This window comes from Musca autumnalis, unplaced genomic scaffold (assembly GCF_047663935.1).
Source record: "Musca autumnalis isolate F117 unplaced genomic scaffold, ASM4766393v1 scaffold_4, whole genome shotgun sequence".
NCBI lineage: Eukaryota > Metazoa > Arthropoda > Insecta > Diptera > Muscidae > Musca > Musca autumnalis.
In genome coordinates, this window is record NW_027411977.1 from 60,696,968 (window position 1) to 60,841,146 (window position 144,179).

The following is a 144,179-nucleotide window of genomic DNA, read 5'->3' on the forward strand; positions in this document are numbered from 1 at the left end:
TCTGTTCGAGGATCCTTTGGACATTTTTAGCGAAGGTTTTTCTAGTGGCCCTGTTTACAGCGATATTATGTTTTTCGTAGGCGAGTATGGTAAAAAAGCCCCATCTATCGATATCCCCGCAAATTTTTGAGCTTTAATCCTATCCATATTTTTGTCGGTTTATACGCGCAAAATTTTGAAAACCCACCTAAATACATAAGTTTTTTTTTGGGAAAAAAGTATTTCAATCCACACAGGCTGAGGGTATATCTCTGTCGGCAAAGCCGGCTGATACTTTTTTACTTGTTTTTGAAGTTATTTTCCAAAAAAATGACTATGACAAATCATTAAGGGTTATATCCAGAGTACGTACAAACTATCTAATGATATATGGAAAGTCCTGTATTAGCCAGGCTTGCCCTATATTATACTAGTCTTTAACGGCGTTACCCTGATAGTGGTAAAAATCGGTGCAAGAACTAAATTTTTTGTTTTGACCATGTTTGTTATACCCTCCACCATATGGAGGGTATAATTAAATTTGTCATTCCGTTTGTAACACATCGAAATATTCGTCGGAGACCCTATAAAGTATATATATTTTTGATCAGCATAAAATTCTATGTCGATTTAACCATGTCCGTCTGTCCGTCCGTCTGTCTGTCTGTTGAAATCAATATACAGCTCGCAATTTTAAAGATAGAGAGTCAATATTTGGTACAGAAGTTTTTATTACTTGCAGGATGGTTGGTATTGAAAATGGAATATATCGGTGCACGTTTTGATATAGCCCCCATAGAACGGTACCTCCCGATTTTCGGTATTTTTAAGGTTTTAGCTTCATTATCCTACCAAAATGGCTCAAATTATGTACGTAGTCTTCTTTACGGGTATAAAACTTTCCCCCAGAATTTTGTCGGTATCGGTCCACGCCTTCATATAGCCGCCATAGAACGGTACCTCCCGATTTTCGGTATTTTGAAGGTTTTAGCTTCATTATCACACCGAAATGGCTGAAATTTGGTACTTAGTCTACGTTGGTGGTATACAACTTTCCCCCAGAACTTTCGGTTCATGCATTCATATAGCCCCCATAGAACGGTACCTCCCGATTTTCGGTATTTTGAACGTTGTGGCCTCAATATTCCACCGAAATGGCTGAAATTTGGTATTTAGACTTCGTTGGGGGTACTCAAACTACCCCTCTAAATTTGTCGGTATAGGTCCACGCCTTCATATAGCCCTCATGGAAAGGTACCTCCCGATTTTCCTTATGTTGAAGGTTGTGGCATCAATATTGCACCAAAATGGCTGAAATTTGGTATTTAGTCTTCAATGTGATATAAAACTGTTCGCCAGAAATGTGTCCACGTTTAGATATAGCCCCCTTCGAACGGTACCTCCCGATTTTCGTAATACTGACGAGTGTGACGTCAATATCCCACCGAAATGGCTGAAATTCGTTATTTGGTCTTCCAAGAGTTATTTTTTAAGTTTTAGCCACATTCTCTTACCGAAATATAGGAAATTTGCTATTTAGTCTTCTTTGAGTCTAAAAACTTTCCGTCAGAAATTTGTCGGTATAGATCGACTGTGCTTCACATCGTTTTACAGAAATTGCTGAAATTTAGTATTAAGTCTTCTTCATACGCGAAAGGAAACTAATATTCCATTTTACTTCAATACAACTTTTGGTGGAGGGTATAACAAGTTCGGCCCTTCCGAACTTAACGCCGTTCTTACTTGTTTTTATAAAAACTTTGTTGCCATTCCAGCCCAAACAATAATACATCTTACGAAGCGTTTTGATAGCGACAGTTTATATATTTAAACGCAGATGTGTGCTGGCTTCTTCCACAAGTAAAATGTCGATTTTACGCCAGATATACTGATTTTCAGCCGAACTAAGAATTTTACACCACACAATGCCCGGAAAAATACGACATTGCCTGAAAAACCCAGCACAAAAAAATAATTGGCAACAATGGGTGTTGAAATTTTTGTTTTTATAAAAGCAAATAAGATCAAAACATTGCTAACAACATTTCTCAAAACCAAGGTTTCAGGGTCGGAGTCTACGAGTCGAGTCTGAGTCAAAAAAAATATACGACTATCACCAAAATCAATAGTGAGGATCCGATCAAAATTCCGACCTTTAGTGTGATTGCACAAAAAAGGAAAAAGAGATATTACTATTGCTATGTATATCTCTGTTGTTTGACCACCTTTCGTTTACTCAAAAGTTGTACAAATTGTTACGGGATGTTGTTCTTTTATTCTACAGTACAATGCAAAAGAGCTCTGTCGATTGTAAGAAGTTGCTGGACTTGTACGAATTTGTACAAATTATTAAGTAAACGAACACACCTATTATTTTAAAGCGCAAGTAAATTTTCCCACACAAAAACCTCTCCTCTAACGAATTTTCTCTATAACGTAGTATTTCGTCGGTCCCCAAGTGCTACTTTATAGAGAAGTTCGACTGTAAATTCAGTACAATGTTAACATAATTTTACAATTCACGAATAGGTTTAAAGATCTATTTTCGGATAGGTTCGTTACCCCTGTTCAACTCCTATAGAAATGGTGTTGGCGGCAAAAGTTTTCATTATTCAGTCAGTAGGTATTTGATGACAAGATTGAAATGAACCTTACGAAAACTTCTAGTTCGAACAATGTTCAAGATCGAAGCAGCCAGATTCATTAAGGACTTCTTCGATTAACTATTGGCCACGTTCAAGTCTGTATATATGTATAACCATAAATTTCATTTTTTTTAACGAAAGCCGGAAACACATTTGTAATTTTAATAGCTTGCATTTGTGAACAAACATTTCCACACCCTTTTAATTCTTTTTGGAATTTGACAAATTTAGTAGATATGTATGCCAAAATTGGAATGTTAATAAAGTCAATTTTGATGTGATATAAATTATATAATATGTGCAACTCCTATCAAACCGAAATGTGTGTGTGTAAATAGAAATTGAAAAAAATACGTGGTGCACATAGAAAAAATCGGCAACAAAACGCCAATGTTCGCATTGCCTTTATATACATATGTACATATTTACGTACACATAAGCTGTATGTAATGTCAAGTACGTGATTGTCAAAATATGCGATAATATCCAAAATCAACATCATCAACATGGACAAATCAATTTTCAATGTGGGCAATGTGTTGGGCATTTTTCCCATAGCCCCGCTACAAAAAGCTTTGGCGCTTTCTTTTCAAACACTAGCTTCTTGATCGAATCTACTAAGACCCGGACAGGTGATTACACATCCCCACACATCGCCACACACGTTCAATTAGTTACTCTTAGGCTTAAATCAAAGAAAAACTACCTCGTTTTTTATTTGATTTTTGCCTGATTTGGCATTAGATTATTTGTTTGTTAAAGTCCGAGCGCCGATGAATTGCATAAAGAAGCGCCGCTTCATGTTTAACACACATTTTATTTATTGACATCAAAATGCCATTTAGATTTGAAATCAATGATAAGGAAAAGAAAAACCATGCCATCCATCAATCAACGGGCAAAGTTTTTTCTCATACATTTCAATTTTAAGTACCTACTTCTGTTCAGGTTGTGTTCCAAGGAAATAATCGAAACTAAGTGAAAATTTAATTGACACTGCAATTGCGTAAATATGTTAAGTTGACAATTATAAAATTGTCAACCAAGCGAAATTAGAATGACAGTCACGACGTTACGAATATGAGATAATGGCGCCAGGATGGAGGGGGTGTAGTTGGATTTACTAGAGAATATTAGAAATTATATCCCTTTGTTTTTTCGGGCTGTTTTAAGTTGTGAGATTTAAACGCATTTTGGGCCGGGATGATACGAATTTGAAAAAGATTCAAGCCTTTCAGAATGCCGCCCTGAGAACAGCAACAGTGTGCCTCTTCAAGTCTTCAGGGGACCATGTACACGTAGAGGCTAAGATTCTTCCAGTACAGCAACACAGCCAACCAAGCAACCACCATCAAATTGGTAGGCCCGACACATTTAGGCACATCAAGAAGGATATCCACCCTTTGAGGGAGAGGTCCAACGATACAGGAGAGAACCCCTCGATCAACAGGCATATCAAGCAAGTTTAAATAGCATTCACGCGGACGCAGTTGCTAAAACCATAAGCAAATATAGTGTGGATAAAGTCCTCGGAGTATCTGTCGCAGCTGAGGAGCGTCAGCAGGCATGACAAACCGGAGTAGTTTTGGCTCAACTACGCTTGGGATATTGCAGTCGCCTAAGTTCTTGTTGGGCGGATATCGATAGCGCCGTCCCACAGTGGGAAAAATACCGTTAGTACGGTATTGAACTAGAGTGTCGACTGTACTTAATGGCATATATAACAATTAGAAATAGTCAATAAAAACGGAATAACCAAGGCCTACAGAAGGTCGGCCATTCAGAGTACTGTTAACAACATTTGCCACGGCAGCGGGTTCTAACGTACCGGATTGACCCGAAACCATAGTGTTTCGGCCAGCGGCTGCCAATCCAGCATTAAACCTATGCTTCTACGTAGGTTTCATGCTGCTACAACAACAACAACAAACATAATAGATTTTACATTATTGTGATTTTAGTTTCTTTGTATTTTAAATCACAATTATGTTTTTGACATGAAACATAATAATCAGCTGGGCTTATTGACCGACCTTATGTAGGCCTTGGGAATAACGATACATTAAAAATAGATATTTTTTACCATGTTTACGATGATTTTTTTTTAGCAGTAAAATTGCGAAATACATGTGCCTTCTGTGAATATATTAGCTTTGTTCCCGTATTTTTTATAGTAAAACTCGTAAAAGAGAGAAAGAGCGAAAAATTGTTGTTACACAAAATTTTTTTCAAATAGTTCGGAAACGCAAAACTGGAAAAAACGTCAAAAAAGCTGGAACAAATGTCAAAGTCGGCGTACCCGCCAATCAGATCCCGGCATCCATGTTACTATTTTTTACACGATCAAATTTGTCGAGTAAAAAGTCGTAAAAATTGTAAAAACTTTTTAGTTCTGGAACAAAGCTGTTATTGTTGAATCGTTTATATTTTTGATATACCGTAACGGCCAAGGCCTATAGAAGGTCGGCCATTCAGACTTCTGTTAACAACATTTGACAACAAACATAAAGTCTGTCTGGTTACTTTCCCAGCAAGAATTGTCCAGCAAGAACTTTCACAGAGAGTAAGGGGTTTTTATTCTCTTTTGCTAGAAAATTTTAAAAAGTAAACAGACACCTTCCCAACAAAAACCAGCAAGCAATCAGCTGACTTGCCAAAACAGAACAATTTGTCCGCCAACAAAGGAAGCAAACACGTTGTATTTTATTAAAAATAAAAAAGAAAATGGAACAAAAAAGTATTTTTCCACTTTACAAATTTGTTCTCCATAAAACAATACTATTAGACTATGTTATTTCCACAATAAAATTGTTTTTAATGTTCACAAACATAAATCAACAAAAAACTAAAAACAGCTGATTGATTGTTTTCAGGAAGAAGAAGAGCTTGCAAGTGCTTGCTAGAAGAAATTTGTCCAGCAAGAATTTGCAAGCTCTCAGTGAAAGAACTGTCAAAATGTCTCTCTCGAATCGCTCTCTTTTGCTGGTTTTTTGTGTTAACAGACGACTTCCAGCAACAATTGGTACAAATTGTTACAAATTTTAGGGTAACCAGACACAGCTATAATAGATTTTATATTATTGTGATTTGAGTTTCGTTGTATTTTAAATCACAATAATGTTTTTGACGACAAACATAACAATCAGGTGGGCTTAGTGTCCAACTGTATAAACTGTGGTAACGGCATTAAATTAAATGAAATAGTTTTATATCCCATCATTTATATTAATGCAGATGTTTCGGGCTAAATAAATCTAAGACCCATTTTTGTTTAATTTCTTCGATTAAAATTGGGGATTAGTATGGAAATACATCTAGTTCCGCTTCGATTTTTTATACCCTCCACCATATAGCTCCCATAGAACGGTACCTCCCGATTTTCGGTATTTTGAAGGTTGTTGCCTCAATATTCTACGGAATTGACTGATAATTTGGTGTTTAGTCTTTATTTGGGGTATCAAACATTCCATATGAAATTTGTCGGTATAAGTCCATGCCTTTATATAGCCCCCATAGAACGGTACCTCCCGATTTCCGTAATTCTAAAGATTGTGATGTCAATATCCCACCGAAATGACTAAATTTTGTTATTTAATCTGCAGGGTGTTATAAAGTATTCCTGAAACGAATTATTAGTATACGTCCAGCCTTCCTTTATCCCCCATAGAAGCATACCTCTTAATTATTGGTATTTTTTAGGTTTTAGCCACATTATCTTACCGAAATATCGGAAATATGGTAATTAGTCTTCTTTGAGTCTAAAAACTTTCCGCAGAAATTTGTCGGTTTAGATCGATGAAATTTGCTGAAATGTGGTAATTAGCCTTCTTCATAAACGAAAGGAAACTAATTCTTCCATTTTACTTTAATATAACTCGTGGTGGAGGGTATAACAAATTCGGCCCGGCCGAACTTAACGCCGTTCTAAGTTGTTTTTTTTTTTTAATTTTTTACGTATCTTGTCTAGAATAACGTCTTTAATTTTGACATGCGACTTTCGGGTTTAAAACAAATTTTAGGAAATATGCCAATTCGGAAAGGAAGTTTTTTTAAGTTTGGTTCAAATAGATCTTCGACTATGGAAAATTTTTGATAAATAAGATTAGATATCACTTGGAATTGATCACAGCATAATAGATAAGAAAATACAAAATGAAAAAGTCCGTGTTTCTGTTCCCACGATATGGGTGGACGTAGGGAAATTAATGCAGTGATGCGTCTCCAAATGAACTTTTAAATAAAAATTTTTATTAATAAAAAGTGCAGAATGCGGTAATTTTGGACTCTAGTTATACCCTCCAATATAAATTATATGTTAAAGACATACAAACATAAAGACTACACCATTTTCAACTGTAATTCAGAAAATACCAGTTGTAATTCAGACATTTTATTTGAAATTCAGATGTTTTATTTGTAATTCAGACATTATATTTGTAATTCAGATATTCCGTTTCAAATTCAGAATACTTCATTTGAATTTCAGATTTTCCATTTGAAATTCAGAAATTTCATTTGAAATTCAGAATATTGCAATTGAAATTCAGATATTCCATTTGAAATTCGGAATTTCCATTTGATATTCAGAATTTTTCTATTGAAATTACGAATTTCCATTTGAAATTCAGGAATTCCATTCAAAATTCAGATATTCCATTACAAATTCAGAACACGTCAATTGAAATTCAGATTTTTCATTTGTAATTCAGAAATTCCATTTGAAATTCAGAATATTGCAATTGAAATTCAGAAATTTTCAATTGAAATTCAGAAAATAATTTATTAAACATATTTTTAATAATGTATTGAGTTTTATTTACATTAACAAGAAAAACAGCGAACGACTAAAGTGATGATAGGATTGTAAATAAAATGGCGGAAAATTAAGAATGAATAACAATGACAATACAACGCATATAATCAATATACTATGTAAATACATAGTGTTAGCAGTTCAAAACAAATGTAAAATAATCTATCGTCCCACCGGTATATCTTCCAGAGATAGGGCTTCTTCGTGGAATGTTGAGGAGTGTTGAATGGCTCGACTGCAGTCGCCGACACTAATAGTTAACAAAGCTTCGTCTATTACAGATTTCAAATATTGCAACCTCTGCTGACCGATGTTTGGTGGTGTCACGGTTGGAATGGCCAAATTCCCTTTAACATAAGTTTTTATTTTACCCCATATAATTTCGATTGGGTTTAATTGAGGAGAATAAGGCGCTAATCGGAAAAGAGATGCGGGGGATTGCAAAAATATTTCCTCCAATCTATTGTGACATGGAGCGTTATCCACAACAAGAACGAGTTCCGACAATTGGTTCCCCATTTCCACCCATTTGGACAAAACCGACTGGACCCACTCTTTTGCATCGTTTCCTCTGAAGGCTCCACGGCGTCGATCCATTTTTATTATTCCGCACGCACCTATTGCTCCAATGAGATGAACATTTGGACCTCTGGACGTTGGGAGAATTTGCACTGCCCTAGTACCAATGCGAGACCATCCGTGACTCCTTTTGCAAAAAAGGTTGAAATTGGTTTCGTCCATAAAAATTACCTGCTTTCCCTGTCGTATATATTCATTTAGTTTGTGAACATATTCTGACCGTTTTTGTTTATTTTGGGGAGAATTCATTGCTTCAGGTTGAAGGTGGACACGTTTAATTAAAAAAAAAAAACTTTTCTATGGATGGTATTCGAAATTGTAGAAATCGCGACTATCTTTTGAAAGGTATTGAATATTTTTTCCTTGATTGATTTTAGGGTTATACACGGGTTATCTTCAACCCATTCCATTATTTCGTCGACTTCTGCTCCTGATAGTATATGTGGTTTTTTACCACCACGTGGCTTTGGCTCTTCATACATTCGAAGGCTAAAAATCCTATGGACACTATGTTTTTAGGAATTATGTGAAGTTAATTTTAATTTGTTATTAATATTCTGAATTGTAAATGAAATTTTCTGAATTTCAATTGAAATATTCTGGATTTCAAATGGAATATCTGAATTTCAAATGAACATTCTGAATTTCAATTGACGTGTTCTGAATTTAAAATGGATATTCTGAATTTCAACTGATATTTTCTGAATTTAAAGTGGAATCTCCGAATTTCAATTGATATTTTCTGAATTTAAAGTGGAAAATCTGAATTTCAAATGGAATTTATGAATTTCAATTGAAATTTTCTGAAATTTAAATGAATTATCTGAATTTAAAATGGAATTTCTGAATTCAAATTGACGAGTTCCGAATTTCAAATACAATTTCTGAATTTCAAATGGAATATCTGAATTCCAAATATAATGTCTGAATTACAAATAAAACATCTGAATTTCAAATAAAATGTCTGAATTACAACTGGTATTTTCTGAATTACAGTTGAAAATGGTGTAGACCTTAATGCATGCAACAAAAAAAGTTTATGAAACAATGTATCTATAGCTGGTAAATCAAGGAGGAAATATATTATCAGAAGCGAAATGTATGAGTTCTAGGATCTGTTCAAGAAGAGCTCCATGTTAATTGGATCGGTCAAATACGAACAAAATGTATAAAAGTACATAATGTTATTTTACCAGGTCGTAAACTTACATTAGGTGTGTCTTTTTACGTGATAATTTGTAATAATTATTACTAATGTCATGTTCACACGAGCGTTTCAATTACGTTGTTCGCCTGTCGAACGACGTACACGAATTAACCCGTTTCCACGACACCATTCGTAATTAACAGAAACATAAACAAAATTGCCTTCATTTTTGTTTCCTTGTTTTTACGAAAATTTTAACCGAAAACACATAAAATATACATTAAATGAATAGGAAAAGCAATAGACTTTCCTTCAAATGTATCTTCTATATTTAACTACACACATTTCATTCATTTTTTCCATAAATTCTGAATAATTTTGAATTTTCAATATATTTTTATATGTTTCTATTTTCAAAATTAAAGAGAGAGAGACATGTCAAAACAATGTTTGTGTATGCAGACTTTCAGTTATTTGTTTCCTTTTTGTTTCTGATTTTTTACGCGATTTTGAACTAATGGACAAGAAATGAGTGTGGAATTAAGAAGGAAACACAACCATCTTCCTTCTGCATCTGTATAAAATGTTTAGTTCATTAATTTTCATTCATCTTTTTCCTTTTTTCTAAAAAATTTTGTGTTTTCAACAAATTTTGAATTTAGACATGTCATAATTAATTTTTTCGATAAATTCTCTCATTTGTTAGGGATGGGACATACTTATTCGTCGTTGAGAGGGTATTTCTAATCGAACAACCATGGTAGAACAATAGGTTTGTCTTCGTACTTACTAAATGTTGCCGAAACACTTTTTTCGGCAACTTTTTCATTGAACAACTGTCAATTTTAGAAACATTAGTAATAATTATTACAAATTATCGAGTACGCAGACAGGCATAAATACAAGGTAAAGTTAATACTACAACAAATACAACTCGAACAACAACCACAAAGGAATTTGTTTTTGTTTGTAAACCTTAGTGTCAACGTAAATGTAAACAAAACAAGGAAATGTCTATAAATTATTGGAATTTAAAAAACTAATATTTTTTCACATTTGATTGAATATTTTGGAAAACATGAATGAAAACTCGTTAGATTTTCAATTTGAATGTTTCCATATCATTCCACTAAATGCATAATTTCTCGCAGAAAGTAGAATACTTGCAAAAATGTTTCGGGTCGCTGGTAATTCATTGAAAAAAGAGAAGATGTCTCAATCATTTGCTTTTGAAAACAAAAAAGCACATGTTTATTAGGGCTTTATTCTTTTCAAGTTTAACAAAATACCACACATATTAACAAATATTGTACCGCCTCTATAAGCGATGTTTTAGTGTGCGGCATGTCGTTCGGACCTGGAGGAGGTTACATGTCAATGATATGAAGCCGTCTTTATGGGAAATAGTTTTTTTTTCTGATGAATAAATTTGTTCTTCAAAAATATATATCCCTAATATACATCGAACATAGAAATAAATACATAAAATGTCGAATGGAATTTGACACTATTACTACAACCCAGTTCAGTCAGCTGGGTATTGCTGCTACCTTTTCTTGTTCTACCATGTCGAACAACGTAGAAAAATCGTCGTTCGTTCATAGAATTTTGTGTGGGGAAATAAGTAATTTATTCGTAGTTATGGGTCGAACAACGAATAGAGAACGAACGACGTACCGTGGAAACGGGCTATTATGTTGCAGATTTTGACAGTTTTATAAAGGAAAAGTTGCTGAAAAAAATGTTTCGTCAACATTTAGTAAGTAAAAAGACACCCCTATTAAGTGTGTCTTTTTGTTTACTAAATGTTGATTAAACATTTTTTCAGCAACTTTTCCTTTATACAACCAAAGATATAAATACATAAAGATTGGAAAGCTCAGTTGTTAACATTTGTCAATAGATGGAGCTAAGCTCTGTTGTTACCATATCATAACAACATAGTTAACAATTTCAGGCGATTTTATCCGCTAAGTTCATACTCAATGAAATGGAAACTGCTATGGAATACAATCCTGAGTCCAACTTTTTGCTTTCCTACAATTTATATAAGTCGAATTGAGCTTTAATGGGGTTTTGTATATTAACGTACCCCTGTTGTTGGTAAAATGTTTATATCACCAATATTTTTGAAAATTTAACATAGCTGAAGCCAAGGTTTACCCTTTTAGAACACGCGACTTGTGATTGTATATTATACAAATTAAATATTTTTGGATAAAATGAAATGTTTTTGGCCGTGGCAAAAAATATTGGCCTTAAAAGATAATTTGCGTGGAAGCTGTGGCTATATTTATGTTAAAAAATGGGTAAAAATGGGTTGAAGCCAACATGTCTTTTTTTGTTTTCTCTCGATTTGTGAGTAAACCACACTTCTCTAGATTTTCCTGTCAAAGTAAAAGTAGAAGCAAACTAAATAAGGATCATCTTACTAATGTATTACTTTTCAAAATTTGAACTGTTTCTACCATTAAATGATGCTGACATTTTGAAGCCAGATTTACAGTGTTTTTTGAAATTTTCTTCTAATTTCATTCCGCAAACAGGTTTTTCAAAAAATCATATATAGGATTGTAGTACTTGCGATTCTGAGTTATTTGATACGTATATTGTGAATGTAGTCTGCACAGCTTCATAGAAATCCGCATCCAAATACGGAAATTTTGTGCGAACATTTTTCTAAAAATCATATTTTTCGGGTGTAATATTTGCAATTGTCTCTAGAATACCTCGTACTCCATTGCACATTTTAGTTTTTTACGTTCCGGATCCAATAAATCATTCCTCGTGAAAATCCATCTACTGAAACGCGAGTTACGAGAAATTCCAAAGTAGAAAAATCACGTAAAATTGTTTTTGAAAATATCACGTATTTTATCGCGTTTTCTGCGGATCGTTTCCACAGCAATGAAAAAACTAGTGCAGCATCTTCGTTTTAGCGGAAACAGAGATTTGAAAACTTCACTGACAAGGAAGCTACATTCACTTTATCCCAAAAAATAGTGTGTGATGCTACAGCCACGGTTCTTGATTGATCACCTTCAAATAGATATATATCGATGTAGATTTTCATGGTGGACACTGAAATCAGATGCGGACAAAAATTGTATGCACTTTGCGAAAATTAGCGATATTTTATAGGTTTGTTAATGCTGAGATGCAGCTGATGCTACATCTTAGCGTCAAAATTATATTTCGAAAAATATAGACCATATCTATTAAGTTGTATATATTTTTCGAAATATAATTTTGACGCTAAGATGTAGCATCAGCCGCATCTCAGCATTAACAAACCTATAAAATATCGATTTTGATAATTACGCGATTTACACGTATTTTAAAATGCATATACATAAATTAAAATGCATATACATATTTCCATTTCAGAAGCTTTGAGATATAACCCCATCAACTCAATTACCTTCCCTAATGGGAAAGATTTAATATGAATGTCAATAAAACAAAATTCGTCTATTTTATTGGGAGATTTAAGCAAAATGAAGGAAGTATTCGTATAGATTTTTACAATATTTTCCACTACATAATGGATGTGAAAAAATATTTTTTCAAACAGAAAATTATTTTTTTGACCAAAATATGTGCTTATTTTGCTTGTAACATCGAAACTATAACACCAATCTGTATGATTGTAGTCTCATTTGATTCGCCGTGAAGTTTTGATCCACAACAAATTTTTATATAATTTTATGACCACTAAATGGGCCTTAATTTTGAAAAAAGTTGACTTACATTCAATAATTTATCAATTTAATGTACATTCCGCGAATTCTGTGTAACATTTTGCAGGTATTATGCAATCTACTCGCTGAAGTCACTTCGAGAGAACTTTTTTGTAACAATTGTGCTCATTAAAATAATTAGAGGTTTTATAATATTTTCTATATTAAAAAGCGAAATAAAACCGCCATAACTTTTGTCCGCAACAACCAAAAATTGGCTCGCGACCAGATTCGTACTGGGAATTTTTTCTTAACCTACATATCAAAAATCGTTGATGTAGCGCGAAAAAAATTTGTCCTTTTTTTCTGAAATGGAATATGAAATAATTGACAATATTCGTGATATACTTTTAGACTGTTCCAGTACTGCAAGAATCTACTAATTTTTACTATTTTTTTCGATAACATAAAGGAAAAAATTTTATCGTAATACAAAATAGTAGCTTCTTGCAGGTTCTGGAACAGAGCATTTGTTTTAACAAACATTTGTGCATTATGCACCTTTTCCAGTCTTTACAGTATGTGGTATCCGATGGAATTGCAATTTTCGAATTTCGAAAAAAGCTGAGTTGTGCTAGGTTTGTGCCCATTTTTTCGATATCTCGTACCATTTTCGAAAAAACCGATATTTTCAAATACATGACAGAATTGCATTTTTCAAATTTCGAAAAAATTGAAGTTGTGCTGAATTGTACTCAGTTTGTGCTCATTTGTGCCGCAAAAATTGTTTCGATATCTCGTACCATTTTCGAAAAAACTGATATTTTCGAATACATGACAGAATTGCATTTTTGCATTTACTCAGTTTGTGCTCATTTGTGCCGTAAAAATGTTTTCGATATCTCCTACCATTTTTGAAAAAACCGATATTTTCGAAAATATGACAGAATTGCAATTTTCGATTTTCGGAAGAACAAATATCGAGACGATCTTTTTTGTGCTGAGTTGGATTCCCCGAGCACAATTTTTTTATTCTGTAAATTGTGATGAATTGTGCCCGCCTAGCACACAGAATTAAAAAAAATCCTATTTTTACGGAAGTGATAGGGTTTTTTCAGTTTCAGCGAGTAACGAGTAAAGTTGGAAATTTCCAATGTATGCACGAAAAATTGTGCTCCGTGAATCCAACTCAGCACAAAAAGATCGTCTCGATATTTGCATTTTTACAGAAATTACAGTGATTTTTCGTTGAAAAATATTATTTGCCATTTTAACGAGTAGAGACGGAAATTTGCAATGTAAGCCGAAATATGTGTGCTAGGCGAGCACAATTCAGCACAATATACAGAATTGAAAAAATCCTATTTTTACGGAAGTGATAAGGTTTTTTTAATTTTCAGCGAGTAACGAGTAAAGTTAGAAATTTCCAATGTATGGACGAAAAATTGTGCTCGGGGAATCCAAACTCAGCACAAAAAAGATCATCCCGATATTTGCATTTTTTTTGAAAAAGGTTAGAGATATTGAAAAATTTGAACGGCACAAGTTGGCAAAAACTGAGTAGAATTCAAAGCAACTTTTGTTTTTCCGAAAATTGCAATTCTGTCATATTTTCGAAAATATCGTACAATTGAGCACAACTTCAATTTTTTCGAAATTCAAAAAATGCAATTCTGTCAAAATTTTTTCGAAAAAAATATTTTGTCGAATATCTCAGCCATTTTTTCGAATTTCGAAAAAAAATTTCGGCACAATTCAGCACAACTCAGCTTTTTTCGAAATTCGAAAATTGCAATTCCATTGGATACCACATCTTTACAGTTCTATGTCTTTGAATTCAAAAGCCATTCACAATGTTAGCATTAAAATGTCCAATCTTCCCAGACACCAAACGTCTGATGTCCGACACGTCTGAACAATTTTGGAAGCAAAGTCGTTCAGATTTCGTTCCTATTTCTAAACGATTTTTCGGAGAGGAAATAGTTCAGATTTTGTACCGATTTCGGAACGAATGTCGAAAAGAAATTTCCTTTCCGAATTTACCAAGGATTTTCTTCAGATTTCGTTAGGAAATCGGACCGAAATCGATCAAATGTCGCTCCGACATTTCGTTCCGAAATTATGTCAACCACTTCATTCAACTTTCGTTAAGATATCGTTACGATTTCGGATCAGATATCGGACGTATCGTCCGAATTTTGGTCCGATTTCGTTACGATGTCGGTACGATTGGTTTTCTGGGTTGTTATATTTATGTCTTTGTATATGTACTCAAATCAAATTTTTCATTTCGGTTGGATTATATGTATGTGTAAAATTAAAAAAATACCGAAAATCGGGCGGTACCTTCCTATGGGGGTTATATCAAAAAGTGGACCTGTACCGACCATTCATGGTTGGAACATTTTATATCACCAACGAAGACTAAATGTCAAATTTCATCCATTTCTATGTTAATTTTAAGACGTGTGTCTTATTGGGCTATAAGGTCCTTTTTGTCAATGAAAAATAAATAAAAATTACTTATTTCATTATTTTATCCGACGTTTCGTTGGGTTTTTCCAACTTCCTCAGGGATAAGTTTTTATTAATCTGGCAACGACATAAATATGCATACATACAATAATTAGTTTTCGTATTTCACACTGTTTCTTTAGCAATAAGAAAAATTGTACTTACAAGTAATTTCTCGTCAGTTCTACATTTATATATTAATAATTTTTTCGGTTTTAAAAATAAATAAAACAACACAAACAATTAATTGTATAAATGCAAAAATAATCAAAAAATTAAAATAAAATATCACAGAGTTCCTTATTACTAGTAATCACAGAGGGTTAAATACGACCATTTCTGTTGAATAATGCCGCTAAAATCATCAAAATCACAAAATTCTGGAGTTATACCAAAACTCAGGATTTCCTATATTTAGCGAAGCTCAGTAGCATATACATATTATCCACAAGATCAACTTAAAAGCGCTCTAAGATCTCAAAATTATTAGTTCCACTGTATTTTCTGGGGGTTTGTAAACTACCAGTCTGAAAAACTCAAATAAATCTGCAAGGGTCCGCTATAACGAGCTATACGCAAAGTCTAACCTTAAATAACGGCAATTAATCCACAAATATGTATGTTCCTATTTTGTCAAAAGATATCATGGACAACCAAAGACGTTCGATAAAGCAATTAAAAATGAAATTTGTATTGCTTGTTCCATAAACTGACGGTAATCTCAATATTTCATTGGAGTGTATGTACACTTTTTTTCCCCTATTAATTTTCATTTTTATAGAATTTACCGTTATTCGTATTATGAAATATATTTTTGTTGTATTTATGAAATAGAACTATGTACTTTGATTTTCATAAAAATATGTTCTTACCCTTAAAATTCGAGATTTATAGGGCGTATGTAGACTTCTTTTGGTTGACTGTATATGGTAAAAACCAAAAATGTCTTACAATCGATGAATCCGAGTTTCACCCATTTAGAATTCGCGAACTAATAGTCCCGGGCCACACTAGAGTAATTTCAATGATATTTTGACATGAAACTTTGCATTTTTTGGGAAAAATGCATAATTTCAAGAAACTAGTGTACACGGTTTCATGTGTTCTGCAATTTTGCTTTGTTGCAATATTCGTATGAAACAAACAGACCGTTTTATTTTACATTTTATTTTACTTTCGTGTCAAAATTTCAGTAAAATTACTCTTAGTGCGGCCCGGGACTTAACATATTCTATATAGTATGACTGAAATTCTTTAAAATAAATATTCGTGGATGCTGTGTTGGCATCACTTTAGAAAAATGTGTAAAAATGGGTTGAAGCCAACAAGTTTTTTATGTTCCCTTTCGATTTCTGGTTTAACCATACATTTTATAGGCCTATGTACAAAGAAACTATGACAGAATACTCCACGGGCAACGTGATACTAGTGCATGATTTTTCACTATATCCACCTAAAACTGATGCCTACATTTTTAAGCCGGAATTTCGGGGTTTTTTGAATTTTTTTTAATGATCCGGACGCGCAACAAGATAATATTCCAAACTCATAATAGGATTATAAAACTCGTGATTTTACGTCGTTTAATGTATATCTCATGAGTGTGCTCCTTACCGTATCCTAGTAATTGGAGACTAATGCTAAGTTTGCATTTACGAAATCCACTCGATTTCAACTGTCAATTCCATAGCTCAAACGTCAAATGAAATCTCATCTGGATTTCATTTGACGTTTAACCTATGGATTTGACAGTTGAAATCGAGTGGATTTCATAAATGTAAACCAAGCATAAAGGCCAAAATTTGATGCGTGAATTTTCTTACAAAACCTATTTTTTGCGTGTAAAATTTACAACTGTCATTCAATTTCCTTTGAACCCCGCGTGACCAGTTTTTTTTTTTCAAGACGGATCTAATGAGCCCATCCGCGATCGAATCCATCCACTAAAAACGCGGATATAGATACATTGAAAATAGGAAAATCAGCAAAAATATTTTGACAAATCCGCATTCTAAACCGCGATTTTCTTTACAAATTTTTATATAAATGGAGTCCTTTATACGCGATTATAATGTTTGCGAAAACGCATAAATTACAGAGATACGCGAGTAATATGGTTTTTTTTACGAAAAATAGAATGTGGAGGCACATCCGCAGTTGTTAAAGAATCTATTTAAAATAGGTGTATATTGACGTAATTTTAATTTTATGCACATTGCGCGACTTTTGCCCGCTTTAAGGTTTTTTGCATTGTGTGATGCAACTGGCGGCACAATTTGACCGCTGAGTGAAGCATCGAAATATGCATAAATATTGAAAGAGATTGATTCGCTGTATCCAAAAACGGATGTGCATCAACTGATTTTAACTAATTCACGAATAATAGGCTTTTTAATTTCCACATTTTTTGAATGATTGTAATTTAAATATTACTCTTTATTTTCTATCCTTATAAGTTATCACAGTAAGCAAATAAGCTTTTGCGATGATGAACCACATTTCTTGATGAAGTTTTAGTAGAGTACATTAATTATCGTATGGGATTTTAGCGAAATAATTGGAGAACTCCCAAATATTTTTCGTCAAGAATAGATATGGAATGCTGTTAACGATTTATGCATAAATTAGACTTTTATAAATATTTTTTCTTTATATGCGAATGAAAAGCGCTATAACTTTTGCGCGCATCGGCCAATTTTGTGAACGCGAACAGATTTGAAACCAGAATATTTTCCTTAAACTCTGTACCAAAAATTGTAGATGTGCTCGCATTTTTTTTTTTTTTTTTAATTTTTTTCCAAATGGAATTGCAAGGGAATTTTGGTTTCTACCATATGCAATGTAATTGCCTGCATTTGCTAAGTCCCGGGCCACACTAGAATAATTTCACTGAAATTTTAACATGAAATTATTAGTCTCTAGATTGAGTTCCATAGTCCCGGTCCACACTAGAGAGATTTCAATGAAAAAAATTCATGAAATTAGTCGTTTCTAGATCGAGTTCCATAGCCGAGTAAAATCATAAAATTAATGTAGTTGGGGAATTCGATTTAAGAACGCCTAATTTCATGAAATTTTTAATGAAATTTACGCTAGTGTAGACCGGGACATAGTAGAGTAAAATCATGAAATTGCTGTAATGGGGACTTCGGCCTAAGAACACCTATTTTCATGAAATTTTTTAATGAAATTTACTCTAGTGTAGACCGGGAGTAAATCCATTACACTGCAAACGTACTATAAGTCCCGGTCCACACTAGAGAGATTTCAATGAAAAAAATTCATGAAATTAGTCGTTTCTAGATCGAGTTCCATAGTCGAGTAAAATCATAAAATTGATGTAGTGGGGGAATTCGATTTAAGTACGCCTAATTTCATGAAATTTGTTAATGAAATTTACGATAGTGTAGACCGGGACTAAGCTTCTTAAGTCCCGGTCTACACTAGAGTAAATTTCATGAAATTATGTGTTCTTAGGCCGAATTCCCCATTACAGCAATTTCAAGATTTTACTTTACTATGGAACTCAATCTAGACTCATAATTTCATGTTAAAATTTCAGTGAAATTATGCTAGTGTGGCCCGGGACTAATCATGACAGCAGGTGGTTTAAGTCTGTGCTATGATTTAGTCAAGTTTATAATTGAAAGACTCTGTAACCATGTACACCACACGTTGCGAATAACTCTGTTCGTTCGAACAGCTGTTCTTATAATCTGGCAACACTGAAGAAAACAAATTTTGTTTTTTTTTCTACGCAATTTCAAAGACCAAGTGCAAGGTTTGCAAGTTTTTTTTACTTTGTTACTCAATAAATAGGAAGGAAATATCACAAAGCAAGGATTAAATTCTATTCAAATGCTTCAACATATGTGCCGGATATAAAGCCATAACCTTGTGTCATTGAAATATAACAAGGAACAGACAAACTAGCAAACCCATTTTCGGAAGTTTATGGACAACACCATTGAATTCATCAAAACAATATCCTAATCTTTCAGGAAAAAACATTCCATCCTGATGACACAGAATATTTTGAATATTTTAAAAATCTAATAAGTCAATGGAAAGGTGCAACTACAAACTACACCCACATTTTGATTGATTGTTTGTTGTTAACTTTGTGAATCCATACAAAAGTGATATCACACATTCATCACATTCATTCATTGCCATTTACCACAAACCTCCGTCCCCTAGAACAAAATAGCAACAAAGAAATGACAGCTAGAAATCCTCAAACACTAATGGCTCTACCAAGTGAAGAAAGTTTTGACTTTCTTTTCAAAGTCGTTCTCATTGGTGATGCTGGAACGGGCAAAACCTGCATAGTTGAACGATTTAAGACTGGCAATTTTATGGAACGTCAGGGAAATACTATAGGTGTGGATTTTTCAATGAAAACAATAAGTTTGGAAGGTAAATTAGTTAAGGTAAGTGTTTTAGTACTTGCATTTAGTTGGGGTTCATTAAAACTGATGTCTTGTTTTTAGTTACAAATATGGGATACTGCGGGACAGGAGCGTTTTCGCACAATAACGCAAAGTTATTATCGTTCGGCTAATGGTGTTATCATTGGTAAGTATTTTTTGTTGCTGGTTTGTTTTTCAACGCCCATTTGTTCAGTGTACTTGGCTTCATACAGCGTAGTTGAAATGTAGATGATTGTCTTCTGGGGATTAACTTTTTTAGGGTAAATGATTCATGATTGTATTTTTTGAAAGTGTTATATTTTTTGTTAATTTGATAAAAGCTACATTTTATTGGGCTTGGTATTAATTTATGTGTGTGTATTATGGCGGGGCGATTTGTATGGAAGGAAAAAACCTTATTGAGCCCTTCGCGTTTCTGATTCCTGGGATTGAACTGAGCAAAAAAGTCTACTAGACCATAGGTCTACCGCGAAAATCGAGCCTCCCGATTTTGACTTTCAGTTTTTTTACCCACGTTTTTTGGACATTTTAGCATATAACGGCTCACAAATGGCTAAGTTATAGTGGTTTATGTCTGCATCAGAACGCTTGAATATATTTCTGGTCAACTTTTGTAGCACAGTGTCATATATCGACATTTTCCGAAAAGTTTGCACCTTCTCAAGGCCAAAACTGCCTAAAGGAGCGTTCCAATGCTTTTGCGATGTATTCGAGAGTTCTTAATCGCTGTCTTGGCTACAATTTTTGTCTTTGTATTGGATCGAAAATCTCAATGGTTTGGCCGTTATATGTTCAAATGTTCAAAAAAAACGTGGATAAAAAACTGAAAGTTAAAATCGGGAGGCTTGATTTTCGAGGTAGACCTATGGTCTAGTAGACTTTTTTGCTCAGTTCAATCCCAGGAATCAGAAACGCGAAGGGCTCATTAAGGTTTTCAAATCGCCCCGGCCTAGTGTGTATGTATGTTCGATTTCCTACTACTACCCCTACTAAATTTTTGTTTAATTTGAACTTTTGTTTGTTAATGTGGCTCTGGTTCTATCTCTAGGCCTAGTAATATGTCTACTTCGATGGGTTGTAACAACAAAGCTATTCCTTGCCACGTTGTTGCAGTTTCACTTCGGGTATTTGAACAACAGATAGGTCAGGTTCGATTATCAAATGTAACGACCCCCAAAAGCTAACAAAAATTCTTGGCAGTACCAACTAAAATGTTTGATGAGCATGAATTCTTATGAATTGAGTAGCGGATTTTACCAAAACTTTGCACGACGTACATTTTTACCATTCTTTAAGGTACCTCCTTCATAAAAGATAAACAATTTTGCTTATGTGCATTTTAAACCCTGTTCGTGTATTGTTTTGAAATTTTTATCAAAGTTAATCGTTGTGGTTCTGATTACAAGGATATACTGTTTTCGTAAACAAGTTCAACCAAAGTTGTTTTCTTTCTTACGTTGTTTTAAGTTTCTTTTCTCATTAAGTTTCGTTTTCTCATAATTGCCCTTTTTATTTTCAGTTTATGATATAACTAATCGCAATTCATTTGCCAACCTGCAAAAATGGATTGAAGAAGTGCGACGATACACCACCTCAAGTGTGCTGCTAATTGTTGTTGGTAACAAATGTGATTTAGAAAATGAACGTGAAGTTGAATTTGAAGAGGCACAACAAATGTGTCAATACATACCAGAGGTTCTTTATGTTCTGGAAACATCCGCTAAAGAGAATCGTAATGTGGATGATGCTTTTGTGGCGTTAGCAACGGAACTGAAACGACGTATAGATACCAGCATAACCCAGGTGGAAAATGATGAAGATGCCATTAAACTAGGACAAAGTAAACCCCTTAATCAGTGTAGTAGTTCGTGTAGTTTAACGTAAAAGTGACAAAGATACATTTTGGAGGTTTTTCTGAACGTAAACTCGCTCGCTCGTTGAAACGGCGGAAAGCGAAAACTCGCGCGGAATTTTCGTTCAGGGTAACCCACCTTTGTTTATTTAGACATACTTATTCGACCATCCATATACATATTTTAAATTGTGATTTATTTATTTTATGGTAGTAATGAATTAATTATTAATTTATTATAGGTTTTATTTAAATTTTCGTTTTTGTTTCTGTTTTTTTTTTATAATAACAATGGTACAAATGTTATATGGTATTTGTATTTAAGTCTATCGACACATTCGGTTTTGTGAACATCACATACACTCAAACGCCACCACAATCTCTGTCTCTTGACAACAGAAGTCAATTAACAACCTTTGCAGCTAATTTATTAGTTCTATGTTTTATTTTCATATGTATATTCCATAAATAATAGTAAAAACACGTCCTTTTCTTTATTAACAAAAGAAACCCCAAAAGGAAGACAAATTTTAACCAACGAATTGTTAATAAAAAGTTTTAACATGTTTTTTTGAAAAAGGTTGAAAAGAAAAAAAATAATGAATTTTTATTGGCATCCATTCTTTACCACAACGTAAGTACAACATGCTCCCATTTAAGAAAAAAACCCCACATTTATATTTATAAAAATATTAAACCTTTATTTGATCAAGGCATTACATCACAATAATTACTTAAGTAAAAAATTGAAGTATTACAAAGCAGGCAACTTAGAAATTAATTACAAATAAAATCTTCTGTTAAATGTGATTATTTACACTCTTATTAACTAGCGCCTTACTAAGAAATATTTATATTACTACTTTGTTTATTGCTCGATTTGTTCTTCTTTCGCACATGACGATTCTTGGCTTTTTCCTTATTGACATTGTTATTACTACCACCACCACCAGCAGCAGTTGCAAGATCATAACGAAATATAATGCAACGTTGATCGAAAAACTGTTTGAGATCCTAATTAAAAAAAAATTGCAATTTATTGAAATTGTTATTCGAAGTGGCGTTGGTATACCTTACCTTTGGATCATAGCGATACCCCAAACCTTTTAAAAACAAATATATTTCCTGCAAATCGATTGGTTCATACATCAGTATACTTTCATGTAGCTTACGATTTGAACAAACCAAATTATACCATGCAATGTGGAATGGCAGCAAAGGTCGAGGAGTCTAAAAAAATAAGTAAAAATGTTGTATAACATTGAAATGAAAGAGGAAAGACGCAGTTGAAGTGAGAAAGTTGTTGATGTTGTCTGGCCTGGAAATCGAACACAGACCCCCATAAAATGTTATAACATGGACATTGAATATCCACATATGTGATGTTCTGATCAAGGACTCAAGGTTATATTGCAGCATCGTTTGAATCCATGCTACAGTTGCAACAACTACGATGGCTTCCCTTATACCAACACATCTCCCTTTTGTCGTATTCAGAGCAGACCACCCGACTTAATCCCCTAGAGCAATACATAGTCAGTCTTACATCAGAAGATACAGGAATCTCAAAATGTAAAAAAGTGATGTTTCGATTATGGAGTAGAAAAATTTCGATAATCTGGAAAATTTAGTGTCGGATTACTGCATTGTCCGGATTATCGAGACTATACTGTACCTCCAAATCCACCCATTTAAAGCCCTTGGCCCAGATGGCATCTTAATGCCAATGTTAAAGAAGCTTTGTGCAATCGGCTTGAGCTCCGTGACTAAAGTTCTAGAGGTTGCCCAGGTTATTCCGATCCTGAAATCTGATAAATCCGCTACCAATCTAGAATTCTATCGCTCGATACCTTTGCAGGAGTTTACAATAAAGATTGCGAATGGTATACATCAGCGGCGGCCGTCAAAACGTATCATTGTGGCATCTCTTGACCCGTTCAAAGGGTTCGATAGAGTCGAGTATTTAATGCTGATTTCTGACATCATGGGTTACACCAATTAAAGTATGTATTTATATTTCGAAACTGCTCAATGACTGTGCCAGGTTGTAGCAGGATATGAAGCTGGGTTGGAAGCCGCTGGCCGTTCCACTTCACATCTACGACTTAAGTGCTAAGAATTCCGGTATCGCAATCTTACATTATCCCCCCAGCGACACATAATGAAGAAATTAACAAACATCCCGAAATAGTTACAGCGGGATGTTTTCAAAAGTTTAGTGTGGATCACCTATATGAGGAGTTCACCATATGGTGATTAGGATAACTCTCACCCCCGAGCAGATACTACAACGAGAGCATGCCATTGTTTTGCTGTACTGGAAGAATCTTTGCCTACTCATGTACATGCTTCACTGAAGACATGCCCATAAATCGACTGTCGTGTATCTTTCCCGGGCTAATGTACCGACCAGAACGCTCCACTTGCCATGCAGTCCGGATAAAACAAACAAGTATTGTGATTTTATCGAATCATCGCGAACGTTCATAGCGTCAAAGGACGCACTGCTTATCTTCTTCGGGCATGTTATGCAACAATGCAGCAACTTTTGTTGCAGTGCTTTCAAGGAAACCCATTTGGCACGTGACTCAACGAATCCAATGGCGGGTGTTGCAAAATTTAAAAGCCGCTGCTCAATTTGGTATGTTTCCCTCGACATCAATGCTTTGATCGCCAATACTTTAGTTTTATCCACGTTAAATTGCCTTTGGGTGATTCCCATCGACAAATTGTAACATATGCGCCTCTTATCCATTTTGATGTATACAAATTGTCAACTTTGAATTTGTGTGAAGTACTTCTGCAAAATGATTCCCGCGAATGTTAATTGTCAATTTAATGATGACAAATTAGCGATTATATTTGATAGCTATCGATACTTTCACATGAATCATATAAAATCGATCATTTCACATCTAACTACAATCTAATTTAGCAGCTGTAACAACGATGCTGAGAATGCAGATGGCAGCAACAATGATGTTGGAAACCATGACGGCAGCAACATGGATGTGGCAAATCCAGAGGACAGCAACATGGATATTGACAATCCTGATGCCAGCAATTATGTCAATTATGTTGAAAATGCACATGACAGCAACGATGATGTTGAAAGCCAAGGTGGCTGCAACGTTGTTGCAGAGAACCCTGGTGGCTGCTACGTTGTTGCAGAGAACCCTGGTGGCTGCTACGTTGTTGCAGAGAACCCTGGTGGCTGCAACGTTGTTCCAGAAAACCCTGCTAATAGTTACACAACTGATGGTGCAGTCAACGCATGTGCCTTCGGCAGATCGCCTACAGAGGCTGCAAAAAGGTTTAAGGTATCATTAGCTGACCTATTGAGGAAAGTGCAAGTGCCAGCACATCCACTAGGGAGAAGGTACTCCATTTGTAGCACCTCTACGATAAAGGCTAAGAGAAAGGCAATGAAACATAACAATGAAATTTAATAAGGAGCCAGCAACATACTCTATAGATAACCTTAGAAAGGCACTAATTCACAGCGTAGAGTATTTTGGAATTCCCATAAAAAACATTGCACGCCCCTTTAAAATAGAAAGAGAAACCTTAAATTCTCACTTAAAAATATACATTCCTATATGGAGAAAAAACCTTAAGCAGGAATTAATATCAAAGAAAAAGTCAAAGAACAAAAAAAACAACCCCAATTGCGTGGTAGGTGTATTCTAGATATTTGTTTTAACATTTTTCTATTTCTATTTTTAACTATTTTTTTCTTTTTAAGGGGGCATTCTGATAAGTTTGAATATTGTTCCATCAAGTTACGCTTATATTTGCGGACCACAATGGCGCTGCATACCCTACCGCACACCGACCTATTGCGTTACATGTGGTTAACAATATTTCTTTACGTGTACCCCAAGTGCTGCCGGCTAGGGACTTCAGGACCTGGTTCCTACAACTCATTTAGTCGGGGACGACGTAAACATAGGGGGTTATTCTGAACGAAAATTCCCCGTGGGTTTTTGTCTTTACGCCGTTCCAACTTAAGGAAGGAAGTCGAAAAACTCACGGGGAATGTTCGTTCAGAATAACCCCAATTTTGTCAAATGTGACTCCTAAAATCTTGGGTCAAATAACATTACACATACGTTAAGATCTCAATTCCGCCCGGTAGGTGTGGAATGCACATGTAGATGTGAAACAGTTCTGGAAATTTCACCCCACCTTACCGAACTTCCTGTTTCACCCTACGGCGCTTGGACTTCTTGCCTCAAGAATTTTTTTGCGGGCAACAAAAGCGAAATCTGTCTGTACGAATCAACTTTCCTGGCGGGACCTTCCTACCCATTACAAACTTCGGGAACGAGGTGATTTGCTAGAGTTGAGAACTTTGGTGATATACTCGACCCCCGGCCATCCAGCTGTTTCAGCATTACCATAGATATTCCATCATGACCCAACGCTTTGGAAGATTTAACATTCCTTATGACATTCGCAATGCCATCCATTGTAAATTGTAGTGATTCATCCTCGGCAGGAAGATATCTAATGCGACATAGTACTCTTCTTTTCCACCTGTCCACACAGGGGGCGTTCGACAACCTGTCAATTAAAATAACTTGCCCATCTCATCGGATTTGCCCTATCTTCCCTATCCTATCTTCCCAGAGTTTGAGAGTGACTTAACCACAATTCACTTATTCCGGCTCCAATGTTGCAACCTTCAGATGATTTAGACAGTGTTAACTTCCAGTGTCAGCTCACTAACTCTGGGCTCACTGGGGTTGGCATGAAGAAGCTCACCACGCTCATTTAGTTACTCGACACGAAGGTATATGGCGAGATGCCTCATTACTGCTATTCGAACATCAGAAAATTTGGGCAGATATCTGAAGCGTAAACGTGTTGAACTTTAACGGAGGAGATACTTAAAGAAATTTCAGACATACTGCAACTGGATCTAATTTTAGTTGGTCACCGTAGGATTTTTAGACCTTTTGTGTCCTTATGTCAGAAAGCATGGACTTACCCACGAAAAAAATCATTGTAATCAGAATCAGAAGGACTTTCTTCGATGAAAATATTTAAATAATCCTCGAACAGCCCTTAGAAAGCTTTAAACAAAATTTTTGAACTTTTGTGAGGGAAGTACCAGAAGGTCTTGTCCTGTACAGCCCATCATGATACTAGATTTAAGCCAAATCGAATATTCGAACCTAATATATGTCTGGAAGAGTTATCGTGCGCACCATTTTAACAAATTTCTAATTGTTCTGCCAAAGTTTCCCCCTACACCGCCGATTTTCGAACTTGATCTAAATTTGTACAAAACATTACGAGATGCAGAGTTTGAGCGAAGGCTTCAAACGCCTCAGCAACAAGTCTAACCGAATCAATTTATGCAAATTAGAGTAAGTAAATTAGAGTAGAAAAGGGTGACGTAGGGGATGGAAGATACCAAGGAACGGTCCTGGCCGGTTTTAACATGGCAAAGCCCAGGATTTATCTTGGTCCCTCTTTCATCTAAAGTGGACACTGACCTCCCCGTGGTGTCACCTGGGGAACTGCCTTTAACACCCGTTAAAGGTAGTGAGCTAACATGTGCCGCGCGTTCACCCATAAGAACGTTAAAAACTTGGGTTTGGGCGTCGGGTTAGTAACCCTCCCCTAAAAAAAAAAACAGCCTACTATGAAAAAACGAAAGAAAAGAAAAACAAACCCCTCTAAAGTTGACGAACCCCGCAAACGTTTTAAGGACCATGATCTGCGAATCTGCACCTGGAATGTTCGCACTCTTTATAGAGAAGGTGCAGTCTTCGCATTGGCAGACGTACTTGTAAGGTACAAAGCTGATATTACTGCCATACAGGAAATACAATGGACTGGGAAAGATGTCACAACAACACCTAAAGAAGACGCACTGTATTATAGCTGCCATGACACAAAGCATGAGTTTGGTTGCGGTTTTGTAGTTGGTCGGAGGTTAAAACATCTGGTCTCCAGCTTCACCCCAGTGAATGAAAGACTTGCTACAATTCGATTTAAAGCAAAATTCTTCAACATCAGCTTTATCTGCGCTCATGCCCCAACCGAAGACAAGGACGAACAGACCAAAGATATATTCTACGAGAGCTTAGAAGAAACATATGACCGTTGTCCTGCCCATGACATTAAAATTGTTCTAGGCGATTTTAATGCCAAAATTGGAAAGGAGAATATCTTTGGACAAACAGTTGGGAAATTCAGTCTACATAGTGAAACATCAGACAATGGAATGAGGCTGATAGACTTCGCAGCGGCAAAAAACATGGTAGTTAGCAGTACCAGATTTAAGCATCTCGATATTCATAAGGGCACTTGGCTGTCTCCAGACCAAAGAACAATAAATCAAATTGATCACGTTGTGATAGATGGAAGACATTCATCGAGCGTGTTGGATGTACGATCGTTCCGAGGAGCAAACATAGATTCGGACCATTACCTCGTTGCAGCAAAGGTACGTACCCGTCTAAACGTTGCAAATAAAGCACGGACAGACACAACACGAAAGTTGGACATCGCCAAGCTGCAAACACAACAGATAGCCACAGCATATTCCACTCAACTGACCCAATTGCTTAATGATAGCGCTTCTCGTCCCGATAACATATCAGCACAATGGCAAAATATTGCCCACTCCATGCAAACAGCCGCAAAATCAGTACTTGGATACCAGAGACCTCCACCAAAGAATCCGTGGTATGACCAGGAGTGCCGTGTTGCTACCGAAGAAAAAAATGCGGCATATAGGGCTACTTTACAATCAGTAGCAACGCGTAGCGCACGAGAGAGGTATCGGGAGAAAAGGAGGGAGGAGAAACGTCTTTTCCGCAGGAAAAAGAGAGAAATGGAAAAGAGGGAGTGTGAACAAATGGAGATGTACAGGAGACAGAACGAAGTCCGAAAATTCTACCAAAGAGTGAAGCATCAAACTGATGGCTTTGGTACAGGAATATCCTCCTGTAGAGATCAACAAGGTAATTTGGTAACTGATACAGATAGTGTGCTCAGGATATGGAAAGAACATTTTTCCAAACTGTCGGTATCCGATAGCAGTGAAGACGGCGAAGATACCACAGATCCAATCCCAGATGATGGTATTGAATGTATACCGCCCAGCCAAGATGAGGTAAGGACAGCAATAAACCGGCTGAAGAATAATAAGGCGGCAGGAGCAGATGGCCTACCAGCCGAGCTGTTCAAAACCGGAGGCGACACGCTGATAAGGTGTATGCATCAGCTAGTTGGCACCATCTGGCAGGAAGAACGCGTACCCGACGACTGGAACGTGAGCATCCTATGTCCAGTCCACAAGAAGGGTGATAAGACTGTCTGCTCCAATTATAGGGGCATAAGTCTGCTCCCTATTGCATATAAGATAGTATCTGGCATATTGTGTGAGAGACTAAAGCCTATGGTCAATGAAATTATTGGACCCTATCAGTGCGGCTTTAGACCTGGCAAATCCACCATTGACCAGATATTTACCTTGAGACAAATCCTGGAAAAGACCCAAGAAATGCAGATCGACACCTTCCATCTTTTCGTCGATTATAAAGCAGCATTCGACAGCCCTATACGTTCAAAGGTGTTCCAAGCCATGTCTGATTTTGGTATTCCTGCAAAGCTCATTCGACTTTGTAGAATGACATTAACTGAGACGAGATCCTCAGTTAAAATTGGAAAGAACCTCTCCGAAGAGTTTACTACCAACAGAGGTTTCAGACAAGGAGACGGCCTGTCGTGTGATCTATTTAACATCCTACTGGAAAAGGTCATACGAGACGCGAAGGTCAAAAGAAATGGAACGATATACACGAACAGCCACATGTTACTGGCTTATGCCGACGACATTGACATCATGGGTCGATCGGTAAAGGAAGTAACTGACACCTTTGCAAAAGTCGAAAGAGAATCTGCTAAAGTTGGTCTGGCAGTAAACGGCGTAAAAACCAAGTTGATGGTATCGACGCGTAATATGTCCATAAACACCGCACCATCTGTGAATGTTGGTACCTATAATTTTGAGGTAGTAAAGGACTTCGTCCACCTCGGCACCGCCATAAACACAACAAATAACATCAGTTGTGAAATACGAAGAAGAATAGTGTTGGCTAACAGATGCTACTTTGGGCTGAGTAAGCAGTTTAGGAATAAAGCCACCTCTCGTCAAACAAAAATAACACTGTACAAAACACTGATACTACCCGTGCTAATGTATGGTTCCGAAGCATGGGTACTTGCTCAAGCAGATAAGGCAGTGCTTTGTGTGTTTGAGAGAAAAATTCTTCGAAAGATCTACGGGCCAATCTGTGTTGACGGCGAATATCGGCGTCGTATGAACATCGAGCTGTATCAACTATACAATGACATCAATATAGTTGAACGAATCGAGATACAACGATTGCGATGGCTAGGCCATGTTATAAGAATGAGTGATGATGAACCCGCTAAAAAGGCGTATAAATACGGGCCGCATGGAGGTTCTCGCAGATCTGGAAGGCCAAAGCTTCGTTGGAGCGAACAAGTGAAACGAGATATCACAAAGCTGCATATCCCAGATTGGGAAAATACAGCAGCAAACAGGGAGGATTGGAGATTTTTTTCTTAGTTCGGCTTATGGAACAAATGTTCTGTAAAAGGCCAGCTAAGTAAGTAAGTAAGAGTAAGAAAGTTCATCTGTCTAAATATAAAAAAACTCTTAGATAGGTTCGTGCAAACGAAGGCTGTGTCAGCTAAGTCATGATAAATTCCTTCAGTGACCAAAGTTGTTGCTTACACAAATAGAGCAAACTACAATCAATCGCTAGGTTATCACTATTTTGGTCAGAATCATTTGATATAAATTGCAAAAAAAGCCTCAACGAATGTACAAGAAGCCATCCCGCAATCACGCTAGATACATGTTGCCAAGATTAAAAGTTAAGTAACTGACTTACCTTTTTTGTAACATTCGTCTGCAGAATATAGTTTTCATCAAAAAGTTCTGATTTCAGATCATGTGAATATTGGGTCATATCTAAACCAAGACCATCATTGAGTCTGAATTTATTGCCCAAATCTGGTATAAAGTTGTCTGATATTTCGGTTGGCTCTTTTTGGGCAGGCAGTGGTGTCTTCTTGGGTCTTCCATTATTATTAATACTGGAAATAGATGAGATTGACGATTTTCCCGCTGTTGTTGAACTAGAATGATTTTCAATAATTTTATCTGCAGGCGTTTCATCAACAACCACGGGATGTGTTTGAAGATAAATATATTCCAACATTTTTACAGCTTGTTTGCGTTTTAAGGGTTTAATGCCATAATTATATAATTCCTTTAGTAATTCAGCCTCGGTATATAACGAATAATCTGGTTTAACCTCATCGGCAGTCATGCTTCGTATGCAGTAGGTTTTATTATTTATAGTTAATATTTGTTTATCATAACTGTTGTTGGGAGTCTTGGTGGAAGTTGAAGGCTTTGTTATGTCCGAAGAACTTTTGTAGCTATGGAATTTTGTTGCTGATGTTGTTTTACAGGTTATGTCTTGATGATGGGAAGCTGTACTAAATGTTTGTGCCTTTTTCAATTTATTTGCAGACGTTGACGAGGTGATTGTGGGTAGTTGTTTTAGATATGAATTTTGACTACTCCTACCGCTACTACTCAAGGTTTCTTGAGACTCTTTAAGACTTATTTCAGCTGTTAATAATTGATCTAAACCCTGTGGCACAGTTGATGACGATGTTGAGGCCTTTGTTATTTGATTTTCATAAACCATCATATCAAACTCATCAAAATCGTCATCAAATGTTGCTGCTTCTTTTTCAACACTGCTCAACAATGTAGTAAACTTTTGGCTTATTCGTTTACTGTGACTGTAACGTTTCATGGTCTCGGGTACTTCGTCCGGAGTTTGAAGAAATGATGCTTCTTTTAACATTTGATTGGGGTATTCCGAAAATGGTTCCGAAAATTCTTCCATTATACCAAATCTGCTACGTTCAAGTTTATATTCCAAATCTGTTGGTCTGTTTGGTATTTCATCAAAATCACTGTAAGAAGTTTGTGTTAATTCCTTTGGCCCTGGAGGCGATGAACAGTCGTTGTTAATTATATCCAGAACTATCGATGTATCCTTGTGATTTTCATCCTCTGAATTTTCATTTGAATCTTTATATCTATTTGTTTTATTTGCCTGCCATATGGAGTAGTTTATTTCATCATCAGATAGTACCAAACATTCATCATCGCCATCATCACCACCATCGTCATCTCCTGTGGCATCATTAGTATCATCTTCATTTTGTGTTAAATCTATGCTATGATTTTGCATGCTAAACGACTGGGATTTTGTTGATTGCGCAGGCTTTTCAGGTGATGTTGCTTGAAATGACAAGGATTTTCTATTTGTTATACAGTGCTCCACTGTCATTTCCAAATCCATACTGAATCTTGTTTCATTATTTCTGTTTATCACCGGTGGTGTGTTTATCTTGGGTAGCATTTGAGAAAAGCTTTTCTGGCATAAAGATTCATTAGTTTTCTTCTCTTCAGATCTGTTAGCTTTCCCACCCAAATATTTATTATACAATTCTCGAAATGTTGTATCATTCCCCAGAAACGTTGCTGATTTTCGGCTATAATCCTTAACTGTGGCTGTTTCACGATGAAAGGAAGTTTGCAATTGATTACATCCTTGAAAATTTAAAAATGATCTTTGACTTTGATTTATTTCCATTTCCCTGAGGACCATATCCTCATCCGACTCATTGTCATCCGGAATTTCAACAATGTCAATGTTTTTCAAGGGAGAATTCAGAACAATTTTATTCACTTCTTTGCTCTTTAGAGATGTATCATTGTCCTTACATTGTTCTATGGATAAATGTTCACCAGATTCCGAGATATTAAAACTTGTTTCCGGAAACCTTATTATACTTTGATTACTAATTAGTTTTTCGTTTGTCTTTCGGTTTGGCACATCTGTGATGGCTGCATCATCATCAATACTGCTGTTTTCTTGACAGATATCTACATGGAATTTAGTGGAGAAAAGTGAAATTTCATTTCCCCCATTATCCTCGATGTTATTAATGCCATTTGAAATCGAGACTTGTAATTCCGAATCATTGTTATCTGTACGTTTCTTTTTTTGTTCTGGTGACTTAAAGAAATCTTCGTGTGCATCAAGTTTCTCCCCTAAACTTAGCGATAATTTAAACTCGTCATCCTTTGCATCCTTATTTACATATTTTGATGTTTCCGAATTGCTGTTTATATCTGTTAATCCAATAAATAACTCATCGCTTAATGGTGAATCGGCAAAGATGTCTACCTCGGCTATGGATTTGCTTTGATTTATGGTGGCATTAAAATTGCCATCATCAGTTTCGTTATCCTCCTCAACATCATCTTGTGTTAAATCAATGACATTTTCCTCTTCTTCGTGTTTTCTTTTTCCCAATGAATCTGTTAAAGAGATTAAAAAGAGAGATCATATTTATAGTTCCAATCTTGAAAAGAAAATAACATTTAACAATTTCAAGAGATTTTTAAATCGACTCCAAATTGTCCGAAACGTATGTCGTGAAATCATAGTTGGAGTCTAAAACCAATATTTGGTACAACATATCGTCGGTGTCATGCTTAAGTGTTCCATACGCCATTTTACGGTTTTAAGAAAATCGCATTTTAAAGTATGGGTTCACAGCTGGGTGGAGCTTACTGATGAAAATATTGGGTAAGTGTACCAATAGTCGGCCACTTAATTTGTTGTTCCTATTGTCGGCTACTTAATTTGTTGTTTTGTTAATTTTTGTGCAACTAGAGGGGAATATATTTTATCTAAAAGTGGTCCTGTTTGAGTATAAAAATAACTGTGTTCTTATCTATCGACGTTTATATAAAATGTGGCCGAATACTGGAACCGGCCGGAATATTAACTTGAGTTATTGATAATAGTATATAGAATGTATTTGCAAAAAAATCGAAGGAATATCTGTTGTAATATAAAAGTTAAAGAGAAAGTTTTAAAAATAGAATTTTTGTCGAGTTGTTCCATATCCACACTTATGACTTACTTACTTACTTAGCTGGCCCATTACAGAACATTTGTTCCATAGACCGAACTAAGAAATGATCCCCATTCCTCTCTGTTTTTCGCTTCGCTTTTTGGAATACCGCGCCTTTTCAGTTCTTCATCCACTTGTATGCTCCATCAAAGCTTAGGGCTGCCGATTCTGCGTACACCGCCATGTGGCATGTATTCATACGCCTTTTTAGCGGGTTCATCATCGCTAATTCTTACGATATGGCCTAGCCAACGCAATCGTTGCATCTCGATACGTTTGACTATATTCATGTCTTTGTATAGCTGATATAGCTCGTGGTTCATACGACGTCGATATTCACCGTCAACGCAAATCGGCCCGTAGATCTTTCGAAGAATTTTCCTCTCAAACACACCAAGTACTGCCTTATTCTGTTTGACGAGATGAGGCTTTGTTTTTAAATTGCTTACTTAAACCATAGTAGCATCTGTTGGCCAATACAATTCTTCTTCTTATTTCACAACTGATGTTGTTTGTTGTGTTTACGGCAGTGCCGAGGTAGACGAAGTCTTTAACTACCTCAAAGTTGTAGGTACCAACTTCCACAGTTGGTCCGAGCTCTATGGGCGCTTTGCGCCTCGACACCATCAATTTGGTCTTTTCGCCGTTTACCGCCAGAACCACTTTCGCAGATTCTGCTTCGACCTTCCTAAAGGTATCAGTTACTTCCTTTACTGATCGTCCCATGATGTCTATGTCATCAGCATAAGCAAGTAACATGTGGCTATTGGTGTAAATTGTGCCATTTCTTTTGACATTTGCATCTCGTATTACTTTTTCCAGCAAAATGTTGAATAGGTCACACGAAAGGCTGTCTCCTTGTCTGAAACCTCTTTTGGTACAAAATTCTTCGGAATAGTTCTTTCCAATTTTAACTGAGGACCTGGTATCAGTTAAAGTCATCTTACAAAGCCGGATGAGCTTTGCGGGGATACCAAATTCAGACATTGCATGGAATAACTTTGATCGGAGAGGACTGTCGAAGGCTGCTTTATAATCGACAAAAAGTTGGTAGGTATCGATCTGCATCTCTTGGGTCTTCTCCAGGATTTGCCGCAGGGTAAATATCTGGTCAATGGTTGAGTTGCCAGGTCTAAAGCCGCATTGGTATGGCCCAATTATCTCGTTGACCATAGGCTTTAGTCGTTCGCACAATATCCCTGAAACTATCTTATAGGCAATAGGGAGAAGACTTATGTCCCTATAGTTGGAGCATACAGTATTATCTCCTTTCTTGTGGACGGGACATAGGATGCTCAGGTTCCAATCGTCGGGTACGCGTTCTTCCTTTCAGATGGTGCTAACTAGCTGATGCACACACCTTATCAGCGCGTCGCCTCCGGTTTTAAACAGCTCGGCTGGTAAGCCATCGGCTCCTGCTGCTTTATTAATCTTCAGCCGGTTGATTGCTGTTTTTACCTCATCTTGGCCGGGCGGTATACATTCTATACCATCTTCTGGGATTGGATCTGTGGTATCATCGTCTTCGCTACTATTGGATACCAGCAGATTGGAGAGATGTTCCTTCCATATCCTGAGCACGCTATCTGTATCTGTTACCAGATTACCTTGCTGGTCTCTACAGGAGGATGTGCCTGTACCAAAGCCATCTGTTTGATGTTTCACTCTTTGGTAGAATTTTCCGACTTTATTCTGGCTCCTGTACATCTCGATTTTTTCACACTCCCGCTTTTCCATTTCTCTCTTTTTCTTGCGGAAAAGACGTTTCTCTTCTCTCCATTTCTCCCGATATCTCTCGTGCGCTACGAGTTGCTACTGATTGTAAAGTAGCTCTATATGCCGCATTTTTCTCTTCGGTAGCAGCACGACACTCCTGGTCATACCATGAATTTGTTTGTGGAGGTCTCTGGAATCCAAGTATGGATTTTGCGGCTGTTTGCATGGAGTGGGCAATATTTTGTCATTGTGTTATGTTATCGGGACAAGGAGTGTTCGCGCTAAGCAATTGGGCTAGTTGAGTGGAATATGCTGTAGCTATCTGTTGTGTTTGCAGCCTATCGATGTCCAACTTCCGCGTTGTGTATATTTGCAATGTTTAGACGGGTACGTACCTTTGCTGCAACAAGGTAGTGGTCCGAATCAATGTTTGCGCCTCGGAACGATCGTACATCCAACACGCTCGATGAATGTCTTCCATTCATCACAACATGATCAATTTGATTACTGGTTCTTTGATCGGAAGACAGCCAGGTGCCCTTATGAATATCAAGATGATTAAATCTGGTACTGCTAACTACCATGTCTTTTGCAAAGTCTATCAGCCTCATACCATTGTCAGATGTTTCACTGTGGAGACTGAATTTCCCGACTGTTGGGCCAAAGATATTCTCCTTTCCAATTTTGGCATTAAAATCGCCTAGAATGATTTTAATGTCCTGGGCGCTCGTAAAATATATCTTTGGTCTGTTCGTCCTTTTCTTCAGAGGGAGCATGAGCGCAAATAAAGCTGATGTTGAAGAATTTAGCTTTTATTCGAATTGCAGTGAGTCTTTCATTCACTGGGGTGAAGCTGGATACCAGATGTTTTAGTCTCCGACTAACTACGAATCCGCAACCAAACTCATGCTTTACGTCATGGCAGCGTCACCTTTAGGTGTTGTTGTGACGCCTTTCCCAATCCATCGTATTTCCTGTATGGCAGTAATATCGGCCTTGTACTGTTCAAGTACGTCTGCCAATGCGAAGACGGCACCTCCTTTATAAAGAGTGCGAACATTCCAGGTGCAGATTCGCAGATCATGGTCCTTAAAACGTTTGCGAGGTTCGTCAACTTTAAAGGAGTTTGTTTTTCTTTTCTTTCGTTTTTTCATAGTAGGCTGTTTTTTCTAGGGGAGGGTTACTAACCCGACGCCCAAACCCAAGTTTTTTACGTTCTTATGGTGAACACGCGGCACATGTTAGCTCACTACCTTTAACGGGTGTTAAAGGCAGTTCCCCAGGTGACACCACTGGGAGGTCAGTGTCCACTTGAGATGAAAAAGGGACCAAGTTAAATCCTGGGCTTTGCCATGATAAGGACCGTTCCTTGGTATCTTGCATCCCCTACGACACCCCCACACTTATGACACGAGTGTAAAATATTGTATATCATATGGAACAAATTGACAAAGCAATTTTCCCATCTTTGCCTCAATTAATTTATAACTTATAAATCGAAAATTAAAGTTCTGATTTTTGAAATGTGTTTTTAAATTTGTTAGTTATTAAAATATTGATTTGATACCTGAAAAGAACTGAAACTTTCGGGCCGAAACGCTGACCAAAAATTCAGAAAGAGCATACGCGAAAACCCTAGATGCCACCTACATATATCTCAAAAAGTCAAAAATGGCATATGGAACACTTAAGAATGCACCGACGATATGTTATTTATGTACCTACCATTATTTCTACTAGATTTAGAATGCTGTGATTCTGAAGATAAAGTGTCCTTTGCTATACAAAAAAATAAGTATTAATAGTAACTTATATACAATGTAGCTGTGGTAAAACTTACCATCTTCGCTCGAAAATATTTCTATTACGTTTGTGTTCGTCACTTCAGTGCTCAAACTGCACAAATATTCAGGACCTAAGAAAAGATGAATAAAATAACAATACATACGATTTTCACTAGACATAATTGCTCTGTATAATTAATAATGATGTTTACAATAGGTAACTAACATACATGGATAATACATATCGTCAGCATAAATGACAAAAGTCGTAACTAACAAAATAATAATTTTACAGGAGAAGCAAAAAACGTTATAAAACGAAAACCTTTTTTTATGGAATATTAATCTTATGAGGCGAGTATATGGGATATAATCAATCATATACTAATGGGAGTAAGTAATGAAACCAAAACCGCGGAAGCGTTTGGTTTTTACAACAAAATCTGCAATGTTATCCAGTTTTCCAAAATGCCTTTTCTTGAATAGGATCGTAATTTTCTAAAGTTATTTTTTAACGGCTTAAAATTGTTCATGAGCATTATGTATTAGATTCAAACAAAAAAACTAATTTTGACTTTTTTGGAGATACGACTCCGGGCATTTATGGTGACAATATACAAACCTTTAGTTAAATCATTATTCGTCTCCTCCTCTTCTGCATCTTCCATTTCAACATCTGAATCGGCAAATAAGTCAGGTGAATTAGATCTAGTCTTTTGTGTAGAATTTATACTAGAATTTGGGACTGGTTTATTGGGGGTATAACTGGATGTAGTCTCTTTAACATTTATGGGAACATATTTTTTGGATACATTATTGTCACATACAGATGTCATTGATTGGTTTCCCGTTGACTTTGGATATTCAATATCACAATTTTCACGGACTATAGCAGAGTTTAAACATTTGCTACTAGATGAAGATTTTAATGGTTGTTTTTCAGCAGATTCAGGATTGATTTTAACATTAGACAGTAATTCAATATCACAATTTTCCACGACTTTTGTGAAGTTTAAACATTTAGTTTCTTCATTGTCATTTTCAATTGCCAAAGACTCCATAACGTCATTATTTGCTGAAGAGCATTCACTTATGGAAGTCTTTGTTTTCTGCGTACTCATTAGAACATCTTGTTCCGCTTGAGTTGTATTTGCTGTTGCAGCATTTGTGTCTGTAGAACCACCAGAAATTTGCATTAAATCTAAACTTTTTGTCGGTGGTATAAGATTTACAATTTGTTTATAAATTGAGCTTGTTATCGAGCTACCAGAATTAGGCATGCATTCTTTTTCATCGTCTGGATAACGTAAATTTTTAAAATAATCAATTGGCTTATTGTCTTCTGTGGTTTCATCTTGATTCTTAGTTAATATGTCTTCGTTGTTGTCGTCCTCTTCAATCGATGCATTTTTAATTTTACTATAATAATTCTCTAAATCTGCATAAATTTGATGCATTTTCATTGCCATTTTTTCGCTATTTCGATTTTGTTTTTTGGGCGTAAAATCGTCACGTCCTTGTATGGCTTCCCATTTTCGTAGTAAATGACCAGCATTTATTTTACTTATGGAAAATAATTCAGTTACAAAAAAATCTTCAAGTAACATATCCTGCGCTTCTTCGGGGTAGTGAACAATTTTCTCCGTATGAGTTGTTTTTTGACAAGTTTTCAGTATTCTACTTTGAATTTTATATGGTAATATATTTGCCTCTTCTTCTTCTAGATTTCGAACTACCTTACAAAATTGCTTATTTAGAATGCTGTCTATTTGTTGTTGTAACTTTTTCTTTTGTAACTGTTCATCGCGCAGTGTTAATGTTGTAAATTTACTAGCCCATTTAGATTTCTTGGTGCGGGTTTTCGATTTAGCCATAAATGCCTCGGCAAATGCATTATAATCTAAAATGAAAAATAAAATATTTATAAAAAATTAATATAACGAATAAAAATTATTAGCCGGCTTAACTTCAGCCTCTGAATGTACAAAAAACAATAGCAGGGGTGATTGTACCTAAATGTCCTATGAACAGAGCCCCTAAATAATACCAGAAATTCATCTTAGGTATTGACCAAAGTTGTATGAGTACGTCCGCACCAGAATTAGTGAAGTGTGCCACAGTTCGCTAGACATAATCATGGTGTCATCGTGGTCTATCAAATCACGCCATATTTCCATTCTCATCTCCATCTGGACACCTCCCGACTTCATTACCTCTGAACACCGCACGTGTATCCACCTTGAGAAAGCTAATTGTCCAAATTTTAGATGTTTGAATAGCAAAACGAATTTTCCGAGACCTGAATGCCCACCTAATGTTGCGTATGCGTTACTGGAATACTCATACGCATTATGGTACTATTACCAGGTGTATGAATCAACATCTTGCTAGCTATTTATGGTTAGACAGCGGACTTTTATGCAACCCCTATTTTTGGTCCGATTCATGTCAAATTTTGGGACTGGGCATATTTTTGGCTTCGGATTAAAGTGCAATCGAAACATACGAAATATGCAAATGGATAAATTTTGCATATGCAAAAAAAAAAAATATGTGCCTATGTAAAATTTATGCATTTTACATATTTTATGCAACAAATATGTATTTCAATAATAGGTACAAAAATGTTTGTGTGTAAATTTTTTCTGTTTAAAATTCTCTTCAGACAAATAACAAAAAAATAGAGAAATGTATAACCACAGCCACCACCTTCAAAATGCCGAAATTCAGGAGGTACCGTTCTATGGGGGCTATATGAAGACGTGGGCCTATACTGACAAATTTCAGGTGGAAAGTTTTATACCCTGTTTCACTAAGACGATTCGAATACAAATTCGTTCGAATTACTACCAAACTTATGTTTTTTTTTAATATTTGATTTATTTTTGTTTTCAATCAAACATTTTCTAAAACAATAGGAGTTTGGTACTAATTCGAACGAATTTGTATTCGATCCGATCACAACCGAACTGTTACAAAAAAACAAATCTTATTCTCTTTACAAACTGCAATTGCAATTACTATAACCTGTATGAGACTGAAAAATTACCTTCTTTTTCGGCAGTACGGAATCCATATTTAGCAAGTTTTTGTCTGATGGACTCGGCGTTCTTTACTCCATCATTAGAAACCTCAGCAACAGCTACAATGTCACCAACAACAACATTATCATCATCCGCCGCTACCACAATACCTTTACTCTCTGCTTCCGACCGAGAAATAGCTAAAGCCAATTGAATATCCTCTGCATTGAAATTATCTGCAGCACAGTGTTGGGCAGCAATTTCAGCAAACATTTGTTCATTACGAAGAAATGCAGATTTTATTGTTGTTTGCCTTTTCTTTTTCGATGTCTTTTTCGGTGCCTTACTTTGGGTGCTGCTTTTACTACTGCTACTTTCAGTTTGTGGTGCCTTTTTAACTTTCTTTTCGGGTACAACGAAATCATCATCTTGTAAATGATGATCAGTCTTTGCCTCTGATGACGCTAATACTTGGGGTTCTTTAAAAACAAATTCATCTAATTTGGTGCGTTTGGAACGGATGGTCTTTGGTTTTTCCAAGGTTTCTTCTTCCTTTTTCTCCAGACTTTTACATTTTCTAGTTGGGTCTTCATTATAGGGTGGAGGTGGCTGTTTTTCTTCTTTGTTTTCTGGAGGCGATTGCTTGTTAAACTTTTCTGGAGTGGTAAAATAATTTGAAATAGAAGCTGTACCGGTATCTTTGGCACTTGCACTTTGTTGTTTTTTACTTAAAATAAAGAAGGATAAGACAACTAAATTAATTTTTTTGAACTTTTATTGGCTTTACTTTAATTATCTACATCTATTGTTGTTTTGTACTACAAGTATGGAGATTGTATGCATACCGTTGCCTTGTATTTACAGTTCCCGGCAATTGAAGCTTCTTTAAATTGGCTTTACGGGTTTCACGATCCATATCATAAGAGGCAGACAACTCACAAACTTTTTAACGTTCAGATATAAGTTTTTTCTTTTCGTCCAAGGTTTCTTGTATAGCCTTTGAGGTACGAGGATTGGCTTTCAGATTAAACATAAATTTGCGATCCTTTTCTTCTTCACTAGTGGTCAAATATTCACGGGCAAATTTCTCAGAGGCTCCTTGAAATATTGGTGTACAACTGTAGAGGAGAGACATTTTAAACAATTAACAATTGGATTGTTGTGAAATGCATGTCTTCAACTTACTACCACAAACCAAAAAGTACACTCCCCACAACTATTCCCGCAACGGCAAATCTGTTTCGATAGTAATATGACGGTGTTCCCTTTGTTCGTCTTGGTTTACGATATTTCTCATCGATACTTTCCATTACTCCAGTTTATACAGAACCCGAACTTCTCTAATTTATTATATAATTATATTATTGTTATGCCTAAAACCATGGTAAAAGAATTTGTCCGGCAAATATTTCTCAAATGGATGGTTCAAAAGGTAAACATACAGTACAGAGTTGATATCATGGCACAATAATACAGGTCACACTAGTTGTCAAGATTCATTATTGTGAATAAAATCGTAAACACGCAATTCAAAATAATACATTATTGTGACCAAATTTGGCGTTTGGTATGATTTGATCATGGTGGAATAAGAAGGTGTTAAGGTAGAAACACAATGAAATTCGCCGCTTTATCACGCTCAGTTTCATGTAAAAGACTAAAGGCCTGCGTACATAAGCTGCCTTGCCTGCATGGTAGAACAAGAAAAGGTAGCAGCAATACCCAGCTGACTGAACTGGGTTGTAGTGTTAGTGTCAAATTTCATATGACATTTTATATATTCATTTCTATTTCGATGTACATTAGGGACATATATTTTTTGAGAAAAAAATATATCATTCGGAAAAAAACATATCCCAGAAAGACTTCTTCATATCAATGATATGTAACCTCCTCCAAGTTCGAACAATAAGCCGCGCAGTAAATCCCCGCTTGTAGAGGCGATACAACGTTTGTTAATATGTGAGGTATTATGTTAAAATTTAAAAAAATAAGGCCCTAATAAACATGTGCTTCTTTGATTTCTAAAACAAAACATTGAAACAGCTTCTTCTTTTTCTATGAATTTCCAGCGACCCCAAACTTTTCTGCAAGAATTCTACTTTCTGCGAGAATTTATGCATTTAGTGGAATGATGTGGAACCATAAAAATTGAAAATGTAACGAATTTTCATTCATGTTTTCCAAAATATTCAACCAAATGTGAAAAATTATTAGTTTTTTAAATTTCAATAATTTATAGACATTTCTTTGTTTTGTTTACAAATACAACTGGCAGTAACGTTACAAACAAAAACAAATTCCTTTGTGGTTGTTGTTCGAGTTGTATTTGTTGTAGTATTAACTTTACCTTGTATTTGTTCTACCATGCCTTGCCTGGTTGCCTTGCTTTCCTGCTTCATTTTTTGACATAATAAAAATAAAAGAATAAAGGAGGCCGAACAAATTTCCGACTGGGTTGCCCTTTTCTTTTTTATTCTTTTATCAGAAGGAAGCAAGGCAACCAGGCGAGGCAGCTTATGTACGTAGGCCTTAAAGGCAAAGTACTACCTAATTCAATTTAATTAGGCAGCATTTGAATTAGGTAGTACTTGGTCTTTAATCTTTGACATGAAACTGAGCGTGAAAAAAGCGGCGTATTTTATTCTGTTCACACCTTTACATCAAATCATACCAAACGTCAAAATTTGTTCACAATAACGCATTACTGTGAATTGCTTGTTTATCTTTTGTATGTAATTTTATTCACAATAATGCATTTTGACAACTAGTATGATAATCACCCTGTAGGAAATGTCAATAGTGAATCTAAACTGACTTACTACTGACGTTGTCAACAGTACTACTGACAAACTGTAGACAACTAATGTAATTTCCTATAGACATTTTGTATGAACGTGTCATTCGAAAGTCAGTACTGACAATGGAACTAGTATGTCAATAGTAAGTCAGTAGTTCCTGAGGAACCATGTGTTGACATTGGAGGTAGTGAGTCAGTATAGACATTGGAGGTAGTAAGTCAGTATAGACATTGGAGGTAGTGAGTCAGTATAGACAATGGAGGTAGTGAGTCAATAGTACCAGATATTCAATACCAAATTTTTTAGCTTATTTGGAACTTTTCATAGATAAAACAGCTATATAGTACGTTTAATAAGAAGATGAAGCTACACATTTGTTTAAATGCTATATTTCATTAAAGAATAAAACAAATAATATTGAGAATGCTAAAAATGTACAAATTGCGTATTACAGTATTTTCATCTTTTTAAATGGCTAAGCTAAATATTCCACATAAGTAAAAATTAGTAAATAAAGACAATGTTTTCAAGGCTGCTTAAACATTTTAACATATAAATAATAAAAAACGTTTTCGTTTTATTTTCTTGGCCAAGTCGCACCAATGACTTGTCTGCTTAAAATAGTTCTTCTACTGTTGCACTTAAGGTTTTATTAGGCGATTCGCTGAATGTTGATATAACATCTAGGAATTGAAAAGAATAAACATGTATAAATAAACATAAATAAAAAATATGTCCTTAAATTTGCTTGCCTATTACAGCTGTATAACATTGGAAAAATCTCACAATCGATTTTTGCCAAATAATTCTTCAACATTGTAATTCATTATTATGTTTAGTTGCACTCAGCATTTCCAGCGAGATGGGACAATATATACATCAGGCTCCACAATCTTCTCTAAAGGTTGCACATAATGTCTAATTGTCGAAATTTCACCACAAATGTTGTTAGTCGCCTCAGAATTCGTACTTTGCTATAGAATTGTTTATTTTTCACACGTCTTTTATATTTTCTTTTGCTCATACTTGTTATTGAAATTATATGCTTAAGTTTTCACCATATTTTATTGATTTTTACAAAAACACTTTTTTCACCAACCGCAAAAATTATTTTACGCCAAACAATTAAGAAAATTAAAAAAAGGATGCTTCGTTGGGCTATCATCTGTCAATATACACAATGCTTCTTCTTATTAAGGTAAAGGTATCAATAGTTGACAACCTGGTGACAAAGTGTTGACTTTGTCACCATATTAGTAGACAAAGTGGCGACATGTCAACACATGACCCCACACTTCCTACAAGGCAGCTATTTTTGAGTACATATGCTGCCTTGCCTGCTTACCTTGCTTGCTTCTGATAAAGGAATAAAAAAGAAAAGGGCAACCCAGTTCGAAATTTGCTCGGCCTTCTTTATTCTTTTATTTTTATTCTGTCAGAAATGAAGCAGGAAAGCAAGGCAATCAGGCAAGGCAGCTTACTTCTGATAAAAGAATAAAAAAGAAAAGTGCAACCCAGTTCGAAATTTCCTCGGCCTTCTTTATTCTTTTATTTTTATTATGTCAAAGTTATTAATTGTCTGAACAAGAAGTCACGAGACTTTCTTGTTCGGACAGTTGAGGGCTTTGGCGCTCTGTGGGAAGGAGCTGATCTCGCGGCGGTCCCCCTAACTTATATTCCATCCAGGAAGGTCCTTTCAGCGTGGATTCCACCACCTACTATGGATAAGGAGCTCCTGCTGAAGAGGCTCAGATTGCAAAATCCCAACCTCACTACATCGGGCTGGACTGTAATAAGTCTAGCACCCTGTAACGAGGATGGTGGTTTAGTTGCAAGAGTGGCGGTAGACCCCCTAGGGAAGTTATATCTTAGAGAACGTGAGGGAAAACTGAATTTCGGTTCAGGATGGGTTCGGTTTCGACTGAGTCCACGCAACGAAACTCAGTAAGGGTAGGGAAGCGGCCATGGTAGAATAAGAAAAGGTAGCAGCAATACACAGCTGACTGAACTGGGTTGTAACGTTAGTGTCAAATTTCATATGACATTTTATACGTTTATTTCTATTTCGATGTACATTAGGGATATATATTTTTTGAGAAAAAAAAATATATCATTCGGAAATAATCATTTCCCAGAAAGACTTCTTCATATCAATGATATGTAACCTCCTCCAAGTTCGAACGATAAGCCGCGCAGTAAATCCCCGCTTGTAGAGGCGATACAACGTTTGTTAATATGTGAGGTATTTTGTTAAAATTTAAAGAAATAAAGCCCTAATAAATCTGTGCTTCTTTGATTTCTAAAACAAAACATTGAAACAGCTTCTCCTTTTTCTATGAATTTCCAGCGACCCCAAACTTGTCTGCAAGAATTCTACTTCCTGCGAGAATTTATGCATTTAGGGGAATGATGTGGAAACATAAAAATTGAAAATGTAACGAATTTTCATTCAACGAAATGTGAAAAATTATTATAGACATTTCCAATAATTTATAGACATTTCCTTGTTTTGTTTACAAATACAACTGGCAGTAAAGTTACAAACAAAAACAAATTACCTTGTGTTTGTTGTTCGAGTTGTATTTGTTGTAGTATTAACTTTACCTTGTATTTGTTCTACCATGGGAAGCGGCAAAGGCTGCGCATTTTGCAGATCAATATGCATCATTGCAAAGCCACCGCCGCTGAACTACTCTTGTCCCTCACGACCTCTGAAGTAGACATTGTCTTAGTCCAGGAGCCTTATATCTATAAAAATAAGGTTTCTGGACTAAGCAATGCCAATTTCGACATCTTCGCCGCGTCCGAGGGGGACAAGGTGAGGACTTGTATATTAGGTAAAAAGAGCTTAAATCTAATCTTTTTATCTAATTACAGCAACGGTGACATGTGCACGGTTAGGCTGGAGCATGGTACGGGGATGACCACACTGCTGTCATCCGTATACATGCCTTTTGAGGCCCCAGACCCACCAAACTTAGATGTCCGACGGTTGCTCGATGACATGATGGGTACCTGTAACGTGATCCTGGGATGCGACGCAAACGCTCACCATTTTCAATGGGGCAGCAAGGACACCAACAAAAGGGGTGAGTCTATATTCGACTTTATTTTATCATATAATTTACGAATATGTAACAGGGGTAATGATCCAACTTTTAAAATTAGGGATAGGGAGGAGGTCATCGACCTAACCCTCTCTAATCTAGATGACTCCGTCCTATGTAATTGGAGGGTATCTAAAGAATGTTCCTTCTCGGATCATATGAAGATATCTTTTGATGTCATTTTGGACGGGGGTCGCCAAATGCCTTATAGGAACCCGCGAAGAACAAACTGCGATAAGTACACGGAACTAACGAGTTCTCAACTGGCTCTTAACATAAATGTGGAAACAGCTGAGGATCTTAACGGGACCGTTAAAAATCTTACAGACGTTCTCTTCCGTTGCCATAAGGAATCCTGTCCACTAACCTATCCTGGGAAGAAATCTCAGCCAGTGTGGTGGAACAAGGAACTTGGCGAGCTTAGAAAAACTACCAGGCGACTGTATAACAGGGCTCATGAGACTAAACTCGACATTGATTGGGACTCCTACAAGGTGAGTTTCAATAAATACAAGAGTGAGATCAAGCGAGCTAAGAAAAAATCTTGGGTGAATTTCTGTGAGTCAGTAGAAGGAGTCAACGATGCAGCTAGGTTTCGTAGGATACTTTCCAAGGACCCTAAATCCATTGGAAGTATCAAGAAGCAAGATGATGCGTGGACTCACTCTGCTACCGAGACTCTTAACCTCCTGGCAGAGACCCACTTCCCAGGCTGTAAGGACGCGGACACCGTCAATAATGAATGTGACGACCTCCAAATTCAAGAGCGTAGGGATTTGGATCTCATTGATAAGGTGGTTAACAGAAATAAGATTAAATGGGCTGTCAACACTTTCAAATCATATAAGTCACCTGGACCGGATGGTACAACGCCGGCGATGCTTCAATTTGCAGCGCCACTTTTATATCAAATCCTGGAGGAGATCTATAGGGCGTCCATTTGTACCGGGTCTGTGGAAAGAGGTTAGGTTACTTACATTCCCAAAGCGGGGAAACCTAGTCACTCTGCACCAAAGGACTACAGACACATTAGTTTATCATCCTTTCTCCTTAAGACTCTCGAGAGACTGATCGATTTGGAGATAAGGAGTCATGTAGACACCGCCTCTATAAGTAGCTCACAACACGCCTATATTAAAGGCAAATCTGTGGAGTCTGCCTTGCATGAGGTGGTTGGCTTCATTGAGAGGAATATGGAAAACTCAAACTTTACCATGGCTGCCTTTCTGGACATAGAAGGAGCCTTTAATAACGTAGAACTTGAGTCCATAAAACTCTCACTTAAGAAAGTTAACACACCTGAACCCCTAACTTGCTGGATAAATAATATGCTAGAAAGCAGAATTATAAACTCCAGCATTGGGGAGATAAAAATTAGGAAAACAGTAACTAGAGGCACCCCCCAAGGAGGGGTGCTCTCACCGCTACTGTGGCTACTTGTTATAAACAATATTTTGACGGTCCTGGACAATCAAGGTATAAAAGTTGTCGCCTATGCGGACGACGTTGTACTACTGATTTCCGGTAAGTTTCCGTCAACCATTTCGGAGCTTATGCAAGGAGCATTATCGACGCTGTCGCGCTGGGCTAAGGCCAATGGCCTTGGAGTAAACCCAACCAAGACAGAACTGGTAATGTTCACGAGAAAGCGTAAGCTCGGCGTATTTGTACCACCAACATTGGATGGAGTGCAGCTTCAGCTCTCGCCTGAGGCAAAGTACCTCGGCACTATCCTGGATGTCAATTGCGATGGAACAGGAATGCTGAGGAAAGGGCGAAGAAAGGATTGACTGCACTTTATTCATGCAAGAATTCCATTGGGAAAAGTTGGGGCCTAAGCCCATCGATTATACACTGGTTGTATAACACCGTGGTTAGACCCATTTTATCCTATGGTTCTCTTGTGTGGTGGCACTCACTGCGCCAAAAATCGACATCGGGTAGGCTCGACAAGGTACAAAGAGCAGCCTCGATCCTCATAACTGGAGCCACAAGGAGCACACCACAGGCTACTCTGAACGCAATGCTGAACTTAAAACCGTTGAGTCTCAGCATTTAAGGCCTGCGTACATAAGCTGCTTTGCCTGATTGCCTTGCTTACCTGCTTCATTTCTGACGTAATAAAAATAATAGAATAAAGACGAAATTTCGAACTGGGTTGCCATCAGTTGGAAATTGGGTCGGCCTTCTTTGTTCTTTTATTTTTTATTGAAGCAGCAAAGCAAGGCAATCAGGCAAAGCAGCTTATGTACGCAGGCCTTAAGTGTCAGGCAACTCGCAGTGCCCTACGGCTGCATGAACAGAATCTCTGGCGCAGTTGTGCCTATGGGCATGGTTGTATCCTGAATGAATCAGGCATAAATGTGAACCAACGCGGAAAACTGAGCGACTATATATCACCAGTCCTGAGATTTGACGATATAGACGTCGTTATACCTAGTAGAGATGACTGGAACCGCAGTAACCCCCCTCTGGACGGTCTGGCTTTCTATACAGGCGGCTCCAAGATGGTGGAAGGTACCGGGGCTGGCGTCTACTGTGAAAGGCTATCTCTTGAGTACACCTACAGGCTAGACAGCAACTGTAGTGTCTTCCAGGCTGAAATCTTCGCGATTTGGAAGGCAGCGGAATTGATAAAAAGTTTGGATGCAGAAATCTTTGAACCGGTGACTATCTTTGTGGATAGTCAAGCGGCTCTTAAAGCCATCAAATCCTGCAACATCAAATTCGATGTCGTCCTTAAGTGTAGATCAGCCTTGGGAGCGCTAACTAACGGCTTCCGGCTATGCTGGGTACCAGGACACCGCGACTATCTGGGTAATGAAAGAGCAGACGAATTAGCTAGGCGAGGATCGCAGTCCACAGACCTAGCTATCGCTGACTCTATCAAACCACCCATTTGTCATTTCTTTCAAAATTTTAAAACGTTCTCTGACGAAAGAGCCAGTGAATTGTGGCATAATGAACCTAGGTGCATTGTGGCAAGATCCATATGGCCGACTCAGTCAGTCAAAAGAACGAACTCTCTGCTGAACCTGAGTAAAGCCGAAGTTAGAGTAACGACGGGAGTCATTACTGGACACTGCTACATCAGGGCCCATACCAACAAATGGGATGAGGATGTTACTGACTACTGCAGACTCTGTGAGGACGAGGAGGAGTTAGAGACGATCGAGCACATCTTGTGTCTTTGTCCAGCAATGGCTGGTAGACGGCATTGGTTAGTAGGTGCTCACTTCCCACCGTGTCTAACTTTCTACTCAACTGTGGAGCCTGCTGTGATCTACAACATCATCAAAAATCTGAAGTGGCTGGGACAGCGCAACCTGAACGCGTAAATAAATTCAGCTATTCTGCCTACCATTAAAATAAATTTTTCTCCTACTCTAAAACTTTCACTCCACTCTTAAACATTCTTGTAATCTACTCGTTCTTTCACTGCGCTAACATCTTTCTCTTTTTATTTTTTCCCCTATCCTCCCTTTTTTCACCTCCTTTTCTCCTGTAGCTCTTTTCCACTGGATGATCACAATGGACCGGAAGGTCTCCGAGTGTCGCAGTCACAATTAGTGACTGCACATCCCCTAACCTAACCTATTATGTCAAAAATGAAGCAGGAAAGCAAGACAATCAAGGCCTGCGTACATAAGCTGCTCTGCCTGATTGCCTTGCTTTCCTGCTTCATTTTTGACATAATAAAAATAAAAGAATAAAGAAGGCCGAGGAAATTTCGAACTGGGTTGCCCTTTTCTTTTTTATTCTTTTATCAGAAGTAAGCAAGGTAAGCCGGCAAGGCAGCTTATGTACGCAGGCCTTCAGGCAGAGCAGCTTATGTACGCAGGCCTTAAGGGCCAGAACAGAATCAATCGTCGCTTGCTTTGCTTGCTTCCGAAATGTCAAATTATAAAGGAATGCCAGAGCCTCCTAAAGAAGAACGCAGGCAGATTTGCAAAGAGGCTCTGGCATTCCTTTATAATTTGACATTTCGGAAGCAAGCAAAGCAAGCGACGATTGATTCTGTTCTGGCCCTAAAGGCCTGCGTACATAAGCTGCTTTGCCTGATTGCCTTGCTTACCTGCTTCATTTCTGACGTAATAAAAATAATAGAATAAAGACGAAATTTCGAACTGGGTTGCCATCAGTTGGAAATTGGGTCGGCCTTCTTTGTTCTTTTATTTTTTTATTGAAGCAGCAAAGCTTCTGATAAAAGAATAAAAAAGAAAAGGGCAACCCAGTTCGAAATTTGCTCGGCCTCCGTTAAGGCCTGCGTACATAAGCTGCCTAGCCTGGTTGCCTTGCTTTCCTACTTCATTTCTGACATAATAAAAATAAAAGAATAAAGAAGGCCGAGCAAATTTCAGACTGGGTTGCCCTTTTCTTATGTACCCTGTCCTTTAAGGCCTGCGTACATAAGCTGCTCTGCCTGATTGCCTTGCTTTCCTGCTTAATTTTTGACATAATAAAAATAAAAGAATAAAGAAGGCTGAGGAAATTTCGAACTGGGTTGCCCTTTTCTTTTTTATTCTTTTATCAGAAGTAAGCAAGGTAGGCAGGCAAGGCAGCTTATGTACGCAGGCCTTTATTCTTTTATTTTTATTATGTCAAAAATGAAGCAGGAAAGCAAGGCAACCAGGCAAAGCAGCTTATGTACGCAGCATGATGAAATAATAAGGTGGCGTAAAATGACCAGATGATTGGTTTCAATCTGTCAAATTTTTTGTTATTGTGAATAAATTGTATGAAAACGTAAACAAACATTTTGACATATTGAAGAATTTTTGGCCGAAACAGAGTTGTATTTGTGCTACTTACGCGACCTGTTAAATAGATCTTGGTACGCAGGCCTTGACAAAAAATCATGGCGTAAAACCACCAGCTGATTGGTTTCAATCTGTCAATTTTTTTTTGTTATTATGAATCATTTGTAGGAGAATGTAAACACACGTTTTGACATATTGAAGAATTTTCGGCGAAAATAGTGTTGTTGTTGTGCTACTTACGTGACCTGATAAATAGATCTTACTCACAATAATGCATTACTGTGAATTGCTTGTTCACATTTTGTATGTGATTTTATTCACAATAACGCATTTAGACAACTGGTATGAAGATCAGCTGTTTTTGGCGTCATACCCCGGTTACACTTAACCGGATTAACCCAGTGGGTATGGATTTCAAATGTCAATTCCATAGCGCAAACGTCAAATAAATCCTCTCGAAGTGGGTTAACCCGGCAAAAAACTCTAGTGTAACCGTACTATTACACATTATTATTCCACCATGATCAAATCATACCAAACGTCAAATTTGGACACAATAATGTATTATTGTGAATTTCTTGTTTACATTTTGTATGTGTTTTTATTCACAATAATGAATTTTTACCTGTATTATTGAGCCATGGTAATTATGAAAACGAAATTATGTATTTGTTCATGAAATCGACGAACGAATTGGAAAAACTTTGTCCAAAAACAGGCTGTAAAAAAGTAAAGGAACAAAGCTAACATCTGTCATCCCTTGAAAGGTGGCATAAGGTTACATAGTTTTTCAATCAGCTGAACCCTGGAAAACGAGCAGTGCAAGAACAATTTCACAAAAATTGTTAAGCCCATCGAAAGTTTTGAAAGTTTCGAAGTTTAATTGTATTGCATTTAATTAGGAAAATAAATAAATTTATGAAATCTCCTAGCCTGTGGAAAGCTACGAACGAAAATTTTCTTGGAAAGGGTTTAAAAGGCGAAGACACAAAAAATGTCACGTCACAGAATTGTTCGAAGGATGGACTATGACGACGAATATGATGGATATGATGATGTTTACGGTCACTCTGTGGACGATGATAGCTGCATATCGCCCACAGATGCTCAACAGTGGCTATTTGATCGAGCCAGAGGCCATCAATCTATGTCAGCATTTATGCGTGACAATAAAGACATCGCAGAAGAGGAGGAAGACGAGGATGCTGATGAGGAGAAATCTTACGAAAAATCTAGAAGAGATTCGGACAACTATCAAATGCCTTCATTAAATGATTTGGAAAAAGCTCAATTGACTTCGTGTATGGATGAAGTAAGAAGTGTGGTTGGTGATACAATATCCGAGAAGCGAATAGTTGAGACATCCATAAAATTTGCCTATGATATTAATAAAATTTTGGATGAAATACTGAATGGTGAAAGCGAGAATCAAGCCAAACGTTTACAAAAGGACGTGACATCTAATCTTGTAGGCAAAGCTGCGGTACCAACAAAAATCTCATTAAGTGAATTGGTGGACAAAAAACCCTCAGCACCTGTGACACCAGTCGTTAAGGTTACAGCAGCACAGAGTGAAGTAAAAAGAGGCTTTGAGGTTAGTTCTCCAGCTTTGCCAAGTTCGCCGGCTGTTTCTGGACGTAATACTCCCGTCGAATTCACAGACGATCCCAACAAAAAGACTGCTGGTGGAGTTATAGATGTAAATGTGTTTAAAGTTTCCAAAGAACAATCACAACGTGATGCCAAACAATTATATGTCAAGGAGCGTTCAGATCAAAAACATAATTTCCACATGATTGTCATTGGACATGTAGATGCCGGCAAGAGTACATTAATGGGCCATTTGTTGTACGATACTGGTAATGTGTCGCAACGAGTTATGCACAAACACGAACAAGAGTCAAAGAAATTGGGCAAGCAAAGTTTTATGTATGCATGGGTGCTGGATGAGACTGGCGAGGAGAGAGCAAGAGGTAATTACGATTTGTGATTTTGCTTATTATAAAAATAATTATTTTTATTTATTTATTTTTTTTTTTAGGTATCACAATGGACGTTGGTCACTTCCGTTTCGAAACTAAAACCAAAATAATAACATTGCTTGATGCTCCGGGACACAAAGATTTCATACCCAATATGATATCTGGTGCTACCCAAGCTGATGTAGCACTGCTGGTCATTGATGCCACAAGAGGAGAATTTGAGTCTGGTTTTGATTTGGGTGGCCAAACAAGAGAACACGCCATTTTGGTGCGATCCCTGGGTGTCAATCAATTGGGCGTTGTCATAAATAAACTCGATACGGTAGACTGGTCCAAGGAGCGTTTCGACGAAATCGTTCAGAAACTAAAAGTTTTCCTCAAACAAGCTGGCTATAAAGAATCCGATGTAACATATACCCCATGTTCTGGTCTAACTGGAGAGAATCTCGCTAAACCAGCCACCGAACCTGCCCTTACAGCCTGGTATAACGGACCTCATCTATTGGCTGTTATAGATAATTTCAAAATTCCTGAACGTTCGGTGGACAAACCATTCCGTATGTCAATTTCGGATATATATAAGGGTACAGCTTCTGGATTCTGTATATCGGGTCGCATTGAGACTGGTGCCTTGTGTGTTAACGATCGTGTATTGGTAGGAGCCCTGCGGGAACAAGGACAAGTTAAAAGTCTTCTAATCGACGATATGCCACAGAACAATGCCTTTGCCGGTGATCAAGTGGCGATTACATTATCAGGAATTGATGTAAATAATATAACAGTTGGGGGCATTATATGTGATCCTCAACATCCCATACCGGTAACGACACGCTTTCAAGCACGCATATTAATATTCAATATTAAAGTACCAATTACAATTGGTTTCCCGGTGCTATTGCATCATCAGTCACTTATTGAACCGGCTGTTATTAGTAAATTAAACGCACAGATACACAAAGGTACGGGAGAAGTCATTAAGAAAAAGCCCCGTTGTTTGGGTAATAATACATGTGCCCTAATTGAATTGGAAACAACGAGGCCAATATGCATAGAACTCTATTCGGACTTTAAGGAATTGGGTCGAATAATGTTACGAGTTTCGGGTGTCACGGTGGCAGCAGGTATGGTAACAAAAATTCGCTAAGAATATTCACTATGCCCCATGTGTTGGCGTTAAACGAAACAGAACAAATATGCTTTATTTTTTTCTTGTTTTGCAACAAACAAAATATTCATGTTTTTGTTTAAAACGTTTTTTTTTGTAATTGATCGTTAATTTTTTGTAACGAGTTTTGTAATTTTTTAAATTGTATTTTTTTAGTTTTTGCCCATAACGTTGGCCAATTTAAGTAAAAACAAAAATAATTAAATATTAAAAATCAAATTTCTTAATGGGTGTGTTTTATTAAGATTAAGAAACAGTAGATTACAGATAGATTAAGTAACAGTGGTGGAATACTGAACATATATACACTTCACCCCGGTTATTTGCCTCTCTGCTTAACTGCCTTTCCCGTTTAATTGCCTCCTAATCTAAACCCCCAAAAGTTGTTCATATAAATGAGTTCAAACTGTCCCGGTTAATTACTTTTCTATAAGTACCCAATTCGGATATTTACCTGTCAAATATTTTCCCAAAAAGAACATTTATTAATACTTTTCTCGGTTTATTACCCGCAATGGTATATTTCTGAGACAATCGACTTCGATGACTACGTGAATTGTGGTTAAGATGTCCAGTGTTATGTTATGGTGTTATGATCACAGATGAATAAATTTCTTATTGATTAAATAATATAACTTACATTATACTCTAAGACTTGGTTCTATTTTTTGACATATTGTTTTCTAATTGTTGCCATTTTTTGTAAGGTTGAGATGAGATTTTTGTAACTACCCACATGAGGTAGTTATGCGAGATTTTCGTAACTGCCTTTCCCGCATAACTACCCGAATTTTTTTGGAATTTTATGAAAGGTAGTTAACCGGGGTGCAGTGTATATGTATAGTCCCAATTTACAACCCTTTGCCTCTCAGCCCCCTCTCTCACCAACAAACTGACAATTGCCGCAAGTAAACTCGCCTAATGTAAATTGGGACATACATAGATATTAAACCGTTCCATATATGCCATATACAGTTAGGCAAGAAAAGTATTGCAAAAACCAAAATTGTAGAAAATTTCATATCAATTGTTCGTTTATGGTAACAAATTATGTAAAAACTATACGATTTTTTGTTCAAATCTCTTGCTATAGGTCCTTACAACAATATTCCGTCAAAATATGCAAAGGTTATTTGCGATTTATAACAAATACGGTCAAAAATAAGAATTAACTACTACTTGGGGGTGACAATAAAAATATTGCAACGGGAAAATCAGTACTATAAAACTATAAAATGTTTGCAATTTTTTGCGGTCCTTATGATTTTTTATGACTTTTGCGGCTAATAATACACTAACAGTATTGAATGTAATAAAGTTCAGTGATAAAAAATGCGATCATGGAGGTTCTCCAGGCAGGTAAAAAACGCATGGGACCATATTAACAATAAACAATGACGAGTCGGCCACAGGCAAGTATGCCAAGAATGAATATTTGACTCAATATGTATTGTAGGATAATGGAACAATGCAAAACGGTCGGATTTTGGCTTTGAGAACATCGAAATACCTCTGGAAAGTATATGGAAAAAATTGACACCAGTGTAGTATTTTGAAACGAATTACGACAGAGCACTATTTCGTCTCTCAATGGTATTGATATGATTTAATTTTTACTAAGTGGATAGATGTTATCCTCTGCTATCATAATAAATCCAAAAAATTGCGCTAAATCCAATAAAACCCATCAAATATGGAAATTAAACCGCTACTGATGAAGCTGGAATACCGAAAATTTGGGTACTATATTCTTTACCATGGAAAATAGTATGCCAAATTGGTTTCACGGATATAATAATGATTGGGAAGACATCTCCACTGACATCATTAAGAAATATTTAATAGTCATTAGTCTGAAAGTCAGAAAAATCGATCCCGAAAGCTCAAACAAAGTCAACTACCACCATTCCAAAGACCAGATAATGACATGTTAATCTTATTTGTGTAAATTGCCGATGTAATATAACAACACAAAACTCTTAAATACATCGGGCCAACATCCTGATATCAACCCTCATAAAATGTTTGGGTCCAATTTAACAAAAAAAACCAAAAACATCCTCCAACGAAGGATCAAGATTTACTAAAAATTGGGGAACCAGTATCCTTAGAGTGGAACATACCGAGCCTTAATTTTTGGTTTAACTAAGCTCATTAATGCTCCAATGAATGAATAAAGTGGATAGACAACTCATTAAAGAACACACCTTTGGTAATTCTCGAAGAAACCATCGATTTGGCAATTTTTGCAATACTTTTATTGTCACCCCAAAATAGTAGTTAATTCTTATTTTTGACCGTATTTGTTATAAATCGCAAATAACCTTTGCATATTTTGACTGAATATTGTTGTAAGGACTTATAGCAAGAGATTTGCACAAAAAACCGTTTAGTTTTTACATAATTTGTTGCCATAAAGGAACAATTAATATGAAATTTTCTACAATTTTGGTTTTTGCAATACATTTCTTGCCTAACTGTATGTATGTATGTATATCTCAACTTATGGAAAAGAGGGTATTAGTATTAGAGTATTTCAATTGTGGAAAGAAAGAAAAGAAGAAGATTAAGTGATTTTATCAAAGTCCCGGTCCACACTAGCGTGAATTTCATTAAAAAATTTCATGAAATTAGGTGTTCTTAAATCGAATTCCCCACTACAGCAATTTTATGATTTTACTCTACTATGGACGTCGATCTAGAGACGCATAATTTCATATCAAAATTTCAATGAAATTACTGTAGTGTGGCCCGGGACAAAGTGTTTTTGCAAAGCCAAGACAGAGGAATGTTTATTTCTCTACAAAGTGGTCGGCGCATTCTTGTCATAAGAAGATACACGTTCAAAGTATATGCTAACCATATTTATCTCTTCTACATATTCCCATGTGTATGTGGAACTCATTTTCGACAGTTTGCTCTTTTGACACTTTTATCATTAAAAAAGTACTGGAACGAAGCTATTGTTCGCGGATCTTAAATAACTAGACGTTTACACGAGACAATTTGTCTTCAAATACAACTCTGATTTACTAACACATACATACCCAGCAAAAGGTTTGCTCAAACGTCAAATGAAATCCAATCGATTTCAGATGAGTTTTCATTTGACGTATACGTAAAGGAATTAACAGCTGAAATCGAGTGGATTTCGTAAATGTAAACATAGTATTAGCATAAAGTCCAATTTACATATGCACATTATATGATTTCGTTTTACGAAATCCTAGAATCAAATGAAGTGTATTTACACCTGTTTTTTTGCGTCATTTGCTTACGCACACAATCGCACATACACACCTATACAATAACACAAACACACGCACACAATATATTTATTCAGAGAAATAGGAATTTCACAACACAAATGTGTATCAAATAACTTAAATTAATTCTAAAAACAAAAAAAACATAATTTTTGCAAGTTTTTTAAACATTTATTTTCACTTTTGTCATCGTTTGAGTATTTTTGTTTTTCTACAACACAAACAAACAAAGACATCATAAAACAGTTGCATTTTTTTGGTAGTTTATGACAAAAAAACTGGGCTGCTTATAATAGTATGGTGTTTTCGTGCGCTGTTTAGAATGACGCAAAATGTTGCCTGTTTTATAGCAAATAAATTACGAAACAGCTCCAAATGACGAAAAAGTTGCTAATGTAAATTTGACATAATGCTTGGTTTACATTTACGAAATCCACTCGATTTCAACTGTCAATTCCATAGGTTAAACGTCAAATCAAATCCAGATGAGATTTCATTTGACGTTTGAGCTATGGAATTGACAGTTGAAATCGAGTGGATTTCGTAAATGTAAACTTAGCATAACAGACGTTAAACGAATGCCAGAGCCTCTTAAAGGGGAACGCAGCGGATTTGCAAATAGGCTCTGGCATTCCTTTATAATTTGAAATTTGGGGAAGCAAGCAAAGCAAGCGACGATTGATTGTGTTCTGGCCTTAAAGGCCTGCGTACATAAGCTGCTTTGCCTGGTTGCCTTGCTTTCCTGCTTCATTTTTGACATAATAAAAATAAAAGAATAAAGGAGGCCGATCAAATTTCAAACTGAATTGCCCTTTTCTTTTTTATTCTTTTATCAGAAGCAAGCAAGGCAACCAGGCGAGGGAGCTTATGTACGTAGGCCTTTACAAATACTTCGCTTCTCTCAAGAATATCTGTGTTCAACATGTTTACCCAGCGTTTACACATGACAGGACAGTTGACATCGTGTATTGATTGTCAAAATCCCAAAACTTGCCTGTGTGACGTAGGCGTCATCGATTTCTTTTTGTTTTCCGTTCACATAATTTGTTTTCGTTCATGTTCTTTTGCTTTCAACACATTTCAAATTTTGGAAGTTGTGCAATTAGAGTTATGATTTCACAACATCTTTCGATGTAGTCCAACAGAGTTATGAAAAATGCACTCCGTTCGATACATTTTATAAGCAGTTGCTATAGAGATCCCTACAGAAAAACAGTTGGTTGATCCCTACATATTCAAAAGATAAACAAGAGTGTATACATTTGGAAGAATTAGTAATAAAATAAAGAAATAACAACTTAAGTTGGGAACATTTTTGCGGTAATTCAAGAGACGGAATTTTTAATGGAGTGGAGTTGAAGTCCATTTCGAAAGCTGAACTAGCGATGGGAAGGCAACATAAAACAACTTTAAAGGCCTGTGTACATAAGCTGCCTTGCCTGCTTACCTTGCCTACTTCTGATAAAAGAATAAAAAGAAAGGTTGCCCTCATGGACTCCAACCCCTTGGACCAGTCTACCGTATCGAGTTTATTTATGACAACGCCCAATTGATTGACACCCAGGGATCGCACCAAAATTACGTGTTCTCTTGTTTGGCCACCCAAATCAAAACCATACTCAAATTCTCCTCTTGTGGCATCAATGACCAGCAGTGCTACATCAGCTTGCGTAGCACCAGTAGTGGGATTCTGTAACTCATTTTTGCTGTTATCGATAATTGTCGGTAAAATTAAAATGCTTATAATTTCGATAATTAACGAAATTTTTCGGTGAGTTAACGATGAATAAAAAGTAGTCGCTAGCCTCTACCGACACAAACAGTGATGCCAACTTTTCTTTATGATTTTAGTCATAATTTTGCGATTTAATTTTACCGATTTTTGTCGGTAACAGCAAAAATGAGTTACAGAATCCCACTACTGATATCATATTGGGTATGAAATCTTTGTGTCCCGGAGCATCAAGCAATGTTATTATTTTGGCTTTAGTTTCGAAACGGAAGTGACCAACGTCCAATGTGATACCTATAAAAAAAATAAAATAAAAATAATTATTTTTATAATAAGCAAAATCACAAATCGTACTTACCTCTTGCTCTCTCCTCGCCAGTCTCATCCAGCACCCATACATACATAAAACTTTGCTTGCCCAATTTCTTTGACTCTTGTGACACATTACCAATATCGTACAACAAATGACCCATTAACGTACTCTTGCTTGCATCTACATGTCCAATGACAATCATGTGGAAATTATGCTTTTGATCTGAACGCTCCTTGACATATAATTGTTTGGCATCACGTTGTGATTGTTCTTTGGAAATTTTAAACACATTTACATCTATAACTCCACCAGCAGTCTTTTTGTTGGGATCGTCTGTGAATTCGACGGGAGTATTACGTCCAGAAACAGCCGGCGAACTTGGCAAAGCTGGAGAACTAACCTCAAAGCCTCTTTTTACTTCACTCTGTGCTGCTGTAACCTTAACGACTTGTTGGCACCGCAGCTTTGCCTACAAGATTAGATGCATGGTACAATTACTTAGGTAGATGCCTCAGCCCAGCTGATCGAATCTAAAACGTCAAAAAACTAGGAATTCGCTATGAAAAATCAAAACAAAAAACCATATGATTCGGTAAGTAAGAGATAGCATGTGTTCACTTCACTGTACAAACACAAGCGATAAAAAGAGACAACAAGAAACCATTTGGCGAAAATTTTGACAGTTTACATTACAAAAAAAGTTGCTTTGTTGTAGCAATTCGCCGATGTTTCTACTTAAGTAATTGTACCATGTCCTTTTGTAAACGTTTGGCTTGATTCTCGCTTTCATCATTCAGTATTTCATCCAAAATTTTATTAATATCATAGGCAAATTTTATGGATGTCTCAACTATTCGCTTCTCGGATATTGTATCACCAACCACACTTCTTACTTCATCCATACACGAAGTCAATTGAGCTTTTTCCAAATCATTTAATGAAGGCATTTGATAGTTGTCCGAATCTCTTCTAGATTTTTCGTAAGATTTCTCCTCATCAGCATCCTCGTCTTCCTCCTCTTCTGCGATGTCTTTATTGTCACGCATAAATGCTGACATAGATTGATGGCCTCTGGCTCGATCAAATAGCCACTGTTGAGCATCTGTGGGCGATATGCAGCTATCATCGTCCACAGAGTGACCGTAAACATCATCATATCCATCATATTCGTCGTCATAGTCCATCCTTCGAACAATTCTGTGACGTGACATTTTTTGTGTCTTCGCCTTTTAAACCCTTTCCAAGAATCCAAGAAATGAAATCCAATCGATTTCAGATGAGTTTTCATTTGACGTATACGCTAAGGAATTAACAGCTGAAATCGAGTAGATTTCGTAAATGTAAACATAGTATTAGTTTACATTTACGAAATCCACTCGATTTCAACTGCCAATTCCATAGCTCAAACGTCAAATGAAATCTCATCTGGATTTCATTTGACGTTTAACCTATGGATTTGACAGTTGAAATCGAGTGGATTTCGTAAATGTAAACCAGGCATTAGACTATACACTTATAACATGTTTAAAAGCATTATCTCGATTTATTTGACATATATTGTATGAAAATGACAACTTAAATCGTCTGGATTTGTTAAATCCAGACTAGCAAAGGTTTCTTGAAACCAATTTCGTTAAAGTTTCTTTACAAGTTTCGTTAGTGTCCACACACGTAAACATGAAATTTAAGATTTTTGCGTGTCCTCTTTATTTTACCATTCGCGTTTGTTGCGTTTTTCATACCTATAAAAACAAAACAAACATAAATTAACTAAAAAAACAACACAAAATAATAAACATTAATAATTAAATTAATATTAATGCCAAGTTTACACTTGCGCTCCAAAATCAACTGGATTTCACGAAATACTGAAATACACCCCGGTGTTTACACTTATTTTTTGTTGATTTCAAACATATCACACTGATCAAGGTAGATGCATATGCGCAGCTGATCGAACATGAATTTTCAAAACAAGTTATTGTAAATTGAATTAATCATCAAAAATATACGACAATATAGAACATTACAACTTTATTTCGAACATTATCGTAAGTCCCAATTTACATTAGGCGAGTTTACTTGCGGCAATTGTTAGTTTGTGGGTGAGAGAGGGTATTGAGAGGCAAAGGGTTACCATATACCTCAACTCTCTCTCCATCAAACTGACAATTGCCGCAAGTAAACTCGCCTAATGTAAATTGGGACTAAAATTATCTATATATCGTATTAATTATGTATAGTACAAACAAATGAAAAAATAAAAAAATATTTTATCGTTGAGACATCATAATAATAAATTTTGATAGATAAAAGTTGTGCTCAGAACCTGCACAATATTAGTACTTGCAGTAGTTTTCCCGTTTAGTGCTAAAAATGCGTTCCCGTACTCCGAAATCTAGCAAGACTTGCACTTCTCTTTAAACAAAAATAGCGCCGAATAACACCCTCTTCTCCTGTTTTCTGCAATACAATTTTGGCCTAGTAGAAACTAGCAGCAAGTATGTTCATATGTTCTTTGGTATCTAATATTATAGCTGATACGTTGATTTTAACATTTCTGCTGGAGTTTTTGCAATTTCCGCCATATTTCCGTTCCCGTATATTTTAAGAAATTTGTATGGGGAAGCAATTTTTGACAAGTCGCTCTATTTTATAACATTACTATTAAAAAAAATTCGGGAACACAATGAAAAATAGCATTGTAACAAAGTAATTTAATATTTTTTCACTTTGTTTACAAATTTTGATACTAACACTTTTTGTTGCAGCAATTCGCACATCTACCTTGTTTATTGTGATACGTGAAAAGTGTTGCAACTTTTGGTACTTTTCTAGGCAAAAGCAAGGTTGTATATCATGTGTGATTTTTAGTGGGTTAATCTTTGCTGGTTACACTTAGCTTTTCGAGGATATAAACTGTCAGCTGATGTTGTTTATGTATACATACAAAATAACAAATAAAGTCGTGTTTTACACTTTTACAATTTCTCGTATGAGATATCGTCCCCTCTTTGCTCATATTGGTATATTTTACACACAGGGATACATTGTTGTATAATGGTATCAAGCGTACTTTTTGTTAAAAAAGTGTCTAATGTAAAAAAATAAATAATTTTATGATCTTCAAATAACTTTAGATTTATTAACTCCATAAGCATAAAATAAAATCTCATGCGACCAATCGTAAACGTGTAAAACACGACAAACTCTGTTGCAAAAACAGCTGCAACTTTTGGTACTTTTTGAGTAGAGTTGATTTTTTTTGCACAAATACCGAATACAACACTGTATTTTTGGTGGATTTAAAATAAACCCAGTCGTGAGAGGAATTAATTATTGTATGGCAAATCTGGTTAGATTTGACCAGATTAAGCAAATAAATCCTCATGAAGTGGGTTAACCCGGCAAAAAGCTGTAGTGTAATCCTCATAAAGAAGGTTAATCCGGCAAAAAAACCCTAATGTAAACGAAGTATTGTGTTACAATTTAAAATTACATAGTCGAAGTGTTAACGCCGTCAGTGTAGTGTATTAACTTAGTTATCGGCGTTAGATGTCTATCGGCGACTCCATTCTCTTTTACAGAGTTGTATGCGAGACTTATTAGAAGAGTTGCCAGCGTTTAGAAGCGTATAAACATATAATTAATATTAATTTTATTTTTTACATTTTATTTAATTTTGTTTGCTGTTTTCTACTCCATGTTATAAGCAAAATACTTCAATTACTTCAAAATAAATAAACGTAATTGACTTGATTCGATCGATTGTTACTAAACTTCCCCAAATGCATGGCCACTTCAGGAAAAAGTTTGGAAATTCCCAACATTCTGCCGGCGGGGAAAGTTAAAATGTGTATGCTGGCAATATTGTCATTCATCAAGTGATGTGACGCCCGTAAATCGAATACAGACAAGAATTTTTAAGCTCGTATTTTTTTCCAATTAAATTAAGAAAGAACATTAGTAGTAAAAGAAACCGGTAAATAAATTAAAACATTGTGTTTTATAAACTGGAATAAAAGCACAAATTGTTAAAAATTTAATTAACGCACAAAAGTTCGATGGTTTTTTCATTAATTCTTCGCTATTCGAAGTAAAAGAAAGGCAAGTTAATTTTTTAAAAGAGTAGTTTATGTGCATATGTGTGTGTGTGCCAGAGTGAGTTGTGAATGTTTGTGAAGAAGTTTGTCGTAGTGTATGTGCAAGGGAGCGGATGACAAGCAAAGAAATTGTTAGTGAGTTTTAAATGCAAGAGTTAATTGTGTGTTTGTGGTGAGTCATTAAATGGCTTTTGCTCGAGTCAAAAAATTTAATTTCTTGTGTGTGAAGTTTTGCAATGAGTTAATTATTAATCAAGATAAGAAAATACAAATAAAAAGTATTCTCCACAATGTAATATACACAATATAATAATTACATATCCTATCTATAACGCGGTTTAAACTGATACATCCTGTGTATTGTTACAAAAAAGTTTAATGTGGTTTTTTCTATCTACGTTTTAGGTGAAATTTGATTAGAGTTGTTGCGGCGGCACACTTGTGAATGAGGGAAAAACCACAAACCAAGAAGAAGCAGAAAAAGAGCAATAACTCGGTTGTGTGCTGTTTTTAAAGATAATACCTAGTGCAAAAACTAAAAAAAATAAAACGTTAAAAGAAGTGTGGAAATTTAAAAGCCGCATAGAATAACATAACACAGCAACAACAAGTTGAGGAAAAAAAGACAAGGCCCTGTTTAAAGAGAGCGAGCAGCGAGAGTGTATTCTTATTAATTACGGACAACACAATTCCAATTCCTTTGTTGAAAAACGAGTGTGAGAGAGCAGCGATAGGGGAACAAACACATACGCCACCAACGGCAAAGTAATAACATCAAGCAGAGACAACTGCGGCAACAAAAAAGTTAAATAATCATCATCTGAAATAAAGTCTGAACAAAAAAAACGATCAAAGAAAAGAAAGTAAAACACAAAGAAATTACAAAAATTAAGAAATCAAATTAAGCAAATTTACTACTTGGATTTATTTTATATATTAATATAATTAATAATAGCAACAACAATAATCTGTCTAAGCAAATCGTAAGCAATCTTTGTTTAAAACAACGCCTATAATACAACACAACAGCAACAGCAACAAATAAACGACGACAGCGACGATAACGTGAGCAGTTGAACAGTAGTCAGTCCGTCAAGTCAGCACCCACAAAGACTCTAAAATATCTTCCAGAACATTTGTTTTCCAAAAAAGGGGAGTATTGCATGCTAACCTTTAACCTAAGCCTGGTGGTGAACTATCTACAACAATATATTCCCACACCTCCAGACACTTAACGAGTACGAGTTAATAAATCGTAGGAATTCGATAAGCCTTATTTACAATTGCAAGAGCAAGAACAATCATCTAAACCACTTTTTTTGACTGTGAACGACAAACGATCGACCACCCCAGCCCACCCAATAATTGTAACACAACACACAAATCAAAATGCGTGAATATAAAATTGTCGTCTTGGGCAGTGGTGGTGTAGGTAAATCCGCTCTAACCGTGCAATTTGTACAAGGTATTTTCGTTGAGAAATACGATCCCACCATTGAGGACAGTTATCGCAAGCAAGTGGAAGTCGATGGCCAACAATGCATGCTGGAGATCTTGGATACAGCGGGTACAGAACAATTTACCGCCATGCGTGATTTATATATGAAAAATGGCCAAGGGTTCGTTTTAGTCTATTCCATAACTGCACAATCCACCTTTAATGATCTGCAAGATTTGAGAGAACAAATTCTACGTGTCAAGGATACAGATGATGTGCCCATGGTATTGGTGGGCAACAAGTGCGATTTAGAAGATGAACGTGTGGTGGGCAAGGAGCTGGGTAAATCATTGGCCACTCAATTCAACTGCGCCTTCATGGAAACATCTGCCAAAGCTAAAGTGAATGTTGTTGATATATTCTATGACCTCGTCAGACAGATAAACAAAAAGTCACCCGAAAAGAAACAGAAAAAGCCCAAGAAAAATCTATGTGTTCTACTTTAAGACTATCTCTGCATAATGTTGTGCACATCCATTATATACACATGTCTAAAAAGAAAACATAATTACAAATCAAACACACACACACATAAAAACACAAGTATATATTCCCCTCGAAAAAGAAACAAATCCGGGATTTTTTTTACTTTCCTTTCTTTTTCCGATGCAACAAAAACTTTCCACAACAACACTCCTTCCTTTCCAAAACTACCTATACTTCAGTATAAAATTTAAAGAAGAGAAAAAAAACTCACAACTCAAACTAAACTTTTTCAAAGTTACCAACCAACCAACTGAACAGCAACAAAACACACATCTAATAATAAACTAAAAATAATACAAAGCAAAACAAAGAAAATCCACTATTGTCGCCTTTTTGCTACGGTTTTTTCTTCTCTACTATATACACTTATTATAATTACTATTATTATTAGAACTATTATTAATTAATTATTTTCATTAATTAATAATATTTTTTCATTAATGGGTAAATTATTTTTAAAAATGATATACACAAAAGGAAACAACAAAAACAAAACATTTGATAAAAACAAAAATTCTTAAAAATTTTTTCATAAAAAAATCTTAGTTGTAATAATAATTAAAAAGAAAAAAAAAAACAAGTTAAATATGAAAAACAAACAACTTCAAACTTCCATAAACATAAAGAGAAACCATAATTTAATAGTTGTAAACCCTTAAGCCTTTTAGGTTCTGTAAAGAAATCTAAATAAAATTTATTAATTAAATTAAAAACAAAAAAATCCAAAAACAAAGCCATCGTTTTTATTTTTATTTCAATTTAAATATGAAGTCGCTAAATAACGAATTTTCTCAATACCGTAATAATTCTTCATTTCGAGCAGCTAACGTCGACTGTATAATAATAACTTCTACTACTACTAGTTAAAGGAAGATTTAGGGGTCGATTATGGATAGCAACCCAGCTCCAGTTGCGTTGCCCACAGCAAATTTAGTAATAGAATTTTCTATTTCCGCATTAAAATTTATTCTTTTTTACAATTAAATTAATAGCTGAAGGTTTAAAATACTGATATTGATTGAATTTGACAAACATTTCCGTCTTTTTGCTGATTTTAATTGCATGATTTTCTTTTCTGGCAACGCAACTACAGTTGAGTTGCTATCCAGAATTGACCCCTTAATAGCGTAGCCGGTGTTAGAATCTGTCAATCGGGGAAAGTCCTAAATTCCCAGTCGAATGTCCGCCATCATAAAAAACGTATTAACGGGGGATTTTATTACTTCATAATGCTTTCGATTCGATGGTAGCGGAATTTCGACCACCAACAAACCCAATATTCTAGGGGTTTACGTCGTCGATACATACCACAGCTATGTGCGACAAGCTGAGATGTAGCAACAAGGCCTCAAGTCCCAAGGGCTACCAAAGGTAGACATAACAAAGAGAGGGGGCTTATACTGGACTTGTTATAATTCCTTCGATAATTTATTTTGTGCTTTCATACTTAAACTTTGCTTGTTTATACTTAAACTTTTCGCCGCGGCGATATTATTATTCATTCTCACGACTTTACCTAGCCAACGCGCTTCGAACGTCATATAGTGGCGCCGATAGAAAAAAATGGGTTGAAAAAAATCAAAATGTTTACTAAATCATTTGGTCCAAGCTTTGAATGTTTTAGGGGTCGATTATGGATAGCGTTGTCAGAAGAGAAAATCATACAATTAAAATTAGTGAAACGATAGAAAAATTTTCCAAATTCATTCAATATCAGTGATTTAAATTTAATAATAATTCAATTGAAAAAATATATGCATTTTAATGCGGAAATATAGATTTCTTTTATTAAATTTGCTGTCGGCAACGCAACTCGAGTTAGATTGTTATCCATAATCGACCGCTTAATATTTCTTTCAAACATAGGACAGGTTCAAATGTAGATTATATTGGTTCATTCCTTCGGATATATTTTGAGAAAAGTAACGTTTAAGAACATGTTTAGGATCGGTTTGTAATATATTGCAGCGAGTTGTAATCGCTGCCCTTATTACAACTGTACAATTTTTTCGGAGCAAGTTCAAACTTCTTGAGATAATGTCCCAAAAGCTCTACAAAATCAAAAACAAACCTTGTTCGGGTATACTTTGGGGATAGTAACGTTTAAGAACATGTCTCGGATCGGTTTGTAATATTTTGCATCGAGTTGTAATCGCTGTCCTTCAAACTTCCTGAGATAATGTCCCAAAAGCTCTACAAAATCAAAAACAAACCTTGTTCAGGTATACTTTGGGGATAGTAACGTTTAAGAACATGTCTCGGATCGGATTGTAATATTTTGCAGCGAGTTGTAATCGCTGTCCTTCAAACTTTCTGAGATAATGTCCCAAAAGCTCTACAAAATCAAAAACAAACCTTGTTCGGGTATACTTTGGGGATAGTAACGTTTAAGAACATGTTTCGGATCGGTTTGTAATATTTTGCACCGAGTTGTAATCGCTGTCCTTATTACAACGGTACAATTTTTTCGGGAGCAAGTTCAAACTTCCTGAGATAATGTGCCAAAAGCACATCAAAAACAACCCTTGTTCGGGTATACTTTGGGGATAGTAACGTTTAAGAACATGTTTCGGATCGGTTTGTAATATTTTGCACCGAGTTGTAATCGCTGTCCTTATTACAACGGTAAAATTTTTTCGGGAGCAAGTTCAAACTTCCTGAGATAATGTCCCAAAAGCTCTAAAAAATCTAAAACAAACCTTGTTCGGGTATACTTTGGGTATAGTAACGTTTAAGAACATGTCTCGGATCGGTTTGTAATATTTTGCAGCGAGTTGTAATCGCTGTCCTTATTACAACGGTAAAATTTTTTCGGGAGCAAGTTCAAACTTCCTGAGATAATGTCCCAAAAGCTCTACAAAATCAAAAACAATCCTTGTTCGGGTCTGCTTCGATGATAGTAACGTTTAAGAACATATCTCGGATCGGTTTGTAATATTTTGCAGCGAGTTGTAATCGCTGTCCTTATTACAACGGTACAATTTTTTCGGGAGCAAGTTCAAACTTCCTGGGATAATGTCCCAAAAGCTCTACAAAATCAAAAAACAAACCTTGTTCGGGTATACTTTGGGCATAGTAACGTTTAAGAACATGTTTCGGATCGGTTTGTAATATTTTGCAACGAGTTGTAATCGCTGTCCTTATTACAACGGTACAATTTTTTCGGGGGCAAGTTCAAACTTCCTGAGAACATATCTCGTATCGGTTTGTAATATTTTGCAGCTAGTTGTAATCGCTATTACAACGGTACAATTTTTCCTGAGATAATGGCCCAAAAGCTCTACAAAATCAAAAACAAACCTTGTTGACTACATGTAATGCAATACGACGGTCTATGGTATGCAGCTATAAGGCGCCAGTGTGGAATATAAGCGCAACGCGATGGAAAAACTTGTCAGAATGCTGCTGCCTGGTGGGTGGTAGGAGAATTCTCTAGAAATAGAGGTCGTTTCAACGTCACAAGAGAGAACTCCTAGATCATCAATTGAATATCATTCACACAGATGTCATAAACAACTATCATCATGTGAATGCGGTCCTCGGAGTACATCTTCCATCTTTCGCAGTTGAGGGCCATCAGCTGACACAACAAACCAGAGTAGTTTTAATTCAACTATGCTTGGTATGGTGCAGCTGTCTAAATTTCTATAGCGCAAGAATCAATGACACCAAATACCTCAAATCGGTCGGGGAAATACCACAACGTGGGCCTATGTCCACTAAAAAAAAAGTAAAAAAGTATCAGTCGGCGTTGCCGACAGAGATATACCCTCAGTCTGTGTATATTGAAACTATTTTTTCCCAAAATACGTATGTATTTAGGGGGTTTTAAAATTTTTTGGCGTTTGAACCGACAAAACTGTTGATTAGGATTAAAGATCAAAAGTTTTGCGGAGGAGATACCAAAAAGGAATGGATCGACATTGACCGTTATGGAAGTAGATCTCCAGCCACAACATATTGTGCCATAGGGGGTTTTCACACCCTTCACCCTTCGGACAGAACGGTGAAATTTTGAGTGGGAGGTACCGGATGGAGTGGACAAATATAGTCCATATTTGAACCTGATCTATATCTGGTAGATACATTAGGAAGTATATCGTACGGACCAATTCGGCCAATCTCTTCAAGAGTTACCGTACGAACAAATTTTCCGAACATTTTTGAACTTTTGTGGGGGAGGTACCTGAAAGAGTGGACCGATATGGCTTATCTTCAAACTTAAACTATGTTTGGACAAAATATTACTAAGGCCAAATTTTGGACCGAATCGGCAGTTCCGATCGAGAGTTATCTTGTGCTCCAACCACCTCACACGGTGTCATAGGGTTTTTTTTGCAACTTTCAGGCTATTCTCTCGGGAAGTATGGACTTGCCCCTGCTGAAACTTGTACCGTCGTATGGAGGGCAGTGAATACAAGTTGCTAAAACAAAAATCAAAGCGATTCGAGAGCAGGTCCTAAACTAAACTTATCCGACATTTTCTGTGGGAGGTACCCGAAGGAGTGGACCGATTGAGTCCATATTGAAACCTCATCTAAGTCTGGTAGACATTTCACGATATGCAAATTATGGACCAAATCAGTTGCTTCCTTCAAGAGATATTGTACGTACAAATTTTCCGAACATTTTCGAACTTTTGTGGGGGAGGTACCGGAAGGAGTGGACTGATATAACCCATCTTCGAACTTAAACTAAGTTTGGACAAAATATTACGAAAGCCAAATTTTGGACCGAATCGGTTAATCCGTTCGAGAGTTATCTTGCGCTCCAACCACTACACACGGTGTCTTAGAGTTTTTTGTAACTTTCAGGCTATTTTCTCTGGAAGTATGCACTTGCCCCTAATGAAACTTACAGCGTCGTATAGAGGACAGCGAATACAACTTGCGTAAACAAAAATCAAAGCGATTCGAGACCAGGTCCTAAACTGAACTTTTCCGAAATTTTGTGTGGGAGGTACCCGAAGGAGTGGACCGATTGAGTCCATATTGGAACCTCATCTAAGTTTGGTAGAAATTACACGATGTGCAAAGTGTGGGCCAAACCGCTTATTCCCTACAAGAGTTATCGTGCGCTCAAGTTTTACGACAATTTTTGTACATTTGTGGGGGGGGGGGGTACCTGAAGGAGTGGACCTATATGGCCCATCTTCGAACTTATATCGAATCTGGACAAAATATTTCGATACCCAAAATTTTAACCGAATCGATTGATCCGTACGAGAGTTATCGTGCGCACCAGCCAGCCGGACAGACAGACGGACGGACATTACTGGACTACTCAAAATTGTCTAAAACGGATATCGTACAAACATACTTGGGGTTTAAAACCATTATTTCGATGAGGCACATTTTTGGTCGTATCAAAGTGTAAATACCCTCTTTAGCCTAAAGACTGAGGGTATAAAAACTGGTCATACCAAAGCGACGACCTATGTTTGCAGTTTTTGGTGGAGATGTTTTGTGACTACTGGGAACCTCAACTGTCCATTTACAGCCATGCTCGCGCCGATAACACCCAAGCGGATACTGCATAGACAAAATCTTGCTGTCCTGATGCACCTGTAAAATCTACGCTTTCTCGTGAAAATGGTCCACGAATTAAAAATGCTGTCGAACGTTACACGCAATTGTTTGTGGTCGGGATCAAGACACCTTTTGGCATAATGCTGGTATTTCCTAAGTTTTTAAGTCAAGTGTATGTTGTTGTTGTAGCAGCATAGGTTTGGATGCTGTTTAGCAGTCGCTGGCCGAAACGCTTTTGTTTTCGGATCTATCCAGTACAAAGAAATCCGCTGCCTTGGGATTGAATCAAGTGTATGGTGTAGCACTGTGTTCGATTATCATATTTATCTAATGCTACGTTTTCATTGTGGTATATGGGGTATAAGAAATTAGCTGTGCCCGTCATCTGCAAATTGCAGTCGCTTTTTTCTATAAATCTAACTAATCACATAGAAAAATGTATCAAAGTAAATATTTAACATATCACTTGGTGATGGCAGATGACGGGGGAGGTGTTGAATTGGCTAGGGAAATGTTCAAGGTCATAATTTTATCTAAAATAATTTACGTTTCGTTGGTTCCAGATAAAACTCGAAACACTCGCGCGGCTATAAATAGAATTTTCCAACGGTATTATTTATTTGATGTAGGGAGGGGCGGCAGTCGTCTGACGATGATTCCTTTATAAATATTGTAGTAAAATTCCAACAAGCTTTTCCATCACCACCACCTGATAAACAAAAAAAATATATATGTATGTATGTATATAAAAACGGATGGATAATCTCACTGTGGCACAATACATTCATACATATGGTGTATGTATGTATTTAACAACTTGTTGGTTGTAAAATTTCACTCCTACTCCACCTCCTTTCTTTCTTGATATCTCTTTAGAAAGATTTGAGGAAATTCTCCATGGGGAAAATGTGTTTATTCAATGAAATAATTATTCATAGCAAGTTGTTGACAGCAGAACATCATTACCATTTTGTGATTTCTACATATTTGGATGGAAGCTTTAATTTCTGCGATTGTTATAAGGGCCTGGTGTGTGTTTAAATATTTATACATAGATAAATATACATCCACATGTAAGTATGTATGTCAGTCAGTAAACAAAAAAGAAGCAGATTAAACAGGTAGTGGATATTTTGTATTCACACATCGCCGCATTTACTATTGGGGGCTAGGTTCGAGAGATGTTTTGTTTATATATAGTTTGCAGTTTTATTTAGGAGAATTTGGTTGTAGCTGAAGATAAATAAAATAAAAACATGATTTTGAATTTGAATTATTCAAACAAAATTTATAAATATGTATGTCGCGTCTTTATCTATGAGATACTTTCGCTTTACTTTATCATTAAAACAATTTCACTTATGCAAATTTTTTCATATGTTTTAAACAAACAGAGAATTTGCATTTCTTGATTAATTTGTATTCAAATTTTATGGCTTCCGTGGGAAAAAGATTCCAATTCGTCTTGGTGAATGATGTTTTGTAAATACATATGTATGTATGTATGTATGTATATGCATTTGGCATAATGCTTCTGTCGATTTACACTTCAAACATATAATGCTGCAATGAATGTATTACTTACACATCTTATTTACTTAACCACCGATGTTCTATTTTAGTTCCTCCCATTCAGTTTGTGATTCAAAGTGTGTCACAGATACAAAAAAAAAAAAAAAAGAAAAAACCCCGAATGCATTGATTCATTAAATACAAAATAATTTATACCATTAACAGTACTTGCTAAATAAAATAGTTGATAGAGCCAAGAATTTTATACAAATCTCTCTTACCAGTAGTAATCGTTGATATACCTTGCTTAGTCCTTAGGCTAAGCAGGATACGAACAAAACGTACCACTTCGTAAAAAACGATTTCAGCATGAGCCGGGCTGGGATTCGAACCTGGGACTCCAACAACCAAGTGACACGGTTGGAGGCGTCTTAGCGTTCTAAGCCACCATCAACTTGTCAAAGATTCCGATGACAAATATTGATGATCAAAATATTCTGATACAGAAGGACAAAGGTGGAAAAAACTGTCTTATGGGCCGATTCCGTACAGCGAGGCGAGTCATGTCGCGTCGTCTATCGTCTCTGTGACAAAATTTAAAAAATGCACTACGTACAGCGATAGAAAATAATCGTCGATAACAAGTTATTTTTATTTTTTTTTATTTTATTTTTATTCGTTAGTAAAAATGTATGGCGACAGCTAATTTGTTGTCGCCGGAAAATGAACATTTCGGCGACAAAATTTGACGACGTCAGGCGATATTGCCATACGGAATCGAAAAATTGCATTTGACAACGCGACACGACTCGCCTCGCTGTACGGAATCGGCCCATTAGTATTTGTAATAAAGCATTGAAAAAATAGGGTTACCAGCCAAGTCGGACTATAGGAAAGGTTTGGAATTAATGGGTCTATCTTGTATTGCCGCTAAACTTAGTTGCGTTGTCAGTTGTCTGCGCGACTGAGACGAAATGTTGTACCATTAATGTCAACTCAACTGGGTGGTCGATAAACATGTTATCGATCAGTGTTTTTTTCAAACTTGTGACCTCTATTCGCCAAAAAAAACATTTTAAAAATAATTGCGCTTTGGATAACTCTTTTGTGTATTCTGGACAATATTTTAATATTTTGGCTGAGTTTTCGAGCAAATTTGGAAAACAACCCAAGATTGGAATATAACCTGCCCATTGAATCTTCGGATCGTCAAGTTTTATTTGCTGTCCCAAAAAATGATAAGTTTGGTGGAATTATTTTTTGATGATGAAGAAAATGTACAGAACATTGCATCTATTAGAAGAAATTTGAGGGACAAGTCGAATCCATTGGAATTGCCATCTGCACTGTAAGCTGATGATCATGTGGAAAGATCTGTATAATCAGTAAATTATTTCAGGTTTAAGGCGTATTTTCGATTGCCAAGGATGCCGTAGTTTACGTTGTGGAAACGTTAAAGGATGACTTCAAAGTAAGTTACAGATCAACAGCAATACCCCCACTTTTAAAAGTGTGCGCAGCGTTCCGATTCTTGGAGGACGGAAGTTTCCAAAAGTCCCATGGCAATGATTTCAACAATTGCATGGCTCAATCTACATTGTCGAGAGTATTGAAGGAAGTTGTCCACTTGATAGAGGACAAATTGTGCCAAAATTGGACCGTTTCGAAGTTGACAGAGGAGGAAAAAAGGCAAAATAAAAACTATTTTTATTCAAAAACGAAATTCCCTGGTGTAGTTGGCACATGTAGCACTGTGCACATTATGGGTCCAAAGGAGGATGTTCGTCATTTGTACTTAAACTGAACCTACTGTATTTGTCACCAAATTCATTTGCAAAAGATTTGCTGCTGTCCGCTCCAAAGGCGATAAATTCACTTATTGTCATTGACCACCACCAGTGTCGTTGAAGTTTATTTTATTTTGAGGCATTTTCTTTTTCAACTTTGCTCTAAAGTGAATCCAGACTCTGCCACTCTTCAGGTGTTCGTGTTGGAGGTTCATGGCTGTTTAAACTGTCCGAAATGGACCTCCACGCTTCATCCGCTGTGGCTTTGGTGTCACCAACACTCCCGAACTCCTCGGGCTAAATTTGGATTTTCACTCAGTTTATCAATTAATATTTCGAACTGTTGTTTTGTCGTTATTTTCACCATATTGATACACAAAATTAATTAATGATGCAAAGAATCAATATTTGTTAACAAAATGTTTATTTTTCCTTCTATTTTACTTCTTGTTTCTTCGAAAATGTTCACTGCAACTGAAAATTGGTGGTTGCTGAAAAACAGCCGCTTCGTCAACTGAGATTCGCAACTTCAGTTGAGAGTTGCCATACGTGGATCAATTTTGACAACTGGCAACGCCACTCAACGATAATTGTTATCGATGATCGACCCCTTTATTCAAAAACGAAATTCCCTGGTGTTGTCAGTTGTATAGATGGAACCCATGTGCACATTGGATTTGAACTCAATTTATCAATTAATATTTCAAACTGTTGTTTTATTATTTTCACCATATTTTTGATACACAAAATTAATTAATCAATTGTTAAGAAATTGTTTTTTTTCAATTTTACTTCTTGTTTCTTCGAAAATATTCACTGCAACTGAAAATAACTGGTTGCTGAAAAATTGCCGGTTCGTCAACTGAGATTCGCAACTTCAGTTGAAGGTTGCCATACATAAAGTAATTTTGGACAACTGACAACTCGACTCAACGATAATTGCTATCGATAATCGACCCCTAAATAATTCGAATATACAAATTGCGAATGATTTGTGATATAAATGCTAGTTTCCAAGCCTAGCCTTCGCCCACCCACTAAAACACCATTCAATATGCCTGATGATCGGTCTAACCACCCGTGAAACGTAGCATAGTGGTTGAATGTGTGGGGCTTCGGTGGGTTCCTAAATTTTCAATTTACCTCTTAGGTCAAAATAGCTCAACTCGAAAGAAAATTAATGATCCAATTATGTTTGTACATTTTACAGACGAGTTGGAGTCCATCCGTCTAACTTCTGTAATAATGCGGGTAGGTTTGGGGATGTGCAGCCACTAATTTGTGACTGCGTCACTCGGAGACCTTCCGGTCCATTGTGATCATCCAGGGGGAAACTATGAAAGTATGAAAGAAGTAATTAAGTAGAAAAAATTTTAGAAGGGAAAACTAGTTTTAAAGAAGAAAAAGTTTGGCTGGTGATGGTTGGTAGAATATTTGAAATACGGTTCACGTGTTCAGGTTGCGCTGTCCCAGCCATTTCAGATTTCTGGTGATGTAGTAGATTACAGCAGGTTCCACAGTTGAATAGAAGGTTAGAGACGGTGGAAAGTGAACACCCACTAATCTATGCCGCCTATGAGCCAGGGCTGGACATCGACACAGGAGGTGCTTGATCGTCTCCATCTCCACCTCATCCTCACAGAGTCTGCAATAGTCTGTAACATCCTCATCCCATTTGATGGTAAATGCCCTGATAAAGCAGTGTCCAGTTAGTTAGAGTTACACTGTGTGTAATTTTTTGAGTCATGTTTTATTAACCATATTCTGACTTCACAGTGTGATAGAACACCAAAAATGAGAAGACACGTGTCTCGCCGTTTTTCCCTATCTCATCAACTTTCGCGGTTATAGGCCTCCAAAGGTTTGAGGCTTTGATGTAAAAAGGGTCATTTAGTCAGGACTATATCTTCCAAACCGTTAGGAAATTTGAATGTATCTCAGAGCCAAAGTTTTAGCTCTTGCCTTAAAGAACAAAAATTGTGAACACATATAACCCATCAAACTTCATCTGCAAGGTCAAAATCGCCATGGTCAAATTTCTTTTAAAAATTTTCTCAAGTTTTGTTATACAGCTTTCAAACCGATCAAATTTGAAGCAAGCAACCAACTACAAAAATGTACCTTAGATCTCAATAAACATCTTTCTAGAATATACGAACACTGTAGAAACGGATCTTAATGGTCAAAATAGCAAAACAATTGGGATTTTTATCCTCTTTTCTAGGATTCTGCTCCATAGATAATAAGCCGTTCAAAATTCAAGAAAACAATCAACCACAATAGTGTAGCAAAGGCTTCTATAAACGACTTTCTGGAATATGCGAAATGTCTATGAACGGTTCTTAATTGTAAAAATAGCAAAAATCTTTTGAAAATATCCAATTTTTATACATTTTTCTCCGACTCTGGTCCAAAGATACGCAACCGCCCAAAAATTAGGGATACAGTCAACTACAAAAATGTACCTTAGATTTCAACAAACAAGTTTCTAGAACAAATGAAGATTCTAGGAACGATTCTTCAAGCTCAAAATTCGACTATTTTAGATCATTCTTTCCTGTTCAGGTCCGTAAATAACAAACCTTTCAAATTTCCTTGAGTTTTTAACAGTTTGTTATTTCCAAACCTGAGCAGGGGGAATGTTAAAAAAAGTTAATTGTTCGTGAATTTCAGCCCTAATAATCATTCCTAGAATCTTTACATGTTCTAAAAAGTTGTATATTGAAATCTTAGGTACATTTTTGTGGTTGACTGTATCTTTGGACCAGAGTCGGAGAAAAAAGTATAAAAATTGGATATTTTCAAAAGATTTTTGCTATTTTTACCATTAAGAACCGTTCATAGACATTTCGCATATTCCAGAAAGTTGTTTACTGAAGCCTTTGCTACACTATTGTGGTTGATTGTTTTCCTGAATTTTGAACGGTTTAATATCTATGGAGCAGAATCGTAGAAAAGAGGATAAAAATCCCAATTGTTTTGCTATTTTGACCATTAAGATCCGTTTCTACAGAGTTCGTATATTCTAGAAAGATGTTTATTGAGATCTAAGGTACATTTTTGTAGTTGGTTGCTTGCTTCAAATTTGATCGGTTTGAAAGCTGTATAACAAAACTTGAGAAAATTTTTAAAAGAAATTTTACCATGGCGATTTTGACCTTGCAGATGAAGTTTGATGGGTTATATGTGTTCACAATTTTTGTTCTTTAAGGCAAGAGCTACAACTTTGCCTCTGAGATAAATTCAAATTTCCTAACGGTTTGGAAGATATAGTCCTGACTAAATGACCCTTTTTACATCAAAGCCTCAAACCTTTGGAGGCCTATAACCGCGAAAATTGATGAGATAGGGAAAAACGGCGAGACACGTGTCTTCTCATTTTTGGTGTTCTATCACACTGTGGTGTCAGAATATGGTTAATAATTTTCGTGTTGCACAGTGTTAGCTAACTTCAGCTTTACTCAGGTTCAACAGAGATTTCGTTCTTTTGACTGACAGAGACGGCCAAATGGATCTTGACACAATGCACCTAGGTTCATTATGCCATTATTCACTGGCTCTTTCGTCAGAGAACGTTTCAATTCTTTGGAAAAAGTGACAAAAGGGTTGATTGATGGAGTCAGCGATTGCTAGATCTGTAGACTGCAATCCACGTCGCGGTGTCCTGGTACCCAGCATAGCCGATAGCCGTTAGTTAGCGTTCCCAAAGCTGTTTTTCACTTGAGGACGACATCGGACTTGATGTTGCAGGATTTGATGGCTTTAAGAGCCGCTTGACTATCCACAAAGATAGTCACCGGTTTAAAGATTTCTGCATCCAAACTTTTTATCAATTCCGCTGCCTTCCAAATCGCGAAAATTTCAGCCTGGAAGACACTGAAGTTGCTATCTAGCCTGTAAGCGTATTTAAGAGATACAGGTATGTGATGGAAAACGATTCGACTCGTTTTGACATAAATCGAAATTGTTTTTCTCTAATTTTGGTGAATATTTTAATGAAATTTAAGATGGATTTTAAAAATATCATTCAAATAAGTGGCTTTCGCGAAGCAAAACAATAAAAATCATCAACGGCATTCCAATCATATACCATTCCGATTCTGCAAATCGATTCGATTCGGTTTTCATCACATACCTGATAGCCTTTCACAGTAGACGCCTCCATCTTGGAACCGTCTGTATAAAAAGCCAGACCGTCCAGAAGGGGGTTACTGCGGTTCCAGTCGTCTCTACTAGGTATAACAACATCTATGTCAAATCTCAGGACTGATGATATATAGTCGCTCAGTTTTCCACGTTGGTTCACATTGATACCTGATTAATTCAGGATATATCCATGCCCATAGGCACAACCGCGCCAGAGATTCTGTTCATGTAGCCTTAGGGCACTACGAGTTGCCTGACACTTAATGCTGAGGCTCAGAGGTCTTAGGTTCAGCATTGCGTTCAGAGCAACTTGGGGTGTGCTCCTGGTGGCTCCAGTTATGAGAATCGCGGCAGCTCTTTGCACATTGTCAAGTTTGCTGGATGTCGATTTTTGGCGCAGTGAGTGCCGCCAAACAAGAGAACCATAGGATAGGATGGGTCTAACCACGGTGTTATACAACCAGTGTATAATCAATGGGTTTGGACCCCAACTTTTCCCAATAGAATTTTTGCATGAATAAAGTGCAATCCGTCCTCTCTTCGCCCGCTCCTCAGCATTCCTGTTCCATCGCAATTGACAGTCCAGGATTGTGCCAAGGTACTTTGCCTCGGGTGAGAACTGAAGCTGCACTCCATCCAGTGTTGGTGGGACAAATACGCCGAGCTTGCTTCCTCGTGAAAATTACCAGTTCTGTCTTAGTTGGGTTTAGATTAAGGCCGTTAGCCTTTGCCCAGCGCGACAGCGTCGATAAAGCTCCTTGCATAAGCTCCGAAATGGTTGACGGGAACTTACCGGAAATCAGTAGTACCACGTCGTCCGCATAAGCAACAACTTTGATACCTTGATTATCCAGCTCCGTCAGAATATTGTAGCCACAGTAACGCTGAGAGCACTCCACCCTGGGGAGTGCCTCTAGTTACTGTTTTCCTAATTTTTGTCTCCCCAATATTGGAATTTATAATTCTGTTTTTTTAGTATATTATTTATACAACAAGTTAGGGTTTCGGGTGTGTTAACTTTTCAAGTGATTCGGGTACCTCCCATACAAAAAATTCTAGTTTAAGGATGTCTGAGATTGCTTTGAATTTGTTTTGCAGCAGGTTCTCTTTGCGGATGCTATAACGGCAAACCTGATGATTTGATCGAAAATTTGAACATCGTAGAATTTCTTGAGGTACGTTAGCTCAAGTTCCAAGAAAGTTTATATTACACAACACCTTCGGATACCTTCCTCATAAAAGTTCAAAATGTTCGCTAAAGAGCAGTTTAAGGTTGTTCTGAAATTCTTATAAAAGGAACTCATTGTTGTTGTAACAGTTCGGCTGAACTCTGAAGAATAAAATTAAAAAAAGGAAAAGGTAAGGAGCTAGTAAACATCGTTAAGTTCGGCCGGGTCGAACTTTTTATAAAATAGAATAATTAGTTTTCTTTCCTGTGTACATTATTGTGTGGCGACATTTCATGACCCCAGATACCCCAAATGCCTAAATTAGGCCAAAAAAATTACCTAAAAAATTTATTTAATAGGGCCGAACCTTCATACAGGGCCTACATCAATGTTTGGACTTATGTTGCCAATTGTTGGTGCAAAAGTTTTGTAAGCACTCGGAACCTCAAATGTCAAATTACAGATAGTTCGGTCAACAAATGTAACTAAACTCCTCAAAACACATAAAATCGGGAGGTGCCGTTATATGGGGGTTATACCAAAACATCAAGCTATGTTGATAATTTTTGGTGTAGAAGTTTTGCGATCACTGGGAAAGTCAATGTCTAATTGCAGATAGTTCGGTCAACAAATGTAGCTAAAATCCTTAAAATACCCTAAATCAGGAGGTACCGTTATATGGGGGCTATACCAAAATATGAACCTACATATGTTCACAATTGTTTGTGGAGATGTTATGTACCCAGTGGGAACCTCAAATGTCATATTAGATCTAGTTCGGTTAAAAATTGTAGCTAAAATCCTCAAAATACCGAAAATCGGGAGGTATCGTAACGTATATGGGGATATACCAAAACGTGACCCGATAAAGCTAATCTTCGAACTTTAACTGCCTACGGAAAAAGACACACAGGTGCAAAAATAGAGCGTAATAGCTTTATTATTGTGGACGCTAGAGTGACTACAACAGACAGGCGGACATGACTATGTAGACCAAAACAAAAAATATCTTGAATTTTTTTGTTTCGAAATACAAATGGAATAATTCGAATTACAAATAGAATAATTCGAATAATAATAAAAAATTTGCACAGTGGGCCTGGATGCATTTTTCGCGATTTAATATTAAAAATCAATTTTTAACAAAGATTGACCCCTTCGAATTTTCTTGAATTTTTACTATCAATTACAAAAATTTTAGTTGATCGTAGTTTAATAAAAAAATTCAAGAAAATCGAAGGTATCAATCATTGTTAAAAATTGATTTTAAATATTAAATCGCGAAAAATGCTTCCAGAAACACTTTGCAAATATTTATTATTATTCGAATTATTCTATTTGTATTTCGAATTATTCCATTTGTAATTCGAAACAAAATATAATTCAAGATATTTTTTTTGTATTGATTTTATACTTGGTTTACACATAGAATTAGTCGAATTACAAATGGAATAATTCGAATTACAATTAACATAATTCGAATTAAATTTGAAAAAGGTGTAGACCACATGTCTAAGGTGAAAATCGTAAATGTCAGGTTCGGGAGCCTGACAGGAATCTGAAACACGAAGGGCCCAATAAGGTTTTTTTCTTTCAATACAAATCGCCCGGCCTAATATTCAAATATATTAATTGTTTGAATGCATACCTTAGGGCACAATTCTGTGGGACGCAGATTTGTTGGCTTAGATGGGCAAAAGGAACAAATGCGAGGCATCGTGAGGGCTTTGAAGAGAGAAAGGGCACCTGTTTATACGTTTTCTATAGGAATTGAGAACATTGCTATTCCGGACCGAAGTTGAGCCAGAATTTAAGGTGTTTGCCTGGGAAGTTGCCATTTAGTGACCGAATTTGCAGTAGGATGTTTATTTAGGACTTTATCTATAGCCACCTGTTGCTGCAAGGTTTTCATGGAGTTCGCTATGGACAATCGAATGACTTCTTAGATGCCTTCACGATTCTCATTTTTTGTGTTACCGACAATATTCGGTAAAATTAAAATGCGTATAATTTCGGTAATTACCGATATTTTTCGGTAAGTTAGCATCAATAAAACTCACCATGATTGTTCGGTAGCCCGGCCTGTTCTTTTTCAGTCCTCGACAGATATGTGTGGATATGGGATGTAGTGCTGTTGTGGTACTGTGTATTTTGCGGAATCCATGTTGATGTTAGGTATCTGGATAATAGCTTCTCATTCTGGGGAGGAACAGTGCCTCTAAAGGCTTCCTGAGCAGCCTTCTGGAATCTTCAAGTATATTTTTTCCTTGAGATTACTTTGTAGAAATGCAATCACCACATTTATTAAATCTATGTCCAAATCGTAACGTATTGCCAAGCTTAGAAGAAGTCGAATAGCGCACAACTGGTGAAAAGGTTTCACTGTAGTCGATTCCTTTTTTTCAGTGAGTATAATTTTGCTACAAGTCCCGCATTTTAGCGTTCAGTTTCACCGTTGGAATTTCTTTTGCTTTTAAATGTCCATGTAGTACCATTTTCAGCTAAAGTATTCAGTTAGTTAATGAGCTATAGCTCTTTTCCAGTGTTCACTTTTTAGAAATCGGCCTGTATGATTCACATCTGCTGTCATCCTTGCCTGGCTTCAATAGCGGGCAACCATGCCAACATTTGCGGCTTCTGGTACAATAGGTGTGGCTAACGATAAATTGAGGGCACATGCCAAATACTCAACTTCGGGTTGATCCAGTTGCTTCCGTGTGTATGACTTCGCGTTTCGGATGACATCTGCAACATCTCTCAATGTACCTCCTCGGCTGAGAGGGCTTTTATACGGCATAGTACACTTCTCTTCACCATATCACTCACTCTTGGGGCGCTCTATAAACTTCCGGTTAAAACACTAGTGGAAAGTAACAGCCGTTCTATCTTCTTCTTTATTTACTCATCCGTTATCCGGATATAAGTGATCGTACAATTCATCTTTTTTTAATATTTATCGCATTTTAATTATTATCTTATTGTATAGTGGTTGTCAGCTCTCTGTGTTTTGCAGCATTCAGCAGATCGGTTTCGTTGGTATAACCTGTCCAGTCCATGATATTTTTGAGCCAGGATGTTTCTTTCCTTCCTCTAGCTGGCCTTCCTTCAATTTTTCCCTTCAGAATTGCTTGTAAAATTATGTATTTGTTGTTCCTTAATACATGTCCCAGATACGCTATTTTGCGCCTTTTTATAGTTGTTATTAATTGCCGGCTTATATTTATCCTTCTTAGTACTTCGTCATTAGAAATTTTCGCAGTCCATGGTATTTTCAGTACTCGCCGGTAAATCCATATTTCAAAGGATTCCAATTTTCTTTCATCAGTGGATTTGAGCGTCCAAACTTCTGTTCCATATAACAGCACCGACCAAACATAACATTTTATAAAACGTATTTTTGTTGTTATATTTATGTCATGACTTTTCAGGGTTTTACTATATTTACAGAAAGCATCTCGCGCCATCTCTATTCGACTTTTTATTTCTTTCGAGGGATCCCATTTGTCGTTTATTAACATCCCAAGATATTTAAAGGTTCTCACTCTTTCTATTTGTGTACCTTGTACTTTTAAGTTCACCTCAGCATGGGGATTTTTTCTGCTAATGATCATGTACTTCGTCTTCTTCATGTTGATTTTAAGACCAAATTTCTCACTTACACGTGCCAGTTTCTCTACTAGTTTTTGTAGACCGGATATGCTCCCTGCCAGTAACGTAGCATCGTCCGCATACCTTATATTGTTGATTAGTTTCCCATGAATTCTGATTCCGATGTTTTCTCCTTCGAGTGTTTCTTGGAATATTTTCTCTGAATACACGTTGAATAACAGGGGAGATAAAAGGCATCCCTGTCTAACACCCCTTGATATGGCAATTTCTTTTGTGGGTTCTCCACTTACGTCAATTCGTGCCGACTGATTCCAATAAAGACTTTTAATGCACTGGAGTTCGTTTTCTGGTATTCCAATAGTATTCAAGATTTCTATTAATTTGTCATGTTTGACGGTGTCGAATGCCTTTTCATAGTCAATAAAACACATGAACACATCCTTCTGGGCATCTCTGCATTTCTGTGTTACAACTTGAATGCAGTATAATGCTTCTCTTGTGCCCATTCCTTCTTTAAACCCAAATTGGGTATTTCCCATGTGTGCTTCACATATTTTGTATATTCTGCTATGAATTATTTTTAGAAATATCTTCAAAGCATGACTCATTAAGCTAATGAGTCTGAAGTCACTGCATTTCTTTGCATTATTTATCTTGGGAATTGCGATGAAGGTGGATTTGAGCCATTCTTCTGGATAGTTTCCAGTGTTATATATGTGGTTAAAAAGGTTGATTAATAGTTTTACGTTATTAGAATCAATAAGTTTTAGCAATTCTGATGGGATTTCGTCCGGTCCCGTAGCCTTTTTATCTTTCAAGGATTTTATAGCGCATTCAACTTCGTTCCGTGTTATAGGTGTTCCCCTTCTTGAAATTTGCAAAACCTCTCCATAAGGTGATCGTTCGTTATCAGTAAAAAGATTGGTAATGTATTCCTCCCATATCTGCTTCTTTCCATCCAAGTCAAAGACAGCTTCATTGTTTTCGTTAATTAAAACTGGGTTAGATATTTTCTTTCTATATACACCGACGGATTCCTTTAGTTTCTTGTGGAGGTTGAAATCATCATGTATACTTTGTAAGAATTCAATTTCCTGGCATTTGGCATTCAATAGAGCATTTTTGGCTGATCGGGTCGCGGATCGTATTTCCCTGTTTATCTCCCAGTATTTTTCATAATTTTTATTTTTGTACTTGCTTCGTTCATTCCATAGTTCTCGAATCTCGTCGGTAATCCATTCTTCTGTTCTTGATGGTGTTCTCTTTCCCAGAATGTTCTTTGCAGTCGTGTTTATAACATCTTCCGTTCTATAATCCATTTTAATTTACGTTACCCACAATTTACTCAATCCTGTATCAATGTTGTAGTGATTCAGGTGGTCAACAGGCCCAATAGCCTGTTGACTTCATGTTTAAATTCCCTAACTCTCGTGATTTCAGGGTTTGTAAGACATATTCCCGTCGCCTCTTAAAATGTATAATTTCCGGTATTCGACTAGCAGACATGTTGCGAGCTGTGGAAATCTTTTATGGAGATTGTAGGGGCGTCTTCGTTGACCGTGCAAAATGTGGTCATTGCCTAGAACGAAATGTCAAAGTTCATATTGAGCATTGAAGTCGCCTAGCACCAGTCGGTTATTGCCCTACAAAAGTGAACTAATATCAGGTATATAACGAAGGGTACAACTATTCATCGGCGGTATATACACATTAAGCAACTCTACCTCGGCAGTTCCACACTTCGCCGCTACCCCCATACATTTAATGTGCGTTTCACTGGTCTCAAGCTCAACCGTGATAGGTCTGTACTCGACAGACTGATGTACAAGGAAGTCCTCCTCCTCCACTGCTTGTGCGATCCATCGAAACGTTGTAATCTACAGGTTAGGATGAGCTTTGATTCCTGGATCCTTGCGACAATGCTGTTTCTCTGACTCATAAACTCTACGATTTCGCTGTCTTTGTTGCTGGGACCTTGCAATTGAACGATATATTTCCGGGGCGCTGAACAGCAACATGTTGTGTTAGATGCAGCGTTTTTTGGTGTTGGGAAGACTGCGGGGGAGTTTTGTATTCCCACGACGAAGTTGGTGACACGCTGGGATATGTTTTGACGCCCAATCAGCAAAATAAATCCTTTTGCAGTACTCCTGAAGTTTGTGTAAGTTTGAAACAAAAATCCATTACATAGTCCATATTAGTCCACATATGGTAACCCTTTGCCTCTCAACACTCTCTCTCACCGACAAACTGACAATTGCCGCAAGGAAAATTGCCTAATGTAAGTCCATATTTACATTAGGCAATTTTCCTTGCGGCAATTGTCATTTTGTCGGTGAGAGAGGGTGTTGAGAGGCAAAGGGTTACCACATGTCTCACCTCTCTCTCCTTCAAACTGACAATTGCCGCAAGGAAAATTGCCTAATGTAAATATGGACTAAATATGGACATATTACCGATGTTGGCATGTGGTGGGTGTGGATCTGACGAACGGCATAGATCTATGCCCAGGTTCTTCTCTATCCCGCAAGGACCAAAATAACTCGAAGCAAGGATATATTGACAGAGGAAATATTGTTGAGGTAACGGCACCTGGGGCTGGATTCTTGTTCTATGAAAATTTGAAATGAAAAATGTTTCCTTTATATTTTTTTCATTTGACAGTTTTCTCCTTTATAAGGGCGAAACCTATAGCTCTGCGTGTTGCGTGTGCGTTCAAAAATACAAAAACAAAATACATGTATTTGTTGTTGTTTTCAATTTGAAATACATGTATTTTGTTTTTGTATTTTTGAACGCACACGCAACACGCAGAGCTATAGGTTTCGCCCTAAAAGTTTTTATTTCATATTTTCATAGAAACAGAATTGAGCCCCTGTAGTGCGATTCTGTAACTCATTTTTTGAGTTACCGACAATTGTTGGTAAAATTAAAATGTTTATAATTTCGGTAATTAACGATATTTTTCGCAAAGTTAGCGACGAATAAAAAGTAGTCGTAAAGTTATACCGATAGCAAGAGTGTTGTCAACTTTTATTTGAACTTTTCATTCATAATTTTACGTTTTAATTTCACCGACTTTTGTCGGTAACTCAAAAAATGAGTTAGAGAATCCCACTACTGGTCAAATATTTCTTCGATTTAATTCAGAGAACCTGTCGCCATTTAGTTGGTGGCCGCAGGTGCTTCTGGAGCTTTCCGATCATTATCTTAAACAGTTTGGACTTGCCCACAAACAATTTTATAGTTGTAAACGGGACCAAGATATGAGAATATTCCATAATAAAATTTTGTTGAACCCCTGAAGGAGTTGTCCGATATAGTCCATCTTGATTGTATTTGATGAGAAATATTACAATGTAGAAAGGTGGGGCCATCGTCAATAACTCCTCTCGAAAGTTATAGTGGCCACAAGCCAGGCAACATGGACTTGCCTAAAAAAATTATGGTCGTAATGGGGGAAGCGAGAATAACCTGCTGCAAAAAATTTCAAAATTATTCTCAAAAAGTGAAGCTTAATTTTAATTTAATTTGTTTTTTAATTTTTGGGGGAAGCTCTCGCAGTGGCGGACAATCTTCGAACTAAATTTATGTCTGTATTTCATATTACCAAAATTATTATGGGGGTAAGTATTTATTTTTATTTTCTGAATTAACGATGTAAGGCACGAGCGTTTTTGTTCTTTTAATAATTTTAAATTTAATTGTTGCAAATAAAGTTTATATCATTAAGACAATAATTAAAAGTAAAGGCTATAGACGAGTCGGGACCGATCATATGATAACCCAAATCACTACCCAATTGCATTAGTCTGTTCAATACACACCTCGCTAGCATGAGCCTGTCTCTAATGACCCGTACATGGAATATATGGGGGGTAGCATCCTGCCGAGAAAAAGCTGTATCTCAGATTACGAGCCTGACATTAGCCCGCATTTGAAGGTCATAATCGTCTGGTCCTGGGGGGCTTTAATGCGCATCATGAGATGTGGCATTCGGTCCTCGGAAACGACCAGAGAGGTACAGCGCTGGCTGAGCAGATTGATAGATCTAAGTTTTGCTCGGTCAATGAGGACGCCCCTACCAGAATTAGAGGAGAGTGTCACAGTTCGTCAGTCATAACCATCGTGTCAACTGGTGTGACAAATGACATTACCGTTATTTCCCTTGGATCAGACCATCTCACCATAATTGTCTCCATTAGCAGACCACCTCTGAACGCCGCACATTCGTCAATCATAAGAAAGCTGATTGGACGAGTTTCAGAGAGTTCACCAATCACCGCTTCAGAGAACTGCCCAATCCTTCTGATGTTCGGGTAGCGGAAAGGACGTTCCGAGACATCATCTCTGCTGCAGCCGCTCGTTATATCCCCCCGGTCGAATACCCGAAGTAAGACCAAACTTCCCAGCAGAGGCGACGGGATTAGCAAATGAGCGTGATGAGCTTCGTCGAGCCAACCCAATGTCCCCAGAGTCAGGCAGCTGACACTGGAAGTTAACATGCTGGTCGGTGAGCATAAGCGGAACAAGTGGTTAAATCATCTGAAGAGTTGCAACATTGGAGCCGGTTTAAGTGAATTGTGGGCAACGGTTAAGTCACTCTCGAACCCTGGAAGAAGGGAAGTTAGGACCTCAGTCACGTTTGGCGACGTTTCGTTGACTGACTCGAATAGGCGCGCAAGTTATTTCCATCGACAGTTTGTCGAGCACCCCGGGAGTGACAGGGCGAAAAAAGTACTACGTCGCATCATAGGACGAACCACCACAGTTTTCGATGGATGATGTTGCCAATGCCATCAGGAACGCTAAATCATGCAAAGCGTTGGGCCCTGATGGAATCTCCATGGTACTGCTGAAGCAGCTGGATGAGCCGGGAGTGGAGTATCTCACTAAAGTTCTCAACTTGTAGCTAGCCACCCTCATAGTTCCCGAAGTCTGGAAAATTGGCAGGTGGTCCCACTACGGAAGCCAGTCAAGGATGCCAGTAAAAGTGAATCGTACAGGCCGATTTCGCTTTTGTCGCCCGTAGCAAAGACCCTTGAGGCCTTAGTCCTCCCCAGTATCAGAAATAGCTATCAAGTTGCCGATCATCGGCATGGATTCCGTAAGCAGCACAGCACTACAACAGCGCTGCACGCCATCTTCACATATATTTGTTAAGGACTCAACCAGAGACGCCCGTGCGATAGATCAGTGATGTTGGCGCTTCACTTATCAGAAGCCTTTGATACAGTCAGGCACTCCACGCTGTTTGAGGACATTGAGCAGACAACCCTCCGGCCAAGCTTGAAACGTTGGATAGTCAATTATATGTGTGGACGCCAGACGTACGTGGAATTCGGGAACAAGAAGTCCAAACCGCGTAGAGTGAAAGAGGGATTTCCCCAAGGTGGGGTGATATCTCCGGAACTGTTTAACCTCTAATAATAATAATAGTTCCATAAACATCCCAGAAGGGACAAGGGAGACTTCTCTCATATCAATGAGTGCACCCGATTCATATTAGCTCAATGATATGGGACCTACTGTTTATCGCCGAGTCCGAACGGCGGCACCACGGTGGCCCCACTGTTTAACCTCTACCTATCCTGTATTCCGCCCCTCCAGACGGCATCGAGATCGTAACGTATGCGGATGATTGCACGATCCTGGCGTCAGGTACCTATCCTGATGACATCTGTGACAGACTGAACAACTATATAACCGATCTTACCATCTTTTTTCATTCGAGGAATATGCAGATTTCCGCCACAAAATCTACAGCCACTCTGTTCACCACATGGACAGCGCAGTTTGGACGTGAATTGAATGTTGTGGTAGACGGTAGCAGAATTCCGACCACAAACTGCCCCACAATTTTAGGGGTCACATTCAATACTACATTCAAGTCATGCGCACACGCCACAGCTATCTGCGACAAACTGAAAAGTAGGAACAAGGTCATCAAGTCTCTAGGCGGCAGCACTTGGGGTGCTATGCGGCTGCAGTCTGGTCCCCGAGATTATGTGATACGAACTGGAAAAAGATTCAAACCTGTCAGAATGCTGCCCTGAGAACAGCAACAGCGTGCCTCCTCAAATCTTCAGTGGACCATCGACATGAGGAAGCAAAGATTCCAGTAGAGCAACACAATGAGATGCTTTCGTTGCAGTACTTGCTTGGTGGGTGTTACTGTGAGAGCCATCCCAATTACCATCTGGTGGGTAGGCCCGACACATCTGGAAGGATATCCATGCTTTAGAGCAGGGACGCGCTGTCTTTGCAAAGAAGTATTGTGAGGGCGCCCACTGAGTTGTTTTTGCATTTGCTTCTCTCTCTCACATCCTGTGTACGTGTACATAAACAAATGACGAACATCATGTGGTTGTTGTTTTTTAACCCATGCATACACATATGCTGCAGTATTGATGGGAATATTATGGGCGACATTGCTCTAGAGGGAGAGGTCCAACGATACAGTAGAGAATAACATTCACACGAACGCAGTGGCTAAGGCCATAAGCAAATATAGTGTGAATATAGTCCTCGGAGTACATTCCCCATCTATCGCAGCTGAGGACGTCAGCTGCCACGACAAACGAGTGTAGTTTTGGCTCAACTACGCTCGGGATATTGCAGTCGCCTATATTCTTATTGGGCGGAAATCGATCGCGCCGTGCAAGACATCTGCCCAGTATGCGGCATAGGCACGCACGACCCAAAGCACCTTTTCAACTGCCCCGCCAAACCTACTCATCTAACTCCAGTGGATCTGTGGCTACATCCCATCGAATCAGCCATTTGCCTGGAACTGGAGATAGACCCAGAGCCAGATTGAACAGAAGAACGAACATACAAACATAATAAAAAAACACTGTTATAACAACAACCACATATAACGCGTTAGATCGGTCTGTTGTAGGATATGCGGCTCCAGTTTGGTCCCCGGGAAAAGGATTCAGTATGCCGCCCTGAGAACAGCAACAGGGTGTCTCCCCCATCCCCCATCTATCGCAGCTGAGGACCGTCAGTTCTCACAACAAACCAGAGTAGTTTTGGTTCAACTACGCTCTGGATATTGCAGTCGCCTTAATTCTTATTGGGCAGGAATCGATCGTGCCTTGCAAGACATCTGCCCAGTATGCGGCATGGGCCTGCACTAGACACTGCACCTTTTCAACTGCCCCGCCAAACCTACTCATCTAACACCAGTGGTTACGTCCCATCGAAGCAGCCATTTTCCTGGAACTGGAGATAGACCCAGAGCCAGATTGAGCAGAAAAGCGAACACACAAACATACACTAATAAAAGCTGTTACAACAAGAACTACCCTGGTTATTATCTGAACATCGTCAAATCAATAGGCATTTTTGTGAACCCCATCTCTACCAAAAATGTCATGACGATCCAATCAAAATTTCGACGGACAAACGGACAGACTGACGGATCGACATAGCTCGTCGAGACATTTATTTTGGTAGGTATAAAATTCCACGACCATTATTGAATTCTGTACGCTGATTCGGCAAACTAGATTTCCGTATGCATTGCTTAAGACAGGTATCGGCACTAACCCAAACGCATTGTTTGCGGTCTCTCGCTCTCTCCACAGACAGCGTGTGCGTTAATGCATTGCTAAAATTAAAAATCATTGAAACAAGCGACAGCAGAACCGTCTTCTTTGACTTCTGAACGAAGACTGAATGGTGGTTGTTCTGCTGTTTTTGCCGGATGCTGGCTTAAGACATCGTATAGAAATCAAATCAGCTGAATTTGGTATAAAAAATAATTTCCCTTTAGAATGTCCGATTTCGGAACGATTTATCGGCAGAAACATTCGAATTCCATCCGAAGTTTCGGTTCGAAATCATGTTAGCCAAATAACTTTCGTTTCGATTTCGGATCCAAAACCGGAAGCAGCATCAGAGTTTCATACCTGTTTCGGTCCACTTTCGAAACGTTTGGATTGCTGGGTGACATTACATATGCGAACTTTCAACCCCATAACACATATGATAGCACATATTCATAATTAGTTTTAAAAGTGTACACAAATTTTCAAAACTACATACAATCTATTAAAATAATTCACCCAAATTAAGAAATCCCAAGAAATCTCCCACCTCAATCACAATTTCTGTTTTTTTTTTGCAGCCATACAACTACAAAACGGATATTTCCCATAAATTTTTGTGTCTTGTATTTCAATTATTACGTTCAATTATATGTCACAAACACATATACCCGTGAAAGAGGGCACGCAAAACACCGCCCGCCCGCCAACGAGCCACCAAATCACCAACCAAATGTGTGTAACAGCCACTTTCAAATTTGGCAATTTCCGCTTGTTGTTTGACACTGACATACAAACATACATACATATGCGATCTTCTGCATATGTTCGTACATCCGAATGCTTGTTTCATATATAAATAAAATGTTAGGGTGATTGGAATTCAAGTTCAAACCACTGATAGTTATTATGTACATACTAAAATAAGTGAAACAAATAATATACACATATGTATGTACCTACTATTGTTTTGTATGTGGGAGGGAATATTTCCATTTGTTGATTACCCAAAACAATTTTGTTAAACATTTACATGGATATTTGCGTTCGGCAGCTAAATGTGGCATTAACATTACGTGCTGGCGGAGGTAATAATGGAATAGAACATTGCATGTCAGAAAATTCATGTAAACTGATTATTTAATAAGATTCTTATTATTTATCTTCTTAAACTAACAAAATTATGCTACATTCGGGCAAACATAAATCAGATTTTACACTAAACACAAAAAGTTAGTCACAGTCAAAAGAAATCACTTGAGTTTTTCTAATTACAACTGCAATTGCAAAAAGTAAATTAATGATATTCTTCAATACTTACTTACTTTTCTGACCCATTACAGAACATTTATTCCATAGACAGAACTAAGAAAAGATCTCCAATTCTCCCGGTTTAGTGCTTCGCTTTCTGGAATACCGCGCCTTGTCATCTCTTCATCAACTTGTTTGCGCCATCTATTCTTTGGCCTGCCAATTCTGCGTGCACCACCATGTGGCTCGAATTTATACGCCTTTTTAGCGGATTCATCATCGCTCATTCTTATTATATGGCCTAGCCAACGCAATCGCTGCATCTCGATACGTTTAATTATATTGATGTCGTTGTATAGCAGATACAGCTCGTGGTTCATATGACGTCGATATTCACCGTCAACGCAGATGGGTCCATAGATCTTTCGAACAATTTTTCTCTCAAACACGCCAAGCACTGCGTTATCTGCTTGCGCAAGTACCCAGGCTTCGGAACCATACATCAGCACGGGTAGTATCAGTGTTTTGTTAAGCGTTTTTTTTGTTTGACGTGTTGTGGCTTTGTTTTTGAAGTGCTTACTTAAGTCAAAGTAGCATCTGTTGGCCAATACAATTTTTCTTTTTATTTCACAACTGATGTCGTTTGTTGTGTTTACGGTGGTGCCGAGGTATACGAAGTCTTTTCCTACCTCAAAATTATAGGAACCAACTTCAACAGTTGGTCTTCTCGCCGTTTATCGCCAGACCCACTTTCGCAGATTCTGCTACGACATTCCTAAAGGTATCAGTTACTTCCTTTACTGATCGTCCTATGATGTCTATGTCATCAGCATAAGCAAGTAACATGTGGCTATTGGTGTAGATTGTGCCACTTCTTTTGACGTTTGCCTCTCGTATAACCTTTTCCAGCAGGATGTTGAAAAGACCACACTAAAGTCTGTATCCTTGCCTGAAACCTCTGTTGGTGCAAAACTCTTCGGAGAGGTTCTTTCATATTTTAACTGAAGATCTTGGGACAGAGTCGTTTTACAAAGCCGAATGAGCTTTGCGCGAATACCGAATTCAGACATAGAAGACTACTTTATAATCGACAAGAGAGTGGTAGGTGTCGATCTGCATCTCTTGGGTCTTCTCCAGGATTTGCCGCAGGGTAAATATCTTATCAATGGTGGACTTGGCAGGTCTACAGCCGCAATGGTATGGTCCAATTATTTCGTTGACCATGGGCTTTAGTCGTTCGCACAATATCCCAGATACTATCTTGTAGGCGATAGGGAGAAGACTTATGCCCCTATAATTGGAGCATAAAGTCTTATCTTCCTGCCAGATGAAGCTAACTAGCTGATGCATAAACCTTATCAGCGTGTCGCCTCCGGTTTTAAACAGCTCGGCTGGTAGGCCATCAGCTCCTGCCGCCTTATTATTCTTCAGCCGGTTTATTGCTGTATTTACCTCATCTTGGTCGGGTGGTATACATTCAATACCATCTTCTGGGATTGGATCTGTGGTATCTTCGTCGACCTTGCTACTATTGGATACCAACAGTTTGGAAAATGATCTTTCCATATCATTAGCACACTATCTGTATCAGTTACCAAAATTACCTTGCTGGTCTCTACAAGAGGATGTGCCAGTTCCAAAGCCACCAGTTTGATGTTTCACTCTTTGGTAGAATTTTCGGACTTCATTCTGTCTCCTGTACATCTCGATTTGTTCACACTCCCGCTTTTCCATTCTCTCTTCTTTCTGAGAAAAAGACGTTTCTCCTCTCTCCTTTTCTTCCGATACCTCTCTCGTGCTATAAAGTAGCCATATATAAGCACGACACTCCTGGTCATACCATGAATTCCTTGGTGGAAGTCTCTGGTATCCAAGTACTGATTTTGCGGCTGTTTGCATGGAGTGGGCAATGTTTTGCCATTCTCCTAATATGTTATCGGGACGAGGAGTGCTTTGATTAAGCAGTTGGGCCAGTTGAGTGGAATATGCTGTGGCTATCTGTTGTGATTGCAGCTTACCGGTGTCCAACTTCCGTGTTGTGTCTGTTCGCACTTTGTTTGCTACGTTTAATCTGGTACTTATCTTTGCTGCAACAAGGTAGTGGTCCGAGTCTATGTTTGCACCTCGGAACGATCGTACATCCAACACGCTTGATACATGTCTTTCATCTATCGCAACGTGATCAATTTGATTTCTTGTTGTTTGATCTGGCGACAGCCAGGTGAATATCGAGATGCTTAATGGGCCGATTCCGTACAGCGCACGATGGGGCCAATGACAGGTTTTCGAGGCAACAAATCACTGGGGCAAGCTAGACCCTCCAAATTTTGTACAGATGTTTATAATGGGCTTAGAAACTAATATGCCAAATTTGGTTCATATCGGTTCATATATACATATAGCTGCCGTATATATGTTCGCCCGATTTCAAGCAATTGATGGACCAAACACGCAAATTCTGCCCAATTTTTATGCGATTTGGAAAATACCACGGAATTAGGACTACAAATAAGTTTGCCAAGTTATATTAAAATCGGTTCAGATTTTGATATTGCTCCCATATATATTTTCGCCCGATTTTAGGTATTTGGAGCACCACTCCCGCTATGTATGTCCAATCTTGATGAAATTTGAAATGTGTGACGGATTTTGGTCTAGAAACATTTTTGGCAAATCATATTGAAATCGGTTTAGAATTGGATATCGCTCCCATATATATGTTCGCCCGATTTCAGGCAAATTCCATCAAATTACAAAAAAATTTGGAAAATGTTACGGAATTCGGACTATAAATAAATTTATCAAGTTATATTGAAATCGGTTCAGATCAGGGACGTACGCAGGATTTCATTTCGGGGGGGGCCCACCATGACCAAAAATCATGAAATTTTAAAATGTTGGGTAGGGTAACATAACGCTATTTTAAAGGCTTTAATCAATGAAGAGAGAGTTTAAAAAATTTAAAACACAATTTCGAATTTGGTACCGAGTAATATATATTATGTATTAGTTCTTGGATATTTTTTATTGAAAATTACCATATCAGACCACGATCGGGTATGGTTATCGGTATTTGTAAGTTGTACACCACATACACTGTGCGACACGAAAAAATTAACCACATTCTGACACCGCAGCGTGATAGAAGATGAAAAACACTGTGCAACATTTTTAAGGTGATCTTGTGCAAACAATTCGAACTGAGGATTTTTTGAAAGTACAGACCTAAACGACAAGAAACCCTAGTTGGGTTTTGTTGTGTCAGATCCAGCTCGGATTTTATGGCGCCATCTAAACATGGTTAAATATTGAGTTTTTAAAGAAATTCGGGGCTATATCTCTGAAACCAATGAGAATCTTCTTCTGACCTCTGAAGCAAATTTGTAGATAAGGACAAGAATACAATATTTGAAGAAATAATGAACTCGAAAAACTACATTTATTGCCTCAAATTTCAAAATATATGCAAAAATACCATAATTTTTATATATTTCGCACCGTATCTCCAAAACCGTTAATTTTTTCTGAATATTTTCTTTTGGTAAAATATTCCCTGGAATGTAATGCACAACTCATTTCAGAACATGCCATTGTTGTAAAATGCCTCTATCCCGTTGTTTTCAGTACATTTTTCAACGACGATTTAATAAAAATGTCAATAATGTAGTGAAATCCGAAATGCGAGAATAAACTGTTGGTGTGAACTGTGTTTGAAATACGTGTTGTAAAAGATATGATGCAAAATACCGCTGAAACAACATGAAATAAACATTTTAGAGTTTCAGAATGTTCTAAAGAATTGTTGAGAACTTTATTTGGAAAATTTTTGCAAAAGGTTACTTGGATCAACTCCCAATAGTTCAGCCGATACTGACCAGAATTTCAGTAATTATGTAAAATTGTCTATATTTTATAGATTTTCATGCCCTAGATGGAGTTTTTCTTAAGTGTTTTCTTCAAAAGATAAGTTCTACTAGTTTAGGGCTACAATATTGCTAAAGACAGCAAGGCCAAATTCCTATTCGTTTCTAAGATAAAGGCCTGATAAATGCAAAAAATCGTAGATTTAGCCCGGTTTAGATGAGGCCATAAAATCCGAATTGGATCTGACAGGTCAAAACCCAACTAGGTCCATAGATACCGAACCGTTCAAAGTTTAAGAATAAAATGAACTACAAAAATTTACCTAAGATCTCAGTTAACAACTTCCTAGAACATATGAACATTCTAGGAACGGTCCTTCATGTTCAAAATTCACTAACAATTATATTATGGTTAATACTCAGTTCTGGAAATAACAAACACTCTAGATGAAAATAAGATGAAAGCTACAACTTTGCCTCCACGAGTAAACCAAAATTCTTTACGGTTTAGAAGGTATGAGCCTGACAAAATGGTCCTTTTTGACATCAAGGCCTCAGGTTTTTGGGGGCCCATAACACGTGTCTTCTTATTTTTCGTCTTCCATTACGCTGCGGTGTCAGAATATGGTTAATTTTCCATGACACAAAAAATTACACACAGTCATATGCTTACATTTTGGTATATCTCAGACTTTGTAATATCCGCAATTGCTTTCGCTAGATTTCCAGTATTCGAAGATCTTAATTTAATTTCTAAGAATATTGGCTATAATAAGGATTTTTGAATTTTTTTTGGTTGGTTAAAGTAGATCTATGTTTTAATGCATATCGAGATATCGCCCTTTTTTAGACCCATTTTTCAAAAAGTATTTAGTGGACAAATCTTTGACGCCCATACATTACATATTAACATCTTATAAACCTTTTAATTGGAATTTCGTATACTTTAATATGTCAAGGTATTTTAATATCTTTCAAGTTATTTCTATAAATTGAATACATCCGACATCGAATAATTCCAATCGAAAATTGTCTACTGCTATTGTGCGGATAACCTTACATAATATTTACCCAAGAAAAAATTTGTAAATCCAAAAATTTTACTTCTTTAACCGAAGTGATTGGAGAATCCAACTAAAAAATATATTTAAAAAAGAAGGCTGCTTTAGCCGGAGTCGGACAATACAGTCTATAAACTCTCAATCCTACCCGTAGTAAGTACTCTTTGAGAGTACGAAACACATGATTGGGCTTTGCCAAAACATGGTCGAATAAATATTTGAGAAAACAAGCAAGTCGTCTTTGTCGCCTGTGTGGATTAATACCTTTACTATCGACAGATCCAAAATCGGCTTCACAGACAATATATTTATCCCCAAAATTTGTATTCTTGGAGTTTACAAAATGTTGTGGCCTTTTTTGGACGTATGAACTTTCCGACAAAAATATCAAAACTTTAAGGGTACATATCTTAGCGATTGTGGACGTTTCGAATTATTGCTCATAGCGCAAAAGGAGAGTGTTTCTGAATGTGCCGAATTAGTCCATTAAGCAAGTGTATCTCATTATGAGAGTCATTCCTTTCGACAGTTATCGCGCCCACCAGCCATTTTAGTTGGCCACCGTACATTATGTCAGAAAGAATGGCCAAATGGATATATACGATTTTAGGAAACAATTTAAACTTTTGTGGGGGAGGAACTCGAAGTGGTGGACCAATGTGATTTTAACTAAGTTTGGAAAATATTACGTTATCTAAAATTTGGACCAAGTCTCCAGCTATAGAGGCGGACTGGTCTAAATGCTTGTCTGACCCGGCTTTCATCCAAATATGCAGAAGTAGAAAAGATAAGTATTTTTAAGGAAGTTCGTTGTAATAATATGTATATTAATCTGGTTTTTGAAAGTCTGCAGAGAAACCGAAAACGTTTTAATATTAGGAGGCAACAACAATTCGGTTAAAAAAGGATTTTTATTAAATATTTATTTGTATCAGAGAGCTTCTAGAAGACGATAAAATATGTAATCAAATTAAAAAACGAATAGAGGTATCAGATTTCAACAAACCGATGAAATGAAACCCCTACAAACTGAAGGAAAAACTGAGAACAATTATTTCTGCAAACATTTACCATAATACATATTTGACGGAAACTGGACATAAAGTTGTTTATATTATTTCCGTGGTACCCAGTATTACCTCAATGCCATAAAGAATGTGAACAACAAATTTGTCGAAATAAATATATAATTGGTTTTCGATATATAGTCCACGAAAACCCCATTTCATGCACTTCCCTTCCCACAATATTGAACTAGTCATATTTTTTGATACAGGATACCATAAACCTCAAAAATGAACTAGCAAAGATGCAGTGTAGTCATTACGGAGCTCCGAGTTCATTTATTTATTTTTTGGTACTGGAACGATATGGCATAAAGCCGTAATATAGAAAAATTTGAAAATTTCAAGCAAAAAGTTAAAAAATTTCGAACAAAAAAATCGAAATTATTTCTTAAAAAATTTGTTAACGAAGTACATTTTCTGTACAGAAACTTCAGAAAATTTATGTTTTTATTTGAAATATCCAAACATAAAATTATTTTATGAGAAAGAAAAAGCTAATGATCTGTTACAGTAGCTAAAGAAATTTTTGGTCTACCAAACCATTTCGGGGGGGGGCCCGGGCCCCCTGTGCCCCCCCCCCTGCGTACGTCCCTGGTTCAGATATAGAAATAGCTCCCCTATATACATATGTTAAAATTTCATGGTTTTGTCTGTGGTTTGTTATAAGTTAATAAACAAAGGTTCCAAATTTAGTAAAAATCGGCTAAGATTCCGCCACAAAAGCCAAAGTTTGTCTGCGATATCTTTGAAATTATATCTTCTTCTTTTATTTGCCCATCCGTTGTTCGGATATAAGCGATCATACATTAAATCGTTTTACAATAATTATATTACATTTCAGAATATATAAATATTTTCTTATATATATTTTTGTTATTTATATTGTCAGTTCTCTATTTTTGGCCGCCCTAAACAAGTTCCTTTCGTCATCGTAGCCAGTCCAATCTTGAATATTTTTAAGCCAGGAGAGTTCTCTTCTTCCTCTACTGGGTCTTCCTTCAATTTTCCCTTTGAGAATTGTTTGGATGAGTTGGTATTTATCATTTCTCATTATGTGGCCGAAATATGAGATTTTCCTATTTTTTATCGTTTTAATCAATTGTCGATCCACGTTCATTCTTCTTAAAACTTCATTGTTAGTTACTCGATCGGTCCAGGGTATTTTTAAGATTCTTCTATAGATCCATAGTTCAAATGCCTCTAGTTTTTTTCATCTTTGGCTTTAATTGTCCATGTCTCGGCTGCATATACGTAACATTTCACAAATCTAACTTTTGTTTGAAGCCCGATATCATCTTCTTCTTTATTGCGTATTCGATTTTCGAATGTTAGCGATCATATTACAATTGTCAAAAAATTACATATTTATGTTTTTATAAATTATTAACAAAATAGGAAAATATATCTCTATTTCTCGCAATGCTTATTAAATTTTCGGCGTTCTGGAATTCTGTCCATTGCTGGATATTTTGAATCCATGACATTTCTTTTCTTCCTCTGGTACGTCTTCCTTCTATGTTTGCTTGAAGTATTTCCTGGAGAATGGTGTATTTACGGTTTCGCATAATGTGCCCTAGATATGCTGTTTTCCGTTTCTTTATGTTGTTTAATAATACTCTTGTTGTATTCATTCTTCGCAATACTTCAATATTTGGTACATGCAGGACCCATGGTATTTTTAGTGCTCGACGGTACACCCACATCTCAAATGCTTCGAGTCGTTTGATATCTGCCGCTTTTAACGTCCACACTTCGACTGAATATAACAAGACTGGCCATATATACGCTTTTATGAAACGAAATTTTGTTGCAACATTTATATCATGGCTTATTAGGACTTTTTTATATTTATGAAATGCATCTCTTGCCATTTCTATGCGACATTTGATTTCTTTTGAGTAGTCCCATTGATCATTTAGTAAAACTCCCAGGTATTTGAAACTTTGTTCCCTCTCAATTTGGAAATTTTGTATTTTTAAAATCAACTCGTTATGAGCGTTGTTCTTACTTATTATCATAAATTTTGTTTTGAGGGTGTTTATTTTTAGCCCATACAACTCACTACTTGATGTTAGTCTATCAACAAGATTTTGTAGGCCTGATATGCTGTCGGATATTAAAGTAGTGTCATCAGCATATCTGATATTATTTAGGTAATTGTTGTTTATCAATATACCTTCTTGGATGCCATCTACTGCTTCGTGAAAAATTTTTTGGGAGTAAATGTTGAAGAGTAGTGGAGATAAAATGCATCCTTGTCGAACTCCTTTAGATATTGCTACATCTTCAGTTAAATCTCCATTTATGTTGACTTGGGCAGTCTGGTGCCAGTATAAGCTTTTAATACACCTTATCTCTTTCTCATCGATTCCAATTGCTGTGAGAATTTCCATGAGCTTATCATGCTCCACAGTGTCGAATGCTTTTTCGTAATCTATAAAGCATAAAAATACGTCTTTGTGGACATTTCTACATTTTTGAACGAGTATTTGTATGCAGAATAAAGCCTCACGGGTTCCTTTTCCTTCCTTAAAACCAAATTGAGTTTCTCCCATTTCCTTTTCACATTTCTCATATATTCTCTTCTGGATAATTTTAAGAAAAATTTTAAGAGCATGACTCATTAAACTAATGAGACGATAGTCATTGCATTTTTTGGCATGGGGTTTTTTTGGTATTGTTATGAAGGTGGATTTTAGCCAATCCTGTGGGTATATACCAGTATCGTAGATGTAGTTAAACAGTTTTGTCAGTAGCTCAATGTTGCTGTTATTTAGCATTTTTAATAATTCAATTGGAATTTCATCAGGTCCTGTAGCTTTTCCATCTCGAAGGGATTTTATTGCTGATTCTACTTCATTATTTGTGATGCTGTTTCCTGTCATATAATCTGATGCATTGTTAACGTAGCTTGATCTGTTATCATCCTTAAATAGTGTTTGGATATATTCTTTCCAGATATGTTTCTTTTCTGCAATTTCAAAGACCGGTTCATTGTTGTTATTGAAAAGGACAGATGGATTTGTATTCCTATATTGTCCAGATGCTTCTTTCAATTTCTTATGCAGGTTGAAATCGTCATGTAGGCTCATAAGTCTCTCAATTTCCTGACATTGAGTATTTAGGTGATTATTTTTAGCATTACGTATCTCTCTTTGAATTTCTCTATTTAGTTCCCAGTATTTTTCGTAATCTTTATTTTTAAATGCTCTTCTTTCATCCATTAGCTGCAGTATTTCTTGAGTCATCCAAGTTTTGGTCTTTGGTTTTATAAAATTGCCTAGGGTGTTTCTGGCTATTGAGTTTATAGTATTCTTTACATTATTCCATATATTTTCTATATCTTCGCTGTCGACATTATTCAGCTCTGTATTTAGTTTTGTACATACATCCGATTTTAGTGTTTGGTTTTGAAGTTTTCCTAAGTCAAGTTTTTTACTTTGTGCCTTTTTAGAATGAGTTTTTAGTTTTATGCGTATCTTTGCCATTAAAAGGTTATGATCAGATGGTACATCAGCACTCGGATATGTTGAGGCCTTCCTAATTGATGAGCAGTGTCGCCTGTTGATAAGAATGAAGTCTATTTGGTTTCTAATGATGTTGCCAATTCTGTCCTGTGGAGATTTCCAAGTGTAGAGCTTTCTTGGCGGTAGAGTGAAAAGTGTATTTGCTATCTTCATGTTGAATTCTTGACAGAATTGAATGAGTCGTTCGCCTCTTTCATTTCTTTCGCCCAATCCATATCGTCCTGTAACACCAGTTACTTCACCTCTCCCTACTTTTGCATTAAAATCACCTTGGATGATATTTATATCATGTGGTTTTGTAAGTTTAACAAGACTTTCTATTTCATCATAAAACATTTCTACTTCTTCATTGCTTCTGTCTGATGTGGGAGCATATACTTGAATTATATTGATGTTGAGCGGCCTTGCTTTTATTTTGATCATCATGGTCCTATCTGACTTTGGAAAAAATCCTACCTCGCTTTTGGAAATGTTCCCTCTAATGATAATCCCAACACCATTCCTATGATTCTTGTTCGAATTTCCAGAGAAGAAGATTTTGGCACCATGGGATACGAATTCCGAAACATTCGGCCACCAGGTTTCGCATACACCTAGGATATCTATATTCAGTCTTTCCATTTCGGATATTGTGTTGCTTAGTTTGCCTGACTCATAAAGGCTTCTAACATTCCAAGTACCAATGTTAAGCGTCGTTTTAGTTTTACCTCCGGGGATTCTTAGCACCCTCGAGTTACCGGAGATTGAGGGCCATATGTTTGTTTCTGCATTCATTGTAATATGGTTTTCAAGGGATAATACATCAGTGATTTCCCCTTATCTTCTGATGGGTTGTAAGTTTTCCGTCCTCGTTTCAGCCGCTCTTCTTAGAGTACAGACGCTGTTTGCAGCCGCCCACTGTGGAAACAGACACCGCTACCTGTTGGTCCGCGAGAGGTATTTGATTTCCCTCTTACCACCCATATCTGGGAAGCATTCCCCTATCCGCCACCTGGGGACGCGTCCTCTAGGGGTTACAGGCTCCCCCGAGGATATCATGACTTGTTAGTAATTTGTTGTATCCTCTGGAAATTATATATTATTATATATATATTATTATATACGTCTATTAAATTTTTCCGAAATCCAATTGATAACAGTAATGGGTTTCCGATTATTCGCCAACCAAAACATAAAAATGTCCATATTTTTAAGTATTACGACATCTGAAATCAGATTTTTATGAAAAGGCGCAGATAGGCGCAGCTAATTTTTTCACAAAATGATAGTACACATTAATACCTTTCACCACATATATATAATATCCTAGATCTACCTAGATCTCAAAAGTTATACTCCAGAGAACATATGGATAACAAAGCGAAATACTCCAAAAAAGACATAACATCTTAACTGAAAAATACATTTACCACACATAACATTTTTATTATTTGTTAACACTATCTTATTTTACATATCCATTGAAGAGCTTTCCATGTTTAAAAAATATAAAAATGTTGAAATGTTCTTTTTGGCGCCTAAAATGCTTTCACTACTTATTTATAATGAATGTCGGAAAATGATGCATAAGAAAATATGTCACCATTGCCAGATCAGTATGTCGCTATGTGATGTTACCAGATTGATTTATTTTTTTTTATTTTTAGTGATTCAGAGTGTTGGCAATCGAAATCCGTTATTATTTTTTTCAAATTGCTCACTTCAAAAATTGACTTTTTGCCTCGAAACCCTGCTATTGGCCCCATCGTGCAGCGAGGCGAGTCGTGTCGCGTTGCCAAATGCAATTTTTAGATTCCGTACGGCAATATTCGCCTGACGCCGTCAAATTTTGTCGCCGTAATGTTAATTTTCCGGCGACAAAAAAAAAAAAAAACGAAAAATTGAATCGTAAGTAACATTTTCATTTATTTTAAGTGAATTTACTTAATATTATATACGTTTTTGGTGTTTCAGTACTTATAATGGTGAAAATTACTACAAGACAGCAATTTGAAATGCTGGTTCAAAAAATCGCTGTACGTAGTGCATTTTTTAAATTTTGTCACAGAGACGATAGACGACGCGACATGACTCGCCTCGCTGTACGGAATCGGCCCATAAATCTGGTACTGCTAACTACCATGTTTATTGCAGCTGCAAAGTCTATCAGCCTCATACCATTGTCAGATGTTTCACTGTGGAGACTAAATTTCCCGACTGTTGGGCCAAAGATATTCTCCTTTCCAATTTTGGCGTTAAAATCGCCTAGAATAATTTTAATGTCATGGGCAATGGTAATAAGTTTCTTCTAAGCGCTAGAAAAAATATATCTTTGGTCTGTTCGTCCTTGTCTTCAGTGGGAGCATGAGCGCAAATAAAGCTGCTGTTGAAGATTTTTGCTTTTAATCGAATTGCAGCGAGTATTTCGTTCACTGGGGTGAAGCTGGAGACCAGATGTTTTAACCTCCGACCAACTACAAATTCGCATCCACACTCATGCTTTTTGTCATGACAGCTATAACACAGTGCGTCACCTTTAGGTGTTGTTGTGACTCCTTTCCCGTTCCATCGTATTTCCTGTATGGCAGTAATGTCGGCCTTGTACTTTTCAAGTACATCTGCCAAAGAGTAAACTGCACCTTCTCTATAAAGAGTGTGAATATTCCAGATGCAGATTCGCAGATCCTTCGCATGGTCCTTTATGTTTCTTTCGTTTTTCATAGTAGGCTGTTTTTTCTAGGGGAGGGTCACTAACCCGACACCCAAACCCAAGTTTTTAACGTTCTCACTACCATTAACGATTGTTAAAGGCAGTTCCCCAGGTGACCCCACGGGGAGGTCAGTGTCCACTTGAGATGAAAGAGGGACCAAGATAAATCCTGGGCTTTGTCATGTTAAAGTCGGTCAGGACCGTTCCTTGGTATCTTCCATCCCCTACGTCACCCAATTTTCTTCAATAAATTCTCTAATAAAGTGGCGGCGAATGTCGATGTGTTTAGATCGAGCATGAAACTTGCTATTTCGTGAAAGACAAATTGCACTCTTGTTGTCACATTTGATTTCGATAGATTGAAATTCATTAAGCTCTGTGAGAATTGATTTCAACCATACAGCGTCTTGTGCTGAAGTCGATACTGCCATGTGATAGAAAGAGAAAGTGCTGTGGTTTGTTGCTTCTTTGAGTTCCAGCATATTGGCCCGTTTTGGAATTTGAAAACGTAACCGGTAGTTAACTTTCTATCGTCATCGTCACCAGCCCAATCAGCATCAGTAAACCCATCTATTTGGCTTGACTCATCTTGGCTGAATTCCACTGCGTAATGGTTTATGCTTTTCAAGTAGCGAAATATTCTCTTTGAGGCCTGCCAATGTGCTTTCCCCGGATTTTTATTAAATCTTGAAAGCCCCCCTCTGAATATGAAATATCTGGTCTTATTACCTGGGCTGCATAAGTAATGCTTCCAATTGCTTCTTGATATGATACAATTGACATTTTGCTTATAACTTCTTCGCTTGCAGGACACTTACCTTTGGTATGGGCTGACTTCCGTATCGTCAGTTGTTTTACAAATGACTGAAAATCTGCGAAGTATTATGTTTCTTAACGGCGTTATACTTAACTGCGAATCTACGCGTTTCAAAAGTCAAAAATACGCATTTTTAACGCAGGCAAAAACACACACTTTGATTTTTGTTGAAGCAACTTGAATTCCCTGACCCCCTTTACGATGGTACAAGATTTTTCAGGGGCAAGTAAATACTTTCTGAGAAAATAGCCCGAAGGTTGTAAAAATCCCTATGGCACCATGTGTAGTGGCTGGAGCGGCCTGTAGCACTCGCACTGGTCAACCGATTTGGTCCGTAATTTGGCCTTCGTCATATTTTGTCCAAACTTAGTTTTAGTTTGAAGATGGGCAATACAGGTCCACAACATCCACTACACCATTTTCACATGTAATTCGAAGAATTTCAGTTGTAATTTGATTATTTCATTTGAAATTCGAAACATTTCACTTGTAATTTGAGAATTCCAATTGAATTTCGAATTATTTCATTTGTAATTTGAGAATTCCAATTGAAATTCGAATTATTTCATTTGTAATTTGAGAATTCCAATTGAAATTCGAATTATTTCATTTGTAATTTGAATTTTTCCATTTGTAATTCGAATTATTCCATTTGTAATTTGAATTTTTTCATTTGAAATTCGTATTATTACATTTGAAATTCGAATTATTACATTTGAAAATCGAATTATTTTATTTGTAATAAAAACAAAAATACTCTCATTTCTTCTTTATACTAAGGTGAAGATAATCCAACCATAACGCTTAAATCAATAAAGGATCGTATTCATCTTAACTTAAAATTTTTTATGAAAATTATATTTTTGAGACTTTTTAAGCATTTTGTAATAATTAACTTTTTTCTCTAAAACGTATATGTAGTTTTCCTGCAATCGGGTCTTCTTTTAAAAGTTCCAAAAACTTTGGAGGGTAATATAGGTGTATCCTTACATGCCAATCCCTTGGTTTTTGATTGGGAAAATAACAAATCCCTGACTTTATATGATTCTAACATTTTTGATTAAATTTTTATCGCATATTTAAATTATTATTATTTATAATACTTTTCCACATAATTGTGTCGACGTTTTAAGTGTACGCTTCCAACACCCTCTCAACCATCTGGGATGATCCACAACCTTAAAAAAAAATTAAAAATGGATCATCGTTGCCACCACCCTTAATTAAAAAATATTTCAGATGCTTTGATTTTCAAATGTAATATAAATGAAAAACTTCAAATTACAAATGAAATAATTCGAATTTCAATTGGAATTCTCAAATTACAAATGAAATAATTCGAATTTCAATTGGAATTCTCAAATTACAAGTGAAATGTTTCGAATTTCAAATGAAATAATCAAATTACAACTGAAATTCTTCGAATTACAACTGAAATTATTCGAATTACATGTGAAAATGGTGTACTTCCCCCCAAATTTAAAAAATGTAACTAAAGTGGTCTGCACGATACACTTTCTTGAACGGGGTAACCAATTTGGTCCAAACTGGATCTTCTAATATTTTGTCCAAATTTAGTTTAACTTTTAAAATTGCCAATATTGGTCCTCTTTAAGGTACCTCCCCTGCAAAAGTTCTACATTTTTGTTTAAGTGTAGTTTAGGGTCTGTTCGAAGATCCTTTGAAATGTATACCGATGCTATTGGTTGTGGTTCTGTTTTTAGCGATATCATGTTTTCCGTGGACAAGTCCATACTCTTCCTGACATATTGGTCCAAATGTTATACGATGACCCACTAAAATGACTAGTGGGTGCGATATCAATCGAAAAGGTATGACTCCCAAAGTAAGATCCACTTTCATAATGGACTATGTCAGTCCATTCCTTCAAGTACTTCCTCCGCAACACTTTTGAACTTTAATCCTAATCCAAATTTTTGTCGGTAAGTTCAAATGTTCAAAAAAAGGACCACAAATATCTGAAAAGACCCTAAATACATTCGATCTGTCCGTAGATGAAAGTTTCAATTCACATAGACTAAGGGTATATCTCTGTCGGCAAAGCCGACTTATACTTTTTTACTTGTTTGTACTTAAATATCTTTGCGGAGTACTCTGATGTTCAGAAACATAAAGTTTAGTAAAGTAAACGTTAAAAATATGTTAACGTTTGAATTGATTAAAAAATATAATAAATTTTCAACAAAACCAAGCGACATTGTTCAAGGAATTATCAGTAGCTTTGTTCCTTTACGTTTTTAATGGTAAAAGTTGTAAAAGAGAGAACTGTCAGAATTGCTCTCTCATGACCAGTTTTACCAGAAAAGTAAAGGAACGAAAAAATGGTAGATCTGGTAGCAATGTCAAAAAGAAACATAAAAAATCAATTTTCTTCTTTTATTTCACAGACATATGACATTTTATACCTTTATTTATATTTCGATGTACATTAGGGACATATATTTTTTGAGAAAAAAAAATATATCATTCGGAAAAAACCATTTCCCAGAAAGGCTTCTTCATATCAATGATATGTAACCTCCTCCAAGTTCGAACGATAAGCCGCGCAGTAAATCCCCGCTTGTAGAGGCGATACAACGTTTGTTAATATGTGAGGTATTTTGTTAAAATTTAAAAAAATAAAGCCCTAATAAACATGTGCTTCTTTGATTTCTAAAACAAAACATTGAAACAGCTTCTCCTTTATCTATGAATTTCCAGCGACCCCAAACTTTTCTGAAAGAATTCTACTTTCTGCGAGAATTTATGCATTTAGTGGAATGATGTGGAAACATAATAATTGGAAATGTAACGAATTTTCATTCATGTTTTCCAAAATATTCAACCAAATGTGAAAAATTATTAGTTTTTTAAATTCCAATAATTTATAGACATTTCCTTGTTTTGTTTACAAATACAACTGGCAGTAACGTTACAAACAAAAACAAATTCCTTTGTGGTTGTTGTTCGAGTTGTATTTGTTGTAGTATTAACTTTACCTTATATTTGTTCTACCATGAGTTTTAATTTTGTTTTGTCAGCGTTCGCCGTTTTCTTCTGTTTTTCGTTAATTTTTTTCTTCATTGTGAAATAATCATCAAACAAATGTCGAAAAATCAGTTCTACCATTTTTTACCTGCAGAAATTTGTCTGGTAGCCTGCGGTAGAAGAGAAAGTCATATGTGCTCTCTCTCTTCTCTCACTCTCTTAAAAATTGCTTCCAGTTTTACCACTTTTTGGGGTTAAGGAACGCTTTGCAGGTTAAAAATGGTAACAAATGGTAAAAATTGTAACCTCAGGAAAGTAAAGGAACACAGCTAGTAATGGAAAAATTATTGATGGCTCTTGACCTATCGAAGGATTTTAATACGATCAACTATGCCAAACTGTTAGTGTCTACGCTGTAGAAGGAATATTCAAACCTGCCAGGATGCTACCCTGAGGGCTGCTCATAACACCAGTGGCTTATCTTCATGATGGACTAAGAATTTACCGATGCATCAGCACAACAATATGCTGTCGATACAGTACTTACTTGTATGTTATCGCGATGCTTAGGGCGTAGTCGTAATCCTGTAGACTGGCTTCTCCTCAGGCTCGTCAGGAGAGATCTTCATGATCTAGAGTGACATGTCCAATGACATAAACAAGAGTAAATGGAGTACTGGAAGACCACCCCCCATCCATCGTATCAGAAAAACGCCAGTTGACACAGCAACCGGAGAGGTTTTAGCTCAAATAGCCCACATAGAATGGTCCTTCCCGATTTTCGGTATTTTGAATTTTGTATTTCGTCTTCGAAATTTGGCATTTAGTACAATGGGGGAAGATGCAGTTTACGCATTGGCAGATGTACTTGAAAAGAACAAGGCCGACATTACTGCCATAAAGAAAATACGATGGAACGGGAAAGGCGTCACAACAACACTTAAAGGTGACACACTGTATTATGGCTGCCATGACACAAAGCATGAGTTTGGTTGCGGATTTGTAGTTGGTCGGAGGTTAAAACATCTGGTCTCTTGCTTCACCCCAGTGAATGAAAGACTCGCTGCAATTCGATTAAAAGCAAAATTCTTCAACATCAGCTTTATTTGCGTTCATGCTCCCACTGAAGACAAGATATATTTTACGAGCGCTTAGAAGAAACATATGACCGTTGCCCTGCCCATGACATTAAAATTATACTAGGCGATTTTAATGCCAAAATTGGAAAGGAGAATATCTTTGGCCCAACAGTCGGGAAATTCAGTCTCCACAGTGAAACATCTGACAATGGTATGAGGCTGATAGACTTTGCAGCTGCAATAAACATGGTAGTTAGCAGTACCAGATTTAAGCATCACGATATTCATAAGGGCACCTGGCTGTTGCCAGATCAAAGAACAAGAAATCAAACTGATCTCGTTGTGATAGATGGAAGACATGCATCATGCGTTTTGGATGTACGATCGTTCCGAAGTGCAAACATAGACTCGGACCACTACCTTGTTGTAGCAAAGGTACGTACCAGATTAAACGTAGAAAACAAAGATCGAACAGTTGGACATCGGTAAGCTGCAATCACAACAGATAGTCACAGCATATTCCACACAACTGGCCCAACTGCTTAATCAAAGCACTCCTCGTCCCGATAGCATATCTGCGCAATGGCAAAGCATTGCCCACTCCATGCAAACAGTCGCAAAATCCATACTACCTATTGCCTACAAGATAGTGTCAGGGATATTGTGTGAACGACTAAAGCCCATGGTCAACGAAATAGTTGGACCATACCAATGCGGCTTTAGACCTTGCAAGTCCACCATTGACCAGATGTTTACTCGGCGGCAAATCCTGGAGAAGACCCAAGAGATGCAGATCGACACCTACCACCTTTTTGTCGATTATAAAGCAGCCTTCGACAGCCCGCTGCGTTTAAAGCCGTGTCTGAATTTGGAATCCCCGCAAAGCTCATTCGGATTTGTAAAGTGACGTTAACTGACACGAGATCCTCATTTAAAATAGGAAAGAACCTCTGCGAAGAGTTTTGTACCAAAAGAGGTTTCAGGCAAGGAGACAGCCTTTCGTGTGATCTCTTCAACATCCCGCTGGAAAAGGTTATACGAGAGGCAAACGTCAAAAGAAGTGGCACAATCTACACCAATAGCCACATGTTACTTGCTTATGCTGATGATATAGACATCATGGGACGATCAGTAAAAGAAGTAACCGATACCTTTATGAAGGTCGAAGGAGAATCTACTAAAGTGGCTCTGGCGGTAAACGGCGAGAAGACCAAGCTGATGGTGACGACGCGCAATGCGTCCACTGAGATAGGACCAACTTTGGCTTAAGTAAGCACTTTAAAAACAAAGCCACAACTCGTCAAACAAATATACTATAGGAAAAGTTTGGAGTTTCAATTAACTGACATAATTTCGCATATGCATTTATCTAATGAAGTGCGATATATATACTAGTTCCCAAGCTTTGCCTTCGACTGCCACAAAAACAACATTCAATCGCCTGAAGATCGGCTTAACCAACCGTGAAAAGTAGCGTAATGGTTGAATGCGTTGGACTTCAGTAAACTCCTAATTTTTCAATGTATATAATAGGTCTAATAAGCTCAACTCGAAAGAGAATTAATTAAATATCACTATAAATGACCTTCGCCTTAATAAGGCAAAAATAAATAAAAAAACCCTTTACAAAACTGATATTACCCGTGCTGATGTATGGTTCCGAAGCCTGGGTACTTGCGCAAGCAGATAAGGTAGTGCTTTGCGTGTTTGAGAGAAAAATTCTTCGAAAGATCTACGGACCGATCTGCATTGACGGTTAATATCGACGTCGTATGAACCACGAGCTGTATCTGCTATACAACGACATCAATATAATTAAACGTATCGAGATGCAGCGATTGCGTTGGCTAGGTCATATAATAAGAATGAGCGATGATGAACCCGCTAAAAATGCGTATAAATTCGAGCCACATGGCGGTGCACGATGTATTGGCAGACCAAAGAATAGATGGCGCGAAGCACTAAACAGAGAGTTCGGTCTATGGAACAAATGTTCTGTAATGGGCCAGCTATGTAAGTAGTAGTTCGATGGAGGTACACACAGAGATGGCCTGTCAGTGTGACGTTTATGACATACTTTTCCGACGTATAATACATGCGTCGAAAAAGTCGTATACTTATCCAAAATCAATAGGTTTTCGACAAAAATAAAATGATAGAAGATTATGGTATTTCAGATACATATGCGGATATTTTAACTCTGTTGAAGGAGGAATTTGTTACTTAATCTAATCCTAAAATGAACCAAGTCTCTTAAATAATGTAAACGTATGAAGACATGGATTTCATGAGCACTAAAACAGAGAGTCTCCTAGGCAAACGGGAAGACGAATATAATCGCCCAGGAAGCTCATACTCTCAAACATGCAGCAATCTGCTTGTTCATCTAGTTCGTGTGTGGAATTACATTCTAGCGAGGACACACAAAGATTCCATATCAAGATGACTCCATTCTCAGTGCATCTATCATTCTTTTAGAGCTTTTTTGACCTTTGACATTATTCCCTTCTGGCAGTATATTAACAGTACATGCCTTATAACCACAATACTGTTCATTTTTATACCCTCAGCATTTATGCTAACGAGGGTATATGCACTTTCATACGGACAAAATGTGCCTCATCGAAATAATGGTTTTAGACCCCAAGTATGTTTGGACGAAATGTGCTTCAGACAATTTGGAGTCGATTGAGCAATGTCCCTCCGTCTGTCTGTCTGTCTGGCTGGAGCGATAACGATAACTCTCGAACGGATCAACCGATTCGATCCAAAATTTGGCTTTCGTAATATTTGTCCAAACTTAGTTTAAGTTCGAAGATGGGTTGTATCGGTCCACTCCTTCCGGTACCTCCCCCACAAAAGTTCGAAAATGTTCGGAAATTTTGTACGTACGATAACTCTTGAAGAGAGTAACCGATGTAATCCATACTTTGAAAATTGTGAAATGTCTACCAGACTTATAGATGAGGTTCCAATTTGGACTCAATCGGACCATTCCTTCGGGTACCTCCCACACAAAATTTGGGATAAGTTCAGTTTAGTACCTGCTCTCGAATCCCTTTGATTTTTGTTTCAGCAACTTGTATACAGTGTCCCCTATACGACGGTACAAGTTTCATCAGGGGCAAGTCCACACTTCCTGAGAAAATAACTTGAAAGTTGCAAAAACTCCTATGATACCGTGTGAGGTGGTTGGAGCGCAAAATAACTCTCGAACGGATCTGCCGATTCGGTCCAAGATTTGGCCTTAGTAATATTTTATCTAAAAATAGTTTATGTTCAAAGATGAGCTATATCGGTCCCCTCCTTCAGGTACCTCTCCCACAAAAGTTCAAAAATGTTCTGAAAAATTGTTTGTACCGTATCTCTTGAAGGGAGAGGCCGAATTGGACCATACTTTACACATCCTAATATATCTACCAGATATAGATCAGGTTTAAATATGGACTATATTTGTCCACTCCATTCGGTACCTCCCACACAAAATTTCGGATAAATTCACTTTAAGACCTGCAATCGAATCACTTTGATTTTTGTTGAAGCAATTTGCATTCGCCGCCTCAATTACGATGGTAAAATTTTTTTCAGGGGCAAGTCCATACTTCTTAAGTAAACAGCCCGATGGGTGCAAAAACCCCCTATGGTACCATATGTAATGGCTGGATATCCATAATCCATAATGGTCAATGTCGATCCATTCCTTTAAGTATCTCCTCCGCAAAACTTTTGATCTTTAATCCTAATGAAAATTTTTGTCGGTTCATACATCCAACATTTTTAAGACCTCCTAAATACATAAGATTTTGGGGAAAAACCTTGTTTCAATATACACAGGCTGAGGGTATATCTCTGTCGGCAAAGCTGACTGATACTTTTTTACTTGTTTATAGCTCCTGTTTATTTTTCCAGGGAATCAACCCAATGTAGTAAGTTAGAATTTAAATATAACTTTTCCGCCAATTCGAATCGAAGTCGTATAAATATAGCATTTTTTTAAGTTTACGACGTTTACTACTATTTCTACGTTTTATACAGGTATATGACGTTTTCGACGTTTACAACTTTGTGACGGTCGAAAAGCTAAAAAATTGTCAAACGGACCATCCCTGGGTATACAACTTTCCACCTGAAATTTTTTGATATAGGTCCATGTCTTAATTTAGACCCTATGGAGGGTCCCTCCGGTTTTCGGTATTTTGCATGTTTCAGTGTCATTATCGAACCGGAATGACTGAAAAATTGGTATTTACTCTTCGGTTGGGGTACAAAGCATTCGTGGAGATAATTATCAATATAACTCCCGATTTCGATATTTGAAGGCTTCAGCCAAATTATCTTAGCAAAATAACTGAAATTTGGTATTTGGTCTTCTTAGTGACTACAAAACTTTCCCCCAGAAATGTGTCAGTATTGGTCCACGTTTTGATATAGCCCTCATAGAACGGTACCGCCCCATTATCGGTATTTTTTAAATTGTAGTCTCATTATCCAAGCGAATTGATTGAAATCTGGTATCAAAATATATCTATTATGATATATTCGGTCTAGCCGAAATTAACATGGTTTTACTTGTTCGACATAAATCCGTTTCAGATAAATTGGAGTCGATCTGGAAGGGTGTAACCGATCGTTTCCAAGCTGTTGAATGTTTAAGTTTCCTTCTGATTTTTCGGACACAAAAGTTCAAAATATGTGTGTCAGATTTCGGATAATTTTAAAATTGTTACCTTAGGTCCAATAATGATTACCTCCGTACGAATGTTCGAGTTAGCCCTTAATAAATGCAATAAGAAAAGGTAAGTGAACTAATTCATTAATTCTACAATATTGAATAAACATTGCATTAATTATTTAAATAAATTCTTATTTGGCAATATTTATATGCATGCAGGTGTGTGCATACTTTAACCCCCTATTGTTGGCGCGGCACATGGTGATATACCAACAAAGTAAATAAAACACGATGATAAGCTTATAAAACCCCGGTCATACCACCTTGTATTTGCATTTTTCTTTTCCTTTTTCAGACATTTGTTCAAAGCGTTGTCAATTGGTTCAGTTGTTTTTTTTAATATGAATTTACAAATATCTCCCCCCTCCACCCTCCCATTGCTCGGAAGATAAACGAATAAATACATTCTAAAAATAATCAATTAAAATGATTTATAATATAAAAGAGAGAAATAAATGAGAAAGAAGAACGTTGTTGTTTTCAAGGGAAAAGGACTCGGAAAATTCATCACATATTTTTCAGTGAAGTGGAAAAAAACTGGGATTATTATTAATTTAAACTAAAAGGACAAATGAAATATGTATGTATTGTGGTTTCGTTAATTAAGCAATATTGTAAATGTTAAGTAACTAGTTTTATATTTAATAGAAAAAAAGACAGTCATACATACATCCATTTTAAATTTATAAATACATATGGTTCTTCCACATTCCCTTGCTGCCATACACATCAAATGTTCCACACATTCCTCCCTGTATGTTCCTTTTACAAAATGTTTACTGACCTACTTCTATCCATCCTGTTAATTGACCCAAATCAACTTCTGTATCCAGCCATTATTTCATCCTAGATGTCACAATGACACAAAGGTAGATGGTTTGTTTTTATTTTTGTATTAAAAACACTATATACTCATATTAAAGAGTTCTCTGACTCTCTCGCACACAAAAACACAAACATACATAATAGAAAGAAATAAACAATCAAATAAATACTTTAATAAATATTATAAATATTTAAGCTTTAAGTATGGACAAAAGGATTAAACATTTTTACTGTGTGTATTAACACTTTTTATTAATAAAACGAAATAAAAATTGTTTAACTACAAATGTAATGAATACTCTTTAAGATTTAACACATGCAATAAATCATTAATTACAAATAATAAAAAAAATAAACAATTAAATTCATTAAAATAAATAAATGTATTATGTTGAAATGTAAAATGTAAGATTTACGGAATCTAAAGCGAAACAATGCATGCATTTAATGAATTTTGGAAATCTATGCAATTATATACACATCTAAATAAGAGAATATTAAAATAAACCCAGACTATTTTGAAAAACAAAATAAAAATTAAGAAACAAAAACTTTGGAAACTTTGGGCAATTATTGTTGAAAATTATTGCAACAAATTTTAAATGGTAGGTATTTTTTATGGCTTTTTATACCCTACACAACAGGGGCGTATGCAGTGCCTGAGGTAGGTAGACGTGTAATTTTGAATTAAAAATGGTGTTATAAATTGATCCTTCTTTACATAGGATGCATTTTAGTGATCTTCTTTCTATAAAAACCATCCACGTCGAGGATTTCTTGAAATAAATACACGACTTTAAACCATTTTGGAAAAGTTTTTATTTTAAAATTTCGGCAATAGCTTACCTTTATTTTTAAAGTTTTGTCAATTTTCTCATGTTTACGTATACAATACTAATTATTACTCATTATGCGGAAATATTTTAAGATTTCAGGGTGATAAATTATTTTTTCTTTCTTTTAAAGATTCGTTCATCAATCAATAAAAATTAAATTCTGTATCAATTCATTTTTGTATGTTAATTGTTTTTGAAATGAAAAAATCTTAGGGTGTGCTAATTATATGTACTTACTTACTTAGTTGGCCCATTAGTTGTTCCATAGGCCGAACTATGAAAAGATCTCCATTTCTCTCTGTTTACTGCTTCGCTTTCTGAAATAACGCGCCTTTTCATCCTCTTGTTTGCCCCATCTAAGCTTAGGCCTGCTAATTCTGCGTGCACCGCCATGTGGCACGTATTTATGCAATCCCACGGCAGCGGGTTCTTTCGTACCGGATTGACCCGGAACAACACAAAACCAATGTTCCGGCCAGCGGCTGCTACCTCAGTGTGTACATGTTTGTATTTGTTTCGTTTTTCTGTATTGGGAGCAGCATATCCCGGAATGCCTGCTCCGAATTCTATTGGTCCGCGCCGGGACGGAGGAAAATCCAGGACCAATATATCTGTGCTCAGTTTGTCACATCCGCATCTTCACCCACTTCCAACCTTCGGTGAGATGCAATAGATGTCAGGAAATCAAGCTGAACAACAACCACAGCTTAGAGCATTGTGATGGTTACAATGTCCTGAGGAAAGATCGCACCAGAAGTGGAGGTGGGGGATTGGCTTTCCTATTGCACCAGTCTGTCCAATACAGACCTATCTCGCTTGAGCCTGTCTCTAATGACCCGTACATGGAATGTATGGGGGTGTGGAGCTGCCGAGATAGAGTTGCTGAATGTATACATCCCGCCGAGAAATAGCTGTATCCCTGATTATAGGCCTGACATTAGCCCGCTCTTGCAAGGTCATAATCGTCTGGTCCTGGGGGATTTTAATGCGCATCAAGAGATGTGGCATTCGGCCCTCAGAAACAACCAGAGAGGTACAGCGCTGGCTGAGCAGATTGATAGCTCTACGTTTTGCACGGTCAATGAGGACGCCCCTACCAGAATTAGAGGAGAGTGTCACAGTTCGTCTGACATAACCATCGTGTCACCTGGTCTGACAAATGACGTTACCTGGCAACCGTCATTTCCCTTGGATCAGACCATCTCCCCATAATTGTCTCCATTAGCAGACCACCCGATTTCATTACCTCTGAACGCCGCACATTCGTCAATCATAAGAAAGCTGATTGACCGAGTTTCAGAGAGTTCACCAATCACCGCTTCAGAGAATTGCCCAATCCTTCTGATGTTCGGGTAGCGGAAAGGACGTTCCGGGACATCATCACTGCAGCAGCCGCTCGCCATATCCCTGCTGGTCGAATACCCGAAGTAAGACCAAATTTCCCAGCAGAGGCGACGGGATTAGCAAATGAGCGTGATGAGCTTCGTCGTATCAACCCCAATGACCCCAGAAGTTAACAGGCTGGTCGGCGAGCATAAGCGGAACAAATGGTTAAATCATCTGAAGAGCTCCAACATTGGAGCCGGTATAGGTGAATTGTGGGAAACGGTTAAGTCACTCTCGAACCCTGGAAGAAGGGAAGATAGGACCTCAGTCACGTTTGGCGACGTTACGTTGACTGACCCGAAGAGGTGCGCAAGTAATTTCAATCGACAGTTTATCGAGCATCCCGAGAGTGCCAGGGCGAAGAGAAGAGTATTACGTCGCATCAGATCTCTTCCAGCTGAGGATGAGCCACCACAATTTACAATGGATGATGTTGCCAATGACATCAGGAACGCTAAATCATTCAAAGCGTTGGGCCCTGATGGAATCTCCATGGTAATGTTGAAGCAGCTGGATGTGCCGGGAGTCGAGTATCTCACCAAAGTCTTCAACTTGTCGCTAGCCACCCTCGTTGTTCCCGAAGTCTGGAAAATGGGCAGGGTGGTCCCACTACGGAAGCCAGGCAAGGATGCCAGCAAAAGTGAATCGTACAGACCGATTTCGCTTTTGTCGCCCGTAGCAAAGACACTTGAGGCCTTGCTCCTCCCCAGTATCAGAAATAGCTACCAAGTTGCCGATCATCAGCATGGATTCCGTAAGCAGCACAGCACGACAACAGCGCTGCACGCCATTACCACATATATCTGTAAAGGACTCAACCAGAGACGGCCGTGCGATAGAACAGTGATGGTGGCGCTTGACTTATCAAAAGAGTCAGGCACTCCACGCTGTTTGAGGACATTGAGCAGACAACGCTCTGGCCAAGCTTGAAACGTTGGATAGTCAACTATATGTGTGGACGCCAGTCGTACGTGGAATTCAGGAATAAGAAGTCCAAACCCCGTAGAGTGAAACAGGGAGTTTCCCAAGGTGGGGTGATATCTCCGGAACTGTTTAACCTCCACCTCTCCTGTATTCCACCCCCTCCAGACGGCATCAGGAAGGATATCCATGCTCTAGAGGGAGAGGTCCAACGATACAGGAGAGAACCCCTAGATCAACAAGCATATCAAGCAGGATTGAATAGCATTCACACGGACGCAGGCCTTAAGCAATTATAGTGTGAATAAAGTACTCGGAGTACATCCTCCATCTATCCACGACAAACCAGAGTAGTTTTGGCTCAACTACGCTCGGGATATTGCAGTCGCCTAAATTCGTATTGGGCGGAAATCGATCGCGCCGTGCAAGACATATGCCCAGTATGCGGCATGGGCCCGCACGACACACAACACCTTTTTAACTGCCCCGCCAAACCTACCCATCTAACTCCAGTGGATCTGTGGCTACATCCCATCGAAGCAGCCATTTTTCTGGAACTGGAGATAGACCCAGAGCCAGATTGAACAGAGGAGCGAACATATAAACATAATAAAAACACTGTCACAACAACAACAACGTATTTATACGCCTTTTTAGCGGGTTCATCATCGCTCATTCTTATGATATGGCCTAGCCAACGCGATCGTTGCATCTCGATATGTTTAACTATATTAATGTCGTTGTATAGCAAATACAGCTCGTGGTTCAGATTGGTCCGTAGATCCTTCGAAGAATTTTCCTCTCAAACACACCAAGCACTGCCATGTCTGCTTGCGAGTACCAAGGCTTCGGATCCATACATCAGCACGGGTAGTATCAGTGTTTTGTAAAGCGTTATTTTTGTTTGACGAGATGTGGCTATTTTTTAACTGCTTACTTAAACCAAAGTAGCATCTGTTGGCCAATACTATTCTTCTTTTTATTTCACAACTGATGTGTTTACGGAGGTGCTGAGGTAGACGAAGTATTTTACTACCTCAAAGCTATAGGAACCAACTTCCTCAGTTGGTCCGAGCTCAATGGAAGCATTGCGCGTCGACACCAATCTCGAAGGAGATCCACTTTAATAGATTCTCCTTCGACCTTCATAAAGGTATCAGTTACTTCTTTTAATGATCGTCCCATGATGTCTATATCATCAGCATAAGCAAGTAACATGTGGCTATTGGTGTAGATTGTGCCACTTCTTTTGACGTTTGCCTCTCGTATAACCTTTTCCAGCGGGATGTTGAAGATATCACACGAAAGGCTGTCTCCTTGTCTGAAACCTCTTTTGGTACAAGACTCTTCGGAGAGGTTCTTTCCTCGTGTCAGTTAACGTCACTTTACAAAGCCGAATGAGCTTTGCGGGGATTCCAAATTCAGACACGGCTTGGAATACCTTTAAACGCAGGGGGCTGTCGAAGGCTGCTTTATAATCGACAAAAAGGTGGTAGGTGTCGATCTGCATCTCTTGGGTCTCCTCCAGGATTTGCCGCAGCGTAAATATCTGGTCTATGGTGAACTTACCAGGTCTAAAGCTGCATTGGTATGGCAAAATTATCTCGTTGACCATGGGCTTTAGTCGTTCGCACAATATCCCGGACACGATCTTGTAGGCAATATGAGGTAGACTTATGCCCCTATAGTTAGAGCATACAGTCTTATCTCCTTTCTTGTGGATGGGGCACAGGTTACTCAGGTTCCAATCGTCGGGTACTCGTTATTCCTGCCAGATGGTGCTAAGTAGCTGATGCATACATCTTATCAGCGTGTCGCCTCCGGTTTTAAACAGCTCGGCTGTAGGCCATCAGCTCCTGCTGCCTTATTATTCTTTAGCCGATTTATTTGCTGTCTTTACCTCATCTTGGCTGGGCGGTATACATTCAGCACCAACTTCTGGGATTGGATCTGTGGTATCTTTGTCGCCTTCGCTGCTATTGGATACCAAGAGTTTTGAAAAATGTTCTTTCCATATCCTAAGCACACTATCTGTACAGAAGGTTGTGCCTGAATCAAAGCCGTCTGTTTGATGCTTGACTCTTTGGTAGAATTTTCGGACTTCATTCTGGTTCCTTTACGTCTCGATTTTTTCACACTGCCGCTTTCCCATCTCTCTCTTTTTCCTGCGGAAAAGACGTTTCTCCTCTCTCCTTTTCTCCCGATATCTCTCTCGTGTGCTACGAGTTGCTACGGATTGTAAAGTAGCCCTATATGCCGCATTTTTCTCTTCGGTAGCAGCACGACACTCCTGATCGTACCATGGATGCAATGGTGGAGGTTTCTGGTATTCAAGTATGGATTTTGCGGCTGTTTGCATGGAGTGGGCAATACTTTGCCATTGCGCTGATATGTTATCGAGACGAGGAGTGCTTTGATTAAGCAATTGGGCTAGTTGAGTGGAATATGCTGTGGCTATCTGTTGTGATTGCAGCTTACCGATGTCTAACTTTCGTGTTGTGTCTGTTCGTACTTTGTTTGCTACGTTTAACCGGGTGCGTACCTTTGCTGCAACAAGGTAGTGGTCCGAGTCTATGATTGCTCCTCGGAACGAACGCACATCCAACACGCTCGATGAATGTCTTCCATCTATCACAACGTGATCAATTTTGATTTCTTGTTTTCTGATCGGGATACAGCCTGGGAGGTGCCCTTATGGATGTCGAGATGTTGAAATCTGGTGCTGCTAACTATCATGTTTTTTCAGCCTCATACCATTGTCAGATGTTTCACTGTGGAGACTGAATTTCCCGACTTTTGGGCCAAAGATATTCTCCTTTCCAATTTTGGCTTTAAAATCGCCCTGAATAATTTTAATGTAATGGGCAGGACAACGGTCATATGTTTCTTCTAAGCCCTCATAAAATATATCTTTGGTCAGTTCGTCCTTGTCTTCAGTGGGAGCATGAGCGGAGATAAAACTGATGTTGAAGAATTTTGCTTTTATTCGAATTGTAGCAAGTCTTTCATTCACTGGTGTGATGCTGGAGACCAGGTATTTTAACATCCGATAAACTACAAATCCGCAACCAAACTCATGCTTTATGTCATGGCAGCTATAACACAGTGCGGTGTTGTTGTGACGCCTTTCCCATTCCATCGTATTTTCTGTATGGCAGTAATGTCGGCTTGTACTTTTCAAGTACATCTGTCAATGCGTAAAGGGTTTTGTTTATCTTCTTTTTTTCATAGTAGGCTGCTTTTTCTTGGGGAGGGTTACTAACCCGGTGCCCAAACCCAAGTTTTTAACGTTCTTATTGATGAACGCGCGGCACATTTTAGCTCACTACCTTTAGCGCGTATTAAAGGCAGCTACCCCAGGTGACACCACGGGGAGGTCAGTGTCCACCTGAGATGAAAGAGGAACCAAGATAAATCCTGTACTTTGCCATGTTAAAGCCGGTCAGGACCGTTCCTGACTATCTTTCATCCCCTACGTCACCAGCTAATTATATGTACATATGTCCTTTTAAAATTTGAGTGTCTTAATAAAAACTTTTATTTTCAAACAACTTTTATTTTCAATATACACCAACAAACTCTTAGCTGGCTGCAATAATTTTGGTCCAATGGGGTGAGCTAATTACGTGACCAACACTGTATGTACATAAATTAAGGTTATGACTTTTTTTTCCTCAAAAACGATTTCCTGTAGAAAGAATGAATTAACTTTTGCCTATTAATGACTAAAATAATGTTTATTCTATTTATGTAAGTATTAAAAACGATCACGCACAAAACTCTTCGGATCATTTTTTTTTTGAAAAATACTGCAAAAGGAAAATAATTCTAAAAAAAATTATTTCCTGTTGCGCGGATAAATTACCTTTTGCCTATTACTGACTATAATAATTTGTATTCCATTTAAATATAGAAAAAGGTCCCAAACCATTTTTAATTGATATGATATATGAAATAAAATTACAGTATAAACCGGACACATGTTTCCCTTGTCCATGAGACATAAGCCTCGTACGTCTCGCGATAGAACTTCAGAATTCAAATGCACTCATCTAATTATGGGGAATATTTAGCAATTTCTATGAACATCACCAAATGACTTTATCTCGTCTAAGAAAACAAACAGAGATATTCAGGTATGTGATGAAACCGAATCGATTCGATTTGCAGAATCGAAATGTTTTATAATCGGTGTGCCGTTGATGATATATTTCGTTTTGCTGCGCAAACGCCCCTTATTTGAATAATATTTTTAAAATCAATTTTCAATTTCATTAAAATATTCACCAAAATTAGAGATATACGATTTCGATTTATGGCAAAACGAGTCGAATTGTTTTCCATCACATACCTGATTGTTATATAAATGTCATAGCTTACGAATAAGACAAAATGCAATTTAAACCTATTGGTTGCATAATTACGAGAATGTAATACAACAATCCTCAGACAATTTTGAACGTCAAAGAAAGAAAATAAAAGGGACCATACTCGTTCCCTTGTTAAATCCCAATGAAAACTAAGCTATTAAGCCTAACGTTTTAAATGATTTAAACATTTCTTGGTAAAATATTCTTGGAATATATTACATGCGCCCAAGGGATTTTCTCACTAATCGGAGGGCTATTGAACTAATTCCTTTAGATGAAAGGAACACTTAACATCGATTTTTCAGGGAACTGGTTACCCAACCCAAAGTTTAAAATACTGTTGCTTATCATAGCCAGACATCAGTGGTTAAACGATGGGAAAATTATTTGACAGATTCATATACATAGTTAATTCCATATTGACAGTATAACTGAGCTGACAGTGTCTATCTGGAAAGTCGATATGAAATGAAACAAAAAAGAATCTAATGCTATGATAGGGAAAAATATTTATGTCCGGATTATCGAGGTAAGAAAAAATGTGATGTCCGAATTAGTGTCCTGATTACCGCGTTGTACGGATTAACCAGTATCCGTACTATCGAGACAATACTGTATATGCACGCAGAGAAAAAAATATGTTTGATCCAACAATATTCCAAGAGCAAAATATGTATTGTTAACATATTGTTGGATTCCTCATGTAGTATTGTAAATCCAAAAATAGTTTGTGTCAACTGAACAATATTTCTCTCTTTTCTTCGAAAATTTGTTTCTCTTCTCTCGCTATTCGATGCCGTGTTGAAAAAACAATTTTGGTGAGTTGTGGTGTGTTTGTATGACATGCTGCCTTTACCTTTGTTTTTGTGTGTATGTACTTGCGAGACTCTTGTTTTTATTTGTTTCTGTTTTGTTTCATTCTTCTTTCCTTTTCATGTTTGTTATGGTGTTTAATTATTCCTTATGTTGTGGTGGGTTCTTGAGGCTTTTTGTTTGTCTTTGTTGTCAGCCAATGCAGCAAACCATGTATTGTGTTCATCAATGATTGCAATATTATACGCGACATTTATATCCAAGTTATGCGAAAAGTGTATATGAGAAGTATATGCACTCAAATCAAAAATTTCTGGGCTGGTTTTCTGTATTGACAATACTTTTTGTAAACAAAATTAGATTATGATAGTTCCTACAATCGGTATTGTTAACGATTTTAACAATATTGCGGAAATTCGAAAGTTGTTTTTGTTTTCTATGTTTGGAACAAAAGATGGTATTTTTGGATTTGGATTACAATGTTTGAACAAAACAAATACATTTTTGGAACCAAAACATATATTTTTGTTCCAACAAAAGCGAAAAATATTTTTTCTCTGGGTGTGTCATATAAAATCATATATATGTACATTTAGTGAGAAACAAAAGATTATGCCATTTTGTTTATGTCGTGTGGTTCCTTATTTTTGGCGTTATACACTCCACGCCAGTAGAATAGAACACCTAAAATTTTGTTAATGTTACCTTATTTATCCCAAAACGAATGAATCTGCGTTTTTAATCTTGTGGGGATTTAAAGTCTATGATGTTCCGTATCAAACTCAGAAAAAGTTATGTTTCTAGCTCTTCGCGAAATGATTTTCTGATCAATTTTCAGATAGTACTTTGAAAAACATCAGGGTTTTTATAAGAAATTTTGACGTTTTTTCATAATTATTTTGAAAATGTTCTATCTTATCAGCATCCAAAGCACTCGATTTATCCGTCGAGGTTGTCTGTGTCATATTCTATCTTATTGTCACGAAATATGACAAAACTGCGCGACTCCTTTTCATATTCCGAGATGTTTCAAATATCTGTCAATTTAAACCCCTTAACGCTGTTATTTCGGTGTTCGTGGAATTATTTATAGGTTTTCTTTGATGAAAAATGATTGGAAAGCCTTGCTTTATCGACTGAAAGGAAATTCGGCGTTAATATCTCAAAAATTCAGGAAAATAAAATGACTGTTCTATCCTGATGACCAAAAATAAATGCCTATTTTTCATAGTACTATCTGAAAATTGATCAGAAAATCATTTCGTGAAGAGCTAGAAACATAATTTTTTCTGTGTTTGATACGGAACATCATACACTTTAAATCCCCACAAGATTAAAAACGCAGATTCATTCGTTTTGGGATAAATAAGGTAACATTAACAACAATTTAGGTGTTCTATTCTACTGACGTGGAGTGTATTTCTGCTTATAGTGTCTTCAAAAATTTGTCAAAAAACTCATACCGAAAAATTTTCAAAAGCCCTTGTGTTGAGCTTTTTTATCTAATCACCTTATACTTAAGATTTTATCTAATCTTAGGTAAAAACTCATCTAAATATGATACAGGGATACGATACTTCCTGAGTCCGTATGTCTGTCCGTTCACAACGTACAGGTCACATTTATTGTCCAATTCAGCTGAAAATTGGGGAAGATAATTGTTTTAGCTGTAGGAAGAACGCTATTGCTTTTGGTGAGAATCGGTCCAGATTTGGATATATGTATAGTTCTCATTGTCCGCCAAGGCTGCATTCTCTCTCCGCTACTATTCAATATACATATATTCCCAGATGCTATTTATGGAAACCATCGAAGCGGAGAAAATCGGTATAAACATATGCGGAACATCACCCCAATCGCTTAAACTTCATCATTACTTTCTTTTACGGAGAGTAATGTTTTTCAAAACGAACTGACAGTGTTGCAAAATTTTACTGATCGCTACCAATATCATGATTTCATCCCGGCGAAGGGAATAATCAATTGGCTTTTCAACTTTTTGAAATTATGCCTTTTTAGCGAAAAACGGATGAAGTCATGATATGGGTAGCGATCAGTAAATTTTGCAGGCTGCCAGACTTAAGCAATCAGAAAAAACCCGAACTCTTTAAGTGTCTAATAAATGAGAATCACACTCACTTTTCGGGTTCAAAAAACACGAGTACCAAAATTTATGCAAACAACTATCAGCACGTATCAACTAAGAAATCATCGAGTTCTGTAAGTTGAAAGAAAAAAAACATCACCACAGTTGCCTGTGAGTGAGTGTTGTTGGAATTTATTTCAAATTTCCCTGCGCATGCCATCCGCTGTTTTTTGTTAGTTTTGTTTTGGTTGAAGTTACAATCTCAATGATTGTTCTTAAGCAATGAACGCAAACAAACAAAACAATTCCCGTACCAATCACACAGTCACAAACTTTTCAGTTTCTCTGAATCGTTTCGCTTTCAAAACAAAACCGCAAAAACGATTACTGAAATGTACTTCGGGTTTGCTTTGCCGAGTTGTGTCATTCACCACCGAAACAAAAAGAATTTTTGGCAAACATTTGCTGCGTGAAATGATCAATGCCACACTCAGACAAACACACACACATTTGATTGCTTAACAACCCAGCAAAATTTGAAGGAAGGGGTTCAATGCGATGACGTGATTTCATGGCATGTTTTGCATTGGTTCAAACGAAGTCGTGAAAGATCCGATCTTTTCATTAGCATTTGAACCAATTCAAAGGAAGTCATGAAAAATCCGATCTTTTCATCAGCATTTGAACCCATGCAAAGGAAGTCGTGAAAGATCCGATCTTTTCATCAGCATTTGAACCCATTCCATCGATCCAATAGAGGTGAATTTTGTGTTTTTATTTATACAATTTTTTCTTAATATATAAGATTAATTTTTCACAATAGGCTTGATGTTGTCGGAGACTCGAAATCACAACCAACGTTGTTAAAACTCTCGTCGTAATGATAATGTCATTGCAAAGAGTTGGTGAAAATGACATGCCAAAGCATTGGTGGAAATGACATGCCAAAGCATTGGTAAAAATGAAATGTCATAGCATTGGTGTAAATGACATGCTTTGGATCCAAAAGTGAACAGCAAAAGATGACATGTCAGCTTACTTGCACCCATGATTGAATGGCATCTGTGGCATCGAACATTTTGCTGGGAACCATCAACATCATCAAGCATCAACATGCTTGAAACATACTAAGATTGATGTTTTCAACCACAAAACGAATCAGTCATTGCATTGTTCATGTGTTTTGAACATTTTCGTTTTATATCTGTTGTTGTGGATTTTGAAAACTTGTCGCTATTCATTTTATTCGCACTCACGAATGTAAACAAAACGAAACTAAACAGCGATTTCGGCCAACGTGGGTTATGTTTCGTTTTGTATTGTTCCTATGGAAAATACGAAACGAAACCATTGAAAATGTTTCATAAAGTATTTTTACGTACGCTGCACAGAGGGGAAATTTGTGTTAAAAGTTGATCAAAAGCCCTAGAAAGCTCATTTATAGTCCGATTGATATAAAATTTTGCACAAAGCATATCTTCTATACAAGGATTATTCCTATAGAAAATAATGAAAATCGGTCCAGATTTGGATGTATATGGAAGCTACATCCAAATATTCGCATCTGATATGAGATAAAAATGCACCAAAATCACTAAAATTTGACACATGCAACCTGAACTAGCCTAAAAAAACATTGAGCCAATTTTCAAACAAATCGGTACAGATGTATATGTAGTCCCATATACATATATATTATTCCAAATTTTATTTTTTGAAACTTTCTTAAATTAAATTTTTCTCAATTCACATGAGAAAAGCCGTGAAAGTTTCTGAATAATGCAAACATATTTGATAGGTGTTGGTTTAGTCTGATAAATAAGAGCCCCGGTTATAAGGCGGATCAAAATTTAGTGTGAGTAAACCTTGCAATTCCATATAAAAATATTTCATATTTTAGTTGCGAAAAATTAGATTTTTTCGGAATGGCGCAAATATGCGCAATTTTTTATGATTGAATCTGATATTTGAGACTCAAGCGCATAAAACATTAGAAGAAACTATGGTCGGGAAACGACGGGGAAATAGACTTTTTCACTATTGAAATTGTAGTAATTTTAAAAATTATCATAAAAAATTTTCATAAAGAGAATATGTATCACCATTATTAAAGAGCAAAGATGTAAAATCAATCTGAAAATTTTAAATGCTAATCTTGTTCGGAGGCTGTACAAAAACAATAAATCTAGAAAAATATAAATTTTCGCGAAAATAATGTCATTTTAATGTTCACCTAATTTCATAGTTTTCGAAAATTTACTTTTTGTTTTCAGTATGGCTGAGTTCAATCGACTGCTGCATTGGATTGGTTAATCTTACAAAGTCGAGGATGGTTATAGCAAATGTAGCAAAGAGTCTGGTTGGCGTTTATCAAATTTTTTTCATAAAAAAACCATTTTCATTTTTTGAGTTTTGAGCAACTTTAGGCCTATGTTTCCCCTCTGTGCGCTGTTCTTAAGTCTGGTGTATTACCCCAATGGCATACACTTCATCATTACTTTCTGTTACGCAGAGTAATGTTGTTCAAAACGAACTGACAGTGTTGAAAAATTTTACTGATCGTTACCAATATCATGATTTCATCCCGGCGAAGGGAATTATCAATTGGCTTCTCAGTTTTTGAAATGATGCCTTTTTACCGAAAAACCGAACTCTTTAAGTGTCTAGTAATCCCATATGAATGAGAATAGGGAATTATCAATTGGCTGAAAAGCCAAGGGAATTATCAATTGGCTGAAAAGCCAAAATTATTATTTTTTAAATGTAAAACCGAAATAGTGTCAAGACTTTCAAGACAACTTTCACTAAAAGTCACATCACATACATATATAATATTCTGGGATATTTTGCTATTCTATATAAAACGAAGAATCGTCATAAATAGTATTTTTATTGCGTCAGGTTGGAACATTCCAACGTATGCCATTAAATTCAGTTCAATTCACTCAAGTAAAAGAATAGCTGATGAAAAAAACATAGCCACAATGCAGTGCAATGGTACATGTACAGGTCATTAATCTATTTTTTTTTGTATGCAAACCCTTTGCTTTCTGCAAACTGGGACTACCACACATGAAACCTTACATATCGAAATTTAACGAAATCAAACGCTTAACAAAACAACAATGTGCTTTAAACTTCTAGAATAAGGGTGTTTAGGTGGTTATATCAGCAAAACAACGATCCCAAACATTCATCTAAAATTGTTGATGTATCGAACTCCAAATGTGCTAGATGACCCACTACATTCTGAAGACCTCAACCACTTTTTTTCTTACTGAAAATACAAATTTTCCTCTCTATTATGGGTTCCATTATGTTTCTCTGTAAATCTATAATGCTTTTAATTTCGATAACTAATGAAACTGTTCCGTTCTATCTTATATATAATCTCCTAATCCATTATTTTTCATTACACCCTAATAAATAAAATGGTAATGTATTTGTGTGTGTGTCTGTCTACCTTGGCATTAAGATGTTTAGAGCTTTTATTTTGTAAAAACAATTTGATATGGAGGGCGGCAGCAGCAGCAGGTGCACTCAAGTAGCTGTGAAAGGAAGCCGGTAATGTAAACATTTCGACGTAATTGCAATTGGCGCACATATTCTTGCAAACACCGATAAAAAGAAATGATGGGAAGAGGAAAATAAAAATTGGTAATAACAACAAATTATGCCAAAGCTTTTGTTGGGCTAATAAATTTTGTTTGTTTAGGCAATAACGAATTTCCTTGGTCGTGTGCACGAACATTTTGGAATTATGTAGTAAGGTGTAACCACCGGGGTATTACCTCCATTTAGTCTGACTAGGATATATAATCTTTGATAAGATAAAAAAGTAAGAATGGAGTATATTTCGGCCGGGCAGAGAGTTTTTTTGAAATAAAATCGGACAATTAGTTTCCTTTAGTTTATAAAAGTACTAAGCTCTTCTGCCATGTCAAGGCTTATTCCTAGGAGAAGTGGAATATGCCTACTGAAGAATATCACTTTCTTTGAGAATCTGAAATATCAAGTTACAGATACTACAGGAGGCAAATCCTTTAAAAGACATCACTTGGAGCGGTATCGCTGTACATTCCAATCTGAGAACCCGCATTACCAAATTACAGCAAATTCGGTCGGAATGAACTCTTATATGGGGTCTACAAAAGACTTCTAACATATCCTCTCTATAAAAAAAACCATTTAAGGATTGTCTGTTTTTCGAAGACCATTAATGGGCCTTCGATCAATAGAAAACCATTAAATTGTGTTCTGTCCATGGAATACCTTAAAAAGTCTTATGTCTAAAAAGACCTTAAGAAGGACTTCCAGAACACCTTTAAACAGTCATCGGTCTATAAAAGACCTTTAGAAAGACTTCTGTCTACAAATGCCCTTTAAAAGGCCCTCCTCAATTCAGTGTTATTTACTGCAAGAAACTACTAATTTTTACTATTTTTTCCGATAAAGGAAAAAATCTTCTCGTAGTAAAAAATTGTAGCTTCTTGCATGTTCTGGAACAGAGCAAAAGTGAAACTTTTTATATATTTTTTAAATGTAACACAATAAAAAGGTAATTATACAATTTTTATTCCAACCATTTCGCATTGCAACAATAAATATTGTTACTTCTGACCGAAACTATTGTAAGTTCTAACAATATGTATTGTCCATTTTGACTAAAACTATTGTGAATTGCAAAAATAAATATTGTTACTTCTGACCGAAACTATTGTGAGTTCTAACAATATTTTTTGCCATTTTGACCAAAACTATTGTGAATTGCAACAATAAATATTGTTACTTCTGACCAAAACTATTGTAAGTTCTAACAAAATTTTTCTGTTTATTTTGACCAAAACTATTGTGAATTGCAAAAATAAATATTGTTACTTCTGACCGAAACTATTGTACGTTCTAACAATATTTATTGTCCATTTTGACTAAAACTATTGTGAATTGCAAAAATAAATATTGTTACTTCTGACCGAAACTATTGTGAGTTCTAACAATATTTTTTTGCAATTTTGACCAAAACTATTGTGAATTGCAACAAAAAATTTTTACTTCTGACCAAAACTATTGTAAGTTCTAACAATATCTATTGTCCATTGTGACTAAAACTATTGTGAATTGCAAACATAAATATTGTTACTTCTGGCCGAAACTATTGTGAGTTCTAACAAAACAAACTATTGTGAATCGCAACAACAAATATTGTTACCTCTAACCAAAACTATCGTAATTACATGTTTGGTCCAAAACGTTATAGTGTCAAAGTGACAATACATATTTATATTTAGAACACAAAATGTAGTCCAGTGTGACAATAACGTTTGTTGGATTGACAATACAACATAAGGAATCCAACAATATGTTAACAATATATATTTTGCTCTTGGAATATTGTTGGTTCAAACACATTTTTTTCTCTGCGTGCGAAGACCTTGAAAGGGTATTCTGTCTATCGAAGTCCTTAGAAAAGTGTTCTGTATATAGAAGACCTCTAAAGCCCTGAGTACATAAGCCTGGCCTGCTTACCTTGCTTGCTTCTGATAAAAGAATAAAAAAGAAAAGGGAAACCCAGTTCGAAATTGGCTCGGCCTCCTTTATAAAATAAAAGAATAAAGAAGGCCGAGCAAATTTCGAACTGGGTTGCCCTTTTCTTTTTTATTCTTTTATCAGAAGCAAGCAAGGCAAGTAGGCGAGGCAACCTATGTACCCAGGCCTTAACAGTCTCTCTATAGAAAACTTTTAAAGGAACGCCTGTCTATCGAATATCTATAGAGGGCTTCTGTTTATAGAAGACCTTTAGGGGTCTTCGTTCAATAGAAAACCTTTAAAGAGTCTTCTGTCTATAAAGGATCTTTAGAAGAACTTCCGTCTACAGAAGACCACTAACAGATCGTCTCGCAATAGAAGATCTTTAAAGATCGTCGGTCTATCGAAGACCTTTAGGGGTTCTTCTGTCTAACGAAGACCTTTAGATTTTCTCCTGTCTATAGAATACCTAAAAGAATAGTCTTTCTATCGAAGACCTTTAAAGGATCTTCTGGCTCTTCGTTTAACAAAAGGACTCCCAGAACACACTTAAAGAGTCTTTTCTGTCTATAAAAGACCTTCTGAAGAACAGAAGACCACTAACAGATCGTCTCTCAATAGAAGATCTTAAAATTTCGTCGGTCTATCGAAGACCTTTAGGGGTTCTTCTGTCTATAGAATACCTTAAAAGGGTAGTCTCTCTATAGAATACGTTAAATAGGTCTTCTGTCTATTGAAAACCTTTAGAGGGTCTTCTGTTTATAGAAGACCTTTAACGGATCTTTGTTCAATAGAAAACCTTTAAATGGCGTTTTGTCTATAGAAGACCCTGAAATAGTCTTCTGTCTAAAGTGGCTCTTATAAGGACTTCTAGAACACCTTTAAAGGGTCTTCTGTCTATAAAATACCTTTAGAAGGATTTCCGTCTACAGAATTTAGATGACCTCTAACAGATCGTCTCTCTATGGAAGACCTTAAAGGATCGTCTGGATAGACCTCCAGGTACTTCTGTCTATAGAATACCTTAAAAGGATAGTCTCTCTATCGAAGACCTTTAACGAGTCTTCGTTATGTAACAAAACCTTTAAATGGTGTTCTGTCTATAAAAGATCCTTAAAAATTTTTCTGTCTAAAAAAGAAGGACTTCCAGAACACCTTTAAAGAATCTTCTGTCGATAAATGACTTTTGGAAGGGCTTCCAGATCACCTTTAATGAGTCTTGTGTATATAAAAGACCTTTAGAAGGCCTTCTGTTTATAGAACACCTGTAATAGATCGTCGCTCTATAGAATACCTTAAAAATATAGTGTCTCAAACGAAGGCCTTAAAAGGGTCTTCTGTGTATCGAGGACATTTAGAGGGTCTTCTGTTTATAGAAGACCTTTAACGGGTCTTCGTTCAATAGAAAACCTTTAAATGGTGTTTATCCTATTGAAGACCCGTAAAGAGTCTTTTTTTAAATACTCTTTAAAAGGATTTGTAGAGCGTATTTAAAGTGACTTTTGTCTATTAGAAGACCTATGTCTATAGAATAGGGCATGGTAGAACAAATACAAGGTAAAGTTAATACTACAACAAATACAACTCGAACAACAACCACAAAGGAATTTGTTTTTGTTTGTAACGTTACTGCCAGTTGTATTTGTAAACAAAACAAGGAAATGTCTATAAATTATTGGAATTTAAAAAACTAATAATTTTTCACATTTGGTTGAATATTTTGGAAAACATGAATGAAAATTCGTTACATTTTCAATTTTTATGGTTCCACATCATTCCACTAAATGCATAAATTCTCGCAGAAAGTAGAATTCTTGCAGAAAAGTTTGCACTAATCGATTTTTCGACTTTTTGATTTCGGTCTAAAACTAAAAATGCGATTTTTTGGTCTGGCTATTATTTCAGTTGTCTTAAAACTCGACTTTCGACTTTTTCATAATCGCACAAAATCGATTATAATCGACCACGGTGCTCTTGAATCAAATTTAAATGGAAGGTGTTTACACCTGGGAAGTTTTTGCGGATTCTGAAACTACAATGTTCATAGATGAAAAAAATTAAAAAACAAAAAAATCGCCGGAGCGCTTTTTAAATAAATCGCGATTTAAGTTGACATGTTTAGGGGTTGTTTAGGTTTTTGCGATTGTGCTTGGAAACCGCAAGTCCTATCAAAATTGGAATAAAGAAAATGTTGTAGCTATCAAAATTCTCTACAAGATTGACCTTAATGATATTTTCGTAGGTTTTACAACTTTTGAGATATAGAAGTTGAAATTGGGACAATTAAAATTCAATTCAATTCTGTATCGTCTCCTTATAAAACATTATAATGACTGCAATTTCCCAACTTAAACTTATATATCTAAAAAATGGTACAACCTAGGAAAAATTACATAAGCCAGTCTTGTAGAGAATTTTCACAGCTGTAAGATTTTCTCAGGTCCCTTGCCGATAAGACTTACCGTATTCAAGCAAAATCGCGAAACCCTAACCAAAAAAGCCTAAAAATGTAAACTGAGCTTCTTTATCTCAAAAATGGTACAGCCGGAGAACAAATCATAAACGTCAATCCCGTAGAGAATTTTCACAGCTACAACATTTTCTTTAGCTCTATTTCGATTGGACTTGCGGTTTCCAAGCAAAATCGTGAAAACCTAAAAAACACCTACAAATGTGAATTTTGACCGCGATTTATTTAAAAATCCCTACAGCGATTTTTTCTTGTTTTTGGATTTTTCTCGTCTATGAACATTGCTGTTTCAGAGTTCATAAAAACTTCCCCTGTGTAAGCGGTTTTCATAAAAAGTTAGTTAAGGCGCACCCTTCATGACATTGTTTTTTAAGGGGGCGATACAGTCAGTGCATTGTCCCAATTTTAACTTCAATGTCTCAAAAATGGTAAAACCTACTAAAATGCCGTAAAGGTCAATCTTGTATAGAATTTTCATAGCTACAACATTTTCTTCAGTCTCATCTTGATAAGATTTGCAATTTCTAAGCAAAATCGTGAAAACCTAAACAACCCCTAAAAATGTCAACTTGAATCGCGATTTATTTAAAAAGCGCTCCAGCGATTTTTTTTTGTTTTTTGATTTTTCTCATCTATGAACATTGTAGTTTCAGAATCCGCAAAAACTTCCCAGGTGTAAGCACCTTCCATTTAAATTTGATTCAAGAGCACCGTGCGACTATTCGGCGATTTTCGAGTTTTCTTTTGAAACTGCAAAACCGCCAAACGTGTAAAACCGCCAAGTCAACCATCTATGGGAAAACTCGAAAATCGATCACAAGATAATCGATTATGCGATTTTCCCTCCAGACAAAAGTCGAGATATTTGACTGCAAAAAGTCGATTAATCGATTGATCGAAATTCGACTTACCTATCCCTACTATAGAAGACCTCTAACAGATAGTCTTTCTAAACTTTAGATATTTTGAATACATTCACATTTTCTCCGTTCTCTTTTTGGTCATGCCTGTTCTAAAGCAGAGCTGAGCAAAATCGAGAGAGAGGCAAATTTAAGAGAGAATTAATATTTAATTTTTCTTGATGTTTCATTATTTATTTCATAATTTTTTAAATATTAATGTTGTCTAAAATCGTCTACAATGCAAATTATTAAAAAATATAAATAAAAAATTGCATAAACTTTTATTTGTTTATGGTTCACAAAAAACTAAGAGTACGTTTTCACAATTTGCCTGTGTGCTAGCACACAGGCGTGCTCACCCCTATTCTAAAGTATACCTAAAAAGGGTAGTCTCTCTATCGAAGACCTTAATAGAAGATCTCTAAATGGTGTTCTGTATATAGAAGATCCTTCTCTCTAGAAAAAAGACCATTGCAAGGACTTTCAGAAGAATTTTAAGATGTCTTCTATCTATAGAAGTTCTTAAAAAGGTCGTCTCTCTATGAAAGAGTCATAGAGAGAAGACCTTCCTCCTTAGCTCGTCTATATTAGACTCCTTTTGAGTTCGACTATAATGTATACCTTCTCAGCTCGTCTATAATAGATTCCCTCTTTAGCTAGCTATAATAGACTTCCTCTTCAGATCGTCCACAAAAAGCTGCCCCATCTAGGTATAATGGATACCTTTTCAGATCGTTCACACTAGACTCCCTCTTCTGTAATAGATTTCCTATTCAGCTTGTCTAAAATAGAAGCCCTTTTCTATAACAGATTCGTTTCTTCAGCTCGTCTATAAGAGACCCCTTGTCTTAAAAATACTCAATTTTCTGGTCTTCTACAGTTAGTAGAATCCCCATCGAAATTCCATTCCTTAATGTAGACCACATATTTGAAAAAAAAAAAAAAACATCGTAAAAACTTCACTTCACCTTAATGTAGCAAATCTTATATTAGCATTATATACAAACTTATATATTAGACTAAATCCATACACACATATGTACATACATATGTATATGAGAATTCATGCTAACATTCTAACAATCTGTTGCTCGTTGGAAGTGTCTTACATGCTCTGCTATTTCACTCTTCTTCCCTTGAATTCTTAATTGGGTTTTCTCATGAAGGGGACAAAGGGGATAGTGGCATGTGAATCGTCATATCACAAAATGTGCAATACAAACATACAGAAAATTTATGAGAATGATGATGAGATAGGAATTTTGCTTTTCATTTTTTTTTGCTTAGTCACACATTACGGCCATAATGATGATAGAAAGAACAAAGTGGGGCTATTGTTAGAGGAAGTAGGCCCTCTATTCGAAGGCCTTTAGTGGTGTGGAATTAATGTTGATGTTATGGAATATTAATCGTCAATGCATAGATACATATACATATATAAACATACAGTCCAAAAGGAATGTATACAATCCTTTGAGAAATATATTTACATTAATGGAGTGATCAAAAGCAAATGAAGAAATCTTCATAACCTCTGCGCTTATTGAAAGGTTACTATGTAATCTTTACTGTGTGACTGAACATACATACATACATACATATTTATCAATAGATAAACTTTTGTGATGGAATGAATAACATAAAATTGTAAAAAAGAATTTTCAGAAGACCCATCTTTTTGCTATTTTCCCTTTTACTACAACAACTTTTCTTAAAACTTTGTCCTGAATACCATCAAAGACACAAAAGTAAAGAAGCGAACTAAACATCAATTGATGGTCCTGAACATTCGTAGTCAATAGTAAAAGGATGATGTAGGGGGAAGGGTGAGGGAGAGCAGGTATAACAACGTTCCATTGAATCTGTTTGAGCTGTTTAGAGTTCCACAACAAAACTTTGTTAGTAAGTTTAAAAATTGATTTATTTAATATCGTAGTCCTTGTGGAATTTCTCCTTCAAGCAACATCGAAAGAAGTAAACGTGTGCAAATACACAAAGCTTAGTTTGGTTTGTACGATTTATTTGCATTTTTGTATTGAAAATGTTTTAAATTCTGATTGATTCAAAGTATTAAGTAATCGTATTGTGTAAAGTATTAAAACAGGATAGTAAACAAAGTATAAAAATGGGATTTGTTTTAAGTTTTAAAAGAGAAATTCAAGAGGGTTGTACTAACATGAATAAGGTGGAGTAAACAAAATAATAAAAGGGTATGGATAAGGGCTCCTAATTCAGCTCGTCTTAAAAAAAAAACTTTCCCTTCACCTCGTCTATAATATACGTCTTTCTTAAAGCCTCCGTACATAAGCTGTTTCTTATTATTTATTGCTTTGCGCCATAGTGCCAAATGCTGGCTTTCTTGCTTACGTTGTTTCAGAAAAAGGGCAACATATTTCGAATTTGGCTCGGCAGTTCTTTATTCTTTTAGTAGAAATTAATTAACATGCAAAAATGTCATGCGTCTTATGTAGCCAGGTCTTTCGTTTGTCAATAAACGTTTTATTTTTGAGTTTCATTATAATAGACTCCCTCTTCACCTCGTCTGTAATAGACTTTTCCTTCAGCTCGCCTATAATAGACTCCCTCTTCAGTTCGTCTATAATAGACAACCGCTTCAGCTCCTCGACAATAGAGTCCCTCTTCACCTCGTCTATAATAGACTACCTCTTCAGCTCGTCCATAATAGGCTCCCTTCTCAGCTCCTCGAAAATAGAGTCCCTCTTCACCACGCCAATAATAAACTCCCTCTTCAGCCCGTGTATAATAGACTCCCTCATCAACTCGTCTATAATAAACTCCCTCTTCAGGTCGTCTATAATAGACTCCCTCTTCAGCTCGTCTATAAAAGACTCCCTCTTCAGCTCGTATATAATAGACTCCCTCTTCAGCTCATATACAATAGGCTCCCTCTTCACCTCGTCTATAATAGACTCTTTTTTCAGCTCGTCTATAAAAGACTTCCACTTCAGCTCGTCAATAATAGACAACCTCTTCAGATCGCCTATACTGTACTCTCTCTCCAGCTAGTGAATACCCAGTGGGAAAATGTAATCAATGGGAATCGAACGGGTAATACAGAGCCACTATGTTTTATTGATTACAGAAAACATTATTCGTAACACGGTGCATGTCCTAGGAAAATAATATATTCCTTTATAGTATCCATAGAAAGCATCGTGTAATCTATGGGTATATTCTTTTATAGTTCTTTAGCAATATATAATGGAATTCATGCATCGTATTATGTATGTATTATCTTTTTATAAATAATTTATTCCCCCGGTATGCCTTAAGTAATTTATTGGATTAAAATAGAAAACCATTAATTTTATTTTATTTTTTATTTATATTTAGAAATATAAGGATTTTATGTAGGTAAAAAAGTAATCATAGAATAAAAAAAAAAAATATTCATTCATTAAAAACAGAAATTAAAATAGTTCATTACAATTTTTTAATAGTCCACGAGGTACTAAAATTCTTTCCATAATTGGTATCTGTAAGACGGAAATAAAATTGTAGCAATAATAACAAAAAAGAAATAAGAATATTCAAATATGACTTTGTGACTTACATATGAAGTGAAGTTTTCCCCAATTTTTTGAAGATCAGATTAGTTTTTTTGTTTTAAATCCAGTTTGATTTCAATACGGCTATGAATATTTTTGATTTATCCAATGTCTTTTGGAATACATTTTCAAACTTACGTCTTTATTGTTACACGACACAAACAAAACTGGCAAATTTATGCTGCGACTTGAAGGCGTCGGCAGATAACGGGATTACAAAAAAAAAACAAAAAAATAGAAAAAGAAGCATTGCATTCCCTTGTCGTATCCCGTGGGAATGTAAGAGGTAATTAATATGAATTTTTTGTCAAGTGAAATTACTCGTTCGATTCTCTACGGAATATTATATAACGTATCTTCTATAATATATTTAATAATTTAACTTTTTATCCAATTATATTCTTTTCTCGATTCTTACGGATACGTTTTAGAACGTATTGCTTATAATGCGTTAATAAATATATTTTCAATGTAATATGTTCCCAATTTTCCCACTGGGTAGTAGACTCCCTCTTCAGCTCATCAATAATAGACTTCCTCTTCAGCTCGCCTATAATAGACTCCATCTTCAGCTCGGCTATAATAGACTCCCTTTTCACCACGTCTTTAATAGACTTCCTCTTCACCTCATCTATCAGCTCTTCTGTAATAGACAACCACTTCAGATCGTCAATAATAGACTCCCACTGCAGCCCGTCTACAATAGACCTTTAAAGGATCTTCTGTCAAAGGGTCTTCTGCCTATAGAATACCTTCAAAGGGTCTTCTGTCCATTGTAGACCTTTAAAATTGTCTTCTGCCCATTAAGGAGGATCTTCCAGAAGATATTTAAAACGTCTTCTGTCTCCAGAAGGCCTTTAGAAAGTCTTGTGCCTTTAGAAGGTCTTCTGTCTATAAAAGACCTTCAAATGGTCTTCTGTCTATGGAAGACCTTTAAAGGGTCTTCTGACTATAGAAGATCTTTAAATGGCCTTATGTCCTTAAAAAAACCTTTAAACGGGTTTCTGTCTTTGGAAGATCCTTAAGGGGTCTTCTTTCTATAGAAGACCTTTACCAGGAAATCCGTCTACAGAAGACCTTTAAAAAGTCTTCTGTCTATAGAATAAAGGTCCTATATAGACAGAAGATATATGGTCAAGTGGACTTTTTTGCTCAGTTCATTCCAAGGAATCAGAAACGCGAAGGGCTCATTAAGGGGTTTTTCCTACCACACAAGTCGCCCCACCCTAATATACATATGTATTTAAATGGTAATTTTTGAAAATTGTGGATCCAACGAAGTCCAAAAATAAACATGGGAACAGCACAATATTAAAAACAGAGCTGGATGATGGGAAGGAGGTGTAAGGACAACAACATCTCCTGCAGGGTATGATCAAATAATTATACGAATTATTAAGCAGATTTCTCAGAAGTCATCAACATATGGTAAAATAAGACTTGACACCGATAAATCCCACCCACCGATACATACCAAGCATACCGGTATACCAAAATAGACAAATTTTGGGAAAACAGTAATTTTCGGGAAAAATGGAATTGTTCCTAAAAATTTTGCAAAAAATGTGTGGTATTGTTTTTGGAGTAGTGAGACCAAGTTCTTCTCGTCGATTTCAATCAGTACTTAAGTTATATAACATGAAAAAATGTAGTGATCACCAGTAGTGCGATTCTCTAACTCATTTCTTGAGTTAACGACAATTGCCGGTAAAATTAAAATGCTCATAATTTCGGTAATTACTGATATTTTTCGGTATGTTAGCGACGAATAAAAAGCTGTCGCAAATCCCTACCGATATCAAGAGTGTTGTTAATTTTATTTGAACTTTTCATTCATAATTTTGCGTTTAATTTAACCGATTTTTGTCGGTAACTGAAACAAGTAAGAACGGCGTTAAGTTCGGCACGGCCGAACTTGTTATACCCTCCACCACAAGTTGTATTGAAGTAAAATGAAATAATTAGTTTCCTTTCGTGTATGAAGAAGACTTAATACTAAATTAATATCTTTAACACTTCGTTAAGGGAAGGTGTTTTTTCTGATTGCTGGAAAGTGTCGTATGTCACGCCAATTTTTAAGTCTGGAGATAGATCAGACATAAAAAAATTATAGACCTATCTCCAAATTATCTAACATCTCGAAAATATTTGAGCATGCCATGTATCGCAAGTTATATTGCTGCTTTAAAAATGTCTTATCTCCTAATCAGCATGGGTTTGTTGAAGGTCGCTCAACAACAACAAATCTATTAAAATTTACTAATTTTTGTATTCAGAGCATAGAGAATCATTGCCAAGTTGATGCCATTTATTTAGATCTTTCCAAAGCATTTGACAAGGTCTCGCATTACATTCTACTACAAAAGCTATCTAAAATGGGCATTCATTCTAATTGTTTAAATTGGATTAAGTCATATTTATCTAGTAGGAGTTATACTGTATCAAAAACTCTGAAGCTTATATTGCTAATTCTGGTGTTCCCCAAGGTAGTATCCTGGGCCCACTTCTGTTTAATTTCTTCATTAATGATCTATCCAGTTGTTTGTCTAATGCACAATGTTTATTGTATGCTGATGATATAAAACTATTTAAAAGCGTTAAAAATCTCTTAGATGCAACTTTATTACAGCTTGATTTAACTAACATTGTGAATTGGTGTGCAAGTAACTGTATAGTATGACACCGATAAATCCCACCCACCGATACATACCAAGCATAGACAAATTTTGGGAAAACAGTAATTTTCGGGAAAAATGGAATTGTTCCTAAAAATTTTGGAAAAAAATGTGTGGTATTGTTTTTGGAGTAGTGAGACCAAGTTCTTCTCGTCGATTTCAATCAGTACTTAAGTTATATAACATGAAAAAATGTAGTGATCACCAGTAGTGCGATTCTCTAACTCATTTCTTGAGTTAACGACAATTGCCGGTAAAATTAAAATGCTCATAATTTCGGTAATTACTGATATTTTTCGGTATGTTAGCGACGAATAAAAAGCTGTCGCAAATCCCTACCGATATCAAGAGTGTTGTTAATTTTATTTGAACTTTTCATTCATAATTTTGCGTTTTAATTTTACCGATTTTTGTCGGTAACTGAAACAAGTTAGAACGGCGTTTAGTTCGGCACGGCCGAACTTGTTATACCCTCCACCACAAGTTGTATTGAAGTAAAATGAAATAATTAGTTTCCTTTCGTGTATGAAGAAGACTTAATACTAAATTAATATCTTTAACACTTCGTTAAGGGAAGGTGTTTTTTCTGATTGCTGGAAAGTGTCGTATGTCACGCCAATTTTTAAGTCTGGAGATAGATCAGACATAAAAAAATTATAGACCTATCTCCAAATTATCTAACATCTCGAAAATATTTGAGCATGCCATGTATCGCAAGTTATATTGCTGCTTTAAAAATGTCTTATCTCCTAATCAGCATGGGTTTGTTGAAGGTCGCTCAACAACAACAAATCTATTAAAATTTACTAATTTTTGTATTCAGAGCATAGAGAATCATTGCCAAGTCGATGCCATTTATTTAGATCTTTCCAAAGCATTTGACAAGGTCTCGCATTACATTCTACTACAAAAGCTATCTAAAATGGGCATTCATTCTAATTGTTTAAATTGGATTAAGTCATATTTATCTAGTAGGAGTTATACTGTATCAATTGATGGTAAAAACTCTGAAGCTTATATTGCTAATTCTGGTGTTCCCCAAGGTAGTATCCTGGGCCCACTTCTGTTTAATTTCTTCATTAATGATCTATCCAGTTGTTTGTCTAATGCACAATGTTTATTGTATGCTGATGATATAAAACTATTTAAAAGCGTTAAAAATCTCTTAGATGCAACTTTATTACAGCTTGATTTAACTAACATTGTGAATTGGTGTGCAAGTAACTGTATATTACTTAATCTTAATAAATGTTTTTGCGTATGTTACGGTCGTTTGCGATCTCCAATTATTATGTTAATCATAAGCGCATTTCTCAAGTTTCAGAAATACTAGATTTGGGTGTTTACTTCGATTCAAAATTTGTATTTAATTTGCATATTGACTACATTATGCCCAAGGCTTACGCTCTTTTAGCCTTCATAAAACGTCAATGCTCTGATTTCACGGACCCTTATGTTCATAAGGCCATTTACTCTTCCCTTATAAGATCTAGATTAGAATATGCTCTGGTTGTTTGGAATCCAACAACTTACACACAAGTTAATCGCATTGAAAGGCTCCAAAAAACGTTTATAAAGTTTGCACTTTTCTCAATAAATTTTAGCGTTCCAATTCCCTCATATGAAGCTCGCTGCAAATTAATACATTTGCCACTGCTTTACAATCGTAGATACTTACAGTCTATAATGTTTTTGTACAAACTTATTAATGGTTTGATTGATTGTCCCCAACTTCTGGAATTAATACGTTTTAATACTCCCATCCGTTCTCTGAGGAATACTGAATATTTTTATATACCTTATCATAGAACAATGTATGCAATGAATGAGCCAATCTTAAAAATCCTTCGCGATTTTAATAGAATTAATGTACAGTCAAACTTAGATTTCTCTGATTCTATTATAAAATTCAAAAATATGTTAGAATTAATTTATTTTTAATGCATTAGTCTGTAAGGAATTTGTACTCCATAGACGAAATAAATAAATAAAAATAAATTTCAACAATTTCGGTAAAACAATGTGAGGCACCGTTCTATGGGGGCTATTTCAAAACGTCGATCTATACCGACAAATTTCTGACGGAAAGTTTTTAGACTTAAAGAAGACTAAATACCAAATTTTCTATATTTCGGTAAGAGAATGTGGCTGAAACTTAAAAAATACCGAAAATCAAGAAATACGCTATTATGGGGAGGGAGGTACCTTTCCATGGGGGCTATGTGAAGGCGTGGACCTATACCGACAAATTTAAAGGGGAAGTTTGAGTACCCCCAACGAAGTTAAATACCAAATTTTATCCATTTTGGTGTAATATTGAGGCCACAACGTTCAAAATACCGAAAATCGGAACGGTACTATGGGGGCTATATGAAGGCATGGACCGATAACGAAAAAGTTCTGAAGGAAAGTTTTATACCACCAACGTAGACTAAGTACCAAATTTCAACCATATCGGTGTGATAATCCAATGCGGCTGGGTTGGATGGGTATTCTCTTAAGTTTTTAAAGATTGTGATGCCTTTTCTTTGTTCACATTTCCTTCATTTGGTGAACACTATATTAAGCACATCTGTCATTCCTGTTGGCTGAAAATTGGATAAGATTGGAATTTCGCCCCATTTCTATTTTGCCAATCTGCTCCAATGTTGTTGAGAATATTTTGAAGACGCAGATAACGTCGCATTTGCAGGAGAAAAGATTGCTGGATGATGCCCAGTGTGGGTTCAGGAGGAATAGGAGTACCGCGTCTTCCGCGTCCGGCACTCTAATCTGTAGTGGGATTCTGTAACTCATTTTTGCTGTTACCGATTTTGCTGACTAAAAACATAAAGAAAAGTTGGCATCACTGTTTGTGTCGGTAGAAGCTAGCGACTACTTTTTATTCATCGTTAACTTACCGAAAAATTTCGTTATTTATCGAAATTATAAGCATTTTAATTTTACCGACGATTATCGATAACAGCAAAAATGAGTTACAGAATCCCACTACTGGACTCTAGACTATTAAATATCGAATAAAACCTTGGTATTCAACAATTATCCTTAGAACACAGGATTCTAAAGGATATATTAATTTATTTAGTTAACTCCTTTACTATGTCTCCAGATAATAAATAAAATGTTTAACTCACAATATATTATCAAAACAAAAATAATTTCTTCAGATTTTGAATCAAATTTTCTCAGTTGCAAATGTTTTGAGCAGAATCAAAAGTTCGTTTTGTATATTTCTGTCAAATAAGTGAATTTTTGCAAAATAATTTTTAAATCTTTAAAGGCGACTCAATAAACAATCAATCAACAAAATATTTGCATTGAAAATCCTCAGAACTATATAAAATCTGAACTATGTAGTCATTCCAGTTACAAATGTTTTGATCAGCACTGTGTGTATATTCATATATTCATAAATCCAGAATTAAATAAATTAATACCTCTTAAGGCAGACGACACAGCACAGCATATGTCCAAGTATTCCAACAACTCTGGTGTGTCATCATCGTGACTAGAGTGTCCAAAACCGAAACCGGTTAACCGGTTACCCGGTTTTGAGTTACAAAACCGAAACCGGTTTTCGCCAAAAAGGTCATTTTCGGTTAACCGAAAAAACCGGTTAATTGTGTCGGTTAACCGGTTTCAAAAAAAAAAAAAATAGTAATATTTGTAATATTAAATTGAAAGTAAACTAAACTTAATCCCAATTGACATTGGTTTAGTTTACTTGCGGCAATTGTCATTTTGTAGGAGAGAGAGGTGAGGCATATGGTAACCCTTTGCCTCTCAGCACCCTCTCTCACCTACAAACTGACAATTGCCGCAATTAAACTAGCCTAATGTAAATTGGGACTTAACTAACACAAGGTACGGGCAAAGTTGTAAATATCAGATACATTTAAATTGGAAAAATATTTTGTGTAAAATGTATAGTTGTGTCAATCTAGTTCAGTTGAACGGTCTATGAAAATGCGTATACGT

At 36.6% G+C, this 144,179-nt stretch overlaps 5 protein-coding genes and 1 pseudogene across 9 annotated transcripts; 3 read left to right on the forward strand and 3 right to left on the reverse strand.

The window, feature by feature from the left end:
• Positions 1–19,046: 19,046 nt before the first annotated feature.
• Rab19 (RAS oncogene family member Rab19) lies at positions 19,047–21,948 on the forward strand. Its single transcript, XM_073980937.1, has 3 exons — positions 19,047–19,790; positions 19,851–19,935; positions 21,310–21,948. The coding sequence occupies exons 1-3, from the start codon at positions 19,578–19,580 to the stop codon at positions 21,672–21,674; spliced, it is 663 nt and encodes a 220-aa protein (XP_073837038.1). The 5' UTR covers positions 19,047–19,577; the 3' UTR covers positions 21,675–21,948.
• Positions 21,949–22,316: 368 nt separating this feature from the next.
• mus312 (mutagen-sensitive 312) lies at positions 22,317–41,212 on the reverse strand. The gene is made up of 8 exons (XM_073980935.1): positions 41,074–41,212; positions 40,255–40,955; positions 37,828–39,105; positions 37,262–37,336; positions 37,147–37,200; positions 30,585–33,103; positions 22,720–22,872; positions 22,317–22,656 (listed from the first exon to the last, which is right to left on the reverse strand). The coding sequence occupies exons 1-8, from the start codon at positions 41,142–41,144 to the stop codon at positions 22,483–22,485; spliced, it is 5,025 nt and encodes a 1,674-aa protein (XP_073837036.1). The 5' UTR covers positions 41,145–41,212; the 3' UTR covers positions 22,317–22,482.
• On the reverse strand, positions 40,986–41,660 carry LOC141401100 (uncharacterized). The gene is made up of 2 exons (XM_073980939.1): positions 41,414–41,660; positions 40,986–41,346 (listed from the first exon to the last, which is right to left on the reverse strand). Exons 1-2 carry the CDS (start codon positions 41,536–41,538, stop codon positions 41,175–41,177), a joined length of 297 nt encoding a protein of 98 aa, XP_073837040.1. The 5' UTR covers positions 41,539–41,660; the 3' UTR covers positions 40,986–41,174.
• A 9,979-nt stretch (positions 41,661–51,639) lies between these two features.
• HBS1 (translation elongation factor EF-1alpha (GTPase) HBS1) lies at positions 51,640–54,270 on the forward strand. The gene is made up of 2 exons (XM_073981079.1): positions 51,640–52,869; positions 52,938–54,270. Exons 1-2 carry the CDS (start codon positions 51,891–51,893, stop codon positions 54,020–54,022), a joined length of 2,064 nt encoding a protein of 687 aa, XP_073837180.1. The 5' UTR covers positions 51,640–51,890; the 3' UTR covers positions 54,023–54,270.
• A 2,573-nt stretch (positions 54,271–56,843) lies between these two features.
• LOC141402961 (protein HBS1-like) lies at positions 56,844–60,595 on the reverse strand (annotated as a pseudogene).
• A 2,613-nt stretch (positions 60,596–63,208) lies between these two features.
• Rap1 (RAS oncogene family member Rap1) lies at positions 63,209–65,605 on the forward strand. 5 transcript variants are annotated; one of them, XM_073980463.1, is made up of 2 exons: positions 63,209–63,461; positions 63,863–65,605. In XM_073980463.1, exon 2 carries the CDS (start codon positions 64,847–64,849, stop codon positions 65,399–65,401), a length of 555 nt encoding a protein of 184 aa, XP_073836564.1. In that variant the 5' UTR covers positions 63,209–63,461; positions 63,863–64,846; the 3' UTR covers positions 65,402–65,605. The 5 variants fall into 5 exon arrangements, with proteins under 5 accessions (XP_073836564.1, XP_073836565.1, XP_073836568.1 ...); XM_073980464.1 differs by having other exon boundaries at positions 63,227–63,629; XM_073980467.1 differs by having other exon boundaries at positions 63,227–63,336.
• The last annotated feature ends 78,574 nt before the right edge of the window (positions 65,606–144,179 follow it).

Excerpts from the sequence above, each read along its gene's own strand:
- Rab19 (XM_073980937.1), top strand. The coding sequence starts at position 19,578 with ATGACAGCTAGAAATCCTCAAACACTAATGGCTCTACCAAGTGAAGAA. Across the intron at positions 19,791-19,850 it reads TGGAAGGTAAATTAGTTAAG|TTACAAATATGGGATACTGC; the intron begins GTAAGTGTTTTA and ends TCTTGTTTTTAG. Across the intron at positions 19,936-21,309 it reads GGCTAATGGTGTTATCATTG|TTTATGATATAACTAATCGC; the intron begins GTAAGTATTTTT and ends TTTTATTTTCAG.
- mus312 (XM_073980935.1), bottom strand. The coding sequence starts at position 41,144 with ATGGATCGTGAAACCCGTAAAGCCAATTTAAAGAAGCTTCAATTGCCG. Across the intron at positions 22,873-30,584 it reads AGACGAATGTTACAAAAAAG|ACTCCTCGACCTTTGCTGCC; the intron begins GTAAGTCAGTTA and ends TTATTTTTTTAG. Across the intron at positions 22,657-22,719 it reads GGTATCGCTATGATCCAAAG|GATCTCAAACAGTTTTTCGA; the intron begins GTAAGGTATACC and ends TTTTTTAATTAG.
- LOC141401100 (XM_073980939.1), bottom strand. The coding sequence starts at position 41,538 with ATGGAAAGTATCGATGAGAAATATCGTAAACCAAGACGAACAAAGGGA. Across the intron at positions 41,347-41,413 it reads GTACTTTTTGGTTTGTGGTA|TTGTACACCAATATTTCAAG; the intron begins GTAAGTTGAAGA and ends TCTCCTCTACAG.
- HBS1 (XM_073981079.1), top strand. The coding sequence starts at position 51,891 with ATGTCACGTCACAGAATTGTTCGAAGGATGGACTATGACGACGAATAT. Across the intron at positions 52,870-52,937 it reads TGGCGAGGAGAGAGCAAGAG|GTATCACAATGGACGTTGGT; the intron begins GTAATTACGATT and ends TTTTTTTTTTAG.
- Rap1 (XM_073980463.1), top strand. The coding sequence starts at position 64,847 with ATGCGTGAATATAAAATTGTCGTCTTGGGCAGTGGTGGTGTAGGTAAA.